This window comes from Dasypus novemcinctus, chromosome 6, assembly GCF_030445035.2.
Source record: "Dasypus novemcinctus isolate mDasNov1 chromosome 6, mDasNov1.1.hap2, whole genome shotgun sequence".
In the NCBI taxonomy this organism is placed as follows: Eukaryota; Metazoa; Chordata; class Mammalia; order Cingulata; family Dasypodidae; genus Dasypus; species Dasypus novemcinctus.
In genome coordinates, this window is record NC_080678.1 from 111,405,055 (window position 1) to 111,549,233 (window position 144,179).

The 144,179-nt window shown below is 43.0% G+C and overlaps 1 protein-coding gene, 3 long non-coding RNA genes and 2 pseudogenes across 4 annotated transcripts; 4 read left to right on the forward strand and 2 right to left on the reverse strand.

Moving 5' to 3' along the window:
- Positions 1 to 7,398: 7,398 nt before the first annotated feature.
- Positions 7,399 to 63,478, reverse strand: LOC131278791 (putative zinc finger protein 487). Its single transcript, XM_058299258.2, is given in 7 exon segments — positions 7,399 to 8,787; positions 8,790 to 8,885; positions 8,888 to 9,235; positions 13,729 to 13,821; positions 59,462 to 59,497; positions 61,911 to 61,970; positions 63,210 to 63,478. Coding segments are annotated over 6 exon segments (1,236 nt in total). The 5' UTR covers positions 61,948 to 61,970; positions 63,210 to 63,478; the 3' UTR covers positions 7,399 to 8,161.
- On the forward strand, positions 24,150 to 27,393 carry LOC139439186 (RNA polymerase II elongation factor ELL2 pseudogene; annotated as a pseudogene).
- LOC139439187 (transmembrane protein 144 pseudogene) lies at positions 31,659 to 32,162 on the forward strand (annotated as a pseudogene).
- On the forward strand, positions 62,613 to 66,322 carry LOC131278794 (uncharacterized). The gene is made up of 2 exons (XR_009186228.1): positions 62,613 to 62,720; positions 64,302 to 66,322. It is a non-coding gene; the product is annotated as an uncharacterized lncRNA (long non-coding RNA).
- A 7,493-nt stretch (positions 66,323 to 73,815) lies between these two features.
- LOC131278793 (uncharacterized) lies at positions 73,816 to 81,993 on the reverse strand. Its single transcript, XR_009186227.2, has 3 exons — positions 81,857 to 81,993; positions 81,281 to 81,319; positions 73,816 to 75,184 (listed from the first exon to the last, which is right to left on the reverse strand). It is a non-coding gene; the product is annotated as an uncharacterized lncRNA (long non-coding RNA).
- On the forward strand, positions 79,807 to 81,024 carry LOC131278792 (uncharacterized). The gene is made up of 2 exons (XR_009186226.1): positions 79,807 to 80,141; positions 80,731 to 81,024. It is a non-coding gene; the product is annotated as an uncharacterized lncRNA (long non-coding RNA).
- Positions 81,994 to 144,179: the final 62,186 nt, after the last annotated feature.

Genomic DNA, 144,179 nt, shown 5'->3' on the forward strand with positions numbered 1-144,179 from the left:
GAGTGTCTTGCCACTCAAGGGCACCCCTGTGTAGGGGTGCCCCACATGCAAGGTGTGTGCCCCACAAGGAGAGCTGCCCCACATGAAAAAAGCACAGCCTGCCCAGGAGTGGCACCACACACACGGAGAGCTGACGCAGCAAGATGACGCAACAAAAAAGAGACCAGATTCCCAGTTCCACCTGATAATACAAGTGGATGCAGAAGAACACACAGCAAATGGACACAGAGCAGACAACAGGAGGGTAGGAGGAGAAAGGGAGAGAAAGAAATGAAATAAATCTTTAAAAAAAAAGAGAGAGGCTTGGAGGGAAGTATAGAAGAAAAGCTAAAGGATAATCAAAGGAGTAAACAGATGAAAATAAGATATGACATATGAAAAACAAAGAATAAAATGGTGGAATTAAATAATGCATTTACAGTAATATCATTGACTATATGAATGGACTAAACTCCCCATCAAAAGATACAGGCTGGGAAGCAGATGTGGGTTAACCAATTGGGCACCTGCCTACCACATGGGAGGTCCCAGGTTTGGATCCCAGTGCCTCCTAAAAGAAGATGAGCAGACACTGCCCCACTGCAATGAGTAGATGCCCCAAGCCAGCAGACACCACCCTCACTGCAACAAGTAGATGCCACAAGCCAGCAGACACTGCAGCCTGTGGGAAGCAAGTGTGGCTCAGGCTATTGGGCACTCACCTCCTTATGAGAGGTCCCAGGTTCAGTTGCCAGTGCCTCCTGGAGAAGGTGAGCAAACAGTGAGGAGACAGAGGAGAGAACCATCTGAAGGAGGGGGTGGGTAGATAAAAAAGGAAAATAAAGTAAATAAATCTTCAAAAAAAATAGGCTATGGAGCAAATGTGGCTCAAGCAGTGAGGGCCTGCTTCCCACATGGGAGTTCCTGGGTTCAGTTCCCCGTGCCTCCTTAAAAAAAAACAGCTTAGGGGAGCCCATGTGGCTCAGTGGTTGAGCACAGCCTTCCCACATACGAAGTCCCAGGTTCAACACTCACCCCAGTATCTAAAAAGGAAAAAAAAAAAAAAGATATAGGCTGACTGAATGGATAAAAAAACATCAGCCAACCATATGCTGCCTACAAGAGACTCACCTTAGACCCAGCGATAAAAACAAAAAAAAGTAAAAAGTTGGAAAAAGATACTTCCCACAAATAATAACCCAAAAAGAGCAGGGCTAGCTATACTAACATTAGACAAAGCAGACTTTCATTGCAAAAAAGTTATGAGATAAGAAAGCCATTTTATATATATAAATATATATATTTTTTTTACAGAAAACTCTGCACCTTTTTTTCAGTCCATGTCTTTTTTTAAAATTGACTTTTTAAAAATGTTTTTCCATTATATATTAATAAAAGAGACAGTCCATAGGAATATAGAACAGTTGTAAATATCTATGGACCTACCAGGGTGCTCCAAAATACATAAGACAAACTGACAAAACTGAAGGGAGAAATAGACATCTCTACAATAAAGGAGGGGGAGCAGATGTGGCTCAAGCAGTTGAGCACCCACCTCCCACAAAGGAGGTCCTGGATTCAGTTCCCAGTGCCTCCTAAAGAAGACAAACAGACACAATGAGATGATGCAACAAACTGAGGCAACAAGCTGACAAGTAAGTAGACACAACAAGCAGGGAGGAGATGTGGCTCAAGCAGTTGGGCACCCACCTGCCACATGGGAGGTCATGGGAGGTCCTGTGTGGGTCTGGTTCCCAGTGTCTTCTACAGAAGATGAGCAGACAATAATCAGACACGATTAGCAAACAACATGCAGAGACAAGCAGACACAGCAAGCAAACAACAAGCAGACAGACAAGGGAGCCATCTGGAGGGGGGAAAAATAGTAGATTTCAACAGACCACTCACATCGTAGATAGAACTAGACAGAAGATCAACAAGGAGACAGAGAAATTGAACAACATGATAAACAGGTTAGACCTAACAGATATATACAGAACATTACACCTAAACTCAGCGGGTTATACATTCTTCTCAAGTGCCCATGGATCTTTTTCCAGGATAGACCGTATGTTGGGAACAATGCAGCTCTCAATAAATATAAAAAGATTGAAATTATACAAAGCACCTTTTCAGATCATAATGGAATGAACCTGGAAATCAATATTTGACAGGAAGGATGTAAATTTACAAATATATGGATCTAAACAATATACTTTTAAATAATCAGTGGGTCAAAGAAGAAATGTAAGTATAATCAGTAAATATATTGAGACAAATGAAAATGAGAACTCAAGTTATCAAAAATTATGGGACACAGTGAAGACAGTCTTGAGAGGGAAATTTATAGCCCTAAATGCCTATATTAAAAAAGAAAGAAGAGCTAAAATCAAAGACCTAAGTGAACAACTGGAGAAACTAGGAAAAAAACAGCAAACAAATCCCAAATCAAGCAGAAGGAAAGAAGTAATAAAAATCAGAGCAGGAAAAATGAAATCGAGAACAAAAAAACAGTAGAGAAAATCAACAAAACCAAAAGCTGGTTCTTTGAGAAGATCAAAAATAACAAACCCTTAGCTAGACCAACAAGAAAAATAAGAGAAGATACAAATAAATACAATCAGAAATGAAAAGGGGGAAGTTACAACTGACACCATAGAAATAAAAAGGATCATAAGAGGATATAATGAGAAATTTTATGCCAACAAACTAGACAACCTAGATGAATGTACAAATTCCTAGAAATGTACAATCTACATTGACGCTAATACAAATACTAGAACTTAACAAACCAATCACATTTAGAGATTAAATCCATCATCAAAAATCTCCCAACAAAGAATTCCACCAAGCATTTCATGAAGAAGTAACACCAATCCTGTTTAACTCTTCTGAAAACTTGAAGTGGAAGGAAAATTACCCAACACATTTCATGAAGCCAACATCACCCTAATCCCAAAGCAATATAAGGACAGTACAAAAAATTACAGACAAATCTCTCTAATGAACATAGATGCAAAAATTCTCAACAAAATACTTACAAATCAAATCCAACAGCTTATCAAAAGACTTATACTTTGCAATCAAGTGGGATTTATTTCTGGTATGCAAGGCTGGTTTAACATAAGAAAATCAATCAAAGTAATACACCACACAAATTGAAGGGGAAAAAAAAACATATGATCATCTCAATTGATGCAGAAAAGACATTCAACAAAGTCCAGCACCCTTCCTTGATAAAAACACTTCAAATGATAGAAATAGAAGGATATGGGAAGCAGATGTGGCCCAATGGGTAGGGCATCCGCCTACCAAATGGGAGGCCCAAGGTTCAAAGGAGAGTCACCCAGCACAAAAAACGTGCAGCCTGCCCAGGAATGGCACCACACACATGGAGAGCTGATGCAGCAAGATGATGCAACAAAGAGACACACATTCCTGGTGCTGCTGACAAGAATACAGGCAGACACAGAACAACACACAGCAAATGGACACGGAGGGCAGACAACTGGGGTGGGGGGGGGAGCGGGGAAGGGGAGAGAAATAAATAATAAATCTTTGGAAAAAAAAGAAACAGAAGGATTATTCCTCAATATGCTAAGAGGCATATGTGAAAAACCCACAGCCAGCATTGTCCTCAATAGGAAAAGGATGAAAGCTTTCCCTTTAAGATCAGGAACAAAACAAGGATGCCCACTGTCACCACTGTTATTCATCACTACACTAGAAGTTCTAGCTACAGCAATGAGACAAGAAAAAATAAATAAATAAAAGGTATCCAAAAAGGAAAAGAGGATGTAAAACATTCACTATTTGTAGATGACATGACCCTATATTTAGAAAATTCTGGAATGTCTATGATAAAGCTACTTGAGCTAATAAATGAGTTCAGCAAAGTGGTAGGATACAAGATCAACATGCAAAAATCAATAATGTTTCTCTAAACTAGTACTGAACAATCTGAGCAGGAATTCAGGGGGGAAATTCCATTTACAATAGCAATGAACAGACTCAAAAACTTAAGAATCAATTTCACCAAAGTAGTACAGGACCTGTATTCAGAAAACTACAAAACAATGCTAAAAGAAATCAACAGAGACCTAAACAAACAGAAAGACATACCATGAACTATTTTTGGAGCTGAAATCTTTGTACTATTAAAGCAACTAGTTTCTAATTTCCAGTTTCTGCATAGAATCACACAAGTGGTTTATGGAGTATTTGGATTGCAATTATAAATGATTTTTGATATGCAAGTTAGTATTCTCAGTTGATTTTATTTTATATTCCTAATGGGATGTTAAAGCCATTTTGTCTTTTGTTTTTTTCCTAAAGGAAAAGAGAACCCACGCTTTTATGGACACTAGGTAAACACCTTCAGCTTAAAATTTTGGCTAAATATTTTACTTTATTGTTATCTTCCAGGTGTCTAAATCTCCAGTCTGTCTGTTGTACTTGTAATTTAACTCTGTAATGGAATAGTTTGTTGCCAATTATTTATATTAAGTAATTTTTAAATATTTACAATATTGTTAACTAATACACTATTAAGTTATTGGCCAAAAAAAAGGACATTCCATGTTTGTGGACTGGATGACTAAGTATCTTGAAGATGGTAATCCTACCCAAACTGATTTATAGATTCAATGCAACACCAATCAAAATCCCAATAACCTACTTTAAAGAAATAGAAAAGGCAAATACCAAATTTATTTGGAAGGGATAGTGTACCCAAATAGCCAAGAGCATTCTACAAAAGAAGAGTGACATGGGAGGAATTTCACTGCCTGACCTTGAAACATACTACAAAGCAACAGTGGTCAAAACAGCATGGTATTGGCATTATGACAGACACATCCATCAGTGGAATAGAATTGACAAACAGAAATAAACCTTCATCTCTATGGCCAACTGGTTTTTGACAAACATACTAAAGCCATGTTAACAGGACAAAACAGTCTCTTCAACAAATGGTGCTGGGAGAACTGGATATCTATAGCTTCTCCCTATATAAGAATCAACTCAAAATGGATCAAAGACCTAAATATAAAAGCCAGGACCATAAAACCCCTAGAAGATAACATAGGGAAGCATCTCAAAGATTGTGTAGTAGGTGGTGGTTTATTGGACCTTACACTGAAGCACAAGCAACAAAAAAATAAATAAATGGGAGATCCTCAGAATTAAACACTTTTGCATCTCACAGTACTATGTCAAAAGGGTAAAAAGGTTGGCAACTCAATAGGAGAAAATATTTGGAAATCACATCTGATAAGGATTTAATATCCATGACATAAAGAGATGTTACAACTCAACAATAAAAAGACCAATAACCCAATTTAAAAATGGGCAAAAGACTTAACAGACATATGTACAAAGAAGAAATACAATTGGAAAAAAAAAACATGAAAAAATGTTCAACATCACTAGCAATCAGAGAAATGCAAGTCAGAGATAAAAACGAGTTATTTCACACCTGTGAGAATGGCCACTATTTAAAAAGACAGAGATCTACAAGAGTTGGAGAGGATGTGGAAAGATAAGAACACTTATTCACTGTTGGTGGGAATGCAGAATGGTACAGCCACTGTGGAGAACTGTTTGGAAGTTCCTAAAGAAGTTGAATATAGATTTGCCATGTGGCCCTACAATACCACCACTGGATATATGCCTGGAAGAACTAAGAGCAGTGACACGAACAGACATCTGCACACCGAAGTACACAGCAGCGTTATTCATGATTGCCAAAAGCTGGAAACAACCCAAGTGTCCATCAACCATCGAACGGATAAACAAACTGATATTTCACATGATGAAAATTACACAGCTGTAAGAAGAAATGTCATAAAGCATATGACAACATGGATGAACCAAGATGACATTAGGTTGAGAAAAGCCAGACACAAAAGGACAAATATTGTATGATTATGTTACTATGAACTAAATATATTGAGCAAAATATTGTATGATTCCATTTATATAAAATGTAAATATAAATCAATTTATAAAGATGAAATTAGATTAGTAGTTAGGTAGGGCTGGAGAAGAAATGCCAATGGGTATGGAGTTTTTCTTTTTGGAATAAAACTGTTCTAAAGTTTCTTGTGGTGATGAATGCACAATATTGTGATTATACTAAAATCCATTGATTATACACTTTGGGTAGATCATATGCTATGTAAATATATCTCAATAAAACTATTTCTGACTACTGAAAGAATAGCTAGAAATAGCAGCTATGTACAGCAGGGGAAACAAGAGCAATTGAGAGCTGAAGAATTTTCTTGTTTGTCTGTTTTTTGTCAATTATTATTACTGAAATAATGAAAATGCTCTAATAACGACTGAAGTGATGAATGCACAACTATGTGATTATACCAAATACCAATGATTGTACACTTTGAATGAACTGTATGCTTTATTAATACGTATCAACAAAATTGATTTGCTAAAAAAATTTTTAAGAGAAAATAAAGATATAAACTTTTAGAAAAAAATGGGAGAAAATCTTCACAATCAAGCAAGAGGCAAAAAATTCTTATACTTGACACCAAAGTACAATCCATAAAAGGAAAAATTAATAAACTGGACTTCATCAAAATTAAAAACTTTCATTCTGGGGAGTGGACATGGCTCAAGTGGTTGAGCACCTGGTTCCCACATGGGAGGTCCCAGGTTCAGTTCCCAGTGCCTCCTAAAAAGCAACCACCACAACAACAAGCAAAACAAAATACCAGCTCAGCGGAGCCAAAAATCTTTCACTCTGCAAAAGATCATGTGAAGAGAATGAAAAGACAGGCTACAGACTAGGAGAAAATTATTTGCAAATCACATATCTGGCAAAATACTAGTATTTAGAATAAAGAACTCTCAAAATTCAACCATTAAAACTCATTAAATGCAATGAATGTACCACACTAATGAAAGAAGTTATCTATGTGGGAGGAGTGGGGGTGTGGGGAGTGGGATGTATGGGAACCTCATATTTTTTAATGTAACATTTTGTGTTATCTATGTATCTTTAAAAAAAAGATATTAAAAAAGGGGGGGAAATCCAATTAGAAAGAGGGTTGCATGAAGAGACATTTCACCGAAGAATATTTACAGCTGGCAATAATCACATGAAAAGATGTTCAACACCATCAGCTATCAGGGAACTGCAAATTAAAACCACAATGATATATTACTACACACCTATCAGAATGGCTAAAATTTAAAAATAGTGACAATATCAAATGCTGGTGAGGATATGGAGAAACTGGATCACTAATATATTGCTGGTGGAAATGTAAAATAGTGCAGCCACTCTGGAAAAGTATGGTAATTTCTCAAAAAATACACATGCACTACCCTACCATGCAGCAACTGCACTCTTGGGCATGCATCTCAGAGAAATGAAGACTTATGTTCACACAAAAATCTCTAACCATGTTATACCAGCTTTATTCATCATAGACAAAAAATGGAAATAGCCCAGATGTCCTTCGGCGGGTGAATAGCCAATAAACTGCAGTACACCCATACCATGGCATATTACTCAGCAGTAAGAAGGAACAAATTATTGATATACATAAAAACTTGGATGAATCTCCAGGGAATTATGCTGAGTGAAAAAAGCCACTTTTAAAAAGTTACATGCTGTATGTTCCCATTCATACAGCATTTTTAAAGTGACAACATTTAGAAATGAAGCACACATTCCTGGCTGCCAGGAGTTAGGGATGGATGAGGGGCACAAGAGGGAGGTGGGTGATCATTATAAAAGGACAGCACACAAAATCCTTGTGGTAATGGAATAGTTCTTTATCCTGACTATGGTGGTGGATACACAAACCTACATGTGATAAAGCTGTACAGGACTAAATACACACACACATAAATGAGAATAGTAAAATTAGGAAAATGTGAACATGATCAGTGCATTGCATCAATGCCATTATCCTGTTTGTGATACTGTGCTATAGTTTTGCAAGAAGTTATCTTTGGAAAAATTAGGTAAAGGGTACATGGGATTACTATGATTTCTTACAAATGCAGTTTACAATCTAAAATAATCTTATCAAAAATTTCCATTAAAACAAAAAAATACATAGATATTAAGTATGGGAAACCTTATACATTTCATGATTCAAAAGGAACCATAAAAGATTCCTTTCCACAGTATGTCTATAGCAGAATACCTTCAACAAAAATGCATCATATCTGAAACAGGTATTCTAAGATAATACTTTAAGATCAAAGTTTTAATTCCCAAATTAAACCCAAATCCCAAACTAACATAGTTTCCTTCAGATAAGATAAGAGAATATTTATGGCCAAAGGTTATCTCACATTCACTACATTCATAAAATTTTTCTACTATATCTGTTTCCTGATATGTAGGAAGGTTTGGCTTCTTGCAAAATGCACCAGTATACTGATTAGTTTTATAGGCTTTCTTTCCTATATGTGTCTGTTGATGCTCAGTGAAATCTGGCTTCTTGCAGAATATCTCCCAGTTTTCATTAGAGTCAAATGTACTCTCTCCTTTATAAGTTCTCTGAGTGTGAGTGGAGAGTGACTTTCTGCTGAAACTCTTCTCACTCACGTTACACTCAACGTATTTCTCCCCCACCAGAACTCTACGGTGATTAATTAGAGCTGACTTTTCCCCAACAGACCTCCTCCCACAGTCATTAAATTCACAGCGACTCTCCCTTATGCAAGGTCTGTGGTGGACAAGAAGGGTCAAATTATTAGAAAAGGTTTTCGCATATTTATTATACTCACAGGGCTTCTCCCATGAGCATGCTCTTTTATGGGTATGAGGGCTGCCTCCTCATGGAAGGCTTTCCTGCATTCATTATATTCAGAAGACTGCTTCCAAGTCTGAATATTGTGATGCTGAAACAGGTCCTCGTTTCCACGATGGCTTTTCCAATTCCATCATATGCAAAAGGTTCCTCTCTGGAATGAGGATTCTCATGCTTGGTACAGAGGTGCAATTTCCCATGTGTATTAAACTCCTCTGGTTTATTTACAAAAGAGTTTCTATTACTAATAATTAATTCTGAAATATAATTCAAACTCATTCCATATGGGTCACATTTACCAGATATTCTTGATGAAGCAGGGTTTGTGTCCAGATAAAATGTTTTTCCTAATGTACTACTCCTTGCCTGAGACAATGTTTTGCTGTTGATGAACTCGACTTCCTGCAGATGCTGGTCTTGGTTTTCCTGGCTCTTCTCCACCAGGTCATCAACTATGAAGAAATCTAGAATGAGAATAATTTATCATAGTTTATAAATGTTAACACAGGAAAAGGAAATGTATACTCAAATGTCTTATTATAACCCAGCCTTTGGTTGTGAAAGTGATCCCAAAGGCATCATCCTTCTTGGCTCCCGTATGTGTGGAAAAAAACAAATAACTTGCAGTAGGGGAAAATTACAGGGCCTCCAGCAATAAAACACAATAATCTGACCTTTTGCCAATGTAACTTAAAAAAATGGATAGAGAATTTGAAATAAACATAAACAACAATAAAACAAATGTTTGACTAACTGCTTGGTCCTGGAATGGGGAACCTCACAGAAAACAGAATCAGCCCAACAAGTCAAAAAATAGTAAGTAGAAGCACAAGGAAAATAGTAGATAATAATGTAAGGGGAGATCTCAAAGCAACAATTAGATGGAGATCTAGATGGGGACCTCATCCCCTCTTATCTATTTTACATACAACCACCAAATTAAATTTCAAAAATAACTAATACACACATTCAAAGGAAAATTCTACTATGTGGGCTACATATGCATTCCGGCTGCAATTCACAAAAAGCACTAATGACCAATGTAAGTACACATTCAGGCTGTTCTTACAACAGGGTCAGATGCATACCTTGAGTCATCTAGTATATCATCTAAAACTCAGTCTGAGGATCACTTATACAACCAATTAAGTCATCATCATTAGAGTGTAGGGTACTTCTCTTTGCATTTGTCTTCTGATTTGTGTAATAATTGTCAAAAGTCTTCCTCTTGTCAATTTTCTGCTCTTTGACATTAAGGGCAGAAAATGAAAAATTCTGAATTCTCAACTGTGTTCAATGAAATCTCAAAAAGAAAGAAAAACTATAAAGATGTTGTCTCCAGGCTTCTCTTTTTTTATAATTTTTTTGAGGAGGTACTGGGGAGTGAACCCAGGGCCACATGCATGCAAAGCAGATGCTCAGTCACTGAGCTACACCTGCTCTGCTCCAGGCTTCTTTTATACCTTCATCATAGCCGTCACAATATTTTAGGAAATTCAATAAGAAAGCGGAAGGATGATTTAATAATGATAATTTACTTCCCTATTGTAAATATTATAATTTTTTTAGGTATCGGCAGGGGATTGAACCCAGGACCTCGCTTGTGGGAAGAAGCCAGTACTCAACTACTGAGCTACATCAGCTCCTGCATTATCTTTCTAAGGAAATTCATCATTCTTCTATTTTCTTAGCATTTCAGTCTATTTTCACATTGTTGGACATAATTAATGAGTGGTGTTTAAATAGCTGCTAAGGTGATAAAATAGCAAACTGTTTCAAATTTAGGAAAAATAAGATCAACTACAATCTTACAATGTTTCTTAGATTATAAATGGGACCAAGTGGCTCATATGGTAATTGCAAGATAGGTTTTATTCAATTAAAAAACCATAAGTAAATTTCCTTTGTTCATTCAAATTAAATTTTTATGAATTATAAAAAAATATAAAAGTCAAGAAACCACAATCATTACACAGAATTGCTCAAAAAAAAAAAAAAACCTCAAAAACTAAAATTGGTCACACTGGAGCCCTGGTGGTATGGCTCTCAAACACCATGCAGCTAGATTTTTAAAAGTCCAATCTGACAATATCTTTTAATAAGAGAGTTTAGACCCTTTCAGTATACTGTAATTACTAAAATATCTGGATTTGGTTTCCTGTTTCATTTACAGTTTCCATGTGTTCATCCCATTGTTCATTTCCATTGTTTCATTATCTTTTTTTAGTCTGATCCAATATACGTGGTGATTTCCTTTCTTTTCCATTTTCTTCTCTTTAAAACTTTTAAAGCACTCTTGCTGCTCCTGTGGGGTGAACTGTGTCCCCGAGCCCCACATCTGTTAAAACTAAGTCGGGCCACTCGGGAGCCCGAGGCCGGAGCTGTGATCCCGCCCACTGCCAGGCAGGCCAGGCCAGGCCAGGCGCGGGTCAGTGAGGCACCTCCATCAGGCCAGGCGCGGGTCAGCGAGGCACCGCCATCAGGCCAGGCGCGGGTCAGCGAGGCACCTCCATCAGCCAGGTCTGCAAGGAATTCAACAAGAAGACAAACGACACCGCAGAAGGCATTCCTCTGCCACTAAGATTTCTGCAAAGCCTGACAGGACATTTGAAATCAAGGCTGGACAACCCACTGTTTCCTGCCTTCTGGAATTGAGAAGGGGCCCGGCAGAAAGAGAAAGGTGGCAGGCCTGGTGACCTTGAAGCACAGGAATGAGGTTGCCCACATCAAAGCTCAGGACAATGCCCTTCCCTGCAGACATGCCCTTGTCCTCGGTTGTCCACTCCCTCATCGACTCTGCCTATTCCCTGGGCTTTCCTGTGGTGAAGGAACTGGCAGCTTTCCAGAAGAAGTGAGCCATATTTCTGGCTGCTAGAAAGAGGCAGATTTAGCAACCTGGGCAGAAGCAGCCCAGAAATGACCTCTACCCCCCACATTCCAGGGCTTTTAAATTATACATTTGTACACATATGGCTGAACCAAGGGATCAACCCTATACAAAGACCATTGTCACCCAGAAAAATAAAATGAAAGTTTAAAGTTGTGGGAGCAAGCAGGTGCAGCTCAATGGTTTGAGCACTAGTTTCCCAAGTACAAGGTCCTGGGTTCGACCTCTCTAAAAATCAATCAATCAATCAATCAAGTTTTAAAGCTGTACATGTTACAAACTTGTATCATTTTCCAATTAAATTTTATCATTCCTATTTAACAATAAAATTTCTTCTAAACAATTAGAGGATGTTAGAACACGATTCTGATTGGCTTATATGCTACCATTTTTCAACATTTTATGTTTATTTGTGTCCTTTCTATACTGAACAGAATATTACTACCATTTTATATGACAATATTTGATTAGATAACCTATATATTTGCTTATTTCCTCCCAAAACTGCTGCTTCCCATTTCCCCCATCTCAGTCAAAAGTATCACCATGTATCCAGTGTCTCAGGATAAAACCTCTCAGATTATCCTTGATTATTCTTTTTCATATACCCATAACCCAATCTAACAGCAAATCCTATTTGGCTACAACTTCACAATATATCAAGAGTTCAATCATATCACCTAACTTTCACAATTTCCCAACTAATACAATCCACAATCATCCTTCCCATTGACTCTGGCTAACTGATCTCCCTGGTTTTACTCTTACCCTCTTTCCCCAACCCTCTGCCAGCATTTCCACTGCCCAATAGCTAGAGATTTATATCAATCAGAGCATGTGCTCGCTTGCTCAAAACCTTCCAAAGACTTTACCTCATTAGGATAAAATTACTGAATTCACAATGGCCAGTAAGACCAAGCATAACCGAGCCCCAACTACTACTGATATCATCTCTTACACGCTCCCCAGACACACTCACTTCAATATACAGCCTTGTTCATTGCTATTCTACACTCTGATCTCAGCTTGGTGGCAGGGGGTATACCATCTAGCCAGAATATTCAGAACCCACTGGCTCACTTCACCCAAATTTGTGTTAATCATCACAGTGACCTCTAAGAGGCCTTTTCCTAATTGCACTTTCATAAACAACACACCACATTACATTATCTTCTACCATTAGAATGCAGGCTTCACAACAGCAGAGTCATGATATTGTCAGCAGCTATCTCCCTAGCACACAGATATAGCTGGCAGGCGTTAGGTATTAAATACTTGTTGAATGAATACATTAACAGTTAAAACAGGACAACTGACTGATACACCAATGTACATAGCCAAAAGGTGGAAGCAACCCAAGTGTCCATCAAAAAGTAAATGGATAGACAAAAGGAGTATACACTGTGTGTAGTATATACACACTGTGGAATATCACTCAGCCATAAAAAAGGAGTGGAATTCTGAGACATGTGACAACATGGATGAACCTCAAAGACATCATGTTGAGTGAAATAAGACAGACACAAGAGGACAAGTATTGTATGCATCCACATCTATGAAATACCTAGAATAAGTAAATACAGAGAGACAGAAGACAGATTAGAAGTTACCAGTGCTGGGGAATTGGGGTAAATTGGGAGTTACTGCTTAATGCGTACAGAGTTTCTATTTGGGGTGATGAAAAAGTTCTGGTAATAGATGGTGGTGCTCAAAGAACAATATTGTAAAAATAATTAACATCACTGATTCGTACACATGAAAGTGGTTAAAATGGGAAATTTTTTGAGGTATATATGTTACAACAATTTTTTAAAGGCAAATAAAATGGATACAGAAAGAATAAAAAAATACCTGTAATGAGATAAGCAAGGACTGGATTTTTGGAAGGGAAAAAAAGAGCATTTAGCTATTATCTGCAAATGTGATACATGCATCTGAGGCAGGCAGGCCAATTATTCTCAGTCACCTCCAAAGTTCTGGTAATTCTAAGGAAAGGTTCCTGAAAATTCAGAGATGCCAGTGTCTGAATGAACTCCCTGGTTGTGGCTCCCTGTGTACTCGCTAACTCACCTGGGAGGCTCTGGCTTTGGCTCTCTTCCTCTAACCATGGCTCCTCTCCTTGCTCCAACTTGAAGATCACTTCTGCTTTGGTTACACAATACCCTGTGGATGGGAAATGACAGTGTTTGGGCCAGGTGGCCTGAAGTTCAGGATTTTTAAAAGAGGACAGGGCATGCCCCAAGAAGATAGAAGCTTAACAAAAATAGGCCCACTTGAACATTTCACTGGAGAGAAGAACACAAAGTTTTTATAGTGTCCAAAAGGAATCAATCAGTTTCTGACTCCTGAATTTCAAGCTTATAAATCATTATCTCTACAAAGAAACCATGTATATATCTGCAACTAAAAAAGGAAACAAATGTTATTGGGAGTTAGATAAAACACAACCTCTACCCACTGAAAGGAGGTGGCTGTAGTTCTCCAGCATCATGTCCCTGTACAGGGTCCTGTGAGCAGGGTCCAGGTGCTGCCACTCCTCCTGGGTGGAGCCCACGGTCATGTCCCTGAATGACAGTGACCCCTGGAACAGCACATTCATATTCAATGTAAACTGACTGAACCTGGATTACATACAACATATGTTTGGTAATTAACACTTGTCACGTTAACTGTTCATAGATGAAGAGAAACTGCGACATAGGATGCCTACTACAAATATTATATGTTGTGGAAAATGAGAAATCGCTCCCCACAACATATAACATAGTATAAGGATTCTTCCAGGGCACTAATTTTATTTACACATTTTCACACTAGGTCCTGTCATCATGCCACAAGCTGTCCCAATTCCTAAAAATATAAAGATGATTAAGAAAATAATCTGGTCAGAGGCATAAATATCAGCAATAATTATTACAGTAGAATGCTAAAAATATCTGAAAGGTGGACAAATAATTGCAAAGGAAGAAGAAAAGTTCTATTTTGAACTATCAGACTGAGCTCCATTGAGAAAAAAAGCTTTGAGTCTTGACCCATAAATCTTGTGTTCCTTATAAATATGGACTGACTACATCAACAAGGGCTTGGAGGCATAAAAATACTTGATAAATTAATGGAACTAAAAATAGCACAAGATGATAGGAGAATAGGGTTTCAGATGTATTAAGATAAAGCCTCACAGAACTTCAGGAGAGATGGCAGGGAGTAGAATTCCAGGGCTCAGTCCTTCTACCAAAACAACTATTAAAGAGGCAGAAACTGTCTGAAACAAGAATTTTGAAATCCCAGAGACCAAAAGAACTATGTACAGCATCCAGGGAAGAGTGGGAGGACGAGGCTAAAAAATTACAGTAAAGAACTGTAAATCACCCTCTCCACTCACAGCATCTATCAGTGCGCACTCCCCATTCTCACTGCAGGCCGCCATGGGGTCCAGCCCCTGGCTATACGGTGTTGACAGAAAGAGACATAAAAATCCTCCTCACCAAGAAGAGGGCTGGGCACGGCTGATCAATGGATCATGGCCTGTGATTAGCAATTTGGATTGATCACTGGGTCCTGGCCTTGAGGGCAGCTATTATTTCAACCCAGCCCAGGACAAAGGTGGTGGCAGCCACTGTTCAACTCCCATTACAGCCTCCCCCAAACCCAAAGACTGCAGCAGGCATTGTTTCAACCCTCCCCAGACAGAGGAGATTTAAACATGGAGCGCCTCCTCAGGGGCTGCAGGAGACAATTAGCTGATGGGCTATATTTGCTGGGCAGGCCGGAAATGTTCAGCTTTGGGGACATCGGAGAAGCTCTTAGCATCCTTCCTTATCCCCTCTATAGGGCATGCGGAGGCAGCCTGCACCCGTTCTGTGGATCCCTGACCCTGTTTTGGTTAGTAAAGACCGACTTGGGAAAGTCCTCTGTGGGGTGACCCTCCTACCAGAATTTGCTCCAGGCAAAAGTAGCATGAGACAATGAAACAATGTAGGAAACTACAAAGGCAGAAAGTCTGGGACAAAGTCCTGCCAACTTGAAATATCCAGGAAAGGGAAGTATGTCCCCTCTCGGACAACCAAACTCCTATAAACAGGTAAACTCCAAAACAACTAACAAGCAAGAGCCCAAAACAGAACAGAGACCCAGAACAACAGGAAAAACAATGCATGCTGCTTTTGCCTTGGCTAGATGCCTGCCTTACAAGAGGGCTGAAGTTCAAAACATATGTCTGATCACCATTTGGTTACGAAAGCAAGAAACAGACATCCAAGGGAGTAAATTTCAAATTTAACATTTAAAATATTAAAATGTACCATGGGAAAAAAGAGTACAAGAAAAAGAAACAGGAAATGATGGCCCATCAAAAGGATGAGGACAAAAATCCAAAAAACATCAACAAAGAAAATAAGAATGTGGACATATTGAACAAAGCCTTTAAAAAAAATTCAAAAATACTCAAGGATGGGAAGCAGTTGTGGCTCAACTGACAGAGTGTCTGCCTACCATATGGAGGGTCTAGGGTTTAATACCCAGGGCCTCCAGACCTGTGTGGTGAGCTTGCCCATGCGTAGTGCTGCTGCATGCAAGAAGTGCCGTTCACACAGGAGTGTCCTCCACATAGAGGTGCCCCACGTGCAAGGAGTGTGCCCTGCAAGGACAGCTGCCCCACGTGAAAAAAGCACAGCCCACCCAGGAGTGGTGCCGCACACGGAGTGCTGATACAGCAAGATGATGCAACAAAGAAAGCGACACAGTTTCCTCGTGCCAAGTGACAAGAATGCAAGTGGACACAGAAGAACACACAGCAAAATGGACACAGAGAGCAGACAATGGGGAGAAGGGGAGAGAAATAAATAAAATAAATATTTAAACAAATAAAAAAATAAAAATACTCAAGGAAATAAAGGAAAGTACAGAGAAAGAACTAAAGGATATCAAGAAAACCATGAATGAACAATATGAGAGTCTAAGCAGAGAGATAGAAATTTTGAAAAGGAACCAAACAAAATTACTCAGGTTGAAGAACTCAATAACTAAAATAAAAAATGCCCAGGATTTCTGGCAGAAGAAAGAATCACTGAACTTGAAGACAAGTCACCTGAAATGAGTCAGTTGAGGAATAGAAAGAAAAAAGAAATATTAAGTGTGGGACACCATCCAGCATATCAATATACACATTATGGGGGTCCCAGAAGGGAAAGAAGGAGAGAAAGTGGCAGAAGGGATATTCAATGAAATAATGACAGAGAACTTCCCAAACTTAACAAAAGATATGAATATGCACATCCATTAGTATAACGTGCTAAAATGCAAATGCAAAAAAAGTTATGATAAATCTATGGTTTTGGACATAAAATGTGCAAAGATATAAGTGGTAACAAGTACAAAAAATTGGGGGGATGACAAAGGGGAATAGGAAAAATATATATGCATGCTATTGAAGTTAAGTTGGTATCAAACCAAACATGATTATTGTACCTTTAAGATGTTCAATTTTAACCCTATGGTAAGCAAAAGGAAAACAGATGAAAATTTATCTAGATAGAAAGAAGGCACTCAATATGGTACAAGAGAAGAAAGATAATAAATATAAAAGTAGGCTTTAATGGAACTGGGGGGAAATGGTAGAAGACTTACAAAGGCCAAATAGCAATATGGGAGAAAAAAGTCCTGTATTATCAATAGTGACTTTAAATGTAAATGGATAAAACTCTCCAGTCAAAAGGCAGAAATTGGCAGAATGAATAAAGAAGGATGACTCAACTGTAAGCTATCTGCAAGACACTCACCAAAAAGTCAAAGATGCAAGTAGGTTGAGGGTGAAAGGATGAAAAAATATATACCACGCAAGTAGTGACCAAAGTGAGCTAGGGTGGCTATACAACTACCAGATGAAGTAAACTTTAAGTCAAAAACAGTTATGAGGTGCGAAGCAGATGTGGTTCAAGAGACTGAGCTCCCATCTAAATACAAGGGAGGTCATAGGTTCAGTTCCTGAGGACTCCTGGAGAAGGCGAGCTGGCATGATGGGCAGGCAAGGTGAGCTGATGCAACAAAGAGACACAAAGAGGAAAGACAATGAAAGATACAACATACCAGGGAGCTGAGGTGGCTCAAGTGATTGAGCACTTCTCTCCCACATGGGAGGTCCCAGGTTTGGTTCCCAGTGCCTCCTAGTGGAAACGAGCAGACACAGAGAGCAGGCAGTGAGCACAAACAATGGGGGTGGTGGTGATGAATAAATAAATAGATCTTTAAAAAAAGTTATAAGGGATTACAATGGTCATTACATACTTATAAAGATCTTGGACAATTCAACAGGAAGATGTAACAATTATAAATATATATGAACCAAACAGCAGAGCCCCAAAATATGTGAACTAAATACTGACAGATTTGAAGGAAGAAATTGACAGTTCTACATTAATAGTAGGAGATTTAACATACCACTCTCAATAATGAATAGAACATACAGTCAGAAGATCTATAAGTACTGAACTTGGAATGATATATTAAAACAACTAGACCTAACAGACATATATAGAACACTTCACCCAATAAAAACAGAATATACATATTTCAAGCACACATGGGTCATTCTCCCATGGATAGCCTCTATGTTGGGTCAAAAGTCTCAGTAAATTCAAAAATATTGAAATCATTCAATGTATGCGCTCTGAACACAATGGACTAAAACTAGAAATCAATAACAGAGGGAGAAATGGAAATTTCAAGTATGTGGAAACTAAACAACATACTCTTAAACAATCAATGGGTTAAAGAGAAAATCAAAAGCAAAATTTGGATATCTCTTGAAGTGAATGAAAATGAAAATGTAACATACTCAAACTGACAGGATCCAGCAAAGGCAGTGCTGAGAGGGAAATTTATAGCTTTAAATCCTTACATTAAAAAACACTTCAAATTAGAAACCCAACCTCAAAATTAGAAGAGCTAGAAAAGGAAGAGTACACCAAACCCAAAGTGAATAGAAGGAAGGAAATAAAGATAGGGGGAATAAATGAAATAGAAAACAAAAATACAAAGGAAACAATAAAACCAAAAGTTGGCGCTTTGAAAAGATCAATAAAGCTGATCTTTAGCTAGACAAAGAAAAAAATGAGAAAGGATATGTATAACAAAAATCAGAAATGAAAAGGGGAACAACACTACTGACCCCTGCCGAAATTAAAAGGATAATATGAACAACTGTATGCCAATAAATTAGATAATATAAATGAAATGGACAAATTCGTAGAAACACACAAACTACCTACATTAACTCAAGAAAAAATAGAACATCTCAGCAAACCAATAACTAGTAAAGAGATTGAATCAGTCATCAAAAACCTCCCAACAAAGAAAAACCCAAGGTATTTTCATTTTCATTACAATAATAATAATAATAAACAAACCAAAAAATCACACAAACGAAAAGAAAAGCTCAGGACCAGATAGCCTCACAGGGAATTCTACCAAACATTCCAAGAAGATAACTTCAATTCTGCTCAAACTCTTACCATTAAACCAAAGCTGAATAAAGATACAAGAAAACTACAGACTAATATCTCTTGTGAATGTAGATGCAAAAATCCTCAACAAAATACTAGGAGACCAAATCCAATAGCATACTGAAGGAATTATATGCCAATGGCAAGTGGGATTTATCCCTGATATGCAAGGTTGGCTCAACATAAGAAAATCAATTAATGTAATATACCACATTAACAGAATGAAGGAAAATAACCACATGATCATATCAATTGATGCAGAAAAAACAACTGACAAAAGCAGTACCACTTCTTGATTTTAAAAAAATTTATATCACTAGGAATAAAAGAAAACAACCTCAACATGATAAAAGGCAAATATGAAAAACCCACAGCTAACATCTTAATGGTGAAAGACTGAAACCTTTCCCTCTAAGATCAGAAATAAGACAAGAATGCCCACTGCCTCCATTGTTATTCTACATTGTACTGAAAGTTCTTGCCAGCACAATTAGGTAGGAAATAGAAATAAAAGGCATCCAATTTGGAAGGGAAGAAGTAAAACTTTCCCTATTTGCAGATGGTATGATCCTATATACAGAAAATCCTGAAAAATCCACAACAAAGCTCTCAGACCTAATAAATGACTTCAGCAAAGTGGCAAGGTACAAGATCAACATCCAAAAATAACAATAGTGTTTCTATACACAGGCAATTAATAATCAGAAGAAGAAATCAAGAAAAATATTCCATTTATGATAACAATCAAATGTTTAGGAATAAATCTGACCAAGGATGCAAAGGACTTGTACACAGAAAACTACAAAACATTACTGAAAGAAATTAAAGACATAAATAAATGGAAAGATAGTCCATAATCATGGATTAGAAGACAAAACATTACTAAGATGTCCATACTCGGAAGCAGATGCGGCTCAAGTGATTGAGCTCCCAAATACCACATGGGAGGTCCTGGGTTTGGTTCCTGGGGCCTCCTGGAGAAGGTGAGTTGGTGTGATGGGCAAGCACAGAGAGCTGATACAAGATAACACAACAAAGAGATACAAACAGGAAAGTCGATGAGAGTCACAACAAACCTGGGAGCTGCAGTGGCTCAAGCAATTGAGCACTTCTCTCCCACATGGGAGATCCCAGGTTCAGTTCCCGATGCCTCCAAAAGAGAAGACCAGCAGACACAGAGAGCAGACAGCAAGTGCCAATGAGGGGGGTGCGAATAAATAAATAAAATACATCTTTAAGAATGAAAATAAAATTTACAAAAAGATGTCAATACTACTCAAAGCAATTTATAGATTCAATGTAGTCCCAGATAAAATTCCAACAACCTTCTTTGCAGATATGGAAAAGGCAATCATCAAATTCATATGGAAGGGTAAGGGGCCCCAAATAGCTAAAAGCATCTTGAAAAAGAATGAAGTCAGACTACTCACACTTCCCAATCTTGAAACTTGTTATAAAGCCACAGTAACCAGTACAACATGGTCTTGGCACAAAGTCAGACATATAGACCACTGGAATAGAATTCAACGAGGTGGCAAAAATCACTCATTTGGGAAACAACAGTATCTTCAACAAAGGGTGCTGGGAAAACTGAATCTCCATTTGCAAAAAAAGGGAGCAGGACCACCACCTCATACAATATGCAAAAATCAACTCAAAATGGATCAAAAACTTAATACAGGAACTAGAACTATCAAACTTTTAGAAGAAAATGTTGGGAAGCATCTTCAGGACCTTGTGCAGAAAATGGTTTCTTAGATTTCATACCAAAGCACAAGCAACAAAGAAAAAATAGGTAAATGGGACCTTATCAAAATTAAAATTTTTCTTACTCAAAGTACTTTATCATGAAAGTAAAACAACCTACACAATAGGAGAAAATATTTGGAAACCATATATCTGATATAAAGGATTAGTATCCAGAATATATAAACCTTCAGCTTAACAACAAAAAGATTTTAAATTTTAAAATGGGTAAAGGCTTGAATAGACAGCTCTCCAAAGAAGATATACAAATGGCAAGAAAGTGCATGAAAATATGCTGAACATTATTAGCCATCAAGGAAAGGCAAATCAAAACCATAATGAGATAACATTTCACACCCACTAGAATGGCTGCTACTAATAAAATGGACAATAACAAACGTTGGAGAGGATGCAGGGAAATAGGAACAGTCATTCATTGCTAGTGGCAATGTAAAATGGTAGCACCACTGTGGGGGACAGATTGGCAGTTCCTCAGAAAAGTAAGTATAGAACTACTATATGACTCAGTAATCCCACTTCTAGATATATACCTAAAAGAACTGAAAGGAGGGATTCGAACCAATGTTCATAGAACCATTATTCACAATTGCCAAAAGATGGAGGCAGCCCAGATGTCCATCAACTGATGAATGAAAAAATAAAGTGTGGTATATACATACAATGGAATATTATTCAGTCATAAAAAGGAATGAAGTCCTGATACATATGACAACATGAACCTAGAAGATATCACTTTGAGTGAAATAAAGCAGAAACAAAGGGACAAATATTGTATGATCTGACTCAAAACAATAAAGCAAACTCAAAGAATCAGAATCTAGAATATAGGTTACCAGGGGATGGGATTGGGATAGAGAATGGGAAGTTAAGGCTTAAAATGTACAGGGTTCCTATTTGGAATGATGGAAACATTTTGGTAATGGATGGTAATGATGGTAACACAACATTGTAAATGCAAATAGCACTCAAATATATATCTGAATATGATTAAAAGGGAAATGTTAGATTGTATATATGACAATAGAATTAAAAAATTTTTAATCCATGTGACTACACTACACAAATAGGAAACCTAAATTAAACCATGGACTTTAATTAACAGAATTATAAAAATGTGCTATCATCAATTGTAACAAATGTTGCATACCAATGCAAGGTGTTGGTGGTGCGGTGGTATATGGGAATCCTTTTCTAATGCTTTTATGCGCCATTGTTCGTTAAACCCACAATTTCTCTAATAAAGAAAAAAATAAAAAGCCTCACAGACATAATCAGGAACAAGATTATAAGTAATTGGGGACTTATCCCACAGTTTAGATGTTCCATAATGTTTGATCATTTACCCCTTAACTAAAATTTGAGCACTCACCCAGCACAGTTATTTATACATTGATATATATGTGAAATCTCATTCATATTTTTGTAAAATACAGATACCCGTGTATAAATATGCTAGTATTTCCTTCATACATTCAGTGGATTTTCTTGGGCACTCCTTGAGGTAGTGTTCTCTAAGGGTCCCCAGGTCAACAAAATTAGCATCACCTGGGAACTTGTTAGAAAACCACGTTCTCAGGTCTTGCCACAGACCTACTGGGGCAGCCAGCTTCCAAGATGGCCTCCAAAGATTCTGGCCTCCTAGAATTCATGCCTTGGTGCAATCTCCTCCCACATTAAATAGGGATGAATTTTTAAACCAATAGGATGTTGCTAAAGCTGCCAATACAAAATTACCAGAAATGGGTTGAGTTTTATAAAGGAAATTAATTTGAGGTAAAAGCTTACAGTTCTGAGACAGTGAAAAGTCCAATTCAAGGCACCATCAGAGATGCTTTCTCACCAAAGGCTGGCTGCCAGCAGATCCTGGAGGGTCTGCCAATCTCCCTCTACTTTCTCCTCAAGCTCAGCTGTGGGCAATCTGGCTTCTCTCCCTAGGCATAGCTCCTGGAGCCTCTTGGGGCTTCTCTATCTTTCTGCAGCTGTAGGTGAACCTGGAGTCCTTTCCTTCACATGGCAGGGTCAAAATGGCAGAGCACCCTTTCTCTGTGTCTTTTCTGTGTGTTCTCAGTTTATATAAGACCCAGCAAGAGGGCAGAGACCCAACCTGGGTCATGCCTCACTGACATATACTCTAATCAAAAACCTGAAAGCAATCTAATCAAGCGCTCTAATCAAAGGCCCCTTAACTGAATTTGATGCAATCAAAGGACCCCACACTCACAGGAATGGATTATTTAAGAACATAATCTTTTCTAGGATTCACAAAATTCAAACCATCACAACAGAGTGTGATTTCTGAGGCCAGGTCAGAAAAGACATTGTTCCCTTTCACTTAGTTCCCTCCTGTTTGCTTTCTCTATGAAAAGCCAGCTGCCATGCCATGAGGTCACTCAATCACCACAGCAAGGTCCACATGATGAGGAACAGAGGCCTCCTGTCAAAGGCCAGCACTAACTTGCCAGTGATGCAAGTCAGTCATCTTAGCAGTGCATCCTTCAAACCAGTCAAACTACAAAATGGCTGCAGCCCCAGCTGACCACGAGACCACAACCAGAACCACCCTGCTAGGCCACCTGTAAATACCAGGCCCACAAAAATGGTATGAGATGCATTATTTTTCTGCAAACCTACAACTACTCTAATAAAAAATATAAATTAAAAAAAAAACTACATGAGATAATAAATATTTGTTGTTTTAATCCACTAATTTCTTGGGTAATTTTTTTACACAGCATTAAATAACTAATATACAGGAAGTGGACATGGCCCAGTAGATAGGGCGCCCATCTACCACATGGAGGTCCACGGTTCAAACCCCGGGCCACCTTGACCCGTGTGGAGCTGGCCCATGCACAGTGCTGATACACGCAAGGAGTGCCGTGCCACGCAGGGGTGCCCCCGTGTAGGGGAGCCTCACACACAAGGAGTGCACCCCGTAAGGAGAGCTGCCCAGCACGAAAGAAAGTGCAGCCTGCCCGAGAATGGTGCCGCACACATGGAGGTCTGACACAACAAGATGACACAACAAAAGGAAACACAGATTCCTGGTGCCACTGATAAGGATAGAAGCAGTCACAGAAGAACACACAGTGAATGGACACAAAGAGCAGACAACTGGGAGGGGGAGAGAAAGAAAAATAAATCTTAAAATTAATTAATTAATAATACAGCTACATAATCCATTATTCTGGGAATAGGGCCTAGCAATGAGTGTTTTAACAAGCCCTCCAGGTGATTCAGATAGACACTAAAGTTTGAAAACTAGACCCAGAGATGGGGTTGAAAAACTTCCATAAAGAGCCATACAGTAAGTTATATCTTAAAAGCCATATAGTTCTTGTCAAAATTAATTAGCTCTGTCATTACAACATGAAAGCAGCCACAGACAACACATAAACACGGGGGTTTTTCTGTGTGCCAATAAAACTTTATTTACAAAAACAAGTGGCACTAAATTACAGTATGCCAGAAGTGGGATGGCTGTCACAGTGACGGCTGTGGCACACTGTGGCCTTTAAGATGGCAGCGGGCCTGCAGGAGGAGGACCACTTTAGGTTGCCATGCAGGCATGTGGAGCAGGACAGTATCACTGTACTCACATGAACCTCACTGAGACGGCGATCGGGGCACCAGAGACCTACCAGGGCCACAAAAATTTAATTCCTTTTTCACCTTCGATTCAGTTCCAAGGGCTCCAAGGACTCGTCAAAATTCCTAACAAGCAATCTCCCCAAAGAAGTACATAACTTTAGCTTTTATTTGTCAAATGTGGGTAAAGATAACCCTCAAGGCAGTTTCAACTGCATCCAGCAAACATTCTCCAGCTCTGGAGCCTCCCAGCTCAAATGTATGGGATTTAAACAAGATTTAAAAAATTTAATTTGTGCAACAAACAACTGGTATCAGATGACATAAGAAAGAATGATCCAGGCAGAGAAGAAATCCCACAACCATAGCACAGAAGTTATCAAACCATATATGGTTATCAAGCCATATACGTAGGAAAAAGAGTGCAAATTCAGAAAGCAGCTCAAGATGTTTCAGATGCAGTACCTAAGAGAAAAAGGTCAACTCCCATGAACCCTACAAATACAATTCAAAAGACACACAGCAGCAGCAGTGCTTCTCAGCAGCCATAAAGGGACAAAGTGATTCATTTACTGGCACTGAAGGCCTACAAGAAACCTGAGCTGCTTGCTCCACTGCAGAAAGATGGCATCAATTAAAAAGACAAGAACTTCCTCAGAGCAATTCTGAAATAGGTAGCCAATCTGAATCCTAATGTCCTCTCATATACCTTAAAAGATTATGTTTTAAAGAGCCTCAAAGAGGGAAGCGGACTTGGCCCAGTGGTTAGGGCGTCTGTTTACCATATGGGAGGTCCGCGGTTCAAACCCTGGGCCACCTTGACCCGTGTGGAGCTCGACCACGCACAGCGCTGATGCATGCAAGGAGTGCCCTGCCACACTGGGTTGTCCCCTATGTAGGGGAGCCCCACACACAAGGAGTGCGCCCCATAAGGAGAGCCGCCCACCATGAAAAGAAAGTGCAGCCTGCCCAGGAATGGCACCACATACATGGAGAGCTCACACAACAAATGATGCAACAAAAAAAGAAACACACATTACTGTGCCGCTGACAATAGAAGCAGACAAAGAAGACACAGCAAATAGACACAGAGAACAGACAACCGGGGTGGGAGGGGGGAGGAGAGAGAAATAAATGAAGAAATAAATCTTTAAAAAAAAAAAATATATATATATATATATATAAGAGGTTCCCATATATCCCACACCACACCACACCACACTCCTCCCACATTAACAACCTCTTTCATCATTGTGGCACATTCATTGCATTTGGTGAATACATTTTGGAGTACTGCTGCATCACATGGGTATTAGTTTACATTGTAGTTTACATTCTCCCCAGTCTATTCAGTTGGTTATGGCAGGATATATAATGTCCAGCTTCTGTCCCTACAATATCATTTAGGACAACTCCAAGTCTCGAAAATGCCCCCACATCACATCTCTTCTTCCCTCTCCCTGCCCTCAGCACCTACTAAGGCCATTTTCTCCACATACATCAATGATAAAATTTCATTGCTAGAGTTACAACAGCTCTATAATAGAATACCAGTAAGTCCACTCTAATCAATATTTTATTCCTCCATCCTGTGGACCCTGGGATAGTAATGTCCACTTCACCTTGAAATCTAGAGGGGGCTTAGATCCCACATGGCTGATGGATGTGATTCTCCTGCTTGCAGTTGTAGGCACTCTCAGTTCCCTGTTGTGGGGGTTGACCATATTCACCTCCCTGTTAGTTGGCCTGGGTAAGTCCAATGAACCAGAGAGTAGGAGTTACAACTCTGCTCAGGCTCAGGACCCAGCTGGCACATGCCCAGTCCAGAGCTTCAAGTTCCTGAGTATACACCAACCCCAGTACCAACCACAGGTTCAGTAAAAGTGACAGAAGAGGCATGTGTAGAAAGGTCACATCTGAGTCCAACTCTATCACACTCAGGAACACAAATTACAAAGTAGGGCCCACTGACAAGGCACTGAACTCCAGGGCCATCTGCCATGACCATAGAGCCTGTGTGTCTCCATAGCTCTCAGGAGCAACAGTACCTGGGATTCTATCTAATTGTATCTACTTTGGCTCTCTCTGGGATTCTGCTGAGACGTGCATAAGCACGACCCCTCTGATGACCTCCCAACTCTTTTTTGAAGACTCTTAGCCATATAATCTCATTTGTCTTTATCAATATTCCCCTTTTATTCAAGGTCTTTTTCTAATTGCATCATTAGCTAGTGATTGGTAGTAATCCCTTGGTACCAGGGAGGCTCATCCCCGAGAGTCAAGTCCCATGCTGGGGGTAAGATAATGCATTTACACGCTAAGTTTGGCTTAGAGAGTGGCCACATTTGAGCAACATGGAAGCTCTCAGGAGGTAACTCTTAGGCACTCTGCAGCTCTAGGCCTAGTCAAAACTTCAGGCATGCAGGCTCATAAGCATAGTCATCAGTATCAAGGGCTCATCTTTGGACCATCCTTCTTCACTGGTCATTGCCCTTGCACTTGGGGGATTGTTGCTGTTCCATGTATATAGGGTATATAAAAATGTTCAGATATTCATTGGGTATTTTCATACTAGTTAGAGTTACAAACGACAACTGAGGTAGTGCTGAGTTATTAGACTATGAATTCTAACTCCAATTCCCCTAGCACTCAGAAGGCCAGAAGACTCAAGACTACCTTCTGATAGTTTTAGTCAAAATGGTAGTTATCCATTTATAAACCCCCTCATCATGACTCTTCTACCTTCCACTTACTTGTTAAGTTTATTTCTCTAAGACTTAAAGCCTTCCAATTGCTCCTATGCTGGTTGAGCCTTGAAATCCTACAAGTTATGTGGCCAACTCCTACTCTCCTGTTCTTAGGGCCTTTCCTGGACATCTAACAAAATGACAGTGATTGACCAGTCCCAGCCCCAAAACAAGGGATATCTCCAACTGCAAGCAAAACGATTTCATTCCTCTGCCCCATAATATCTATATCCTTTCTCAGCCTGAAGCAGTCAGAGGGCACATCATCCCAAATGCCTCAAGACTGAGGAATGAACAAAAATAAGGTGGTGGGGGGAGTGTAACTGCTAACTAAAGTAGATTTATTGTTATTGTGGTTATCTTATTTTAACTGAGTAATTGTAACAATTTATATAAAAATAAATTTTTAAATTAAAAAAACAGTAGTATCTACTAAGAGAAAGAAACTAGACAACAGGTACTACATATTGTTTGACTCCATCTATGGAAAATAGAAATAGAAATAAATTGAAAAACAGAAACAGAATAGCAGATGTGTATGCCAGGGGAAGCATAGAACGATTGAGAGGTAATTTTTAAGGGGTAGAGCTTTTTTCCTTTTTTTTTTTTTTCATTATTATTATTATTATTGGAATGATGAAAATTCTCCAATAATGACTGAAATGATAAATGCGCAACTACATGATTACACCAAATACCAATAATTATACACTTTGGATGAACTGTATGCTTTATCGGTACGTACCAATAAAACTGATTTGTTTGGAAAAAAATAAAGAAATGACACTGAGACTGTTGAGGGAACTTGCCAAGTTAAATAACTCCAGTCACGTTCCAATGAAGGAGTTAAAGAGAGCTGTGCTGCCTCAAAAGAGTCTTCCTCAACACCGGCACTCCCAGATTATTTGATAAAATATATTGTTATTGTCTCCTATGAGCAATGCCAGAATTACAGGGATGACTTCAATGCCAAGTATTATGAGTACAGGGCCTTGCAGACCAGGATGGAGACTGTCGCTAGATTTATCAGACTTGGTGCAAAATGAAAGTACCTTTCTCTGAGCTCAAAAAAGCATCAGAATGTTCATGAAGTTTTACAAGAGTATCAGAAGATCAAGCAGTCTAGTCCTAATTACCAGGAAGAAAAATACAGATGAATTTTCATAATAAGCTGGCTCATATTAAAAGACTAATAGGCAAATTTGACCAACAGCAAGCAGAGTCACGGCACTAGAACTCTGCTGGGGCCAGAAGATGAGAATAAAGTTAAGTTTATTTAATTAAAATTCCAAATGAGTTGCATGAAGATTCCAAAAGGATGAAATTTCACCTGTTGAAAGTTTCAGTATTAGTAAACTTGAGTTCCCTTTTTTTTTTCCACTTTACTTCACTTCCCTGTATTTTTGAAGATTTCTCTGGTGCTGTTTTTCCCCTAAAGACTTGTGTTTATGTCAATAAGAAATCTTTTATTTTAGGCAGATAGGGGAGATACAGTATCTATACGTCAAGTCATTTTTTTTCATCAAAAACTTATGTTTGTCACTAGGAATTTTTTTGTAACATATTGGGAACCCAATTCTCACACTTCAATGTTGTGTGCATAAAAAATAATAATAATAATATCCAAAGTCAAATGCTTCAGGATAAACATAAACCGATTTTCTGACCCTTCTTAATGTGAACTCTTTGCCATAAGTTGTAGAATGATTAGAATTGCGCACAAAATACAAAAAACTAAGTATATATGTACGTACGTAGATATACATACACATATGTATATACAGGCTTACTTGATCTAGAACAGTAAATCTGCCTGCAAGTTAACTCCTCATTGCAATGGTTGCCTTAAGGTGTTTACTAGTTGAGTACATAGTGTGGTTAAACATAAGCTACACCGCTTCCCACTTGATTAGAGCAACAGGAAGCACACCTACCAGAGTCTGAAGCGTGTGCTTGAACTGTGTGTGTACAGGTTATGTGGATGTGAGCAAGCATCAGAAAAAAAGCTGCAACTCCTAGAAGACCAAATGCTAAGGTTAAATAACTGACAGATGCTACTACAAGGGCTTTTTTCTGTCAAATTGTTACTTTATTGCAGAAGACAATGCATTTCCATTTCAACAGTTTGTCAGCTTTAATAATGTTAGGTAAAATCATTATGTTATTAAAATGAAAGAGGCCTACAGTTTGGGAACAAAAGTATAAAATTAAACATGCAGGTACCTACTTACATACTGCTATAATGTTTTGTTGGTTTTCCTTAGGAGGTACCAGAAAATGAGCCCTGGACCTCCCATGTGGGAAGCAGGCTCAATTGCTTGCACCACATCCACTTCTACAAAGTATTTTTTGAAGACACATATGCAAAGAGGTTATTACCTACATGTAATATATATCTGAGGTTTTTTTTTGGTTTGTTTGTTTGTTTTATCCTGGGCACCAGGATTATTAAAAAGCAGATATAGTTAAACATATCATACTGTGATTCATCAAAACAGCACACATTTTCATTTCATGGGGCATATATGTGACTTAAATTATCACTTGTTTCATCATGTGGGAACATAAATTATGTGGTTAAAAATATAAGGACTTTGAAGTAATGTTAATTCAAGTTGTACTGTCATTTAGTATTGTCTTTCCAAAGTGCTGCCAGTTGTAAAGGCAAGCATTATGTTTACAAATCTGTTTTGAAATGTTTGTCAAATTTGGGGCAGTATCTTTAATAAAGATGTTTGTCTCCAGCATCCAAAAACAATAACTTTTTAAAAAGTGACAGAGGAGTGGGCATTGCTCAGTGGATGAGTGCCTGCTTTCCATATAAAAGGTCACAGGTTCAATTCCTAGTACCTCCTTAAATAAATAAATAAAACTAGCTTCTTTCTTTCAAGTAGCAACTTCCTTAATAATAATTTTTAAAAATTTATTTTTGCATCTTGGGATGTACATGTTCCTAGAAGGAAAGCTAGAGTATAAAACAAGGGACTGAAACCACAGTGAACTCAGGTGTGTGGTTAGTAATACAAATACAAGGAAGTTTGTTCAGAGAAAGCCTGGTGAGGCTGCCCCAGGGAGCAAAGGGAGTGAGAGTGCTGGCTCCCCACCGGCGCTCTGGAGGCGGAGCTCAGGTGTGCCGGTCGAGAGCAAGCCTCACCACTGCCTGCCTGCAGCCCAACGCTCTTGAAAGGACAGCGAGACTACAGTGAACCAGCTCCCTGGGGGCACTACAGGACCCCTGAGCAATAAGCCACAGCTCCGGCCACTGGTTTCATCGCTTCTTCTGTAGCTGTCATTTTGTTTGGCTCAAACTTTCTAGCACCATAAAAATGTGATAATGGCAATGGAATGTTTCTTCAGTGGGTTCTTTGTGCTGCCATATGGTTGATTGCCTTAGATGGTCAATTTCTGATATTACCTAGCCCTAAATTTTGGCCTTTTGCAAAGCTTGGCAGCTGCATTTGGGCAACAGAGAACAGAGCTGTTGTCCCAATTATCAAAACCACTGGTTTACAGAGCAGATGTGGCTCAAGTAGTTGAGCACCTGCTTCCCACACAAGAGGTCCCGGGTTTGGTTTCCGGTGCCTCCTAAAAAAAAAAAAACAAACAATAAGCAAAATAAATGAAAAAACCAACTCAGGGTTACCAACATGACTCAGCAGTTACGAAGTTCTGGGTTCAGTCCCCAGCCCTGGTACCTCAAAAAAAAAATTAGTTTAAGCCTTGGAATCTTAATCTAAGGATCATGTAATGGATTAACTGGCTGGGCAAGCTCAAGGCTTGGCTGGTTTGGAATGGCTGCACAAGAATATCAAAACCCCTGCTAATTACATTGGAGCTGGGCTATCAGTAGGAAATGCTTTCATATTTTTGTTTGTCAAAAGTGAAATACCAAGTAACAGACATACCACAGATACCACACGTTAATCACAGAACATGCAATCAACCAACTCAAGATAACTGGTATGAATATTACTGGGTGGATAAACTTCCTACAGTGGGAAACAGATGTGGCTCAACTGATAGAGCATCTGCTTACCATATAAGAGGTCCAGGGTTCAGTACCCAGGGCTTCCTGGCCCTATGGTGAGCTGGCCCAAGTGCAGTGCTGCCACACACAATGAGTACCGTGCCATGCAGGGGTGTCCCCCATGTAGTGGAGCCCCACTAACAAGGACTGTGCCCCACAAGGAGAGCCACCCTGCATGAAAGAAGTACAACCTGCCCAGGAGTGGCACCACACATATGCAGAGCCGACACAGCAAGATGAAGCAACAAAAAGAGACACAGATTCCCGATGCTGCCTGACAAGAATGCAAGCGGACACAGAATAATACACAGCGAGTGGACACAGAGCAGACAACAGGGGAAGAAGGGGGGAGAAATAAATAGGTTCTAAAAAAAACCTTCTACAGTGCTACACCACACAGTGGGCTGTAGTCTCACAGTGATAGCTGGAATACTCTGGATCCACATTTGCCAGTCATTTATATCAAGGACCACAGTAGACAAAATGGTGGTAAATATGTAGGGGCAAGTCAATACGATTTTGACTATGTCTTCGTACGCTTCAGTGGCATCTTTCTCACAAGTACAGTCTACTTTTTGGCTTACTACATAGCCATGAAAAATAGTCCTAAACTATATTCTGAAGCAATCTTAGGAGGATTCCTTTGAGGAATCCTCTGGGCAATAGCTACCTGCTGTTAGCTAATCGCTAACTAATCACTCTCTTAAGTGTGTGGTCAGTTTTCCAATCATCATTGCTGATCCAGGATTCATAACTCCAGTGCGGGATATCTTCCTGTTTAAGGAAATACAGAGTCTAAAATACTACCTGTTAATGATATTTATATTTTGTATCATCTTGATGGGAGGATTAGGCCCTGCTCTTTCTAAGATCTAACAATCAAAAGACCAGCAGATGGCAGCAGTGGTTAAAAGGCCATCTCTGCCAGTACAGCAACAATGTTCCTTAAAGAGTTCATTTTCAAATTATAAATGGACCTCAATCATTCTTTTTTCACAATATATATTTATGTATTCCCTTCCTGTCCCCCTCCCCCCCACCCTGCTTTTGCTGTCTGTATCCATTCACTGTGTGGTAGTCTGTATCTTTTTGTTTTTTAAGATGTATTTTTATTTCTCTCCCCTTCTGGCTCCCTACCCCCCCCCCCCCACAGTTGTCTGCACTCATGTCCATTTGCGGTGCATTCTTCTGTGTCCAGTTGCATTCTCGACGGCACTGGGAATCTGTGTCTCATTTTGTTGCATCATCTTGCTGTGTCAGCTCTCTGTGTGTGCAGCACCACACTTCTGGGCAGGCTGCGCTTTTTTTCGTGCCGGACAGGCTCTCCTTGCAGGGCACACTCCCTGTGTTTGGGTTTCCCCTATGTGCGGGACACTCCCACATGAGATGGCACACCTTGTGCGGCAGTACTGCACTTGGGTCAGCTCACCACACAGGCCAGGAGGCCCTGGGTTCGAACCCTGGACCTCCTATATGGTAGGTGGACACTCTTATCAGTTGAGCCACATCTGCTTCTATTTCTTTTTTTGGTCTTCTCATTTTTTTTTCTCTTCTAGGATTCACCAGGATTCAATTCTGGGACCTCTGATGTGAGAGGTTCCCTGTTAGCTGCGCCACCTCATTTCCTGGTTTCTGGCTCACCGCACTGGCACTCAGCTTGCCATGCAGGAACTGGCTTGCCATGTGGGCACTGGCTTACTATGTGGGTGCTGGCTTGCCACGGAGGCACACTTTCTCTTCTTCTTTTTCACCAGGAGGCCCCAGGGATCTAACCATATGGTAGGCAGAAGCCCTATCACTTGAACCACATCTGCTTCCCTCAACCATTCTTCAAGTGTGTAAATGATTGTTCCCCACAAATGTGAGAAACATGGAAAACTGAGTTGCAGTCAAGTAGAAAAGGGAAAATTCTTCTGATGAACTGTATATGAAGGACTTAACCAAGTGATTAAAATGTCTACATTTTCACAGCATTATTTGAGAGGGCTCCTTTTACCACAATATGTAAACATTATTGCATAATCCAGAAAACCATATGGAGTCCATTTACAAAGAACTTACAGTCCAAATTTCCAACTTACTATCCTCATTAATTGAGAGAGGCAGAAATAATTTAGCAGAGAAAAACTTACTTTATAATAGAATCAATTCCAAATGATCTGGATCCTAGATAAAGAAAATGTCAAGGGTGGTAACTGAATGTTCAAAAGTCCATTTCGTTATTTTTAGTGAAAACTTAAATTCACTTCAAATCAGTATTGCCCAACTCTACCTCACCCACCCACCTTAGCTCTAAAGATTTTTATTATCCCTAGATAAAATCCATCCTCAAAGAACAAAAAGTTTTCACCATTTGAACCTCTATTATATATGTGTGTATATATATAATTGCGTACGTATACACACACACATAATTGCGTACGTATACACACATACACACATGGTATACAGAAATATATCATTCAAAATTTGGGGGAACATTCTAGAGATACTGAAGTGAGTTCTAGCTTATCAGAATGAGAATTTTAAATGGACCAACACGTGTTTGGATGTATCATTTATTATTTTTTTTCTGAAATTCCTAGAATCTCTGTTGTTAACTGGTAGTTTTCCTGTTTTTCTCTTGTATTGATTTGTCATTTCCACTAGGCAAAGAAAATGACAGAAAGCTGGCTTTATTTATTTATGAAAACTAAACTGGAAACGCTAGTGCAATGTTTATCACAATGCTTTCCATACTCATAAGAAATCAAAATTCTACAAGCTCTCACCTGTTAGTACAGTAATTGCTGTGCAGGAGAGATAGAACAGCATTCTGCTTAAATGAATGGACTCTGGTTTAAATCTTTTTTTTTTTCCAAGAAAAGAAAGAGTTTATAGCCTGGTTGGCCAGCAAGGAGCCTCAGATTAGTCTCCTGGTTTGAATCTTATCTCTGCCTCTTCTTAGTTTTGACTTTGAACAAGTTTTTGAGCCTCCCTATATCAGATTCTTTATCTCTAAATTGGAATAATGATAGTATCTATCTCCCATGAGAGGTTCAAATTAAAATCTGTAAAATAAGTTCAAGAGTATCCGGCACTTGGCAAACACTATATAATTGTTCGCTGTTAATATGTGTTGCTTGAGAAGGTAAACATGTATCTATGGATTGGAGAATACCTTTTAAGAAGTTGTCTCACCTCTCATCCAAACAATTATACTTCTTCCTCTAGCTATGAATTCAACATAACAATGATACTGGTGTCCCTGTTTTAATACTGATTTGCTTATATAAATAAAATATTTGTAACATTTTATAAATAAAATTCATTTTAATTTCAAATTGAGAAAGCAGACTTGGCCCAGTAGATAAGGCATCTGTCTACCACATGGGAGGTCCGCGGTTCAAACCCCAGGCCTCCTTGACCCGTGTGGAGCAGGCCCACACGCAGTGCTCATGCGCACAAGGAGTGCCATGCCACGCAGAGGTGTCCCCGCGAAGGGGAGCCCCACGCACAAGGAGTGCACCCTGTAAGGAGAGCCGCCCAGCACAAAAGAAAATTCAGCCTGCCCAGGAATGGCGTCGCACACACAGAGAGCTGACACACAAGATGATGCAACAAAAAGAAACACAGATTCCTGTGCTGCTGACAACAACAGAAGCAGACAAAGAAAGAACATGCAGCAAATGGACACAGAGAGCAGACAACACGGGGGTTGAAGGGGGAAGGGGAGAGAAATAAATGAAAAATAAATCTTTAAAAAAAATAATTTCAAATTGATATGTCATTGATTATGCTGATAAATGGAATAAACTGACATGATTTTTTAAAAGTTTGGGGAAGCAAATGTGGCTCAAGTGATTGAGCTCCCACCTACCACATGGGGGGGTCCGGGTTTGGTTCCTGGTGCCCCTGGAGAAGGCAAGCAAGACAGCAAAATTGGCCCAATGGGCAGGCATGGTGAGCGGACACAACAAAATGATGCAACAAGGCGACACAAAGAGGAAAGACAATGAGAGATACAACAAAGCAGGGAGCTGAGGTGGCTCAAGTGATTGAATGCCTCTCTCCAACATGGGAGGTCTCAGGTTCAGTTCCCAGTGCTTCCTAAAGAGAAGACAGGAAGACACAGCACACACAGCAAATGGACACAGAGAGCAGACAGTGAACACAAATGGGGGGCGGGGGGCAAATAAACAAATAAATCTTTAAAAAAAAAAAGGTTGTTCAGGAGCTATAAAACAAATATATGCCATAAGTACAAGTATACCTGAATGGGGTATAACTGTATTCTTGTTGTCATAGGTATGTTCTCTGGATAGGTAGAAGCTCATACAGTAGCTATCAAAATATTAAACTTTCATCCTGGGGAAGTCCTGCTTCTTTCTCAAATGAGATGGTAAAAAAAACAAAAAACAAACTCTGGACTACATAAGCCTTACCTAATAAAAGAAAACAGTCCAATATGCCAAGCCCTCAATCTTAATGCTTGCACTTATGAAACTTACTCCTGTAATAATGAAACTAAGCCTAATTATAATCAATGCCTAAGAGTTACCTCCTGAAAACCTCCTTGTGGAGGACTTCCCTGTAAGCCAAGCTCTGCAAATAAACTCACCACCTGCTCCCAAAGTGGGACATGACTTCTGGGCATGAGCCTCCCTGGCATCGAGGGATTATTACCAAGTGTTAATCAGCAGTGCATCTGGAAAAAGACCTTTACCAAAAGGGGAAAATATTAAATAAAACAGAGTTTTTAAACAAAGCCTCAATCAAAAGTGCTCCTCAGATTTTATACACCTGTATGATTGTTTTGTAGGTTTGCAACTTCATAAAAAAATATGTTTAAAAAAAAAAAAGTGCTCCTGAGGGCTCTAGGGACATCCAGACACCATAGGCAAGCCACAAAGACTCATGCAATCAACCCTTGGTGGGCCCTATTTGGGAAAATATGAAAATCTATTTCCCAAATATAACAGTTATACTTATTTAAAATTCCCCTAATCATGATTCTTCTACTCTTTTTATACAAACCTGTAATTTTCAATGCACTTGTCAAATATGTTTCTCAGAGATGTATTTCCTCTTCCCCATGATATCTAAGACCCCTCTCAGCCTGAAGCAGTCAGAGCAGGCATCATCCCAAATCCCTCAAGACTAAGAGAAGAACAAAAATAAGGGGGGGGAGGGGGGAGGGGGAAACGGACTTTGGCCGAGTGGTTAGGGCATCTGTCTACCACATGGGAGGTCCGCGGTTCAAACCCCGGGCCTCCTTGACCCGTGTGGAGCTGATCAGCTGGCCCATGCCCAGTGCTGATGGGCGCAAGGAGTGCCCTGCCACACAGGGGTGTTCCCTGCGAAGGGGAGCCCCACGTGCAAGGAGTGCACCCGTTCAGGAGAGCCGCCCAGCACGAAAGAAAAGTGCAGCCTGCCCAGGAAAGGCACCGCCCACACTTCCCGTGCCACTGACAACAGAAGCGGACAAAGGAAAAGAAACAAGACACAGAAGCGGACAAAGGAAAAGAAACAAGATGCAGCAAAAAGACACAGAAAACAGGCAACCGGGGGAGGGGAGGGGAATTAAATAAAAAAAAATCCTTAAAAAAAAAATAAGGGGGGAGGGAGCAGATGTGATTCAAGCAGTTGAGCCCCTGCTTCCCACATGGGAGAGCTGGAGTTCAGTTTCCAGTGCCTCCTAAAAATAAATAAATAAATGAATGAAAAAACTAACTCAGGGGAGATCGATATGGCTCAGTGGTTGAGTGCCAGCTTCCCACATTTGAGGTCCCAGGTTCAATCCCCAGCCCCAAGATCTCAAGTAAAATTAAAAATTAAAGAACTGTATTATATGAACAGAGAACCCTAAGTTCAACCACGGACTTTAACAGTACAATTATTAACATGTCCTATCATCAGTTGTAATGAATTTTCCACACCAATGCAAGGTGGTGGTGGTGGGCTGGTATATGGGAATCCTGTATTTTATGCATGATTGTTCTGTAAACCCACAACTTCTCTAGTAAAGAAAAAATTAAAAATTGAAAAATTAAATTTTTTTAAAAGAGGCAGATCAGGTTTGACCTATCTATAGACTAGGCAAACAAGGTAAAATACGATCATATCAAAACTGATCCCATAAAATGGGCCCTAAAGAACCAAAGGGACTGCCTCGTGAATAACTGAACAAGCATTTCTAACGAGTTAGCAGGTGATGCTCATGCTGCGGCTGATCCAGAAACCATGCTTTCAGACTATCTTCGCCTTAGGATTTACGGCCTTAGGGTATACAGCCCCACATCTCAAATCATAGGTACAAATATTAGCACCAGTAAAGACATGAAATAAACACTGGACTTCCATGTCCACACTTGCATTGCAGGAGCAATGATGTATAATTGTGGTAACCAATACAGTAGCACCTAGCTACATGGGCTATTGAACAACTGAAATGTCGTTAGGCTAAACTGAGAGTGCCATACGTATAAAATACACAGCAGATTTCAGAAGCTTAGTTCAAAAAAAGGAAATATTTCACTGAGAGTGCCTTTTCAAATATCGATTACATGTTGAAATGTATTATTTTCTGTATCCTGATTTAAATTAAATAGGTTATTAAAACTAATTTCACTTGCTTCTTTTTCACTCCTTTTTTTAATGTGTGGGCTCATGTTATATTTCTATTGGTCAGCGCTGAGCCAGAAGGACAGTGGAGATTGGCTTAAGGGAAAAGAGAGGGCAAAGGACAGTAAGAGAGCTGATTCAGGCAGTAATAATGGAGGGGCAGAGGAAAGATGATACACAGGGATATGATGCATCAGTCACCAAAAATCAGGCGCCTGACTCATGCTATAAAGGGAATATGGGGAAATGATCACCAAGGGTATCTTTATGAGCATCCAGGTACCCAGTACCATTTGCAAAACCAGAAAGTGGAGAGAAAGAGGCTGGGCTTCAAGTGTTTCTGGGAAAAGCAGGGCAGGCTCCCCAGGAGGCAGCTGGAGGGATGCTTCTGGGGCTCAGAACAGAAGCCCAGGATGAAGTTAAGGCCTGGGGGAGTTGCTGGCATCTCAGTGGTAGCTGAAGCCAGCAGTGAGTCAGACGGCTCCCAAGGGAAGAGCCTGTGGGGGCAGAAGAGCAGGTACCGGATCTGAAAGAGCCCTCCTCAGGAGCCTGGGAGAAGCCCAGGCCATGAAGAATGAGAAAAAAATTCTCTGAAAGGGAACACTAAACCCAGGAGAGAAGAGTTTAGTAGGAACCCAAACAACCACTAGTTTTTCACTTACAGAAAATGAATAGAAAATGAAGCAGATATTTTAGGGAAATTAGAAATAGAACAATAAGAACTAAGATAATCAAAACAACTGAACATGGAGAAAACAAAATTACAGCAAGAAATGGAAGAAAATCAGCTTTTAATTTCAATGATACTCTTACATATACTGAGAAGAAAATTACTAAAATAAAGAACAGACTTCTAGAACACAGGACAAAAGTCCACATAGGAGGTGCTAGGAGGAAGTTTTCAGCTTATCAGTAACACTGTGAAGGTCACCACCCAGGGGCATGGCCACCAGAGGGCGGAGTGAAGCGTGAGCTGTAGAATGCTCCCCTGCCCCACCTTACAGCACACCAGCAGGGCTCAGTGCAGGAACAGTGGCTGTCAGCTCCAAGAGCTGCGAGACAGACTTCTCAACAGTCTTGGGAAGTACAGAGGGAAGTGCAAAGTCAAGAGGGAAGGAAAAACAAGGACACTCGAGGAATCTGAAGCCTCTCCCACCTATAGGTCCAACAAACATTAAACAGAGCCCAACTCCTAGGCAGATTTCACATAAATCCTCACACTAAAGCCTATTATCTCAGTTCTTATTACCAGATACAACATGTTCAGCTTTCAACAAAAAATGACAGGACATGCCAAAAGGAAAGAAAAACTTACCCTGAAGATGCAAGCAATCAGAATCAAACTCAGGTGTGGTACAGATGTTGGAATTATTACACAGGGACTTTAAAATAATTACGATTAATACTTGAAGAACAGATGGAGGGAAGTGATGTGGTTCAAGTGATAAGGCCTCCGACTACCTTATGGGAAGACATGGGTTCAATCCCTAGGGCCTCCTGGTGAAAAAGACGAGAAAGCGTGCCTGCACAGTGAGCCAGTGTCCCCATGGCAAGTCAAGTGCCAGCATGGTGAGCCAAGTGCCCACACAGTGAGCCGAGTGCCCATGAGGTGAGCCGAGTGCTCATGAGGTGAGCTGAGTGCCCATGTGGTGAGCCAAGTGCTCACGCAAGTCCTGCATGGTGAGCTGAGTGCCCACATGGTGAGTCAAGTACCCATGCAGTAAGCCGAGTAAGTGCCCACATGGTGAGCCGAGTGCCCACAAAGGTGCCCGTGTGGTAAGCCAGTGCCCATGTAGTGAGTCGAGTGCCCACGTGTGTGCCCACATGGTAAGCCAGTGCATGCGTGACAAACCAGTGCCCAGGTGATAAGCTGAGCCCCCGAGCAGGGAGCCAATGCCCACACAAGTGAGTCACACAGCAAGAGGATGACACAACCAAAGAGAAACGAAAGGGAGAGTCAAGGTGAAGCATGGCAGAGAACAGGAACTGAGGTGGCACAATTGACAGGGAACCTCTCTCCACATCACAGGTCTCCAGAATTGAATCCCAGTGAATCCTAGAGGAGAAAGATGGAAGACAAAATGAGAAATAGATACAGAAGATCACACAGCGAATGGATACAGACAGAAAAAACAGTAGGGCAAAAGAGGGGAGGGGAGAAAAAAAGAGCAGATGGATAATGTAAGCAGAAAAACTCAACCAGAAACGCTAGAAATCAAAAGCATAGTGACAGAAAAGAAGAATGCCATTGACAGGTTCATCACACAAAGCCAAGGAAAGAACCAGTGAACTTGAAAAGGTGTCAACAGAAATGTCACAAACTAAAATGCAAAGAGAAGAATTAAAAAAGAGAGCATTCAAGAACTTGGGGACATCAAAAGGTATAATAAATGCATGACTGAAATACCAGAAAAAGAAAGAGAATGGACCAGAAGAAATACTGGAAGTAATAATAGCTGAAAACATTGTAAAATTAATGACAGATAAAGGGAGCTCAGAGAACATCAAAGAGAATAACTACCAAGAAAACCACATCTAAGAATATCATATTGAAGTGCAGAAAACCAAAGACAAAGGGAAAAATCTTGAAAGAATACAGAAGGGAAAAACACATCTTACCTAGAGGGGAACTAAGATAAGAATGACAGTAGACTTCTCATCAAAAACCATACAAGCAGGAAGAGAGGGGATCATGTGAAATATGAATATGAGTAATACTGTATATATAACACTGCTTTTCTTTGAAACTGAACAAATGTATGTTAATGATACAATATGCTAATATCAGGCAAAAAAAACACAACACATTATGCTAAATGAAAGAAACCAGATACAAAGTACTAAATATTATATGATTCTATTTATATAAAATGTAAGTATAAATCAATTTATAAGTACGGAATCAGATTAGTGGTTATGTAGGGCTGGGGAAGGATAAAGGGTCAAGAGGCGATTGCTAAGTGGTACAGGGTTTTTCTTTTTGGAGTAATAAAATTGTTCTGAAATTTTTTTGTGGTGACAAATGCACAACATTGTGATTATACCAAAAGCCATTGATTATATACTCTGGATAGATTTTATGGTATGTGAATATATCTCAATAAAACTTTAAAAAAGAGAGAGGAGTGAATAATATTAAAAGTCTTGAAAGAAAAAAAAACACTAATCTAGAATTAATGATTAATGAAAAAGACACACTGAAGCTTATCTTTGTTTAATTCTGATGACAATGAATCAATCTGAAAACCTTCCAAATGAAAACAAAAGGTTATTCATAAAGAAGAGAACTATCCTAGCTTTACATGTCTCAACTGCAATGCTAGAAGGAAAAAGATTGTTTAAGATCATGAAAAAAATAAATTTCAATCTAGAAATTCTACACATAAACAGTTTTTCAAAGGCAAAAATCAGATGTATTCAGACAGCAGGGCCTCAGGAGGAATACATCACCCAGGTAACTTCTGTAGAGAAAACACCTGAGGAGGTGCTCTAACAAGCACGCAAACACCTCTCAAGCCAGGGGAATATGAAAGGTAGGGAAGAAATGGGAAACAAAAAAATCTTGTTATAGATAGATGGTTACAACTAAATGGATGGTATTAACATGATTTGACATTTATAATGTAATGTTAGAGTAGAGTAATTGAAACAGAAGAGAAGGGGAAACCAACTAGCAAAATGAAGGAGTATGGGTATCAAGGTGGGGGGATTGAAGCTTTGTGAAGGTCATCTAAGGAGATCTGGAGAAGGAGTGACAACCACACCATGAAGCAGCAGAAGAACAAGTAGCTAATCCTGATATTACTAGATAAAGGCTTAGTTATAATTAAGGATCAGCTGGTAACTATGAGAACTGAGAATCAGAAAATTACCCGATTAACAGAAGAAAAATGAATAAATGAGAAATCTGAACAAGCCAGAACAGGCATATTAAAAGAGTATGATTAATGTATATAACATATATTATTATATTCTTACAGAGTCAGTAAACTAAGATGGATAAATATAATCAAATATATGAATAATTGCAGAAAATATGACTGGATGAATTTATCTAAGAAAGACTGTCATATTGGTTTAAAAAAATCTTGCCATTTGTTGTTTATAAAATATAAATCTAAAACAAAGTGATAAAGAATGGTGAAAATTGCCCTATAAAGTCTCTCTGTAAGATTTATGTAATAGAAATATGTTTCAAAAATTTTTAAGTTAAAAAAAAAAACCATAGAGGCAAGAAGGCAGAGATTAAATCTAGCTGCCTCTTTTGTAAATAAAATTTCACTGGATCATTACAAAAAAATAAAAATAAAAAAGAATGGTGAAAATGAAGGAATGGACAAAAATTTCAGGAAAATGCAAATAAAGGGAAGCAAGCGTGGCATTATTATATTATATAAAGTGGAATGTGCAGCCTTAATCTTTCAATGGGGCAAAGAAAGGTGGCATGTAATGATAAACGGCAAAATTAATCAAGAAAAGACAAATCTGTGTGTATCCAAATAGAGGTAGGAAAAGCTGCTACAATTATAAGAGAATTTGTTTAAAGAAAACAAAACCACATTACAGTGGGAGAAAATGTATATCTATATAGAAGAAAGCTCAACTATCAAATAGAGATCATTTAACTCTTATGTTTTAGAAAATTTTGCAAAAACTGGTCAGGTAATAATAATAACTAAAATTTAGTGGATACTTTTATTTAGAAGAGCGACTTTTAAAGGATATTATAAATATATTTTTCCTCTTATAACACTATAAACCTATAACAGATATATTTTCCCCATTTAACAGATGTGAAAATCGAGGCAGAGAATGGTTACCAACTTCCCAAGGTCACCCTGCTCATCTGACAAGGCTCTACTCATAATCATTATGCTGTGCTTTGCTTAGAGAGAAACTGTTACTGAATTCTAAAAGTCAGAAGTTTTACAAGCTACACTGTCTTGACTGTGGGCTATAAAACTAAAATGGAAAAAAAAATTCACCCAAAAGTTATTGATTCGTGAAATGAGATACAGTGTACAAACAAAAACTTTAGATCAAAGAAAAAACAATCAACATCCAATTTACAATTTCCTAGAAAGAAACAGAAGGGAATAAGTTACATGAAAACTTGAGAGCCACAATTAAAGCTACTACAGAGAAAAATTGTCTTTAACTGATTTTTAAATTGAAAGACTGAAAATAATTATAAACTCTATATTTAGCTAAAAGAATTTTGAAAAATAACAAAATAAAAAGAAAGCATGAAAAGTAAGGATAAAATTCTAAATGAATGAAATTAAAGCCAAAATAAATGAGGAAGGCTAAATAAAACCAAATGCACTTTTTCAGTATATCCTAAAAAAGACATTATATACCCAATGGGCAAATTCGAGGGGAAAAGTAAAACAGCAAAATTATATAACAGAGTTGAGGAAAGGCATATATCCACAAAGATGGAAGAGTAATAAATTATAGAAGAATCATATGTGACATTTCACAGCAATACGTTTTCAGAATATAGAGGAAACAGATTGTTTACTAGTAAAATTTTAACAAAACTCATCCCCAAACAAGATAATCAGATCAATAACTGAAGATGAGATTTGCAAATCTACTGATGATTTAAAAACCAGCAGCACTGGAATCTTTAAAGTAAATTCTAGTCAGTCTTTCAGGAACAGATGAGTCTGGCATTGCCATATACTCTTCCAAAAAATATGGAATGCTCCCCAAGTCATTACTGAACTATGGTAATCTTAAAATTAAAACCTTATGAAGCAGTACAACAAAAGAAAACTACAGGACAATTTCTCTTATAGTTTGGATGCAAATGTTCCTAATGAAATGTTAGCAAACAAAGTACAGAAGATTATTATTAAAATAATACATCATTTACCTAAGATGTGGAAGATATATATGCTAATTCAAGCCTACTGAGAACTGAAACAAATGGACCATTTGGCCTTTTATCTCTGTATAAAAGGGATTCAAAAATCTTGTTCAGGGCTTGAGATTGAAACAGAAAGCTCCCGAGTCTGGCCGGCCGTCAATAAACCATTTTTCCTTCTCAAAAAAAAAAAAAAAAACATCATGATCCATTGGAAAATTCTCTCTATGAAAGTGGTAGCTTTCTTTTGTTCACAGCAGTCTTTTCATCTAAAACACAGTAGGTGCTCAATAAATTTTTTAAGTAAATGGAAGGACAAATAGGGTTTATTTCAATAACATAAGGCCAACTGAAAATAGAAAACTTATCCAATTTATTCTCAATGATGAATCATTACACCATACCTTAATCTTGTGTGCAAGAAGAAAATCACTAGCTAATGAGCAATTAGATGCAGAATTTTAACTACACATTAGCAATATTGATTTAATAATGGAAAAGGGAGGAAAACATAACAACCTGGAGCAATGTTGAAAATGACAAATAGCTACAAAGGTATATGACTTAGATTAAAAATCATGTAAAACGTTAGGGAAGAGATCATACATCTGGTAATGCGTCTAGTGTAAAATACTGTAACAACGCAATAATAAAAAGACAAATAATCCAATTTAAAAAGGGGCAAAGAATATGAATAGATAAATCTCCAAAGAAGATACACAAATGTCAATAAGCACATGAAAAGACACTCAACATCATTAATCATCAGGAAAATGCAAATCAAAACCACACAGAAATATACCTACTAGGATGGCTATTATTTAAAAAATGGAAAATTACTAGTGTCAGTAAAGATGTGAAGAAACTGGAACCTTCATATAATTCTGGTGGGAATGTAAATTAGTGTAACTGCCATAGAAAATGGTTTTAAGAGTTCTTCAAAATGCTAAACACAGAGTTACCTACCATATGATCCAGCAGTTCTACTCGTTGGTATACACCCAAGAGAACTTCAAACATATGTCTACATAAAAACTTGTACGTGAATATTCACGGTAGCATTATTGATAACAGCCAAAAAATGGAAACCCAAATGTCCACAAACTGATGCATGGATTAAAAAAGTATGGCATATCCACACAATGGAATATTACTTGGTCATAAAAGAGAACAAAGTACTGACACACTACAACATGGCTGAACGATGGAAACATGCCAAGTAAAAGAAGACAGACACAAAGGCCACATGCTTTATGATTCCCTTTATATGAAATGCCAAGAATAAGCCAATCTATACAGACAAAAAGTAGATAGTGGTTGCCAGGCAATGGGGATAAAGAAGGGTGGACAGTGATTGCTAACAAGTTCAGGGCTTCTTTTGCGAGTGATGAAAATGCTCTAAAATTAGACAGTAGTATAGCTGCACAACTCTGTAAATATACTAAAGTGAAGTGCACACTGAAGCGTACACTTTAAAAATTATGGAAGGCGGACTTGGTCCAATGGATAGAGCATCCACCTACCACATGGGAGGTCCAAGGTTCAAACCCTGGGCCCCCTTGACCCATGCGGAGCTGGCCCATGCATAGTGCTGATGTGCGCAAGGAGTGCTGTGCCATGCAGGGGAGTCCCCCGAATAGGGGAGCCCCATGCGCAAGGAGTGTGCCCCATAAGGAGAGCCACCCAGCGCAAAAGAAAATGCAGCTGCCCAGGTGTGGCACTGCACACATGGAGAGCTGACACAACAAGTTGATGCAACAAAAAGAGACACAGATTCCTGGTGCCACTGATAAGGATAGAAGCAGTCACAGAAGAACAGACAGTGAATGGACACAGAGAGCAGACAACTGGGGAGGGGGGGAGAGAGGGAAATAAATAAATAAATCTCTTTTTTTAAATTATGAATTATATCTCAATAAAGCTATTGTTTTTTAAGTATTACTGAAGGACATAAAACAATGTTTTTGAGAATTACGACTTATCAAAATATTGAGCCATCAAAATTAACAATAAGGGAAACGGACATGGCCCAGTGGATAGGGTGTCCATCTACCACGTGGGAGGTCCATGGTTCAAACCCCGGGCCTCCCTGACCCGTGTCAAGCTGGCCCATGCGCAGTGTTGATGCGTGCAAGGAGTGCTGTGCCATGCAGAGGTGTCCCCTGCGTAGGGGAGCCCCATGCACAAGGAGTGCTCCCCATAAGGAGAGCCACCCAGCGTGAAAGAAAGTACAGCCTGCCCAAGAATGGAGGCGCACACACGGAGAGCTGACACAGCAAGATGATGCAACAAAAAGAGACACAGATTCCCATGCCGCTGACAACAACAGAAGCAGACAAAAGAAGAGCACGCAGCAAATGGACACAGGGAACAGACAACTGGGGCAGGGAGGAGAAGGGGAGAGAAACAAATAAAATAAAATAATTAACAATAAAATTTTAAGGTAAATATTTAGCAAGCCAATTATTTTGTTTGTTTTTCTTAAAGTTTTTACAAGAGGGAAGAGATTTCACTAGATATATATTTTTTTTAATTCAGGAGGAAAAAGAGACAAGTAAATCTCCAAACAAAACTGCAGAGTGGGCTTTTGCCTTACTAGGCATTAACTATTTATCATAAAGCTGTTTTGATTGAAAGAAAATTAGGTCAGTGAGGGAAAAAAGTCCAGAAATAGATTCAAATATATATATAGTACCTTAATATACAATAAAATCACAACTTCAATTTAGAAATGCACAGGATGATTAATTTATTAAATATAGTTGACATAACGAATTTTAAAAGTTTGAGCAAAATAGGTATGAAACGTAAAACAAAAAACAAAGAAACACTCAAAGTAAAGACATTTAAATCTACTATTAAAAGATAAAAATATTAGATAAAGGACAACCAGCAAGATGGCAGCAGAGTAAGGGGCTCTTAAGGTCAGCTTGTGCTACAGGGCAGTTAGTAAACACTCAGACCTATCTGCAGCACCTGTTTGGGCTCCAGGAGACCAGAAGAGGATCCTGCAACATCCTAAAAGGAATGGAAGGAGGAGACTGCCCATCTGCAGAGAAGATTCATTGGTAGAGCGCTCCATGCCACATCCTCCACTGGAGGCATAAACCACCTCGGGAGCTGTTCCGCAGCTGGAATTGGAAGTCCCAATTCCCAAAAACGAGGAAGGAAGAGGCAGCTGGGAACCAACTTCAGTTACTGATGAGTAAATTTGGCTGGCTAAGGTATAATCCTAAAAACAGCTAAACTTTGAGCCTGTCCAAGTCAGAAAGAGGCCAGTAGCTGCCATTTTAACTCTGTGCCTGGCATGAGGGGAAGCAGGGAGGGCTGAAAATCACAATGCTGCTGGGGACTGGCTTCTTTCCACCCAGATCAGATTGCAGCTCTAGCCTAAGCCCCAGCCCCACCTCTGGGAGGGAGGAATCTGGGGGGACCGGAACCAGACTCTCCAGGAAACTCCAGGTCATGCTGCAGAGACCAATGATCACCCTACTTTGGCAGCACAAGCAACCCCAGGAGCTATTCTATGGCTGGAATTGGAAGCTCCATTTCCCAAAAACAGGGAAGAAAGAGACAGTTGGCCACCAATTTCAGCTACTGATTAGTAAACTTGGCTGGCTAAAGTATAGTCCTAAGAACAGCTGAAGTTTGAACCTCTCCAAGTTGGAAAGAGGCCAGTAGCTGCCATTTGACTCCACCCCCAGCTCAAGGGGAAGCCAGGCTGACTGAAAATCGCAGTGATGGTAGAGACCAGTTTCTCTCACCCAGATCAGCCTGCAGCCCTAGCCTAGACTTCAGTCCCACCTCTGGCAGAGAGGAAGCCAGCAGGCCCTGCACCAGCCTATCCAGGTCCCTTTGGCTGGCACAGACTGAACAGTCGGAAGTCTACTGGGGTAACTGCAGTCATCTTGGACCCACACTGCATAGACTGCAGCTCCATCCCCTCTCCAGGGAGGGCAGAAAGGAACATGAAGTTTCATCAGTCTTTCTGGGCAACTACAGTCTAGCCCTGCACAACTTCGATTATTCCACACAGCTGTGACTCTGCCCCTATCACTGGCAAAGGAGAAAGTTGGGAGAAACTTCATCAGTCCCTGAGGCAATGACAGCTGCTTGTGCCGCTACAGCTAATAGCACCAACTACATCTTTGGCTCCTACTGCACAACCAGCAAGGGAGAAGGGGCAGGAAGCCCTAAACTAAAGAGAAAAACTGCACCCAGAATACATACTCTAGTAAGCCAGATGCCAAGACGCCAACAAAAAATTAAAATCCACACCAAGAAACACAAAGATGTGGCCCAGTTAAAGGAACAAGATAAGTCTCCAAATGACATAAAGGAGTTGAAACAACTAAGCATAGATGTTCAAACAAATCTCCTTAATAAATTCAATAAGATGGCTAAAGAGATTACAGATATTAAGAAGATATTGGGGGAAGCAGATGTGGCTGAAGTGACAGAGCTTCCTCCTACCATATGGGAGGACCTGGGTTTAATCCCTGGGGCCTCCTGGTGAAAAAGAAGAGAAGGCGTGCCCACACAGCGAACCAGTGCCCACACAAGTGCCCACATGGTGAACCGGTGAGCGCAACTGCCCACGTGGAGAGTACAAATGCCCGTGTGGTAAGCCAGTGCCCGTGCGAGTGCCCATGCAAGTGTCCGCATGGTGAGTCAGTGCCCACGCAAGTGATTACAGCAAGATGATGATGCATCAAAAGAGAAACAAGGGGAGAGTCAAGGTGAAGCACAGCAGAAACCAGGAATGAGGTGGTGCAATTGACAGGAAACCTCTTTCCCCATCAGAGGTCTCCAGGATCAAATCACAGTGAGTCCTAGAGGAGAGAAAATGAGAAGACAACACAGACAACAAAAACAGCAGGGTAGGAGGAGGGGAAGGGGGAAAATAAGTAAATCTTAAAAAAAAAAAAAAAGAAGACCCTGGATGAGCACAAAGAAGAATTTGAAAGAAAGCATACATAGAAAAATAGCAGGCCTAATGGGAATGAAAGGCACAATAAATGAAATTAAAAATACATTGGGGGAAGCAGATTTGGCCCAACAGATAGAGCATCCACCTACCACATGGAAGACCCAAGTTTCAAATCCAGGGCCTCCTGACCCATGTGATGAGCTGGCCAACACTGCATACTGATGTGCGCAAGGAGTGCCGTGCCACGCAGGGGTGTCCCCCGCAAGGGGGGCTCCATGCACAAGGAATACACCCTGTAAGGAGAGTCATCCAGTGAGAAAAAAATGCAGCCTGCCTGGGAATGGCTCTGCACACACGGAGAGCTGACACAGCAAGATGACCCAACAAAAGGAGACACAGATTCTGGCTGCCGCTGACAAGAATACAAGTAGACACAGAAGAACACACAGCAAATGGACACTGAGAGCAGACAACTTGGGGGGGAGGTAAGAGAAATCTTAAAAAAATACATTGGAATCATATAGTAGCAGATTTGAGGAGGCAGAAGAAGGGATTGGTGAGCTTGAGGAAATGGCCTCTGAAAGTGAGCATACCAAAGAACAGATGAAGAAAAGAATGGAAAAAATTGAACAAGGCCTCAGGGAACTAAATGACAGCAAAAGATGTGCAAACATATGTGTCATGGGTGTGCCAGAGGAAGAAGGGAAGGGAAAAGGGGCAAAGGGAATATTTCAAGAAATAATGGTAGAAAATTTCCCAACCCTATGGAAGGACATAGATATCCATGTCCAAGAAGCACAACAGCTCCTATCTGAGGAAAATCTGAATAGAACAACTCTGAAACACATACTCATCAGAATATCAAATGCCAAAGACAAAGAGAGAATTCTGAGAACAGAGAAAGAAGAGCAATGTATAACATATAAGGGATACCCAATAAGATTAATTGCTGATTTCTCACCAGAAACCATGGAGGTAAGAAGACAATGGTATGATATATTTAAGATACTGCAAGAGGAAAACTTCCAGTCAAGGATCTTATATCGAGCAAGATAATCTTTCAAATATGAGGACGAGTCTAGAATATTCACAGATAAACAGAAAATTAGAGAATTTCTAACCAAGAGACCAGATTTTCAGAAATACTAAAGGGTGTGCTAGAGCCTGAAAAGAAAAGACAGAAGAGAGACCTGAAAGAGAGTCTAAAAATGAAGATTATTATATCAATAAAAGTAACTAAAAGGGTCAAAAGAGTGGTAAAAATAAAATATGACAGATAAAATCCAAATAATCTATAATAAACTTAACCAATAATGTGAAGCACCTGTATTCAGAAAACTATAACTGACTGTTAAAAGAAATTTTAAAAGGCCTAAATAATTGGAAGAACATTCCATGCTCACAGATTAGAAGACTAAATATCATTAAGATGTTAATTCTACTCAAACTGATAAACAGATTCAACACAATCCCAATACAAATTCCACCAGCATTTTTAAAATAAATTGAAAACATGAACATCAAATTTATTTGGAAGGGTAAGGGGTTCTGAACAGCCAGAAACATCTTAAAAAGGAAAAGTGAAATTGGAGGACTCATCTCCAGACTTTAAATCATTTTACCTAGCTACAGTGGTAAAAACAGCATGGTACTGGCATGAAGACAGACACATAGACCAATGGAATCAAACTGATGGTTCAGAAACAGATCCTCTTATGTATGGTCAAGTGATTTTTGACAAGTCTGTCAAACCCACATCCCCAGCTTGGGCAAAACAGCCCATTCAACAAATGGTGCTGAGAGAACTGGGTATCCATAGCCAAAAGAAGGAAAGAGGACCCCTATCTCACATCTTATCCAAAAATTAACTCAAAATGGATCAAAAACCTAAATATAAAAGAACCATAAAGCTTCTAGAAGAAAATGTAGGAAAATATCTTCAAAACGTGGTGGTAGGTGGTGGATTCTTAAAGGAGATAAGAGGAGGACTGAAATGGACTACTGATGTTTAAAATATATAGAAGTTTTAATTAGCTTTACTGTAAAAGTGTGGAAATGTATAGAGTGGATGGTAACACATAGTGAGTAACAGCTAGTTCATAAATGGGGATGTGACTGAAAATGATAGTCTAGGAATATAAATGCCAATTGACAGAATGCTAGAGAATAATCTAGGAACTGAATAGCACAGTAAACCGAGAGGTGGATGAGAACTGTGGTTAAGGGTACAGATACAAGAGTGTCCTTTTTTAGCTAGAGCAAATGTACATCACTATTGAAGCATGCTGGGAATGTGGAAAAGCATGGGAAAGATATAACTGGAGTGACCTATGGACTGTGGTTAACAGTAATAATATGATATTCTTGCATCTATGCCAAAGATATAGTGTGTTGATAATGAGGCAGTATGTACAATGTGTGAGAAATTTACACTATGGACATGGTAACAATCGGATGATATTATCTATAACCTGTAACAACTGTGTCACTATAGTGTGGTATATTGATAGAGGTGTGTTGTTTGGGAATTCTGCAAATGTGCATGGCTGTTTTGTAGGTTTACAACTTCTGTCATAAAAATATATTTAAAAAATAATAATAGGGTGGATTGGGGGAAAAATACACCAAATGTAAGATAAGGACTATAATTAGTAATAAGATTTTGACAATATTCTTTCATAATTTGTAACAAATGTCTCACAACAATGCAAGGTGTTGGGACCCCTGTATAATGTTATGCGTGTTTGCTTTTAAGTTCACAACTTTACTATACACTTATTGTTTATGTATATTCATATAAAAATTAGGTAAAGATAATAATAATAGGGTGGATTGGGGGAAAAATACTTTGGTTAGTAGTAACATTTTGACGATGCTCCTTAATCATTAGTTAAAAATGTTTAACAACAATGCAAGGTATTGGTGGTAGGGTGAGGCAGTGAGAGTCCTGTATGATCTTATATATGTTTGTTTTGTAAGTTTAAACTACTACTATTCACTTATTGTTTATGTATGTTTATGTATGAGTGATATACTTCAATAAAAAAATCCTAAAGGCAAAAAAAAAAATTAGGTTAAGATTTTAAAATTAAGCTACATCGTACTTACAAAGGAAAATAAATGGCACACAAAAACTCATTCATTCATTCATTCAACAACTTCTGAATACTTTCTATGTGCCAGGAACTGTCCTGGATACTTGGGAAACATCAGTGAACAACAGCTTCTTACCCCCCTCCCTTAGATTTCAGGAAGGTTATAGTCATTCAAGAGGGGAATAAGAGATGATAAACAATAAACAGGGAAGTCATGTGGCTCAACCAGATGGGCGCCCTCCTACCACATGGGAGGTCCTAGGTTCAGGTCCCAGTGCCTCCTAGAAGAAGACGAGCAGATGCGACCCTCACCACAAAAAGCTAGAATGCCACCCCTGCCACAAGCCAGCAGACACCACAGCCCATGGGGTGCAGATGTAGCTCAGGACACTGGACACTGGCCTCTCATGTGGGAGGTCCCTGGTTCGGTTCCCAGTGCCCCCTGGAGAAGGCCAGCAAACAATGAGTAGAAGATGAGAGAACCATCTAGGTGGGGGAAGGGATAAATAAAGATAAAAAAATAAATAAATAAATCTTACCAAAAAAAAAAAAACAATAAAAAGAGTAATGAGCAAACTTCATGTGAGAAGTGCTATGGCAAAAATACAAAACAGATGAAGGTACGGGGGGTGGGAATGCTAGGGATTAGTGCAGCAGTTTTGAACTCGGGGTCCAGGTAGACCTGCCTGAGCTGTGGGCTCTGAACATGGTCCAGAGGAGGAGAGGGAGTTGGCCACAAGGTCCCTGGGGAGAGCACACTCCGGGCAGCAGGTAAATCTCACACAAGGATGGAGATGGCATTGTGCCCAGTATGTTTCTAGAACAGCAAGAAGGCCAGTGGGGCTGGTGCAGAGTGATCAAGGGCTGAGGAGGAGGCGAGATACAGAAGTAATGAGCCACATAACCCTTTGGAAGAACTCTGGCTTTTACTCAGAGGAAAATGAAATGCTGGGCAGAGGAGTGCCATACCTGACTCATTCCCCAGGTAGCGAGAACTGCTCTTGTCCCCTGACATCATCCAGGCAAGAGATGCCTGAGGGTTGTTTTGGGTAATTGCAGGTGATTAGAAGAGGTCAGATTCTGGATATATTTTGGATCTAGAGCCAAGAGGTTCTGCTGATAAGTAAGATGTACAGCATGAAGGAAAAACAAGTCAGGGATGATTCCAAAGGGTTAGCTATCAATCAAGAAGGGGAAGGCTGTGATAAAACAGGTTTGGGAAGGAAGTGGCCAGTAAGTCAGTTGCAGTCATGTTCAGCTGTGTCTATTAAACATTCAAATAGAGATGTAGAGTAGACCGTTAGATATATGACTCTTAAGTGCAGGAAGAGGTCTGGGTATGGTGGTTTTAAGCTGTATATTCCCCAGAAAAACATGTTCTTAAATCTAATCCATTCCTGTGGATGTAAATCCATCGTAAGTAGGTCCTTCTGATGAGGTTACTTCAGTTAAGGTGTGGCCCACCTCAATCAGGATGGGTCTTATTCCTGTTACTAGAGACCTTTATAAGAGAATGAAATTCAGACAGAGAGAGAGAAAGCCACAGAAGCAAGAAGATGAAATCAATGAAGCCCAGAAAAGAAGGGAGAGACCAGCACATGCAGCCATGTGCTTCGCCATGTTGCAGAGGAGCCAAGGAACACCAGCAGCCAGTCTTTGGGAAGAAAGCATCACCTTGATGATGTCTTGATCTGGACTTTTTTTAGCCTCAAAACTTTAAGCAAATAAATTCCCATTGTTTAAGCCAAATAATTTCATGGTATTTGCTTAAGCAGCCTAGGAAACTAAAAGAGTATGAGGAATCATTGGCCACAGAAATACTTATGAGAATCAACAAGAACACCAAAGGGTAGGTCACAGATAGAGAAAGGATGAGGAGCAAGGGCTGAGCTTCGGGACTCTCCAACATCAAGAGGTAGGAAGAAAAGGAGGAGCCAGCAAAGGAAAAGGAGCAAGCAATCAGAGAAGGAAAATTAAAAGAATGTTGTATTCTGGAAGCCAAATGAAGAAAGTTAAATCAGAAGGAAAAAAGTGATCAACAATGTCAAATGCAGCTAACTGGTCAAGCAAGACGAAGCCTGAGAATTCACCACTGGATTTAGCATTTAGCGACGTGGAAGTCACTGCTGCCCTTGACTAAAATATTAAGAGTAGGACAGGACTAAAACTTTTAGTTCCTATCAAGATGCTAAATTAGCACAAGTGCAATCCAGAGAAATGTAAAGAAAGAGAGCAAAGCAAACAGAAATCCTGGGTGCCAATGTGGTTATTTTTGAACTGTCATGTGTACAGCCATGGCTTTGGCCTGGAGGTGTAGGCAGGTATACTGATAGACAACATTGTTTTTTCCCAAGCTTTCCCTGGAACAAAGAGCACCTGCTCCCACACCTGGGGATGAGAAAAGATGAGCTGAGAAGGAACTGAACTTATATCATATTCTAAAGGATAATTTCCCTAATATAAAGAAATGCAATCAATAATTTTAAAACTTTCCACAAAGAAAATCCAGATCCAGATGAGATCACTGGTGAAATTTTAGGAACAATTAAAAAATAAATAACATTGGTCTTACACAAATGCTTCCAGAGAATAGAGAAAGAGAAAACACTTAAGATGTATTCCAAGGTTAGTATAAAATTAAGATAAAATCTGACAAAAACATAGGAAAGGAAAATTACACTTTATCTCATGAATAAAGACAAAAATTCTAAACCAATAATCATGAATTACATTTTTTTTTAAACATCAAAAATCAAGTTGGATTTTTTCCTGGAAAATAAGATTGGTTTAACATTTGAAAATCAAAACATTAATAGAGGGAAGCGGATGTGGCTCAACTGATAGAATGTCCGCCTACCATATAAGAGGTCCAGGGTTTGATTCCCAGGGCCTCCTGGCCTGTGTGGTGAGCTGGCCCATGAGCAGTGCTGCCATGCACAAGGAGTGCCGTGTCACACAGGGATGACCCCTGTGTAGGGGTGCCCACACTCAAGGAGTGCGCCCCACAAGGAGAGCCACCATGCACAGAAAACGCAGTCCACCCAGGCATGGCACAGCACACACGGAGAGCTGATGCAGTAAGATGATGACACAACAAAAAGAGACACAGATTCCCAGTGCCACCTGACAAGAATGCAAGTGGACACAGAAGAACACACAGTGAATGGATACAGAATGCAGACAAAGGGGGGTGAGGGAGAATGGGAGAGAAACAAATAAAAAAATCTAAAAAAAAAAATTAGTAGAATTACCTCAATTAATATGTCAATATTATTTAATCCATTAAAAGAATAAAGGAGAAAACTATATATTCATCTTAATAATAAGTAATGCAGCATCCCTTGGATGATAAAAACTCCTTGCAAACTAGGAAAATAATGAAACTTCCCAAAAAATATGCACCAAAAAAATTACAGCAAAAATCACACATAATGATAAAATATTGAAAAGTTTCCCTTGAGACTGGGAAGAAAACAAGGACGTACTACTTCTAGTTCATGGTATATTAAAACTCCTAGGCACTGCAAGAAGGAAAGAAAAAAAAATAAAAGTTTAAGGACTAGAAAGGAAGCAATTTCCATCTATTAATAGATAATTGCATAAGTAGAAAATCCAAAATATTCTACAGATAAAATAATAAAATTAATAAATGGTAAAGTCACCGAATACAAGGTCAATATACAAAAAAAATCGGAAAACGGACTTTGGCCCAGTGGTTAGGGCATCCGTCTACCATACGGGAGGCCCGCGGTTCAAACCCCGGGCCTCCTTGACCCGTGTGGAGCTGGCCATGCGCAGCGCTGATGCGTGCAAGGAGTGCCGTGCCACGCAAGGGTGTCCCCCGCGTGGGGGAGCCCCACGCGCAAGGAGTGCACCCGTGAGGAAAAGCCGCCCAGCGTGAAAAGAAAAGAGCAGCCTGCCCAGGAATGGCGCTGCCCACACTTCCCGTGCCGCTGACGACAACAGAAGTGGACAAAGAAACAAGACGCAGCAAATAGACACCAAGAACAGACAACCAGGGGAGGGGGGGAAATTAAATAAATAAATAAATCTTTAAAAATATATATATATATATACAAAAAAATCAACCACATTTCTACATACAAGCAACACACAAATAGGGAAAAAGTTTTCAAGTACCTATTAATAAATCTAACAAAAGAAGTACAAGGACTCCACATGAAAAATTATCAAACCTTGCTGAGAAAAATTAAAGACCTAATAGAGAGAAATACCATGTTCATAAATTGAAAGGTCAATATTAATATGACCTATACTATCTACAGATCAATTTGGTTTTCAAAGCAATACCAAATTCCAGCAAGTTTTTGGGGGAGAAATTTATAAGATGATCATAAAATTTATGTAGAAATACGAAGAACTTAAAATAGCCAAAGCAATCTTTTTTGTTGCTGCTGTTGTTTTACTTTTTACTTTCAGGAGGTACTGGGGATTGAACCTGGGACCTCATGTGTGGGAGGCAGGTGCTCAATCACTGAGTGACATCCACTCCCCCAAGCCAAAGCTATCTTGAAAAACAAAGGTGGGGAACTTATATCCACAGATATGAACACTTTTTTTTGGTATGATTGCATTTATTTGAATCGCCCAGAATAGGCAAATCCATAGAGACAAAGTAGATTAGTGGTTGCCAGGAGCTAGAGACAGGGGCATGGTTAACGGCTATGAATGGATATGGGGCTTCTTTCCTTTAATTTTTATTGTGGTAACATACACACAGGATTAACATTTCTCATTTTAAGTATACATTTCAGTGATATTAATTACATTCACTAAGTTTTGGTAGTGGATGGTGGTGATGGTAACACTGGGTTGGCTTTTTTGGGGTGATGAAATGTTCTGGGATTAAATAGTGGTGATGGTTGTACATAGCTGTGAATATAATAAAGTCACTGAATTGTACACTTTAAAAGGGTGAATACTTGGATATGTGAATTATATCTCAAGAAAAAAATAATGGCATTTGCATAAATTTAGTTTGCCTACTTCTTTACATTCTGCAGAGAATTTGGGATATGGACAAAGTCTCAAAAAATTATAATTTTTTTCCTCTGACCTAGTTCAGACATTGACGTCAAATGGAAGGGCAAGGAGAAGGCAGAAGGGCAGGTCTAAGACTGCGGTGCCAGTAATTATGGTTCTGAAGATATTATGTGAAGGGGAGTGAAAAGAACACTTGAGCTGGGCCTACAGTGGACCTGGCTCTGCTAACATTCCAGGCTTCTCTCTGCCCTCCAGCCACCACCACCACCTTGCATCATCTGAACTACTGCAATTACCTCTTTCTTTTTCCCTTTTTTTTTTTTTTTCAAGTACCCAGGGGCCAGGGATTGAACCCGGAACCTTGCACGTGGGAAACCGGTGCTCAACCACTGAGCCACTTCGGCCCCTAAGCTGAAGTGTTTCTTTTCATGTTTGCTTGGTTTTATCATTTGTTTGTTTTTCTTAGGAGGCACTGGGAAACAAACCAGGACCTCCCATATGGGAAGCAGGTCTCAATTACTTGAGCCATATCAGTTCCCTGCAAATGCTTTTCCTTTTTCAATATATTTGTACATTTAATAATTGAAAATATAGACAATAACTTGAAAAAGAAAACAGTTGAATAAAAACATACATTTCTCAATTAAATGTACTGGACACATAAATTTTTTTAATCATTCAATATGTTACACATATTATTTATGTTATAAAGCTACAGTAACAGGGGCTGGAAATATTGGCACAATGCTAGACAAAGAGACAACTGCAATAGAACTGAGAATCCAAAAAGAGACCCACAAGTAGATGGCTACCTGATTTTCAACAAAGACGCCACTGCAAATTTGAAAGGAATGTCTTTCAATAAATGGTCCTGGAGGAAATGGATAGCCATAGCTCATATCAAAATATGTATGTACATATGTATATGTGTATCTAAGTATACATACGCATATGTGTATATGTATATAAAATACTTTAAGATGTATCATACTTAAATGTGAAAGTTAAAACATTCAAATTCTAGATGAAAATAGAATTTTTGAGTTAGGAATAGGTAAAGTTTTTTTTTCTCCTTTCTTATTTATTTTTTTAATATTACATTCAAAAAATATGAGGTCCCCATATACCACCAACGACCCTCACCCCACTCCTCCCCCCATAACAACAATCTCCTCCATCATCATGAAACGTTCATTGCATTTGGTGTAAAGTTTTTTTAAACAGAACATAAAGAGCACACAGAAGTAAAGACTAGACTAAGAGCACATAAAAAAAATAAATTGGACTTCATTAAAATTCAGAACAAGTATCAGACTCAAAGAAGATATTTCCAATACCTCTATCTGACAAAGGACTCATATAAAGAATATATAAAGATCTCCTACAAGTTAATATGGCAGAGACAAACACCATTTTTTTTTTAATAGGCAAAAGACCGGAATAGATTTTTTTTTAACCAAAAATCAGATAAAGATAAAATAATGGCCAGGAAATATATGAAAGCATGTTTGATACTATCAGGCATCAGAAAGATGCAAATCAAAACCAAAATGAGCTCTTCTGTCACTTATTGAACCTGTGGTTGGTGCTGGGGTTGGTGTATACTCAGGAGACTTGAATCTCTGGACTGTCCATGTGCCAGCTGGGCCCTGAGCCTCAGCAGAGTTTCAACTCTTACTCTCTGGTTCGTTGGATTTACCCAGATCAGCTAACAGGGAGGTGAAGATGGTCAACAACCACACAAGGGAAACGAGAGTGCCTACAACCACAAGCAGAAGAACTGCAACGATCATCCATGTGGGATCTAAGCCCCCTCTCAATATAGAGGTGGACTGGACATCACCTCCCAGGGGCCACAGGATGGAGGAACAAAATATGGATTAGAGTGGACTTACTGATACTCTACTATAGAACTATTGTGACTAGTAATGGAAGAAATTGTAGCATTGTTATGGAGAAAGTGGCCATGGTAGTTGCTGAGGGCAGAGAGAGGGAAGAAGAGATGTAATGTGGGGGCGTTTTCAGGACTTGGAGTTTTCCTAAACGATATTGCAGGGACAGATAATGGACATTATATATCCTGCCATAACCCACTGAATGTACTGGGGGAGAGTGTAAACTACAATGTAAACTATTATCCATGTGGTACAGCAGTGCTCTAAAATGTATTCACCAATTGCAATGAATGTGCCACAATGATGAAAGAGGTTGTTGATGTGGGAGGAGTGGGGGGGGGTATATGGGAACCTCGTACATTTTTTAATATAACATTTTTTGTGACCTTGTATCTTCAAAAAAATACAACTTAAAAAAATGATGGGGGTGGGGGTGGGGAGTGGGGTATATGGGAACATCTTATGTTTTTTAATGTAATATTTTGTGTGATCTATTAACTTTAAAGAAGATAATTAAGAAATAAAATAAAATTTTTTAAAAAAGAACGAAAAAAACAAAATGAGGGGAGGAGATGTAGCACACGTGGTTGAGTACTTGCTTCCCATGTATGAGGTAACAGGTTTGATCCCCAGTATCTACCTAAAATAAAAGAGAGAGAGAGATACCACTACACTCACAAGTTTGGGGGGGGGAGGTGGAGGGGGAGGGGAAGGGGGTAGAGAGAGAGAGAAAGCCTAAGGCCAGATGTGACTCAAGCAGTTGAGTACCTGCCTACCATATGGGAGGTCCCAGGTTGGGTTTCCAGTGCCTCCTAAAAGAAAACGAGGAGACATAGAGAGCACACAATGAACAGACACAGCAAACAGACAGCAAATGCAAACAATGGGGGGAGGAAATAAATAAATTTAAAAAAAAAAAAGCATCACCAACAAAACCAAGTGCTGACTAGGCTATAGAGCAACAGGATCTCTTGCATATGGCTGACTATATCATTTGTATCAAATAATACAATTACTTTGGAAAATGTTTGGTGGAATCTATCAAAGCTAAGCATATATATGTGCAATAAGCCATCAATTCTACTTCCAGATTTACATCCCTCAGAATCAAATGCACATGTACACCAAAGAACATGTGCAAACACCCAAATTACAAACAGCCCAAATGTCCATCAAGACTAGAATGGATAAATTGAGGTATCGTCACATGATGGGGGAAAAAACCTCCTGCAACATGCAACAACATGGCTATCTCACAGATGTAATGTCGAATAAAAGGAATCAGACACAAAAAGAATATCTATTGGGAAGCAGATGTGGCTCAAGTGACTGGGCTTCAGCCTACCACATGGGAAGACCCAGGTTAAAGCCTGGTTAAAAAAAAAAAAAGCAGGCCTGCCTGGCAAGCCAGTGCCCACACAGCAAGCTGAGTGCCCGTGCAGCGAGTCAGTGCCTACGCAAGTGAGTCACGCAGCAAGGTGATGATGCAACAAAAGAGAGACAAAGAGGAGAATGAAGGTGAGGCGCAAGAGAAACCAGGAACTGAGGTTGCACAAGCGACAGGGAACCCCTCTCCATATCAGAGGTCCCCAGGATCGAATCCAAGTGAATCTTAGAGGAGAAAAAAGAGAAGACCAAAAGAGAAACAGATACAAAAGATCATACAGCGAATGGACATAGACAGCAAAAAACAGCAGGGTAGGAAAGGGGAGAAAAAGAAAAAAGAAAAAGTATATTTTTTAAAAAGAATATATATTGTATGATTCTATTTATATGAAGTTTAAAATCAGACAAAATAATATATAACGATAGAGGGCAAAATAATGGTTACCCTTGAGTGGCAATGGGGGAAGTAAGGTCTTGGAGAGAACACAAAATAGTTTTCTGCCCCATATCTTGAACTGAGTGACAGCTATCTATGTACAAGAAAAATTTGTCAAGTAGTTCACCTGGGCCTTGTGCCCTTTAACTCAATCAAAAAAACAAAAATTAATAACTTGAAAGTAATAAAACTTGATCACTGGCTGTGTAGCAGGTAAAAGACATCCATTAGGATAAATGCCATTCTTCACTTGGATGACAGGCTGGTTGGTGATCATATTGGATGGGAAATAAAGGGAAAGAGTCGGGGGCTATAATACTTTTATTTGAATCGATGGAGTTTAAAGAGCCTTTGGATACTTACAGAGATATACAGCAGAGTGGTGGCCTTTAGGGTCTAAAAGTAGGGGAAAGACAGAGCCAAGCAGTCCGGCAAATAATGCCTTCCCATAGAGGCGAATCAGGGAGAGTAAGGATGAAAGAGGATCAAGAATGGACACCTTGGGAGAAGCAATTAAGAAAGGCACAAGAGGAAGATAGCTCCGTGGAGAGAAGTGAAAAGAAATAATCACAGAGAGAGGAAAAAACCAGAAACCAGCCAAGACAACACTCTAGGAGAGACTGGACATGAGCACCAACTGGACAGAAAGCTCAATTAAAGCAAGCACTAAAGTATCCACAACCTTGCCATAATAAGGTCACTGGTGTCCCTCATCAGACAGATCCACAAAGTGAAGCAGTTTAAAATGCCAAAGGGAAATGGGAAAACATCTGCCAGAACGCACAACTTGAAATCTATCTCCTGCACCATGTATACATAATATTTACAGAGATTATCTGAAGGTGATACAAGTCTTTCTTTTCAGAGATATTCTAAATTCTATGCCTGGCTCAACTAGGACCATCAGAAAGCAATCCACGGGACCAAGGTGTTTTGGCCCCTGGAAACCTGGATTGGCTGAGTTCACCTCTGACACAGTGCCATGCTTCCCCTGAGGATCAATGGCAGGCTGCAGGCTGCGCTGATTTCAGGTACTCACTTAGAAAGCATGTCTATGTTACCTTTACAAAAACCAGGAAAGGAACATTGTCTAGACTTCAATGCCAAGAGCTCTAAATGCCTCATGAGGATTTAGCATGATTTCTTTCCATGGTCAATGCAAAGCACATCCCAGATAATGTCTGCATTATTGCTATGCCCTGAAAAAGATCAGACAAATCAGCTATAACATCATAGCGCCTATATAGTTCTGTATTCCACTTTGTCCTGATATTGATAGCCTTCCGTGTATTATTCCTGATGTTAATTTCCATCCATTTCTGCATTCCCATTCTCAACTACAGACCTTAAAGACCTCGTACAAGACACAGTAAACAAAGTAAGGAATAAAATAAACAGCTCACCTGAGATCTGTCCATTTTCTGCTGCTCTGGGAAACATGTAGAGAATAATGAAGGGGGGAGCTGGGGAAGAAAAAAGAAAGAATGAGACCACAAGAAATCTAACCTGCCTTTCCCCTCCTGGATTCTCTTGCCTAAAAAGCTCCACCTGCCAGGTGAATAGAACGCCCTCCCATAGGAAAATGTCCTTTGGCCCTTCTCTATGTTGGTAGCAGTTTCTCCATCTTTTGACAGAAACCAGTTTTGATGTAGTTCAGTGGCTGAGCGCCTGCTTCCCATGTGCCAGGTCCTGGGTTCAATCCCTGGTACCACCTTTAAATAAAAATGAAAAGAAAAGAAACTGGTTTTTTACTTAACTATACCAGAAAACCTGACTGCACATTCACCCTCTTGGACTCAGCAGTTCTCATCTTTCATGTTAGGCAGAAATTGGCAATCCAGGATGCCCTTCCCCCACGACCTTCTGAGCCCAGGAGTCAGGATGGAAGCAGCATCTCTCAGCGCCCCGTCTGCTAAGGGGCATGGAGCCAGGCCCCCTGGTCACCTGCAAATAGTGGGGCGTTTGAAAGGAGTCGAGGGCAGTTAGGGAGGCCTGAGAGGAAATTCCTTAGAGTAGGTGGCACTTCTTTTCCACCCCCAGACCACACCCTCTCAAATCCTCAAATGAAGCAACACTTCCTGGGCAGGCCGGCCCCTCTGCCTTGGCCCCAGCTCACATGTCTCTTCTGAAATCTGGCTCAAAGCTCCTATTATAGTTTGGGGTGGCTTCTGGATGGAGCTCAAGGATTGCAAATTGCTTCTAGCCATTCACAGGTAGGTTTCGCTTTCTCTGGCTCTTCTGCCTCTGCTCTGAAGCTCTGAGGGTGGGCCATCTTCCAGGTGGGATTTCTCTTCCTAAGGTTCCCTCTTGGCCGCACAAGAGCTGCTTTGTTCCCAGGAACCAGGACCTGGGCCTAAGCGACAAAATTATTTGAGTCGGAACAGGTATCAGAGCTCCAAACCTTGGAGCTCTCTGACCCCAGGATCTCAGGCTAGTCTTTCAAAAAACGCAAATAAACCCGGACCTCTGGGGATACACAGACTGGCCGGTTCCGCTCAGGCCCAGAACCCTTGGATAGTAGCGCTCTGATAGGACACCAAGGACCTAGAAACACAATGGTCACATAATGAAACAGAGGCCACATCTGACACAGGACAGTGCCGTCCTTGAGCTCCTGCCCTGAAGCACACAATGCTGAGTTTGGGTAGAATCGCTGTTTGGAAGGAGGAAACGGGAAGGGAGGTCGCCGTGGACGCGCTCACCGGAGCCCGTCCCCTGCGGCTGGGGGCTCCGGGGGAACGCGCTTCGGCCCTCGACTTGTGGCAAGGGACTCTCCCGACCTCCCGGTGGGCGAGGGCTCAACGCGACACCTCTCTGAGGCACGCAGGGTCCTTCCGGAAAGGGGCGGAGGGCATAGCGAAGAGCACCCGAAAGAAGCCCGAGAGCGCCCCGCGGCGGCCTCTCCTGAGAGCCCGGCTCCGCCTCCGGCTCAGCCGCAGGGCCCTCTCCAGCCTCCGCGAGCTCTTCCGCGCATGCGCCACCCCGCTCGCGCCAGCGCCCGCGCCAGCGCCCGCGAGATCGAGCGAGATGGTGCATGCGCAGAGGGGCCTTACCCGTTTCCGGCGCAACGGGGACCAAGGCCCATTTCCCGTCAGCCCCAGCGGCTGATTGGCGCCCTGGGCTCGGCGCGGTGCGGTGTGCGGCAGGGACTGCCAGGAGCCCGCAGGGGCCGGCAGGGGGCGGCAGGGGGCGGCAGGGGCCGTCAGGGAAGCGGCAGAGGGCGGCAGGGGGCGGCAGGCGCGGCAGGGGGCGGCAGGGGGCGGCAGGGAGCGGGCGGGACCCCACGTGGAAAGCCTTATTCGGACTCTATACGCGGAAAGAGCTGGAAGGAGGAACAGCGCGGTGACAGCAGGGCTTTGCTCCTGGCAGTAAAGCGCACAAGGCTGGTGGGGTAGCAGAAGTAGTGGAGTTGATAAAATATTGTAAAGCTAGTATAGTGTCTCATGCACACCAACTGAAAGGATCCTTCCTTGTATTAGAGTTTTCTAGGGAGACAGAACCAACAGGTAATATGTGTAAATATTAGAGTTTTATATGAATTGTCTCAAGTGACTGTGGGATGCACAATTCTGTAGGGCAGGCTGGGAACTCTGATGAAAGTTTTTCAATGAATTTCCCAGGCTGGCAGAAATAGAAATGGGAGTTCTCTCTTCTGGCTGCTAAAATCATCACATCTCCTTTTTTATATTTATACTTTTTTTTTTTTCTAGCCCCCTCATTGTTTTTGTGCTGGCTCTCTGCTTTCTGTGTGCATTTACTATGTGTTTTTCTGTGTCTGCTTGTTTTTTCTTTAGGTGGCACTGAGAACCAATTCTGGGACCTTCCGGAGTGGGAAAGAGGTGCTCATTCTCCTATGCCAAATCAGCTCCCGGTCTGCTGCATCTCTTACTGTCTCTCCTCTGCATCTCTTTTTGTTGCATCATCTTGCTGCGTCAGCACTCCTGCACAGGCCAGCACTCTTGCACAGGCCAGCATGCCATGCAAGTCAGTTCTCTTCTTGGGCCAGCTTGCCACTCCAGCCGGATCACCTTCACCAGAAGGCACAGGGGATCGAACCCTGCACCTCCTGTATGGTAGACTGGAGTCCCATCGCCTGAGCCACATCTGCTTCCCATTACCTCTCCTTTTCAGGCCGCTGACTGATTGGCTCAAACTTCTCTCCTCATTGAAAGCTATCTCAGTTGATTGTAGATCTAATCAGCCATAGATGCAATCATCTTACTGATTATTTAAGTCCATGAAATATCCTCACAGTAACAAGGCAAGCCAGTGCTTGCCTTGACCAAACAACGGGACACCATCACCTGACCAAGTTGACACATGAGCTTATCACACACACTCCTGTAGTTTACTTAGTCTGTTTTATGAGAAAATTTTCACACAGCCTTGTCACTCTTAAAAGGACTGTATACAACCTTTTAGCATTTCACAAAAAACGCGATTTGAAGGGCATAAGTGTTACGTAGCTTGTTTCAGTAAACAACTATCTTTTTCTTGGTCAAACAAAACCTGGCATTTTCTTACAAACGTTTCAAATAGAAATGCAATAGAATTCAATGAGCAATAGATGTATTCATACCTTACCTAGAGTCACCAGTTGTTAATATTTTGACATATTTTCTTTATTTGTATATACTAATTTTTATTTGTGCTGAGCCATTTGAAAGAAATATTAAAAAAAAAAAAAGCTGTACTGGACTGTGGGAAACAGGCAAGGATGACTTTATTCATAGCTACCAAGGAAGGGGAGAGAGAGTAAACCTCAACTCCATTGATAAAAAGGACAGCAAGCTTTTCAAGGGCTGCGTGTGGCTTGGAGGACGGTAGAGGTTTGATCTTTGACATTGGCAGTAGTTTAATGAGAGTGGAGTTAGGAGCACTTGGTTAGATTGTTTTACTCTGCAGTAATTAGGCCACCTGTCATCTGTAAGAGCTGGGACAGAGGAAGGGAAGAGGGGGAAGGAAGGGCCAAGGTTGATAGCTTGGAATAGCTAGTATCTGAACTTGTCTTTCCCCTCCTTTTTCCCCTGCAGTCTGAGTTGTTTTTCTCTGCAGTCCTTCAGTTGCCAGATAAATTTCAAAGTAGTCAGGTTGGAGGAGGGAGACTGTAGGGGCATGCAAGGAGCAAGGCCGGCAGCCTGTTCAAGAGAAAACCAATCTTGGTCAATAAATTGCAGACATGATGACACTTCAGCCCTAAATATGTCATCATGAATCTTTTACAATTAAGGACATATTCCTTCATAATCACAATACCATTATCACACCTATAAAATTGAACAGAAATAAAAAAAAAAGTCTATCAAGTTCCTGTTCAAATTTCCCCAGTTATCCCAAGAATTTCTATTACAACACTTTTATTAAGATGTTTGAAGTTATTTTAAAAAACAGGATCAAGTCAAGAATTATACATTAAAAAAAAAAGAATTATACATTGTACTTGGTTTACTTATCATTTTACCCTTTTTAAATTCCAAACAGTCCTCACTCTGCTACCACTGCTTTATTTTTTTAATAAAATTTTTATTAGAGAAGTTGTAGGTTTACAGAAAAATCATGGAGAAAATACCAAGTTCCCATATACTTCCCTCCCATTATTGACATATTGCATTAGTGTGGAAGCTTTGTTATAATTGCTAAAAGAATATTATAATTGTACTATTATCTATAGTCCATAGTTTACATTAGGGTTCACTGTTGGTGTTGTACAGTCCTATGGTTTTTTTGGGCTATTTTATTTTTATTCTAGTAACTTATATACAACCTAAAATCTCCCCTTTTAACCACTTTCAAATATATAATTTAGTGCTGCTAATTATATTCACAGTGTTGTGCTACCATCACCACCCTGCTTTGTCTTTTGTGACATTCCTTTATCTTGTTCAGGAGGACAAAGAAAGTAGAAGGTGTGCCTGAGACATTGTGATTTGACAAAGTACAGGGAAGTGCAAAAAAGAATAACAATGTCACGTCAAAAGGGCATCAGACCTGGAAGCGGACTTGGCTCAACGGATAGAGCATCTGCCTACCACATGGGAGGTCCACAGTTCAAACCCAGGGCCTCCTCGACCAGTGTGGAGCTGGCCCACGTGCAGTGCTGATACACACAGGGAGTGCCATGCCACGCAGGGGTGTGCCCCAAGTAGGGGAGCCCCACGTGCAAGGAGTGTGCCCTATAAGGAGAGTCGCCCAGCGCAAAAGGAAGTTCAGCCTGCCCAGGAATGGCGCCACACACACAGAGAGCTGACACAGCAAGATGATGCAACAAAAAGAGACACAGATTCCCCATGCCACTGACAAGAATGGAATTGAACACAGAAGATCATGCAGCAAATGGTCACAGGGAGCAGACAATTGGGGGGGGCAAGGGAAGATTAAATAAATAAATAAATAAATAAATAAATAAGAAATCAGACCCAATTTGAAGTGGCTCCCACTGGACAAAATTTGAGCATTAAGTAGAAAGTATAGGAAATTAAGTAGACACACTTCTCCTATTCCTCTAACTAAGCTAATAGTCATGGACATTATATACAATAAGACTGAAAGTCAGGGATAAGAAGGCAGATGGCCAGGGACCTGAAAACCCCAGGAAATAATATGCATCAATAAAATTGACTTGTTTCAAATAAAAAACAGGAAAAACATAGCAGTGAGTTCCAAGCATTTTCTTTTTGCATCATATATCCCAAACTGGGGCCTGGAGAAGCAGGCAATCTGGAAACACTGACAGGTACAGATAAGACCATCCCCAACAAAAGTCATAGTTCTCTAACCAGAGGACAAGGAAAAGGTCAACATAGTAAGACAGAAAACATTTAGACAATAACTGATATATTCAACTATACACAATAGTAGTAGTAGTAATAATAATAATAAAAGCTGCAGACCTACCTCCACCCAGTGGGGAGCTTAGCCTTCCATCCTTTTACATAATTATAGCTAGCTCCCTCCTCCAACAGTGTCAAGAAAGGCTGAGTGTAAAGCTAGGATTTTCATGAGCTTCTAGCAATAAGCCCCACACCTCCTCTAAAATGTCAGTGTAGATGACTTATGGAGGAGCGACTAGGCCCCTCTCCCTCTCCCATCCATGTGGTGTCCTCAGGGAAGAGCCTGGACTCACACTCCTGCCCTGTCTGACTGAGGAATATTTATTGCCCTGCTGTCGATGGAGGCTAAGAGGAGAACCCCAACTTTCACCCCTACCAGCACCCCTCTCTCTGGCCTGTGCTGCATCAGAGGGGGCTTGTGTAACAAAGATTTAAATAAGAGCCAAAGTCTGGTAACATAATACCCAGGATACAGTAAAAAATCACCCATCATGCCAAGAATGAGGAAAATCACAACTTGAATGAGAAATGCAATCAAGGCTGACACCAACAGTGGGATGAACCAGAGGTTGGAATTATCTGACAAGGATTTTAAAGCAACTATCATAAAATGCTTCAATGAATAATTATGAACAATTAAGTCTTGATAAAGAAAGAGAAGAAATAAAGAAGAAACAAATGGTAATTTTAGAACTGAAAAAAATACAAGTGCAATAAAATACTCAGTGGTGGTTTCAACAGTAGAATAGAGAGGACAGCTGAAAAAACCAGTGAACTTGAAGACAGAACAGTAGAAATTGCCCAATCTGAAAAGAGAGTAGACTGAAAAAATTACTAGGACAATGTGGAAAAAAAATAGCATTTACATCATTGGAGTCCCAAAACGAGAAAAAGGTAGAGCTAAAAAATCATTTGGCAAAATAGTGGCTGAAAAATTCTCAAATTTGACAAAAGACATAAGTCTACAGCCTGAACCACAGACAGGAAAAACCTAAAGAAATCCATGCCAACACATATCATAGTGAAGAACACATCACTGAAAATGAAATAAAGAAAAAAATTATTGAAAGCATCAAGAAAAAAACAATTCATTAAAGAATAAAATAGAGAGAAAAAAAGAATAAATGGAAATTTAATAAATTCTTAGACAAAGGTAAACCAAGAGAATTTGTCACCAGAAGACCTAACCTAAAAAAATAACTAAAGTAAGTTTTTGAAAGCAAAAGGAAGTGAAAAAAAGAAGGGAAAAAAGGAGTAAAAATATGATTAAGTACAACAGACTTTCCTTTCAAGTTTTCTAAATTGATTTTGATGGTTGAAGCAATAATTATAATATTGTTCCATGTGTTTCTCAATTTATGTAGAGATATTTAAGACAATTACATAAAATAACAGACTTTTTAAAAATGAAGACTACATTTGATTGTAACATATTGAATATAAATAAATTTTTTAAATCCATAAGTCTATAGTGATACACATGAGAAAGAAAATAAAGAACACCTCTTCTTGAAAGAACACCAGCTAATGCATGCAAAAGGAATGACAAAATGAGAAAACACCACTTTGCAATCTCCAATGTAATAATTGATTGAGGAAAGTATCATTGATATAAGCGTAAAGTATCAGAGTAAAATTTATTGGAGAATAAGTCATTCTCAAAATGTCAAGGATCGCCCCTAATTTCAAAGGGAAACAAAGTATCTTTCTGATGGAAAATATCATAAAACAATTAATCAAACATAGTATTATTGAGAGATGACCAATATAACATCTATCATTTCTTCTACTTTAAGAAAAGCCAGAATATAAATTCTCATTCACAGTAGCATCAAACATATACATTAGTTAGCATTAAAATTTTTTTAAACCTCCAAAGAAAATTATAAGCTGGACTGTGCTACATGGGGGGGGGGGGGGAAGTCTTGAATGAATAGAAATACATACCACTTTCCTAAATGAAAAGACTGTTTTAATCCAATCAAATGTCTTCAGGGTTTTCGGTTTTTGTATATGTTTTTGCACCTTGCTGTTTCATTTTATTTTGTAAAAATGTTTTTAAATATAATTTATTCCATGGTAAATTTATATCATTAACATTTTTAGTATATTTTTTATTTATTTTTAAAAGATACATAGATCACACAAAATGTTACCTTGAAAAAATAGAGGAGATTCCCATATGCCCTCATTAACATTTTAATAATGGCTGGTTAGCAACCAACAAAATTCCTGAAATTAATTACAGGAATCAATACAAGCCTGTCAGGACAAGCTAGCTCTAGCAAACACTGTATATGCTCCTCTTTTCCAAATAGTCTAAATGATAGATTTAACTTATTTTTGAAATAATTATAGATTCACAGGGAATTACAGAGATTGTAACCAGAGCTCCCTCATACCCTTACCCAGTTGTGTCCTTCACCTCCCTTCACTCTTTAGGTGAGGTATGGCTTCCTGCCTCAGGTTATAGGGAAGGCAGAATACACGACACCTCCCACTGGACAGACGCCATCAGTGGCAGCTTATTGGGCCATATATACACAGACTGGGCAAGAGAATATCAGGTTCTACACAGGGCTACCTGGGGGATGCACTAGGGAGCAAAGTGAGCAAGGAGGGGCTGTGGGGGGCAGGCTCTGTTTGGTTCCTGCTGGATGTGTAATTGTTTTGTTGGGAAAATTCCCTGGACTGGCAGGGGACTGGAGCCCATTACTGGGGGATAAGCAGATGCCGTGACTGGTCTCGTGATAAGGAGAGTTGCTTGGCTAGGATCTTATCCACAGGAACAGAGTTAGGTTAGGTCTTTCCAGGCCCTCCTGGTTTTACCAGATGTGAAGGCAGCACTTAATATTGACTTTTAGATGAACTGGAACAAATTATAAGGTGTTAATATAGGGTGGTATACGGAAAAAGATACACCTAATGCAAACTATGGTCTAGAGTTAACAGTGATTTTTAATATTCCTCCATCAATTGTAACGAAGGTACCACACCAGTGCTAAGTGTCAATAACAGGAGAGAATCAGGGGTGAGAATTTCTTCTTTTTGGAGCTATGACAGTGTTCTAAAATTGATTGTGGTGATGAAAGCACACTGTGATTATACTGAAAGCCATTGATTGTACATTTTGGGTGGATTGTATGGTGTGTGAATAAAACTACTTTTAAAAATATATACTGAGGGGGAGTAGATGTGACTCAAGCAGTTGAGCACCCATCTCCCACATGGGACGTCCCAGGTTTGGTTCCCAGTGCCTCCTAAGGAAGACAAACAGTGAGCAGACAAGCAGACATTGAGCAAAAACAAGTGGACAATGAGAACAGACAAGGAGAAAAAAAGGACAAAAACAACAAGCAAGACAATGAGCAAAAACAAACGAGCAGGAGGCAGATGTTCTCAAGCAGTTGTGTACCCACCTCCCAATTGGAGGTCCCAGGTTCAGTTCCCAGTGCCTCCTAAAGGGGAAAACAAAAAAACAAAAACAGACAACAAGCAAACAGGCAAGGGAGCCATCTCTGGGAGGGATATTGAGTCTCAGTTATTGGTCTTTCAGGACCCACTTCCCCATAGTTTACAATTTTCCTAACTGGAGTACATTATTGAAACCAGGAAACTGACACTGGTATAAAGTATGAGTGTAGTTCTGTGTCATTTTACCGCATGTATAGATTTCTGTTAACACTACAATCCAGATCCAGAACTCTTCCATCACCACAAAGATCTCCCTTGGGTCCCCTTTTTGGTCACACCCACCCTCCACCCTCCCTAATCCCTGGCATACACTCTTCTGTTCTCCAGCTCTAATTTTGTCATTTTGAGAATGTTATACAAATGGACTCACACATTATGTGACTGCTTGAAATTGGCTGTTTTTCACTCAGCATAATGCCCTTGAAATCCTTCCAATTTGTTGCATGTATCAATAGTTCATTTCTTTTTATTGCTGGGTAGGATTCCATGGTATGGATATACCAGTTTGTTTAACCTTTCACCTCTTGAATGGATTTTGGTTGTTTCCAGTTTTTAGGTATTACAGTCAAAGCTGCCAGGAACAATCAAATACAGGTTTTGGGGAGGACTTGAGTTTTCATTTCTCTGGGGTAAATGCATAGAAGAGCAGTTGTTTGGTCACATGGTAATTTCATGTTTTGTTGTTTAAGAAACACCAATTTTCCAAAGTGGTTGTACTATTTTACATTCTTACCAGCAACATATGAAATCCAGTTTCTTCACATCCTTCCCAGCATTTCATGTTGTCACTGTTGTTTTTTTAGCTATGCTAATAGGTATGTAATGATAACTCCTGTGGTCTTAATTTGCATTTCTCTAATGGCTAATGATGTTGAACATCTATTTACATGCTTATTTGACATCTTTATATCCTCTTTGGTGAAATGTCTCTTTGTGTCTTTTGCACATTTTCTAATTGGATTTTTACTGTTAAGTTTTAAGAATGATTAATATATTCTAGATATGAGTCTATTGTCAGATATTTGACATACAACTGTTTTTCCCCATCAGTAGCTTCTCTATTCATCTTCTTAATAGGGTCCTTCACAGAGCAAAAGTATTTTATTTTGACAAAGTCAAACTTATTTAGTTTTTCTTTTATGAGTTAAGCTTTTGGTGTCATTTCTACAAACTACTCACCAAGTTCTAGGTTCCAAAGATTTTCTCCTAGATTTTTTCCAAACTTTTCAGTTTTACAGTTTACATTTAAGTCTTTGATCCATTTTGTTATTTCTTGAATAAGGTATAATAAGGTTTAAGTTGACACTTTGGGTTTGCTGTTCTCGTTTGTTTTGCCTCTGGATAACCAATTGCTTCAGCACCATGATAAAATCCTATCCTTCCATGCGTTTGCACTTTTTTTATGGGGCTTCTTTCTGGGTTCTCTATTCTGTCCATTGATCAATATATCTCTCCCTTTGCCAAAATCACAGTTTTTATTATTATACTTATGTAATAAGTCTTGAAATTGAGTAAAGTGATTCCTCCTACTTTATTCTTCTTTTTTCAAAATTATTTTAGCTATTCTAATTTCTTTGTGTTTCATATAAACTTCAGAATAATCTTGTTGATGGCTACAAAATCTCTTGCCAGACTTATGAGAACAGTATTAAACTGTATATCAGTTTGAGGAAAATTGACATCTTTACTGTGTTGAGTATTCCAAACCACAAACACAGTATTTAGATCCATTTCTGTAGAATTTCTTTGATATCTTTCAATCACTGTTTTGTAGTTTTCAGCATAAAAGTCCTGGGGTATGTTTGTTTTGTTTACACCTAAGGTTTGTTTTGTTTACACCTTAGGTTTATACCTAAGTAGTTCATCTTATTTGAGTGATTATCAATGTCACTGTATTTTAAATTTCAGTTTCCAAATATAATGGCAAAATTTTTAAAAGCAACTTTAGTGAAATTATTAAATAGAACAATTATAATCTTCATCAGAAGAAAAAATATAAAATAATGGTGAGATATAAATGATGTATACAATGATATGTAGGTATGTAAATATACTACTGTAAGATTCCAACCTGTTTGGTAGTGCTTCCATAGAAGAAAAGTACCAGAATGAAGAACACTGGAATTTCTTACTTGATAAAAGTATTTCAAAGCTATGGGGAAAGAATTCAATTAATCTTGTTAGGACAACAAACCATCTGGAATAAGATTGTACCTGTACCTCATCCATAATAAAAAAGAATTTTATATCAGTTCAGTTTTTGAAGTTTTTAAGTAAATTATTGTTCTTAAAGTGAATAATGTAAAATATTAGTATTTAGGTGGAATGTGCCTAATATTCAAGGCAGAAACAATAAAGTTAATGACTGATAAATTTCATTATTGAAAACTAAATGCAAATGTAAAAAAGCCACAAAAATACCATTTTGACTTATTAGAAAAGTTTAAAAAGAATAATCATTATCTATGGTTGGTATAGGTTTGGGCAACTATTCCTGGCCATAACCATCTCCAACTTTGGGAGGCTACTGGGTATCAAAATATAAATGGACTTTTAACCTGCCAAGTCTATTTCTAAGATTATATACAAACATAATTGTCCAAAGATCTATAAACATTGTTTCAGTTTATGATTCAGAAAAAAATTTTTAATTAATTTTTAAAAGAGACAGTTTCACTGGATCATGTAGAATATTACACATGAATAATTAAGGCATGCTCCCATTCTTGTGAAAATTACATGCATATTCTAAAGTCTAAAACCAAAATGAAAAAAACAACAACAAAACCCATGTTACAATACACAGCAGCAAAGTACAGAATGTGTAACTGAAGACATGGCAAGAGTCACTCCCTATGTACTTATTAATTTTCCTATTGGGAATAATGTAGAGAGGCTGCACCCTCAAAGAACATAAATCTACAAATGTTGTAAAGAAATTTTGTTTTAATCTGCTTTTTATTTCCCCAGGATTTCCCAGTTGACTATCATTTTAACAGCACCATACACAAAATCAAATTTTATTAAAAATCAAAATCTATTCCAGAGTTATCAATTTTCACATTTTACAAAATCATCATTAACATCACTACTAAATGAATACTTGGGTGAGCTCGGTTTTCAAAAAAAGATTCTGAATTATTTTTTAGTTTTCATAATAAATAAGAATTTTATTAAAGAGAAATATTTTCTTCCAACAAATCATAATAATGGATACCTTTAAAAGATTCTGAATTATAACAACACTGAGTAGTAAAATAGCAACACAAGTCACCAGATCAGTCACAGAATTGTCAAAGCCATACAAAACATTTACAGGATACAGGCAAGCAATGAACTGAAGTTTTGAGTGCTAGTTAAAGGGACCAAATATAGTAACAACATAGCCCCCATTTTACTATTCAAGAGTGTTTTGAAATTCTGATTCCTGACAATTTTTAAAAGATTAAGAGAACTACCTACAACTTTCAAACATTTATTCTTATTATTTTAAATTTGAGTGAATCCTGATTTAAATTCCATAAAATGTGACAGCACTATATTACAGAGGTAATCCTTGCTTTCTCAGGATTTTGGGTTTTTTTTTCAATATTAGGAGAAGTTTATTGAATAAAAACTTGCTTTCTTTATACAAAAAAATACACAGTCTCAAAGCGCTAAGAAATGTAAATATCCAAGTTATAGCTAACAGGTGGCAAGTCAACATCCAGGGTTGACAGAATGCTTGAAGGGGCCTGCTAGAGTGGACTCCCACATCAGAGAAGGCATCAATTAAATATCAGTCTCCCAACAACACAACTGAAATTTCAGTTATGATAGCATAGTAACTGTGAGTAACTGCATAAAGTACAGACTTCTGTAAAAAATAATATTTTGTGTACTCTATGTATCTTTAAAAATACACAAATATTTTTTTAAAAAAATAAAAAATAACCACTTACTGTTCCTTGCATAGACAAAAGAAGGGTTTTCCTAGAAAATAAGCTGTATTAACTTGAACTGTCTTAACTAGTACTAAATGCAGCACTGTACTTCAGCACCCATTTTGGTTCTGTTTAAGACTTGAATATGTCAGTACATCTGTGTCCTCTGGTTTCTCTGTCCTTTTTTCAAGGCCACTTGGTATAATCTTCTGATGTGAGTTCAACAAAAGCCTCACCACTCCATCTGCCTTCCCTGGTGCAGATGAAATGAAAGCCTGACGCTCCATCTTGAATTTAGCAGTTGGAGAGGAAATTCTGCACATCCTCAATAGAGCAAGGCCAGGGCAAGCCACGGAGCTTGACCATGAATCCTTCGCCTCCCTCGGGACCCAGCATCATGGAGACTTGACAGGGCAGGTGTCAACCAGCTCAGTGTGCAGGTTCCTGTGGCTGAAAAGAAAGAGAAAACTACCTTACAAACTTTTCCATTTAATAATGGAAATTTAATAAGAAGAAATAATAAACACTATTTTCCTCATTTACAGGTGGGGAAGGTAAGTTTGAGTGATATTAAACAAAGGCCTTAAAGAAGACATTTTAGGGAAGCAGATGTGGCTCAAGAAGTTGGGCGACCACCAAACACACCAGAGGTCCCGGGTTCTGTTCCCCATACCTCCTAAGAAGACAAGTACACAGTGAATAGACACAGAGAGCAGACAGCGAGCGCAAACAATGCAATGGAGAGAGAAATAAATAAATGAAAATAAATCTTTAAGAAAAAAAAAAGACATTTTAGAGCTGAGATTTAATTCCAGGTCTCCCTGATTCCAAAGCTTGTACAACCATTCTTACCCCACCCCCAAGAACTACCTAACACTTCTCATAGATGTGCACAATTAAACAGAATCAAAGTGACTTTCAGAGCACATACTGCAGTCCCCTCTCTGACAAAAATTCATAGAAATGACAAAAGATATTTTAAAAATATAAATGGGTATCATAGCTGGAAAATGAGAAAGGTCACCCTCAATGTACATAAAATTTTGAAGAATTCAGATAGGATGACCATAGGGTTAGACCCATCACCCAGAACGCTGTAGGAGATGACAGTTGAAAAGCTGCGAGAAGCTCCATGGGCGGTCCGAGCCCTGAGGCTCCCTCCTCCCTGAGCCTGGAGAGGCAGCTGTCTGCTCACTCGCAGGCTGAGGGTGGCCAATGAGGCAGCGGCAGTGGCCCCCTCTCCCCCAGCAGCCAGGCACCTTGGGAGTCCCATGCCATTACACTGCCCCCTGGCACCCCACACCCCACTGAATGTCCCATCCTGCTATTCAACAACCCAGGTAATGACTGCAAACTCATGGAGTTAATAATTAGAATATAGGTCACCAGAAAAGAGAATGAGGTTAGAGAATGAAAGTTGAGGTTTAATCTGCACAGAATTGCTAAAAAGTTTTTGTAAATCTTTGGAAATGTGCAGAAATGGTGAAAGCACATCATAGCATTTGTGTAACTAGCGGTGTTAATATGGGTATGATAGTGGTTGAAAGAGAAAGTCTAAGGTCATATACATTACTAGAAAGAAAGCTAAAAAAAGTAACACAGGACTGTGTTGCGTAGCAAAACCTCATGTGAAATAGGAGTATGGGTTAACATTGCGTATATATCACTATTTTTCTTTGAAACAGAACAAATATATATTAATATTACAAGATGTTAATAGAGGCGGTGGACTTGGCCCAGTGGGTAGGGCATCCATCTACCACATGGGAGGTCCTCGGTTCAAACCCCGGGCCTCCTTGACCCATGTGGAGCTGGCCCACATGCAGTGCTGATGTGCACAAAGAGTGCCCTGCCACGCAGGGGTGTCCCCCATGTAGGGGAGCCCCATGCGCAAGGAGTGCGCCCCAAAGGAGAGCCGCCCAGCATGAAAGAAAGTACAGCCTGCCCAAGAATGGTGCCGCACACACAGAGAGCTGACACAACAGGATGATGCAACAACAAGAAACACAGATTCTCATGCCGCTGACAACAGAAGCAGACAAAGAAGACGACACAGCAAAATAGACACAGAGAACAGACAACCAGGGTGGGGAGGGGGAGGGGAGAGAAATAAATAAAAAAAAATAAATCTTAAAAAAAAAAAAAGATGTTACTAGACAAAAATACAACCAATGCCAACTATGGGCAATAGTGTATACTAATATACTTAAAATTTTCCATTAAGGGTAAAAAAGAAAAAAAAAAGGATGCAAAATGTTAATAGGGGAAGTGGATGTGGCTCAAGTGATTGGGCTCTCACCTACCACATGGGAAGTCCCAGGTTTGGTTTGCGGTGCCTCCTGAAAAAGGCGAGCTAGTGTGATGGGCAGGCACAGTGAGCTGATGCAACAAGATGATTCAACAATGAGACACAAAGAGGAAAGACAATGAGAGACACCACAAACCAGGGAAGTGAGATGGCTCCAACAACTGAGTGCCTCTGTCCCACGTGGGAGATGCCAAGTTCGGTTCTGGTGCCTCCTAAAGAGAAGAGGAGGAGACAAAGAGCACACAGCAAAGAGACACAGAAGCAGACAGCGAGCGTAAACAATGAGGGGGAATAAAGAAATAAAATAGTGTGTAGTAATCTATTAACAATCTTCTATTAAGGGTAAAAAGAAAAAAAGGTACTACAAATTGTTTGACTCCATCTATACAAAATATAAATACAAATAAATTAGAGAGATGGAAACAGAATAGCAGCTATGTACGGCAGGGGATGGAAAGAGAGATTAAGGGGTAGAGTTTTTGGTTTGTCTGTTTTTTATTATTATTATTGGAATAATGAAAACACTCTAATATTGATTGAAGTGATGAATGCACAACTCTGTGATCACAAGAAATACCACTGACTATACATTTTGGATGGATTGTATGCTTTATGAATATGTATCAGTAAAATTGATTAAAAATAATTCGGGGAGCCAACGTGGCTCAGTGGTTGAGTGCTGGCTTCCTACAAATGAGGTCCCAGGTTTAAACCCCAGCCCCAGTACCTCAAAAGTAAATTTGAAAATTAAAAATAAAAATAATTTAGTAGATGAAGGCCATCAGTGCACCAATTTTCTTTCTTTTTTTCTTTTGAGGTAGCAGGGATTGAACCTGAGACTTCATATGTGGGAAGTGGATGCTCAACCACTTGAGCCACATCTGCTCCCCTGGACATGGCCTCTTCTTCCTATTCTATTTTCTTGGTTGTTTTTAACCCCTTGAAAGTAAATTTTTAAATATATTAAAGTAATGAATTAATTCCATAGAAAGATAAAAAAAGAAGAAGAAAACAGGTAAATAGAGGACTTGGAGTCAGTGGCAGGACTTTCCAGTCAAGAAATGCAAGCACAACATCCGAGGAAAACCAGCACCCCAAAGGGCGGCTGCCAATCAGAAGGACAAGAGCTAACACCGAAAACACGTAGCCAGTACAGAAAAATGGGGATTTTGAAAGATGTTTACCTGACATAGCCAAAGAAATGAGAGACAAGACATCTATAAAAGGAGAAATGCCTATTATGAAAAAGAACGAATTAGGGGGAGCGGATGTGGCTCAAGTGCTTGAGCGCCTGCCCAGGTTGGATCCCCAGTACCTCCTAAAACAATAACAAAAAGCAAACAAATGGAGGAGGGAAAAAAAACCTCTGGGGAGCTGGTATAGATTAGTGGTTGAGCACTGGCTTCCCACATATGAGGTTATCAATCCCCAGCCCGGTTAACTAAAAAATAAAAAAATAAAAAAATAGGAGTCTGAGATGTTAAAAAGGTCAAAATACAAAAAAAAAAATTAGATAATATTAACGAAATAGCAAAGAAGAAGAAAATTTGAAGCATAAGACAGTGAGCTGGAAGATCTGGTCAATGTTCCAGAATGCAGTGCCAAAGAAGAGTAAGCATGAGTTATAGTTTTAAGGGACTGAGCTAGGTTTCTAGTGGCCAACTACTAAATGTTTTAGAAGCAGAGAGAAGAGAATGCACTGGGGCAGTACTTTAATAGTAAGATAATTTCTCCAAACTGGAGAAAAAATATGATCCCCTGGATTATATGTACTATTATATTAAAACAGGAGACTATTGAACATAGTAGGAATATACAAGTCAGGTTAAGACAAGGGTGCTTTCTTGTTAGGTTTATATTCATTCCATATATTATCATCAAAAAATTTTTTGATAATTTTATTCTTCTGTGATAGTCTTAATTATAATTGTTAAGTATAATAAAACTTGCAGTTAATAATACTTGCTTCCATATTTTATGTTAGGAGGAATATTTTCACAGAATATAATTGGTGATGGAAGTTGAATTTCACCTTGATCAAACCTTTTCAATTTTTACCTACGGTCTAGGACTTTTTATCATGTCATAATTAACAGAACCAATAAAATAATGTGCCTTGTGGACAGGAGCAACCACCTGCTTTACCCTTTTAAGAAATTTTGGTTAAGGTGAAAATGAATGACGACTACAACAGGACTTTTGGGCAGCTCTAGAAAGGAACCACGATTTCAACCTATTCTCAACTGTAAATGGATATAACTTTCTGATAAAAACATAACAATAAAATAGAAAGGAACCAAAATAAGGCAGCAACAATTTTTCCGGGAATCCAAGAGAGCAATGGCTTCCATCTGCTAAGGGAATGTAATTTGGATCCTAAAATTCTCAATTAGAAAAAAAAAAAATTAAGTATAAGGCCTATAAACGCAGATTTATTTCAACCCATGAGCACTACTTGAAAGAATCATTAGATGATGTAAAGTACCAAAACTGAAAACTGATTCTAAGGGCGCTCAAGGCTGGGGGCGGCGCGGGCTGAGTGGGCGTTGCCAGGCTCCCTGCCGCCCCCGTCAGCCCCGCGCCCCCGCTGCCCCTGCGCCCCCGCCGCCCCGCGCCCCCGCCGCCCCGTGCCCCGCCAGCCCCCGCGCCCCCGCCGCCCCGCCGCCCCGCCGCCCCGCGCCCCGCCAGCCCACGCGCCCCGCGGCCCCGCGCGCCCCGCCAGCCCCGCGGGAGGCCCGGAGCGTGCGCGGCGGCGGGGCTTCCCGGCGGTGCCGGCCTCGTGGCGCCGCCCGCCCTGCCGCCGCGGTGCTGCGGCCCTAAGATTTACCGAGCCCTGCTCCTAACACTCCCTGTGGAACTGAAACCCTCCCTGGCCGCGGGGCGGGGGCTGGCCTGAGCACTGAGCCTTCGCCGGAGCCGGGTTGGTGCGGCAGCTGGCTCCCTCCCCGGCCGGCCCGGGGCACACTGGCCAGCGCCCGGGGGCGTTCGTGCCCGCGGAGGCCTGGACACTCCCGAGCCTGGACACTCCGGCTGGCGCCCCGCGTGGGCGTTCCGTCTGGAGCACGGCTGGTGGAAGGCCCCTCCGGCCGCGCTGTTAAAGTACGATTCCTTTGGTGATTTTGTTCAGGTGTCGGGCACGCCGGGCAAAAGGGCCCTGGGGGGAGGAGGTGGCGCAAAGGGTGGCGCGCCTGCTTCCCACCTGGAAGGTGCGATTCAGGCCCCGGTGCCTCCAAGAACAAAAGGAGCAAAGCAATGAGGGAAACAACTCAGAAGAGCCCCTGTGGCTGGGGGGTGGGGGGGGTGGGGTGGTTGTTCGAGGTCCGAGGCTCAATCCCCAGCTCCGGGGTCTCAAAAAAGAAAGGGGTGGGGGCACTGGTTTGAGTTTGAATCCCCTGCTACTTGACAACCCTGCAGAATTATATGTGGAGGGCACAGGAGATCTTTACAAATGACCTAGGAAATAAAGAACCCAAGTGTTTGATAGAGACACTGCGGAATGGTTAGGAGCCTGGGCTGTTTCACAGGAAAGGGACCTTCTTGGGTCCCATTCACCGGATGGGAAGTACTGGGTGATGGCACAGCTGGATCTTACTCGTGGCCGTGCCCCAGTGGGACGCACTGGCGTCTGTTCTGTGCGCACCAGCCAGCTTGCGGCTCAAGTTTCACCTCATCTCTTCTTTTTTCCTAGGAGGTCACGCTCAGCACCGAGCTGCACCCTGTCCACTCATCTCATTTCTTAGATGTGGGTAGCAAGACTCGAGCAATCTGCATGGCAGAAACGGAGGCAAAACAAGCACAAAAGGACGTTCCTTTGAGTAGCTATTTTCCTTCATTTGATTCATGAGTTTTTTCTTGGAGGTCTTTCAAGTGGAAGTTTAGTCTCAAATTCATGGTCAGGTTCTTAAAAATGAAATTCAGCTACAAGAATGTTTATTTTTACCTAATCTAATATCATAAAGATTTGTTTTTGTATTATTAAGAAGCACGTTTTGTTGCCTTCGGGGGACTGTTACTTGTAAATACGTGAGGATATTCCACGTCCCTGTCCCCCGTGGCCTCTCATCCGTCTGCTCACTGTTCACGGTAGTTGTCTGCTCCCTTTCTCTCCTTTAGGAGGCACCCGCGGGAAGGCATGTGGGAGCCAGACACGCAACTGCTTCAGCCACATCTGCACCCCAAGGATATTTTAATGAAATAAATGTAATTCTGGAAAAATGAGGTTAGAAAGAGGGACTCACCTAGATAACTGCTAATTCTTCCTGGTCGACTAATTCTTCCTGGGGGAAAATGGGAACAAAAATAGGTTGAGAGGATATTTGATTGGAAGAACTGCAAACTTACTGATGTGGAGAAAGTGGCCACAGTAGTTGCTGAGGGCAGGGAGATGAAAGAAGAGATGTGATGTGGGGGCATTTTCAGGACTTGGAGTTGTCCTGAATGATATGGCAGGGTCAGATGCTAGATTTTATATCCTGCCATAACCCACTGGATGGACTGGGAGAGAGGGTGAACTACAGGGTAAACTATTATCTATGTGGCGCAGCAGTGCCCCAAAATGTGTTGGCGGTGTGCGATGAGTGTGCCACAATGATGAGGGAGGTTGTTGGTGCGGGAGGAGTGGGGTGTGGGGGATACAGAACATTTTTTTCATTCCCCCACCCCCAGCCCGGGAAGCCCGGTGCGCGAAGAACAAGCCCGCAGGGCCCGCGCCCTCCCCGCCCCCCTGCCGCCCACCCCCCCAGGGCCCGCGCCCTCCCTGCCCCTCTGCTGCCCACCCTCCAGGACCCGGGCTCCCTTCCCGCCTCCCCACGCACCTCCCACTTCGCGCCTGCCTGTTCCCACTGCCGGACCCCTTCCCCGCGGTCCCGCTGAAAGGCCGCCTCCGCGAACCCGGACCTCCCCCAACCTCGGCCCTCCCCCAACCTCGGTCCTCCCCCAGCCTCGGCCCTCTCCAGCCTGGCTGGGGCGGCCACGCGGCCCGGCGCGCACGCGCACATGGGAGGGCGGGGCCGCGCGCTCGGCGCGGGCCCGTGGGCTGGTCCCGCGACGCCACCGTGCCGCCGCGGCCAGCCCCAGGCAGCGCCGCGTGGGCGGCCCCTCCAGGGGGCAAAGCAAGTTTAGCGCCCGGCGCGGTTAGCCACGAACGATCTTGGCCCTTTAACACGCTCCTCGCTCTTATATTTCTCAATGTAACATTTTTTTGTGATGTGTGTATCTTTAAAAAAATACAATTTACAGAAATGATGGGGTGGGGGTGGGGAGTGGGGTATATGGGAACCTCATGGTTTTTGTATGTTTTTTAATGTAACGTTCTTTGTGCTCTATTAACTTTCATTTTAAAAGTGTGAAAGAAAAACTGGAAACGTTTTTTCACCTTAGGTAAAATGAACTGCTGGAGACGAGTCAGACGTGCTGTGTAACTTGCGTTCCCTCTGAGCGCTAGGTCCTTTAGAGGTAAAGAGGAAAGGCAGGCCACCTCGGCCCTGAGTGGCTGTCAGCCACGGGGAGGCCAGCTGCGATCGCGGCCCCGAGGGCGCCGGCCGGCCCTGGGCAGGAGGAGCGCTGCCCCGAGCCAGGCGGGAGGCGGGAACCCCAGCAGGAGCCTGCTAGGCCCTGAGGAGGGAAGCAGGGTCCTTAGGCACCGTGTGTCACAGACCTGCTGAGAACTTCGGTGGGTTTTTGTTTTTTGTTTTTAAATCCAACTTGGCTTTGTTCCTTCGGTTATAAGATACTACTTAATATCAAAACCTGTAAATGTAGGAATAAAATGGCATCTAATTACTTTCCTGAAAGGGATTCCTCCAGATAATGTGAATGTTACGGATAGCATTAAAAATAGGGCTTGTTGTTTCTTTTTTTTTTTTTTTTTAACATAAACTCAGTTCACTTCCAATATTTTTCTACCTCAATAGGAGGATTATTCATATGGAGATGTGTGCCAAACACTTGGGAGATACTGAGATAAATAAGTTCCTATCCTATTTTAACACCTTTCTCTCCCCCTTTGTCTGAATATTGGCTTTCCAGCGTAGGCCACCTTTCTTTCTCCTAGTTTAGGTTATGTTTGGCAGAACTTTGCCATATTATGATCTTTCAAATCATTTTTCCCCTTTCCTAGTGTAGCAGTTTGATATAGTTAAGAATTCCAAAAATAGGTATTGGATTATGTTTGCATTCTGATCTGTACCTGTGCAAAACTGAGTTATGATTAGGGAGTTGAGATAAAAAGCATGGCAAAGAACAGAGTTGGGGGTTTCTTAATGTTGGGATTTTGATGTTGGAGTTTGATGCTGAAGTCTAGTGTAAGAGCCCCATGGAAAGAGACAGAGCCGTTTGCCTGATAGTCCACAGCTGTCCTTGTGGAGGGACGCAAAGCCTAGAGAGCCTTATAATCTACAGCTGTCCTTGTGGAGCAAACAGGAGCTGAGCCAGAGGAACCCAGGAAGCCTGGACCCTTGCAGACGTGGCAGCCATCTTGCTCCAACACGTGACAGTAGACTTTGGTGAGGGAAGTAACTTATGCTTTATGGCCTGGTATCTGTAAGCTCCTACCCCAGATAAATACTTTATAAAACCAATTTCTGGTATTTTGCATCAGCACCCCTTTGGCTGACTAATACACCTAGCATCGACCCCCTCTCCATTCCAGGTTACACTGTGAATTTTCCTCATCATTCTTATAGTTGGGAGTCTGTTTTCCAGACTTCAAGAATTCACATTTGTTTTTTAATGCTTGGATCATATATAAATGCAGTTAAGAAAGTAAATCTGCCAACAGGAATTCCTGTCCTGTATACGAAGAGTGTTTATAAATGTAGTTGTGCCACTGATCAAGTGCTATGATCTTGAGTCTCGTCTGTGCCTTAATTTTCTTTTCAGTAAATGGGAATCTGTCTTTCCACCTTCATAGCATTTGCACACTTTAAACATTATTGGATTTTAAGGCTGGATAGATTGGGTAGCCAACATGAAAACTGTTAACTCTCAGGTTTTTGCACTTAGGATCACCAAAATAAATCATTTAGAATCATTAAAATGTGCTGTAAATTTATAATGACTTTAAATTGTTTTATTCTCTACTATACATTTTTAAACCAATGAAATTTTTTAAAAACCTGATTCTAAAAGGAAGACATGGCATTAAACAACAGTGATGACATAAATGTAAAAAAAAAGATATTGACAAGTCTAAAATATAGATTTTTAAAAATAAAATTCCAAAACTAAGATTGCAAATAATTTCCACATGGAAGCTATCAAATAGAATGTAGAGCAGGCATGTGTGTAATATGAGACCTAGTAATCCTGCTGCTGTGAATGTGCCCAAGAGGAATTCTCACAAGTGAAAGGCAGGAGGCAGATAAAAGAGCATCAATTAAAAGTGGTAGACAGAGAAAGAATCAATTAGAAGCAGTCTGAATGGAATGAATACACATAGAGCAACATAAGTGACAAAAGAACAAAAAACCACCAGTAGAATCTTGGTTATGTTCATTACAAATAAGTGGTCATAAAAAATTATAACTAGATGGGAAGCAGTTGTGGCTCAACTGATAGAGCATCTGCCTACCATATAGAGGGTCCAGGGTTCGATACCCAGGGCCTCCTGACTCATGTGGTGAGCTGGCCCATGTGCAGTGCTGTCACATGCAAGGAGTGCCATGCCAAGCAGGGGTGTCCGCCACGTAGGGGTGCCCCATGCGCAAGGACTGCATCCCTCCAGGAGAGCCACTCCACGTAAAAAAAGCATAGCCCACTCAGGAGTGGCACCACACACACAGAGAATTGACGCAGCAAGATGATACAACAAAAAAAGTGACAGTTTCCCAGTGCCACATGACAAGATGCAAGTGGACACAGAAGAACACACAGCAAATGGACACAGAGAGCAGACAACGGAGGGGAAGGGGAGAGAAATAAAATAAATCTTAAAAAAAAATTATAACTAGAGATCAAGCTTACAATGTAGTTTGTAGAACCGATGGGCTTATTACTAAGTAGCATAGCCAGTATTCACAGCTCACGAATAACCTAACATGGCTGAAGTAAAACTAAAAGTATGTTTTAAAAAAATTATACATTTTACAAGTTCACATATAAATAAAAGGATATCCACAATACACATTAGAATTGCTGCCTATATGAGTTCAGGGAATGGAAGTAAGATACGGGAATTAATGGAACTAAGAACATAAATACAACAAAATGACCATAAGTATTTTTAAATTAAGGAAAAAAATTTCCTCACTGTCTATACAACTGGGGCTCAAATAAAAAAAAATACATGTAATAGCTAAATAAAGAACGTATTTATTTATATTAAAACAAATATGGAAGTCTTCCACTTCTGGGCAAGATGGAGTTTCAGGGCCCAGGTTAACCTACCCACCTGAAATAGTCGCAAAATTGACAAAACACGAAACAACAGTTTTCAGGCAATGAAGGATAGTAATATCACTGATAAATGGGAAACAAATAAGATGAGCCCTACAACTGGCCCAGCATACTTCCTGGAGAGAGATTTTAGCCTGTGGTACCAGGGTAGACAGTTAAGATGGAGCCTGGAGGACTCCCTGGGTTAAGGAGATGGAATTGAGAGTGTGGGGAGATCAATACAGCTACCCAGTGTTCATAGGATAAAGTATCAAAGGGGAGAGTGTTGCACAGAGAGGAGCCCCCAGAGATCTGCAGAGGGTCCCCTTGAATATTCATTTAGCACGGTACTGATCAGGAAATTACTCAGGCTCAGGCAAAGACCCATCCAAAAGGATTGGAGGAAACAATACCCAGGACTCTTGGAGGACCTGGAACAGTGCCTGCAGTGGGAGAACTTCATAATTCATAGGCCACTGGGTAGAGTTTGCAGGAAGAGCTTGCCTCAGAGGTGGGGGAAAATAACTTTCACCTGAGCAATGCACTGGACTTCCCTAAGAAATCATACAAAGACTAGGAAGACCGAAGAGGACAAAACCGTTTTTAGGTAACTTAACTATGTCCCAAAATAAAGCTCAAGAACATTTTTTGTAATACAAAAATATCCAGCATCTAACAAAGTAAAATTCACAATGTCTAGCATCCAACAAAGGATTATGAAGCATGCAAACTGACAAGAAAACATAACCTTTAGTGAGGGGAATAATGAATGAATCAAAACAGATCCAGACAGATGCAGGTGCTAGAATTAGCAGAAAAAGACTTATAAAGACAGTTATTACAACTATATTCTATATACTCAAAAAGTTAAGTACAGGCTTGGAAAATACAAAAAGACCCAAGTCAAATGTTTAGAAAAGAAAACTAGAAAGTTGAGATGAAAATCACTCATCATACCAAGAAGAAGGAAAACTTAAATGAGAAAAGAAAATCAACAGTCATCAACACCAAGATATTAGAATACCTGAGGATTCTAAAAGCAGCCATAATAAAAATGCTTTAATGAGCAATGCAATTATAAACATGCTTGAAACAAATGAAAAAAAATTGATCACCGCAGCAAAGATACAAGATTTTAGGAAGCATTGAACAGAAATTCTAGGACTGAAAATTTTCCTGAAATAAAAAAAGTCTCTGGATGAGCTTAAAAACAGGATGGAGGCTGGAGGAAAAAAAAAAAATCAGTGAAAAATAGAAAAATAAAATTACCCAATCTGAACAGCAAAAATAGAAAGGAAAAATGAACAGAGCCTTAAAGAATTGTATGACTACAACAAAACATCTAACATTCATGTCATCAGAGTCCCAGAAGGGAAGGAGGAAGAACATGGGGCTAGAAAATTATTCAAAGAAATAATAGCAGAAAATTTTCCAATTTTGGAAAAAGACTTCAAGGGGTAATATGGGAAAACTATGACAATTTCTACATAATTAGACAATTCTGGTGAAATTTACCAACACTTCAAAAGCTACTATATGGGAAGCGGACTTGGCCCAGTGGATAGGGCGTCCATCTACCACATGGGAGGATGGCGGTTCAAACCCTAGGACTCCTTGACCCGTGTGGAGCTGGCCCATGCGCAGTGCTGATGCACGCAAGGAGTGCCCTGCCATGCAGGGGTGTCCCCCGCATAGGGGAGCCCCACGCACAAGGAGTACGCCCTGTAAGGAGAGCTGCCCAGCGACAAAGTGCAGCCTGCCCAGGAATGGTGCCACACACACAGAGAGCTGACACAACAAGATGATGCAACAAAAAGAAACACAGATTCCCGTTCCGCTGACAACAACAGAAGCAGATACAGAAGAACATACAGCAAATAGACACAGAGAACAGACAACCAGGGCGGGGGCGGAGGGGGGGAGGGGAGAGAAATAAATAAATAAATCTTAAAAAAAAAGCTACTATACCCAACATGTGATAGATCATTTAAATAGCCCTCAAGTTACTAACAAATTTACTTGTAATTTTAAAAACTCCCCCAAAAATCTCCAGACCCAGATGGTTTCACTAGAGAATTACACCAAATATTTAAAAAACAATTAAACCAATTTTATGCAATCTACTCCAGAAAATGGAAAAAAGGGGGCAAAAATTCCCAATAGAGGGAAGCAGATGTAGCTCAACTGATAGAGCGTCGGTCTACCATATGGAGGGTCCAGGGTTCAATCCTCAGGGCTTCCTGACCTGTATGGAGCTGGCCCATGCGCAGTGCTGCTGTGTGCAAGGAATGCCGTGCCACACAGGGGCACCCCCACATAGGGGTGCCCCACATGCAAGGAGTGCACCCTGTAAGGAGAGTCACCAAGCGTGAAAAAAGTGCAGCCTGCCCAGGAATGGTGCTGCACATACGGAGAGCTGAAACAACAAGATGACACAACAAAAACAAGACACTGATTCTGGGTGCCGCTGACACAGGCAGATACAGAAGAACACAGAGCAAATGGACACAGAGAGCAGACAACTAGGGGGGAGCGGGGAAGGGGAGAAAAATAAATAAAAAATAAACCTTAAAAAAAAATCAATGCAGGGAAGCAGATGTGGCTCAAGTGATTGAGCTCCTGCCTACCACATAGGAGGTCCTGGGTTAGGTTCCCGGTGCCTCCTGGAGAAGACCAGCAAGACAGTGAGCTGGAGCAATGGACAGGTGTGGCGAGCTGACTCAACAAGATGACGCAACGCAGGAGACACAAAGAGGAAAGACATAAGAAAAGCAGAGAGCTGAGGTGGCTCAAGTGTTTGAGCACCTCCCTCCCACATCAGAGGTCACAGAACCAGTTCCCAATGCTTCCTAAAGAAGATGAGCAGACACAGAGCACACAGCAAATGGATATAGAGAGCGGACAGCAGCAGACAGTGAGTGCAAACAATGGGAGGGGGGGACAGGGAATGAATAAATTAAAAAAAAAATTTTTTAAATAATCAATGTAATCTAGAGGATCAACAGGCTAAAAAGGAGAAATCATATAATCATATCAGTTGACACTGAAAAGACATCTGACAAAATCCAACAAGCTTTCATGATAACCCCAAATGAGTTAGGATTAGAGGGACCACCTCGACTTGATAGCTTGATAAAGAGCATCTAACATAGTTAATGGTGAAAAACTGCATGCTTCCCCCCAGGTTGGGAATAAGGGAAGGCTGTCCACTTCACCACTCTTATTCAACATTGTACTGGAAGTCCCTGTCAGCCAAATTAGGCAAGTAAAGGAATGAAAAGGCAGATTGGAACAGAAGACATTAGAGAGCCCCTTGTACTACATAGAAAATCCCAAAGAAACTACAAAAACCCCCTGGAACAAATAAGTTAAGCAAGGTCACTGGATACAAGATCAACTGTTACAGATTGAGTTGTGTCCTCCAAAAGGACATATTCATATCCCAACCCCCAGTCTCATGAACGTGACCCTATTTGGATACAGGATTTTGAAGATATGATTTCTTAAGATGAGACCAATCTGGATCAGGCTCTGACAGAGAGAAGAGAGCCATGTGACGGAGGCAGGGATGGAGTTATGCCACCAGCCGGGCAGAACCCTACCGACTTCAGGGGAGCCTGGCTCTGCCAGCAGCACCTGGGTTTGGACTTCAAGCCTCCAGACTGTGGGACCAGAAATTCCTGTTGTTTTAAGCCGCCTTCAGCAGCACCACCCATTTTGTGATACTTAAGTTAGGCAGCCCTAGGGAACTAAGGTGTCAACATCAATGTACAAAAATCAATTGTATTTCTATTAGCAATAAAGTATGTGTAAATCTAAACTAAAAATACAAAACCATTTTCAATTGCTCAAAAAAACTAAAAACTTAGATATAAATCTAATAAAATATAGATGGGACTTGCATGCTGGAAGCTACAAAAAGCTTATGAAAGATATCCAAGAAGATCTCAGTAAATGAAGAGACATGCTGTGTTCATAGATGGGAATTTCTCCCCAAAATGATTTATTGGTTTACAACTTTTCCTATCAAAATCCCAGCAAGGGAAATCAAGGGAATCCAGAAGAGAAAGGAGAGTCCATCACCATGTGACAGTTAAAACAAGGCCCAACGATAGCTAGGAGTGAGCCCGGAATGCCACAGCCTTAAGGGAGAAAGCATCTCCTTGTTGACACCGTGGTTTTGGACTTCTCCTAGCCTCGAAATCACAGTTAACCTGATGAGGCTGACTGCTAACAAGTTCTGTCCCACCTTATGCCCTGTTCTTTTGGTGATGATTTCACTTCTGTCAGAAGCTGTCCCCTCCAAAGCAAACATGCAATAGAAGAAACAGATCTCAGCAATGGCACAAGACCCACTCAAGCATACTCAGCTATTGCCTTGTTATACACACAGAACCAGCAGAGCTGAGATTTTACTTGGTACATGTGGCTCGGTGGGTCCACACTAGAAAAGGTTGTTTCATGGTTTGAGGATGCTGTTAATATCCAGCTATGCTCAGAGATGTAGCCACCAAGTGCAATTAATGTCCCATGATGATGGAGGAGCTTGTTGTTATGGGAGGAGTGGGGCGAGGGGGGTGGGGGGTATAGGTGACCTCAAATTTTTTTTAATGTAACAACAACAAAAAAAAGACAAAGAAAAAAATACATATATAGCTATGCAGCTGAAGTGAAGATACTTCAGTCTCCTTTCCAAGAATGGCTTCCAACAAGACATCATGGATTAAAATGGACTGTTCCTAAAAGCAGGCTATCACAATTTTTCAATGGAAGGCTCAGCTTAATCACAGCCACAGGAGCCCAAGTTCAGGAGGCCCAAATCCCCGGCTCTGCCCACTTTATATTTTGAATCCCAGACAGAAGAGATGCTGGCCCTACCTGCAGGCCCCATTCTGGCATCCGGGCTGCTGAGCATCTCTTCTTGTAGGTCGGCCTGGGAGGGCCTCCTCGGGAACTCCCAGGCCAGGCCCTGCACCTCGTGAGACTGATCAATGCTCTTTCATTCTGACGGCCCTTGGGATTTCTCTTCTGACCCTGTGAGAGATGTGAAACAAGATGTTTTTAAGCAGCAGGTGGGCATTCTGTATAAAAATAAGGTCAGGGTGCCAGGAAACAAGGGCTCTGGTCTCCTTCACCTTGGGAATGCTCCTGGGAACATTTCTTCTTCTTTGTGGCCAGCACTCATGCCATTCAGTGGAGACATCACCTAGCTGGATGTGAACTGTTAGGGCCTCTTAGAAGAGAGGATGAAGATTATACCAAGGGTTGTTTAAGTCCAGTTTTCTGGGTTTGAAACCATCCCAACACTTATAATTTGTCTACAAGGCTTTATTTTCTGACTTTTTGTGTCTATTCCAGAAGCCTTGGTGCTTTGCATTCACATATAACCAAGAGCCATGACCCTCAGTCCTTCTCCAGGCTCCAGCTTGAACCCCAAGAGCTAGGGGCTTCTGTACATTCTCCAGAAAGTAATGAGGGAAGCAGATCTGGCTCAACTGCTGGAGCATCTGCCTACCACATGGGAGGTCCAAGGTTCAAACCCAGGACCTCCTGACCTATGTGGTGAGCTGGCCCACATGCAGTGCTGATGCATGCAAGGAGTGCCGTGCCACACAGGGGTGTCCCCCACATAGGGGAGCCCCACACGCAAGGAATGCACCCTGTAAGGAGAACTGCCCAGCACAAAAAAAAATGCAGCCTGCCCAGGAGTGGTGCCACACACATGAAGAGCTGAGGCAGCAAGATGACACAACAAAAAAGAGATGCAGTTTCCCACTGCCGCCAGATAATGCAAGCGGACACAGAAGAACACACAGCAAATGGACAGAGAGCAGACACCTGGGGGGGGAGGAGCAGGAAGGGGAGAGAAATAAAATAAAAAAATAAATCTTAAAAAAAAAAAAAGTAATGGGAAGGTCCTAAGAGACAAATGATTCCCAGTCTCTAGAACTAGAGTAAATAATGTCTCACTTATCTGTCACTCATAATGAATTTTTCAGAGTACTTTAAGTATCTGAACTTTTAGAAAAATACTTTGGAGGGAAAATTTCCCCAAATGGATCTCTTGTTTTGTTATCTTTTTAAATATTAATACATCTAAAAATTTAAATATTTTTAAACAACTTTGATGATTAATCAATCAACACTAGAGCTTCTAAGATGCTTTGGCCTGGTGCTACAAAGGCACTCAACAGCTCTGGGTTTTTTTTCCAATCACTTTCTAGTGAATTGACTATAACATTTCCAAAGTTCTGAAATGGCTAACAGACCACAGAAAGACTTTTCTTTAGGAACCTGCTTGGCCCGGCCCAGGGCCGACTGCCGTCTCCCAGCCGAGGTGGGCCGGTCCTGGCAGGTCGGCTGAGCGCACTGTGATGGTCCACACCGCGGATGGGGCAGCCGCGTGTGGGAAGGGGGACAGCCGCACACAGCAAGGTGCGCCTGTGAGGCTGGAGGGCAGGAGGGCTGATCCCTGGGGCGAGGGACTAGGCGGGTGGGGGCTCGCGGGGACTGGGGCGCCCAGCAGGGGCTGGTTTCTGGAGCCCAGGCTGCTTGCACAGATGCTTTCCCCGCCTGGCACATCACCAAGGACTCATGCATCTTACACTTCAAACCCACGTGCCACAATCAAGGTGTCAGGGAGAAAAAGCAAGGCTGGGGCAGGGCAGGGGCAGCACGTGTGCCCCAGGGCCCTTCCAGGCCTGCTACTGGCTGCACCCTAGACAAGACAGCTGGCGCGGGGGGAGGAGCGTTTGGGGGATATCGGGGGCCTCGGCCTCTCTCTCAGCCCCCCAGGGAAAAGGCAGGCTGTGGGTAAACATGGCCTCACGGCTCTGCTCCCCCAGAAGCAGGGTCAAAGGCCGCCGGTGGGGAGGGCAGTAAGGGGTGAGAGGTGTCCCAGTGGTTCTGGAAGATGCAGGTGACCTAAGGACGGGGGATAGGCTCACGGACCTCGCAGAGCAGAGGAAGCCAGTCCCCAGGGTCCCCAAGGGCTGCCAAGGTCCCCAAGGACCCCCACAGCAGCACAGGCAAGGAGGCAGCCAGGGCTCGGCAGGACCCTGCAGAGGCAGGAGGCCGGTTCCCTCGGGTGCAGGCTCAAGGATGGGGCCAGGCCGTGGGACCACCGGTCAGCCAGCGTCCACCACCCCCAGGCAGGAGCAGGTGGTGCAGCCCCTGGAGAAACCGAGTCGAAGAGGAGTCAGCTCCCTGAGGACAGAGGGACAGGAGCTCTCTGAGGGCCGCATGCCATCGTGCACGCCGTGGTCCAGCTCCCCATTCCTGCAGGGACACCCCCTCCCCATCCCGCCGAGCTGCGCTCCTGCCGATCACCCCACAGCCCACAGCGGGCAGGGCGGGGCGCTCTGAGCCGTCCACTCCTGCCCGACACAGGGACGGTGCCCAGCTCTTGGGGCACTGGCACAGCAGGAACAAAACGAATGAAACACTTAGTGAGTCCCAGAAACCGCCCCGGTGCCCCCCTCACTCCGCCAAGCCCTTCCGGGCCCCACTGTGCCCAGGGGCTCCGTGCACCCCGCTGCTGTGGGGTCCCTGCCTCTCCGTGTGAGCCCCAACCTCAGGCCACAGCTTCTCCCTATGGCGAAGAGGGAGGAAGACGCTGCCTGCAGGGCCTCGGGCGCTGGGCCTTTCCCCAGGGCCCAGCCCCCTGGGTGGGTGGCTGTGGGTGGGAAGGTGTGCCCCACAGGTGGGGGTGGGACCCAGGGGCCACCAGCCAATCTCAGGGGCTGCACGGAGCACCCTCGCCCCGGAGCGCCCCAAGATGGGGCAGCGCGGGCTCAGCACCCACTGCGGCTTCAGGCAGCTGCCGCCTTCCAGAGACATGGCCCCTTTGGACACCTGCCCCCAGGGGACACCCAGGCACCCTCCTTCCACCTGCTGACTGCCAAGAGACCTTGTCCAGTGTCCTGCACTGCCCAGCGGGCGCTGTGGGTCCCCAGGACCACCTGGAAGGCCCTTGTTCGCCACAGCAACTGTGCAATGCCGCAGGAGGGGAGGGTGCCCCCCGGAGCTGGGACTGCAGGGTGGGATGGACGTTCACGGGGCGCCCACAGGAGCTTCCTGGGTCCATGATGAGGGCCCGCCTGCTGTCCACGGAGCACACCCCTCCACGGGACCTGTCTGGGCCGGAGGGCTCCACTGGGGAAGTCTGACACAGGACCCGGCCCCCAAGCTCTGAGGCTGGGGTTCCACGGGCTGCAGCAGTCCTGGCACGTGGGGGCAGGAGTGCCAGGGCATGGCCCTGAGGCTGGGCCTTCTGGAAGCCACGGGACTTGGGCCGGGCAGCCTCCACCTTGGGGGCCCATGGAGGCCGCTCTGTGCCCAAGGGTGATTTTGTCTCTGGGCCAGAGGGTGCCATTAAAAGGACATGAGACTTACGGTCAGCCACCCCTGGCTGAGTCTGAGCTCTTGATTTGGGAGGCAGACACCCGCTGTGGCTGGCCTCTGGGAGCCTCGGTCTCCCCATCATAAAATGGGACTCAATGTTCTGTTATGGGTTGAACGGCGGCTCCCAAAAGCACTTGCTTGAGTCCTAACCCCTGAACCTCTGACGGCCCTTGGGATGGGCCCTAATCCAGTACAACCAGTGTCCTTACAAGGAGAGAGGACTGGATGTGGCTCGGTGGTTGAGCACCTGCTGCCCATGTATGAGGTTCTGGGTTCGATCCCCGATACCTCAAATAAAAAGGAGGAGGAGACACACAGAGAGACAGAGGGGAGAAGGCTACAGGGCAGCCAAGGTGGGATGCCCTGGCTTGGCAGCCTGCCCCTGCCAGAAGCCGGCAGAGGGGTGTGGGAAGTCTCCCCTGCAGGCCCCAGAGGGAGCCTGGCCAGGTCTGGATTCTGGACTCGGGGCCTGCGGGAATCCTCTTCTGTCGTTTAAGCCCCAGCGTGTGGTGCTTGGTCGTGGCAGCACCAGGAGTTGAAGATGCTTTCTTCCCCACAAGGTGGATTTGGGGATGCGGTTCTCCTGCCACTGTGACAGGGATGGGTAGAGGGTGCCCCCTCCCCAGGGGGAGGCGAGGGCTGAGGACAGTGCCTTGGCCATGGAGAGGGCTTGCAGCAATGGCTCGGGCCGGAGGTGGGCAGGAGGGAGCGACGGGCCATGGAGTCTGACATGTCCCCTTCTCCATGTTACAGGGAGGGAAACCGAGGCACAGGAGTGTGCAGAGCCCCAGCTGATGTCCCAAATCCTCCTAGGAGCTGGGGTCAGGCTGAGGACGTGCACCCAGCAGGACGGCCAGTCCACTGTCCTTCCGCCGTCTTCGAGCGTGTGGGGGGCTCCTGCTCCGCCCGGCCCCAGGCCTGGCCCCATGCCCACCCTCTGCACCTGCCCCCTGGGTTCTTCTAGACCTCCAGGAGGGGCTCTGAGCACCACCCTAAGGTGGGGTCACACCCAATACCCACAGCCCCATGCACTCTGGGCACAGCCTCTGCCCACCCCACAGAGCAAGGCTTAGAAGCAGCACGGACCTGCTCGAGGTGGCCAGCAAAACAGCAGGGGCCCTGCGGTTCAGTGGTGTGACTCAGGGTGCCCTGACACCCCTGAGCTTCCGGGACGGAGCAAGGCTGGTGCCGCTGGGGGCTCTGGTTCCCCGCCATGGGACTTCCCTCGCACGGCAGTGTGCCCAGGGGCCCAGCAGCGCTCCAGTGCTGTGAGAACTAAGGGAAGCAAGCCCGCCCGCAGCCACACGCCTGGCACCCTGGAGTGGCAGCCCTGTCCAGAGGAGCCTTCCCAAAGTGCTTGCCCGCAGAGCCGGTTCTTCCTGCCCGCCCACGGGGCAAGGGTTCCCGGAGGAGCGCTGCAGCAGCAGGAGGCTCTGCCGTGCCCCTGCCCACCCGGCCGGGCCTGGGACCCACCTCCCTGCCCACATAAACACCAGAGGAGGGCCGTAATCCCGCTTTGCCTCCAGGAGCCAGGCACCACCCCAGCGCAGGCCCAGGGGTGGCCTGGCTGAGGGACAGCAGCGGTAACTGAAAATGCAGTGTCCTCGGCCATCAGCTGCGAGTCACGGCTGCACCTGCACCAGAGGGGCCGCACAGGTGAGTTGCCTCTTCACTCAGGTGCTCAGGAGCTCAGCCATCAGGCGTCTGCCTCCTGCAGGCCGAGGGGATGCCGGTCGCCCCGAACCCCTCCTGAGCCGCCCTCCATGATCAGCGTCCCAAGGCAGGCAGCAGTAGTGTGAGAAGAGACTGGGGTGCAGGGCTGGGCTGAGCAGGGGGCAGCCACGCCCCAGGGGTGTCGGGCAGGCAGGGCCCACCAAAGGCTCCTGCCAGACCTGTGAACAAGGCCAAGCTCAGATCCTCTGCCTGCGTGGGTGTGCAGGGACTCAGAAACAGGCACTGCTGTAGGCTGGCCCAGAGACTGCAGGAAGTGATGCTGAGGAGGCACAGCACAGCGCAGGCTGGAGGGAGCCAGGGCGTGGAGGAGGGCGAGGTGGCAAACACGCAGGGCTGGGCAGATGAGGGCTGCACTGAAGGTGGGGGTGACGCAGGGTGACGCATGAGAGGTGCAGGGAGCTGGGGAGGGGGAAGGCACGCATGGTGAGAGATGGGAGATTGGGGGACAGGCACTCAGGGCGCGAAGAGAAGGGGTGTGGGGGGCAGAGCTGGCATCCCAAGGGCCACGGGAGCTGGGGAGGCCCAGGACGCCTGGGCGGGCTGAGCGTGGTGGGTGGGCTGAGGCCAGCGAGGAGGCGGGAGGGGGGAGGGGGGAGGGTGAGCAGGGGCCCTGGGGGAGGAGCAGGGGTGAAGTGGATGGAAACCATGGAAGAGCCCAAGGAAAGCACAGGCGGGTCTCAGCAAGCTCCATGGCCCGGGACAAACGCCCAACACCCACCCCCAACAGCACTCCAAAGATGGCCAGGAACAGGGCAGGCCCACAGAGAGACAGCGTCCTGCACTCCCCCCACAGGCCGCCCTGCTGCAGGAAGAGCTCAGAGAGCATTAAAGCTCGGAGCCATCCATCTTCACTGGTGAAATCTGCAAAGTAACTTTTCTTTTTAATTTTTTACATTTAATTTTTAATTATTTTTAATAAAGGTACTTAAAACAAATACATAGTTTCAGAATCAAAGAACTGTAAAAGCCTTCTAAAGAAAAAGAAATGATATTCCTGTTTTTCCTTAGCATATCACTTATTTTTTGAGTGGATGTTGAGAGAAGAGCTGCCATAACCCACTGGGTGGACTCGGGGAGAGGGTAAACTACAGCATAAACTATTATCCATGCGGAGCAGCAGTGCTCCAAAATGTAGTCACCAAACACAAAGTAACTTTTAAGGTAACACAGAGCTCAAGGCAGGGTAAAGGCCAAGGTCACGGGAAGAAAAGGAGAAAATGGGTGACAGAGAGGTTTCCATGGACGTCATGTGGGAGGAACGCCGGCCCTGGGCCACAGACAGCGATTAAAACACAGCCCATCTGAGTGTGTGTGTGCACACGTGTGCGATGTGTCTGTGTGTGCAAGTAGCCCTGTGTACGTGTGTTTCTGTCTGCATATGCGTGTTTGTGTGCCTCTGCATGTATGCACATGTTTGTGCATGTATATGTGTGGTGAGTGTGTCTCCATGTCTGCATCTAGCATGTGTGTGTATGTCTGCACAACATGTGTGCAGAAGTGCTGGGAAGCATACATGTTCCATGTCACATGTACGCGTGTGCATGGACTCACACAGCAGGCGATCACAAGCACTCTCAGGATAGGGGGGCCTCATCTCTCTCCTGCTCTCTTTCGACTCCTCTTCTCTTCATTTATCCCTGTTGGCTGTTTCCCACACTTTCTCTGGTGAATATGTATGGCTTTGTCATCAGCATAAGAAAAATGCACATCCTCCTAAACCCAGGGCATGAGGCTTCCGCAGTAGTCCCCTGGGGGAGAGGAAAGGGGGTCCTTGCCCTCGGGGGCTTCCTCGCAGGCTCCTGGAGAAGGGAGACAGGTTCCCACCACTGGGTGTGACCCAAGGAAAGGAGGGGGCCCTGGGCCCAGGGCAGAGGAGATTTGTGCCCTCCTGGGTGGGTGTCAGGAGAGGCTGCATCAGGCTGCATGCGACAAAGGCCCCTCGACACACCTCTCAACTCTTGATCGTAAGGAACCCAGGAAATCACCTCCGTTCTCTCACGACTGGAAACGTGTTCTGCCCTGCGTCCTGAGCAGTGCACACACTTTGCCTCTCCTTTCCTCAGACCCCCTAACTTCTCCTCTCCAGCTGGCAGAAGGCAAGGCTCTGCATAGGTGCCAAGCTGTGCCACCCTGTAGGAGCTGATCTGGGGCAGCCCAGCAGGTCCCTGAGCCAGCCTATCACACACCCTCCCCTCTACTTCGTTATTTCCTCCAAATCTTACACTATTCCCCACCCCCAAAGTATTCCTTTCTCTCCCCTTCTGCCCCCAATGCCTTTCAGGCCCACCCTGCCACCTCTTCCAGGAAGCCTCCCTGGCTCCTCGGGCATCCTCAAGGAATGCACAGCCTCTTCACAAGGTGCACCTTCCACTCTACCCCGCTCAACTCTCAAGGGTGGGGAGTGGCTCCCTGGAGGGCTGCACAGTGAGGCTTCTGAGCTGGGGTCTCCGTGGACTCCCATGTTCTGAGTTAGATTAATGATGCCTGCCGCAGGCCAGGCCAGGGCAGAGCAGGCGCAGCTCTGGATCTGCATCCCTCTGGCTCCTCAGTGCCCCTCATTCAACAACTGGCTGGTACTTTGCATTCCTAACCAGATTATTCATTTACTCGTTAAAGAAAAAAATTAGTGTTTACCATGTGCCAGGGTCTTGGAGACACAGTGCCCGCTCCCTGCGTTTACCTTCTTCAGGAACGGGTCATGGGAGGGGATAATGATAAACAGATCAACAGACAAATGGAAGGTGGTGAGATAGTCTGTGGACAGGCAGTTGGGGTGTTTACATGCAGGGAGGGCTGTTGGAATCTGCTGGCTGGGACGTACAACACCTGAGAAGAGGTAGTGGACACAATTCATGGGCAGACGTTAAAAGGGGTAGATAAGATGTATTTGCATTTTTCACCAGTTCTTTAAAAGTAAACATTTTTTGCCTCTGAAAATATTCTTTACCAAACACTCTACCCTCCCCACCCCCCAAAATACAGCTACACCATTATCAAATTGAAAATAGGGGCATCTTTATTTTTACAACATCAAAATGTTTTTTCACATGATCGATAATGGAAGCAGTTCTTGAAGCACCTGTATCACAAGAGGCTGGTACTTAATAAACAGCCTGTGAAAGTTAAGTGATTTCAAAGGAGCTCTTCATCATTAATTCTAAAACACATAATCAGGATTGAAGTTGAAATATGTATGGGATATCAGTCACTTAATAATCTAGCGGTGGCATTGATAATAATTCACTCTGAAGCAATGGCAGAAGCATCTGGTCTTTCCCATGGTGGAAGCAGGACAAGGCACCTGGCAGGGGAGGGGACACGAGCATGTGTCCAGAAGGAGCTCATGGCCGGCAGCACAGAAGAACACTTTATTTAAAAAAAAAAAAAAAAAGAACAGGATTCATGGCTGAGGAGAGATTAAGTGGCCAAGAGAACCTATAGTGACCGGATCAAAACTACCTGATTCCCAAAAACTGTGGAGACAGAAGTGCGGATGTTTGCAGGTTTAGGGAGCCCCTTGTGAAGATGGGGCCTTATAGAATCCCAGTGAAATTATGAGAGTGTGTTGTCTAAATGCAGCCTTCAAAGGGACCCGGCTTGGCAAGACAATTCTCAAATTGCTCCTCAAGTCCCAGCAAGACTTTAATGGCCAAAATTGCTGACTCCTCAGTTAGTTTCATTTAATGATCACCTGGCTCTGCTCTGGGGGCTGGAAGGAGAATCTGCAGAGGGGGGGTCCTGCCTCTCAACACAGCAAGCTCCTTCCCTCCACCCGTCCTGCTCAGAACACCAGGCAGGGTGCAGAAACTGCGCTTATATATCTGCTGTGGGAAATGGGGAGTTAGGGCTTAATGGGTTCAGAGTTTCTAGGGTGTAGAAACGTGTTGGTCACGGATGGTAGGGATGGTAGCACGACATTGTGAATGTATTTAATACCACTGAACCCTATACCTGAAAGCAGTTATCTTGGGAAATTTGTTTTATGTATGTCACCCTAATAATTTTTTAGAAAAGAAAAGCCAAAAAGCAAACCCAGGGTAAAAACTACTGACTTTTAATGATTATGGACCTATTATTTTTGCTTGGAATTTGAGGGTAAAATATCAATCAAATTGACTGTTAAAAAAATCTGTTGGATGATATTGAGGAGCTAACGAGTCAGTAAATGATTATGACATGGCCAAGATGCAGGAAAAAAACAGATGCAGATGGAAAAGCCTAATATTTGTGCCCTACAGGCACTGGCAGTTCTGGAATAGTGTCAAAATTTAGAGGTGGACGTGGTAGTAAAGGAGGCACAAAGGAACATGTGCAGAACAAAAGAGAACCGAAAAATCAAAGGGCAAATAATTCTTTACCCTGCTACACCTGAAAGATTTCTCCATTAAAGAAACCACACTTTGCTACATTACAGAGGAGAGCATTCTATAACTGGGAATTGTGTAAACAACCCTAATAGCCAGGCCTACCAAAGGAATCCATAAATAAAAGGAGTCTCAATTTATACTACATTGCCATAGGAAGAAAACAAAAAATGAAAGTGAAAACGGCCATAAACAACCATGAGGCAGAGGAAAACTGAATCACACTCCAAACTAAATTAAATTTCCTCAAAAAAGCATTTGGGGGTATGAGAAAAATACCTTCAACAGGATTATGAAAATTAAGAACATAAATGGACAGAAGACAGGAGAGAAATGAAGCAAAATTCACTGAACTCAGGAACAAATACGTAAAGTTGACAATATCACATCAGCAATTGAGACTAAATTAAAGATGCCCAAAGAATAATAGAATGAATAAAAATGTAATTAAAAGCACTGAAGAAGGAATGGAAAACATTCAATAAAATTAAAATAAGGGGAGGGGTTAAAATGAATGGTAGGCAAATAAGTAAAATCCAGTATGCATATTGTTGGATTCCTTTAAGAAGAAAAACAAAACAACACAGTACAATATTTAAAACTCTAATCCAAGAAAAGTTTTTTTTTCTCCCCAAACTTAAGATCTGAATCCCAGGGCTCACAGTCGGACCCGGGTGGCGGGAACGGGCATTAAGGCCCTCCGCTTGGGGTTCGGGCGTACTGCCCGCCCCTCTGCCCAGCTGCACCCGCTTCCCCCTCGGTGGCCTAACCCCGCCTCTCCCCCGAGGGCCACCGCCGCGCCATGACAGCCCCGCCTCGCTGCCGCCGAGAACCCTGGCTACCCTGTCTTCTGCCCGCAACCAGTGATGCACTCCTGCACGAGCCTATCAGCCATCTGCCGGCCCCCGGCCATGCCCCCTGCCCCTCCCCCATCTTCGCCCTATATTAACCGCTGTACTTCCTGAATAAATCAGACTTGCGCACACATCCTGGTCTCCTCGGTAGTCTTCTTCCCACCGCGCGTCCTCCGCACCTTGCCGGCCCCGGAGCACCTTCTCGGAAGGCCCCTCCGTGTGTTGCAGCCCTCTGCCTGAGCCCACACCGCCCCTGCAGCGGCCCTCCAGGCGAGCCCACACTGCGACATTTGGCGTCCAACATGGGGGCAACAACTTCCCGGCCAGACCCCCACCCGCCTCGCCCGCAAGGTAAGGACCCCCGTCTTCGCTAGGCCCCGCCGTCGGCGCCATGGGCGGCCGTCTTTCCTCCCACCAGGCGCCTCAGGTTAGGGCCCTTGCCAGCCTTTTAGACACCAATCATATGAATGTCTCAGTAAAGCAGCTCCAAATGTACTGGGACCTTTTGCTGCCTTTCAACCCCTGGCTCTCCACTTGCCAGCTGTGGGACCCGGACACATACACTAACCTCATTGACCGCGTCATGGCGGCTATGGAATATGAGAACAAGCATTTTCCCCCCAGCCTTCTCCCCACGCTCATCGCCATTCGCTCGTGCCTCCAGGGCACCCCCGTCAATTGGGTCGCTTTCCACTGCACCTGCGGTAAGAGCAAGGGAGAGGGGTCTCAGTCAGACAGTGATTCCAACACCGAGTCCTTGTCCAGCTGCCTCAACAACGCCCTGGACTCTTGCCCGCCCAAACCAGACGCGCCTACCCCAAGATGGCGAACTTCCGCCTTCTTCTTGGGAGGATAAAGGGAAGTCCCTCCCCCTATACCCGCCCCCTCCGGCCACGGTGCCATCTTGGCCCCCACTGGAAGAGGAGCGGCCGCCATCTTACAAGCCGCCTACCCCCTGGGGCAGTCCGCCATCTTGTGAGGCGCCGCCATCTTGGGACGAGCCACGTTCTCTCCCCACCCCCTGGGCACCCCCCACCGCGGATCCCTCATCCGCCAGAGGGCCCATGGGTACTTGGCCCCCACGGGCAGAGGCCCCCGCGCATCAGATGCCGCTCTTATACCCGCTGAATGCCGCCCCCTCGCGGCACCGTCCGCAGGATCGGTACCCCTTTACAGCCGACAAAATAAAAAACCTCCACAAGGCAGTTAAAGAGGACGGCCTCGGTAGCCCGTACGCCCAACATTTGCTTGAGGAGCTTAGCACTCAGCTCGCGGTTCCGTATGACTGGGTTTCCCTTGCTCGGGCCATTCTAACCCCCGGCCAATTCATCGACTGGCGTGCTCACTTTACATCAGAGGCAGAAAAGCAAGTGGCACACAACGCCCGTGTCGGGGCTCGCCATCCCCCGGATGCTTACACAGGCACGGGCCAATTTGCCAATCTGGCCCAATATCACAACGCCCCCCCCCCCGAGTTCTGGCTCCAACTTCACGAGCTGGCTTTCCGCGCTTTCCGCAGCTGCTCCGCCACCAGACCTGAGCCACTTGCCAAGCTAGTCCAACGAAAAGATGAAGACTTCGCCGACTTCGTATCCCGGGTTCAGGAGGCCTGCAAGTGCAAGGTCCCTGGCGAGCATGCGCAACAAGCCCTTGCCCGGGAACTCATTCTGGAAGGGCCACCAATGCCTGCCGACAAGACATCCTACCAATGAAGGAAAGGGGAGTACACAACTGGATCCTGGCCTGCTCCCACATAGACCCACAGGCCACCGCGCTGGCTCAGGCCATAGCCACGGCCATGTCCCTCTCCTCCAACTGCTTCAAATGCGGAGAAACCGGACATTTTGCCCGCGAATGCCCTCATGCTGCCCGACCACGACCATCCACGAACACGCCTCGAGACACCGGAGGAACCAGGCCACGCGCGCCTCCCACCCCATGTCCCCGCTGCGGCAAAGGATACCATTGGGCCCATACTGCCACACCGCCAACAGCCAACGGCAGCCTTTAAACGTGAGAGGGGGCAGGCCTCAGCCCCGCCAGCAAGAGGCCACTCATCCACGCCACCACCCCCTGCCGTAATGTGGACCGTTCCACTGGGACCCAAGAAACCAATAATGGAGTTAGAGGTTGAAGGCCAATGGTTCGAGGGAATCCTTGACACCGGGGCAGAAATATCCTGCTTCCCAGAAACAGCCGCACACAACTGGGGTGTGCTCCCTGGCCCCCGCGTCATTGGAGCCACCGAAACAGCTCCCTCATTCCAAACCAGCCAAGATCTTATTTGGAAGGACAAGGAAGGCCACCAAGGCATCTTCCACCCCCTTGTCCTGCCCGGCATCAACAATATCCTCTGGGGCCAGGATGTCCTCTCAAACTGCGGAGCCATTCTATCCACGGCTCCCCCCCAATGATATACGCCACTGCTCGCATTACACCTCCAGCACCCACTCCTCTTGAATGGGATACCGAGGAGCCCATTTGGGTGGAGCAGTGGCCCATCTCATCCCAGAAACTCTTAGTTCTCCGAGCTCTTGTCTATGACCAGCTCGACGCAGGACACATTGAGCCATCCACCAGTCCGTACAACTCACCCGTCTTCGTCATTCAGAAGAAGTCAGGCAAGTACCAGCTCCTCCACGACCTGCGTGAGATCAACAAGCACATCCGCCCAATGGGCTCCCCCCAAACGGGGTGCCCCCACCCCATGGCTATACCTAGACACTGGTGCACCGCCACCATCGACATCAAGGGGTGTTTCTTCTTCATTCCACTGCACCCAAAAGACCGTCCAAAATTCGCCTTCACGCTCCCGTGCACCAATCACCAAGAAGTAGCTGAGCGTTACCAATGGCGAGTCCTCCCGCAAGGAATGCGAAACAGCCCGGCCATCTGCCAGCTTTATGTCAATAAGGCAATTCAGCCATTAAAGAACTTTGCATACATTGTTCATTACATGGACGACCTTCTCGTGGCGCATGAAACCCCCGGAGGCCTCCAAGCCATCGTCACGGCATTACTGCGCCATCTCAACAACCTTGGCCTACAAGTCCAACAAGATAAGGTATGCATGGAGCTCCCTTTCACCTTTCTAGGCTTCAACATCCACAACACCATCACGCCTGCGGCCCCCCAACTGGCCATTCCGCAGAAGCTATCTCTGACAGAGCTACAGCAAATCTGTGGGCACATCAATTGGCTCCGTTCGGCTCTCCCGATCACCACCGCTCAACTACAACCCCTCTTCACCCTTCTGCAAACCGACCAAGACCCTCTGCAGGCCGTAACAAAGAAAATCGCTATTACCTCGGCTGTGCAGGAGGCCATCCGAGCTGTCAATGATGCCCTGTGAGAATGCCAACTGCAGTGTCACGACCCCAACCGAGCCATCTTGGCGCTGATCCTGCCTACCACGGGTATGCCCACCGGGCTCCTCTGGCAGAAGGGGCCCCTTCTCTGGCTCCATACCACCAAAAGCAAGCTCAGAAAAATCGGCCTGCAAGTCACCCTCTGGATCTCCTTGGCCATTGACCTCGTCCGGCAATGCACCCACACATATGGTACTCCCCCTGACACCATTGTGTGGCCGCTTGATGCCAAGAAAACCACTGCGCTGCTTCTGTCCAGTCCAGACATGCAAGTCCTTGCGGAACTCTTCCATGGCAAATTTGACAACCACTATCCCAGCCATCGGCTGCTTCAGGGCATCTCCCAGTTATCCTTCATCCCTCCACCGCACCACCCCTTCCCGTCTCGCCGCCCCTACCCACATGCCACCACCGCCTTCACTGACGCCTCCAAGAACAAGTTCGCAGCTGTCATCTACTCGCCTGGTACGTCAGAGCCTCAAATGCTCATCCACATCAATGTGAACTCTGTCCAGGTAGGAGAGCTCCAAGCCGTCGTCCTAGCTCTCCGCGCCTGTCCCGACAGACCCCTCAACATCTTCACCGAAAGCCTGTACACCTTGCAAGTCTGCCAAGTCTTGGCTTTCGCCACGTTTTTTCCTGCCAAAAGGCCTATCGACCAAGCACTCCTAACTCTCCAGAGTCTCTTGGAAAACCGCACGGTGCCCTGGTACATCGCCCATGTGAGGAGCCATTCTGGCCTTCCTGGACCTATCGCCGCCGGCAATAACCTCACCGATCAAGCCGTCCAAGCCCTCCCAGCCTCAGTAGAGTGCTCGGGAGGCCGACCGCCCGCCCCTCCACCTGGCGACCTCCTCAACCAAGCCAAGCTACTCCACTCTCGATTTCACTTCTCTGCCAGGAGCCTTCACAAGTTGTTCCCGGAACTTTCCATCCAGGCCTGCAAGCACATGGTCAGATGCTGCCAAACCTGTGCACCCCTTCTGCCCCTTGGGCCACTACAGCCGCAAGGAGTTAATCCACGTGGGCTACGCCCCAATGCCCGATGGCAAATGGACGTCACCCACGTGCCCCAGTTTGGCAGGCTCAAGTATCTCCATGTGGCCATCGACACCTTCTCCCACCTGTGCTATGCCGTTCCCCTCCCAGGAGAAACAGCCAAGCACTGCATTCAGGCCCTCAGACAAGCCATCCTCTTCATGGGAGTCCCATGGGACCTGAAAACCGACAATGGACCAGCATATCGCAGCGCTTCCTTCGCCGCGTTCCTGAGACTATACAACATCACTCATCACTTTGGAATTCTGTTCAACCCCCAAGGTCAAGGCATGGTTGAACACACTCATCTCTTCCTCAAGCATCTTATTCAAAAGGAAAGGAGCAACCATCCCCGCCACACACCTGGAGAAATTGTCACCTCTGCCTTAATCCACCACAACCTCCTCTGCTTTGATGAGGATGGCCTTTCCCCAGTACATGCTCATTGGGGCCCGTCCTACCGGCCCACACAGGCCCCCCTTGTTCAGTGGAAAGACCCCAAGACTAATATCTGGTCAGGGCCTGCCCCCCTCCTTGCCCAGGGTAGGGGTTTTGCTTGTGTCTTTCCAGATGACGCCGCCCAGCCCATCTGGATCCCAGGACACCTCATCCGGCCTGCCACTGCCGAACCGCCTGACCCGGAGAGAGAAACGTCGCCAGCGACACCTCGCCCCTCAGATGGCCATGATGACCCTGAATGCCGAGCCCGACCCTCTCCGCCAACAAGTTCTGTGGCTACTCCACCTAGCCCAAGCTGAAAGGACCCGGCGGCCGCTGCCACCCACCTTCACCCCCCCCAAGACAGGCTTCTCGAACGTGCTGCCTGGCGAGGCCCCCCCCCAACAAAATGAGCGCTGGCCCTTCCTCTTCCACCTTCTTCGGCGCTTAATAAAAGAAAAGGGGGAAATGTAGGGTGGCACCGTGTGGGAGCGTGGCGACAGCAAGGGTCTGCTCGTCTCCAGGCACCGGTGCGAGTCGGACCCGGGTGGCGGGAACGGGCGTTAAGGCCCTCCGCTTGGGGTTCGGGCGTACTGCCCGCCCCTCTGCCCAGCTGCACCCGCTTCCCCCTCGGTGGCCTAACCCCACCTCTCCCCCGAGGGCCACCGCCACGCCATGACAGCCCCGCCTCACTGCCGCCGAGAACCCTGGCTACCCTGTCTTCTGCCCGCAACCAGTGATGCACTCCTGCACGAACCTATCAGCCATCTGCCGGCCCCCGGCCATGCCCCCTGCCCCTCCCCCATCTTCGCCCTATATTAACCGCTGTACTTCCTGAATAAATCAGACTTGCACACAGATCCTGGTCTCCTCGGTAGTCTTCTTCCTACCGCACGTCCTCCGCACCTTGCCGGCCCCGGAGCGCCTTCTCGGAAGGCCCCTCCATGTGTTGCAGCCCTCCACCTGAGCCCACACCGCCCCTGCAGCGACCCTCCAGGCGAGCCCACACTGTGACATTTCTTCTGTCATTTCAAGTCTGCTGTTGTATGCCTCTAATGTGTTTTTTTATCTCACATATCATGTCTTTTGTTCCCATGAGCTCTGTTACTTTTCTATTCAGGTTTTCAAATTCTTCTGTATGCTCGCCCAAGTGTCTTCTTGATGTCCTTTTTTCATTAGCCATAGTGTCTTTCAACTCATAAATTTTGGAAATTTATATGCATCTCAATTAGTTTTCTGAAGTCCTATGTCTCTTCTGGGACTTTGATTTATTCCTTTTCTTGGGCCATTTCTTCCATTTTCTTAGTATGGCCTGTAAGTTTCTGCTGATGTCTAGGTGTCTGTTTAGGATGTTGAGTTTATTCAGATGCTCGATCTCTCTCTCTTTCATAAGGATTTATTGGTGGGAGGCTGTGTGTTACTGCTATTCTTAGTTCAGCTTGTTCTGGGTCTTTAGGATTGTCCCTGTTATTACCTCAAATCTGGGCCCTGCACCCAGTAATCGGTTGCAGACCCACTTCCAAGGGCCTTGGGGAAGGAGATTGTAAAAGCCAGAAAAAACCTTTCTTACTTATTTACTTTTAATTTCCTTGCATACACTTCCCTAGTCCACCCGCTGATGGTGCTCTTTGGCAGCCCTCACAGTTCAGTGCCTTGTCAGAGTGTGTTTGCTGCAACACAGACTGGATCACTGTGATAGGGAAGGCTTCCTGGAGGCTAAGAGACTTGTGATTCAAACTTTCTTAGAGGCAGTTCTCCAGCCTTTGCCAGCAGCCACCTCCCTTTTCCCAGGTAGGAACTAATTCCACTCCCCTCTGCATCTTCAACAGCCAGTCCTGATGAGTAGAATGGGAAATGGAGAGAGCTGGATCTCTTTAGTCCCTTGCCAGCAACCAAGACAAACAATGGCATGGCCGTGCCTGGCTGGAAGGAAGGGCTCCTGGAACACCAGGTTAAATTTGTGGGTCAAAGCTGAGTCAGCCTTAAGCCGTGTCTGTCTCTCTCCCCTTTCCTGGGAAGGTGGATCCCTGGGACCCCCTTTGTAGCTGCTAGTACAAGGCCTGCGAATTCAAAAGTATCTGTAGCAGGGGAAATGGCTGTGGCTCAACCAACTGGGCTCCCGTCTACCATATAGGAGGTCCAGGTCTCCTGGTGAAGGCAAGCTGGCCCATGCACTGAGCTGGTCCACGCAGAGTGCCGGCCCATGCAGGAATGTGGCCCCGTGCAGGAGAGACACCCTGCGTGGGAAAAAGCAACCTCATGCAGGAGTGCCAGCCAACACGGAGAACTGGTGCAGCAAGATGACACAAAAAGAGACACAGAGAATAGAAAATAAGAAGACATAGCACGGGAGCTGAGGTGGTACAAGAGAGTAATTGCCTCTATCCCACTCCAGAAGGTCCCAGGGCAGCTTTCTCAGAGCCACCTAATAAGAATACAAGCAGACACAGAAGAACACACAGTGAATGAACACAGAGAGCAGACAACAGTGGGAAGGAGGGGGTAAAATAAATCTTTAAAAAAAAAAAAGGTGGTTCAACTTTAAAAAACAAAACAAAAGTATCTATAGCAAGGGTTCTTTTTTAAAAAAAAAAGATACATAGATTACATAAAATGTTACATTAAAAAAATATAGGGGTATAGTAGGGATTCTTAACCTTTTTTGTTCCAGGGATCCTGTATTAGTTAGCCAAAGGGGTGCTGATGCAAAATACCAGAAATTAGTTGGTTTTTATAAAGGGTATTTATTTGGGGTAGGAGCTTACAGATACCAGACCATAAAGCATAAGTTACTTCCCTCACCAAAGTCTATTTGGAGCGAGATGGCTGCTGATGTCTGCAAGGAAGGGTTCAGGCTTCCTGGGTTCCTCCGTTCCTGGGGCTTTCTTTTCTCTGGGTTCAAGGTTCCTTCTTTCCTGGGGCTGGCTTCTCTTTCCTCCACATGCTGACTTCCTGGGGCTCCAGTTTAAATCTTCAGCATCAAATTCCAATATCAGAAACACTTACATCAAAAGCTTCAACTCTGTCCTTTGCCATGCCTTTTATCTGTGAGTCCCCACCCACCAAGGGGTGGGGACTCCATGTCCTAATGACGTGGCCCAGTCAAAGCCCTAACCATAACTCAATCATGCCCACTAATAGACCAGATTACAAACATAATCCAATATTTATTTTTGGAATTCATAACTATATCAAACTGCTACAGACCCCTTTGCCAGTCAGGTGAAAACCATGGACCCCTTACTAAGTCTACACTACACTGTGTGTTATTTAATAAATATATCACACCTTCACCAACATGTACCCACAAGAATTTTTTTTTTTAATTCAAATCAAGCTCATGGACCCCTTGTTAAAAACCCTGGTCTATAATAGGTTGGGGGAGGATGCTGGTAGTTGCAACTGTGGCTTTTAACTCACAGTTTTGCAATTGCAATTCTTTTCCTTTGCCCTTCTCTTCTGGGCAGTGTCCAGCCTTCCCCTGGTGTCCTAAACCTTAGAATATTTTTTTTCCATGCTGTTTCTGCCTGTCTTCTATTTTTCTGAGAGGGAAAAGAATCCTGTGTCTAGTCTACCATCTTCCCAGAGGTTCTCCCATACTTGCTATTAACCTGAGATAGAAAATCTCCTATTGAAATGCTGAACAAAGTTGATTTCAGCATTGACCTATGAATCCAAAATAATGCAAAACAACAACATCCACTGCTGTCTCTGTGGTGAGTAATGAACTGTGTACAAGAGAGACCTTTCCTCAACATACCACCCATTATTCACATCTCTCGCTCACCTAAGGAATGCACACTTCTTTGTGCTGTGTTCTCTAGCACAATGCCCATCCCCTATGAAATGTCCAGTGAACATCTGTGGATGTTCACAGTGTGATTTAAACTACTATAGGTTTGTGTAGTTAAGAGGTGCTGACAATGGGCAATAAGATCATGAGGTGGGGGGCAAAAGGCCTTAAAGAGAAAAGCATACCTTGATGTAGCAATTTGATATTATTTATGAATTCCAAAAAGAAGGATTATGTTTGTAAACTGGGCTGTTCCTCTTTATAAAAACCAACAGATTTCTGGTACTTTGTACCAGCACCCCTTTGACTGACTAATACACATGATTAGACCCTTCTTTTCCTGCCACACCCTGTGCTGTTTCTGGCTCCAGGGTATTTGCTCCTGTAATTGCCTCTGCCTGGAGTGGCTATGCCTTCCCTCCACTTCACCTGGTCACCTCAGAACAGAATATTCAATCAATATTTGTTTCAAGTATCAAGAGCAAAAGCAATGGGATTATGTTCCAGAAATTTGTATATCCCTCACTTCACTCAGGACCATCTACTTTCTTTGAGGGGCTCCGTGTACAAAAATCATTAAAAATTTCAAGAGGATGACAGTATAGCATTAAACCAAGCACCAGGCCTGTGTAAGCATGGACCCAGACTTCCCATACCATATTTTATTTACCTGAATTTATATATCTGAATCCTCCAACAAACTGTGAAGTTCCTAAAGGGCAGGAACTATTCATATGGTAGATTATCAATAACTGTTTCTTGAATGAATGAATGAGTGTCATTAATCTTGAAGAACGTATACGATTTCAAAAGAGAGAAATGAAACCTCACAGGTGAAGGAATAAATAAAGCTAGAACTGAAGATCAATGTGCAGGGTTTGTTTGGGGAAGAAGGGTCCAAATGACAGAAATAATATGATGAGAGGTTTACAGTGTCCCGTAAGGATGGAGTTTCAGAAATACTTTGAAAAAGCTTCCTGGAGAAGACTTGATCATTCACTGTCTTCCAGGCACTTGCTATGTGCTGAGGAAGCATCAGCAAATACAACTGATTTTCTCTCTCTTCTCACACAACTTAAAATGTAGTGGATGGGAAGAAGATATGGCTCAAGCGATTTGGCTTCCAACTACCATACGGGAGGTCCTGAGTTCAGTTTCCAGTGCCTCCTGGAGAAGGTGAGTTGGCACGGTGGGCAGGCACAGAGAGCTGATGCAACAAGATGGTGCAACAAAAGAGACACAACAAACCAGGCAGCTGAGGTGTTTCAGGCGATGAGCATCTCTCTTCCACATGGGAGGTCCCGGTTTTGGTTCCTGGTGCCTCCTAAAGAGAAGATGAGCAGACACAGAGAGCACATAGCAAATGGACACAGAGAGCAGACAGCAACTCCAAACAACAAGGGGGAAGGGAAATAAATAAAATAAATCTTTAAAAGAAAAATGTAGTGGAAGAGGCAGATATTAAAACAAGTAAACTTAAAAAATGAAAAAAGGAAAGTGTGAAGATGGGGGGAGATATAAAATAAATAGGTTTTGGGGAAAATTAACCTAACTTCAGATCAGTGCCTTGACCAAGTGGCCTTTATGCTGAGATCCACCAAAACTGCTGTTATCCAGGTTCCAGAAGGCCTCCACATCACCAAATCCAGCAGTCAGTCTCAGTCCTAGGCTAACTTGTACCATCAGCAGCATTTGCTCACTCTCCTCGAAATAATTTCTTCACTCAGCCTCCAGAGCACCAAGCTCTTCTGATTTTCCTACTTGGCTGCAGATTCCTAGTCTCCTTTAATGATTCTTTCTAAACCCTCCCAACCTCTACATGTTAGAGCAACAGGGGTTCTCAGAGTGCAGTCTGGGGTCCCTGGAATCCTTTTAGGAAGTCAGTGGGATACGGAAGCAGATAAGAGAATCCAGCTATTTTTATGAAGGCAGACATTAAAGAGATATGAAAAAATGCAAAGCAATGGCACTTCTCACTGATTTTTTTTTTTTTGGTTTAAAACTATTTTTTCTTTAAAAAAGTGTTATTTATGATAATGTGCTAGGTTATTGTTATTTCTAATGGAATTAATAAATACATATTTTGAAATTTTCTATTTTAATTTATAATTTCTAATATTGACAGGTAAAACTCACATATACAAAAGCTCTTTGATATCCTCAAATATTTTCAAGAGTGCAAACAGGTCCTGAAATTAAAAAGATTAAGAATTGCTTATATTTATTTTTAAAGATTTATTTATTTATTTTATCTCCCGTCTCCCCCATTGTGTGCTCTGTGTCCATTCACTGTGTGTTCTTCTGTGTCTGCTTGCGTTCTTATCAGCGGCACTGGGAATCTGTATCTCTTTATGTTGTGTCATCTTGCTGCGTCAGCTCTCTGTGTGTGCGGTGCTACTCCTGGGCCAGCTGCACTATTTTTTTTCACACAGGGCGGCTGTCTTTGCAGGGCACACTCCTTGCGTGTGGGGCTCCCCTATGCAGGGACACCCTTGCATGGCAGGGCACTCCTTGTGCGCATCAGCTCTGTGCATGGGCCAGCTCACCACATGGGTCAGGAGGCCCTAGGTTTGAACCGTGGATCTCCCTTGTGGTAGGCAGACACTCTATCAGTTGAGCCAAATCCACTTCCCAAGAATTGCTTTTAAGAGTGTGCTAGGACTCTATCCTTTTACTTCTACCCTTAATCTCTTAGTGAGCTATCCAGTGTTTTAGCTCTCAATTGTGCTGACAACTCCAGATTTATAGCTCCAACCTAAAAATCTTCTCTGAATTCTATCAATTTTTAAATTTTTCTTATGGTAATATACATATAACATAAAATTTCCATTTTAACTACTATTATTAAGCATACAAGTCAGTGACATTAATTACTTTCACAATGTTGTGCTACTATCATCACCCTCCTTTACCAAAACTTTTCCGTTACCCCAACAGAAACTCTGTGTCCATTAAGCATTAACTCCCTCTTTTCCCCTTCTGAAATCTGTATTCTACTTTCTGTCTCCATAAATTTGCATATTCTAGTTAGTTTCATGTAAGCGAAATCATTAAATATTTGTACTATTGTTTCTGGCTTACTTCACTCAATTCCATGTTCCCCAGAATTCTAGATTCATGTATCTAGCACATTACTGGATATCTCCATTTGGATATCCAGTAGGCATCCAGGCATCTCAAACTTTTTATGTCCAAAACTGATTATCTGGTATTTCCCTTCAAACCTGCTGATCATTTTCTTCATTTCATGGAAATGGCAAGTCCAGTCTTATTATTTAGGTAAAAAAACCTTGGAGTCATCCTTGACTATTCTCTTTCTATCACACATTTCACATCTGATTCCTCAGCAAATCCTTTTGGCTCTAACCTCAAGGATATATTCAGAATCTGCCAACTTCTCACCATTTCCACTATTACCATCCTGAGCCAAGCCATCATCATACCTTAGTCAAAATCTTAAGTAGCCTCCTGTTGTGGGTTGAATTGTGTCCACCAAACAGATAGGTTGAAGTCTTAACCCCAGTGCCTATGAATGTGAACTTATTTGGAAATGGGGTCTTTGCAGATGTAATTAAGTTAAGATGAGATCATACTGACTAATGGCCTTATAAGAAAACCAGGTGAAGACACAGGGACACAGACACAGAAGGAGAACACCATGTGATAACAAAAGAAGATACTGAGGTAAAGCATCTAAAAGCCAAGGAACACTAAGGATTGCTGGCATCCAGCAGAAGCTAAGAATGGCATGCAGCAGATTATCCCTTAGGGCTTCCAGAAGGAATCAACCTTCTGACACCTTGACTGAAGACTTCTAGCCTCCAGCACTATGAAACAATAAACTTCTGTAGTTTGATGTGATTCAAGTGTGTGATATTTTGTTATAGCAGTCCTAGAATACTAACAGACCCCATAAGTGGTCTTCCTCCTTGTGCCCTTGTATTCCTAAATCTAGTCTCAATTCAGCAGCTAGAGTGATCCTGTTAGAATATGTCAGAATATATCACTCCTGCCTGCTCTGCTCCAAACCCTCTAATAGCTCCCATCTCACTCAGAGTAAAAGGCAAGTTCCTTATAAGGGCCTCCAAAGCTCACCTGCTCCTTCCCTCCAGCCCCCACACACTTCTCTGACACACTGGCCGCTTTGCTATTCCTGGAACTTATCTGGCAGGCTGTGCCTTAGGGCCTTTGCTTTCAGCCTAGACTGCTTTCCTCCAGTTAGCTGCCTGACTCACTCCCTCACCTCCTCCAGGTCTTTGCTCAGCTGTTGTTTTTTAAGCCAGGGTTTCTTTTGTCTACCCTATCCAAAATTACAAGCCTTTTCCTCAACATCTCATCCCCTTCTTTGCTTTATGTTTTTTCGTAGGGTTTCTCCCTTTCTGTTTTTTCCAATCTTCCTCCCACTAGAACATAAGCTACATAAGGTATGGAATTTTTGCCTGTTTTGTTCACTACTCTATCTCCAGTGCCTAGCATGGTGCCTGGCACACAGCAGACATCTCATAAATATTTGATAGATGGATGAATGGGTGGGACCTAAAGAAGGCCTAAATGATCTAAATGAGGGAGGGAGAGTTTGATTCTAGACCAAGGGAACAAGCAAATGTGAAGGCCCCAAGGCCCATTCCAGGAAAAAAAAAAAAAACCTACAGTTAGAAGCTGTTGAGATAGGCAGAGGCCAGACCAAAGGGCTTTGTAAGGCTTTGGGCTGTATTGTGAGGGGATTGAGAGCCACAAAGGATTTTAAACAATAGGATGACATGATCAAAAATTCATTTTGGAAAAAGCAGATTGTAAAGCAGGGCATATAATATTCCATATATATTTATAAACTGTGTACATATTTGTTTTTTTCCCCTCTTTATTTTTAAAGGAGCTTTAGATACAAAATACATACTTGTTTTAATGGCCTTTTTTCATAGCAGTCAAGATGATTCATTTAAAAGTCTAGGGGAAAGCGGATGTGACTCAAGCAATTGGGCTCCCATCTACCATATAGGAAGTCCAGGGTTTGGTACCCGGGGTCTCCTGGTGAAGGCAAGCTTGCCTGCATGGCAAGTTCGCCTGAGTGAAGAGCTGGCCATGCATAGTGCTGCCCTGTGCAGGAGAGCTGGCCCACACAGGAGCGCTGGCCACACGGAGTGCTGGCCCATGCAGAGAGCTGGCGCAGCAAGATGACACAACAAAAAGAGACACAGAAGAGAGACAGTAAGACATGCAGCAGATCAGGGAGCTGGGGTGACACAAGAGAATGAGTGCCTCTGTCCCACTCCAGAAGGTCCTAGGATCGGTTCCTGGAGTGCCTAATGAGAATGAAAGCAGACACAAAAGATCACACAGCAGATAGACACAGAGAACAGACTATGGGGTGGAGGTGGGGGGGAATAAAAAAATAAATCTTTAAAAAATTAAAAAATAAAAATAAATAAAAATCTAGGGGGAATCCGCAACATGGCGAAAGTAAGGAGCTCCTAGAGTCAGCTCCTGCTACAGGGCAGTTAGTAATCACCCAGAGCTACCTAAAGCACCTGTCTGGGGTATCCAAGACACCATGACCATCCTGCAACATCCTTCAAAGAAAGGAAGGAGGAGACTGCCCATCTGCAGAGAAGATTCCTAAGTAGATCTCTCCACGCCTCAGAGACCAGTGCCTCTCCTCCACTGGCAGCACAAGCCCCTTCAGGAGCTATTCTGTGGCTAAAATTGGAAGCTCTACTTGTCAAAAACGGAAGAAGAAGAGATGATTGGGCACTAACTTCAGCTACTGATTAGTAAATTTGGTGGGTTAAAGTATAATCCTAAGAACAGCTGAAGTTTGAACCTGTCCAAGTCAGAAAGAGGCTGGTAGCTGCCATTTTAACTCTGTCATCAGCATGAGAGGAAGCAGATGGACTGAAAATCACTGTGCTGGTAGGGACCAGCTTCTTTTCATCCAGATCAGATTGCAGTTCTAGGATAAGCTCCAGCCCCACCTCCAGCAGGGAAGAAGCTGAGGGAACCTGCACCAGCCTCTCCAGGAAAATACAGGCCACGCCACAGAGGCTGGTGATCATCCTACTCTGGTGGCACAAGCCACCTCAGGGGCTATTCTGTGGTTGGAATTGGAAGCTCCATTTCCAAAAAATAGGGAGGAAAAAGATAGTTGGCCACCAACTTCAGCTACTGATTAGCAAATTCGTCTGGCTAAAGTATAATCCTAAGAACAGCTAAAGTTTGAACCTCTCCAAGTCAGAAAGAGACTAGTAGCCACCATTTTGACTCTGCCCCCAGTATGAGGGGAAGCCTGGCTGCCTGAAAATCTCAGTGTCAGTAGGGACCAACTTCTTTCACCCAGATCAGCCTTCAGCCCTAGCCCACCTCTAGCAGGGAAGAAGCTGGCAGACCCTGCACCAGCCTCTCTAGGTAACTGCAGGTACATTCGGCAGGCACAGACTGAATAGTCAGAAGTCTACCAGGTCACCTGTGGTCATTTTGGACCCACACAGCATATATTGCTGTCCACACCTGCAGCTCCATCCTCACCCTAGGCAGGGGAGAAAGGGGCTTAAAGCTTCATCAGTCTCTCTGGGCAACTACAGTCTAGGCCTGCACTGACTTGGGATTATTATACACAGCTGTGGCTCTGTCTCTACCCCTGGCAAAGGGGAAAGTTAGGAGAAGCTTCATGGGTCCCTGGGGCAATGAGGGCAGCTTGAGCCTCCACATCTTACAGCGCCAACTACTTCATTGGCTGATACTACACAACCATCCAGGGAGAAAGAGCAAGAAAGCCCTAAACTAAAGAGGAAAACTGCACCCAAGGAAAAAAAAAATACATCTAGTAAGCTAGATGCCAAGACACCAATAAAATATTACCATCCACACCAAGAAACAAGAAGATATGGCCTAGGTAAAGGACAAAAATAAGCCAGATGACATAAAGGAGTTGAGACAACTAATCATAGATGTTCAAACAAATCTCCTTAATAAATTCAATGAGATGGCTAAAGAGATTAAGAATATTGAGAAAACATTGGATGACCACAAATAAGAATTTGAAAGCTTACATAGAAAAATAGCAGATCTTATGGGAATGAAAGGTGTAATAAATGCGATTAAAAATACATTTTAATCATATAATAGTAGATTTGAGGAGACAGAAAAAAGAATTGGTGAGCTTGAAGAAATAGCCTCTGAAAAGAACAGATGGAGAAAAGAATGGAAAAATTGAACTGGGTCTCAAGGAACTAAACGACAGCAAGAGACATTCAAACATATGTGTCATAGATGTCCCAGAAGGAGAAGAGAAGGGAAAAGGAGCAGAAGGAATATTTGAAGAAATAATGGTAGAAAATTTCCCAACCCTATTGAAGGACATGGATATCCATGTCAAAGAAGCACAATGTACTCCCATCTGAATCCAAATAGACCAACTCTGAAATACATACTAATCAGAATGTCAAATGCCAAAGACAAAGAGAGAATTCTGAGAGCAGCAAGAGAAAAGCAAAGCATAACATATAAGGAATACCCAGTAAGATTAAGTGCTGATTTCTCATCAGAAACCATGGAGGCAAGAAGACAGTGGTATGATCTATTTAAGATACTGCAAGAGAAAGACTTCCAGCCAAAAATCTTATATCTGGCAAGATTGTCTTTCAAAAATGAGGGTGAGTGTAGAATATTCACAGATAAAAATAAACTGAGAGAGTTTATAACCAAGAGACTGGCTTTGCAGGAAATACTAAAGGGTATGTTACAGCCTGAAAAAAAAAAAAAAAGAAAACAGGAGAGAGAGGCCTAGAAAAAAAGTCTAGAAATGAAGATTATATCAGTAAAAGTAACTGAAAGTCTCAAAAGAGTGGTGAAAATAAAATATGACAGATAAAACTCAAATAGGAATAAACTTAACCAATGATGTAAAGCACTTGTATTAGAAGACTAAGTAGCATTAAGATGTCAATTCTACTAAAGTTGGTGTACAGATTCAAGGCAATCCTGATAAAAATTCCACTAGCATTTTTTTAAATAAATGGAAAGCATGGTTATCAAATTTATTTGGAGGGGTAAGGGATCCTGAATAGACAGAACCATCTTCAAAAAGGAAAGGCAAATTTGCAAGACTCTCACTTCTGGACTTTAAATCATATTACCTAGCCACAGTGGTAAAAACAGCAGGTACTGGCATGAAGACAGACACATAGACCAATGGAACCAAATTGATGGTGCAGAAACAGACCCTAACATCTAAGGTTAAGAGATTTTGACAAGCCTGTTAAACTCACCCAGCTCAGGCAGAACAGTCCATTCAACAAATGGTGCTGGGAGAACTGGGTATCCATAGCCAAAAGAAGGAAAGAGGGTCCCTATCTCACACCTTATTAAAAAAATAACTCCTTTTCTTTCCTAAAATGTACCAATTCCTTTCCCATATCAGAGACTTTGCATTTGCTGCACCCCGTACTTGGAAATCTCTTCTCATTCTTGAGGGACAACTTGGATGTCACCAGGTCAGAGCCCTTCCTTACCCCACCCTCTCACCCCAGTCTCTCTCTACCACATCACTGCATTTCTATTTTTTATAGCACTCACCCCTCTCTATAATGGAGGATAATCAGGTGTCATCAGAGCCAAGGATTTGGTCACTGATATCAATTGATGGCATTTGGGTTGAAACTTTCTTATGTGACATTGCTGAATATAGTGCACATACCTACAAGGGTTAAGGATATGCTAAGAGTATTACAGAAAACACAAGTCAAACAGCAAGACTTTATAGAGTATTCTAAAAAATAACAGAAAGAGTCAAAATGTTAATAAAGATGAACAGTCAGAGGTCATTTTAGAGCTCCTCTACATGGTGAAAGCATCATTATTGTTTATCTACCTCATACTGATAAATAGCTTTACAGTTTACAAAGCTCTCTTCTGGGTGTTCTCTCATTTGAGGCCCTCCACAACCTGTAAGGAAGATAAAAACCAAGATGAATGAAGATCTGAGAATGATGAAGATGAGATTGAACTTGGCAGCTTTGAAATGAGAGGATGGAAACTCTTTACCACCTTGGCTGGCCATGAATTGATGATTGCCCCTCCCACCAATCCCCTAATAGAGGAGATCAAAGGGACTCACCTGGAGAAGGCAACCACGGGGGTCAGATGTGGAGAAGAGTCAGTACAAGCATAAGGTACAACCAGAGCCTGGGACCACTCTCTACATCAAAGGCAACTGTATGTCTGGTGCTCCTGGCTGCCTGGCACTTTCAGTTCTTTTTCAGATTGGGTAGTGTGGTGGGGAGGGAAGCTGTGAAGGCCAAGGCCACCTTGGGGTTTTACCTGTTTGCTTAGCTCACATCTTCTTCTCTGTGTAGGTCAATAATTCTCAACATTGACTGCACATTAGAATCACCTGGAGAGTTCGTTGGTTTTTTTTAAATACTGTACCCAGCACCACCGCCCAGAGGTTCCTATTCAATTGTTCTTGGTTAAGGATCAGCACTTTTTAAAAAATCTCCCTGGGTGTTTCTAATGTGCAGACAGAGTTGTGCAGTATTGATACCTAGCCTAAGCCTGAGTGGAAAAAAAGAAAAACCATATATTAGTCAAAACTCAATCATTGGGAAGTGGATGTGGCTCAAGCAATTGGGCTTCTGCCTACCATATGGGAGGACCCAGGTTCAATCCCTGGGCCCTCCTGGTAAAAGAAGAGCCAAGTCCGTGAGGCAAGCGCCGCAGCAAGATGATGATGCAACAAAAGAGAGACACAGGGGAGAGTCAAGGCAAGATGCAACAGAAACCAGGAACTGTCTCTCCCACACTGGAGGTCCCCAGTGATCAAATTCCGGTGAAGCCTAGAGGAGAAAATGAGAAGACAAAAAGAAACATACAGAAGATCACACAGCAAATGGACACAGCAAAACAGAGGGGTAGGGGGCAGGGGGAGAAAAAAACTCATTTGCTCATACAGTAATTATTACTCTCAATAACTAAAAATAATAACCCATATTTTCTTTGAAACTGAACAAATTCTGTTAACGTTACAAGATGTTAATATCAGGCAAAAAATACAACCAAAGCAAACTATGGACAGTAGTGTTTGGTAATAGATTAATAATATTCCTTTAAGGGTAAAAAAAGAAAAGAAAATGTACTAAGGGAAAAAACTAGACAAAAGCTACTACATATTGTTTAACTCCACCTATACAAAATATAAACATAAATAAATTCAAGAGATGGAAACAGAATAACAGCTATATATGGAAGGGGAAGGATAGAGAGAATGAGAAGTGATTACTAGGGGTTAGAGGTTTTTTTGTTTGTCTGCTTTTTTTTATTATTATTGGAGTATCTAATAATGATTGAACTAATGAATGCACAACTATGTAATTATACCAAATACCATTGATTGTACACTTCAGATGGTTGTATGCCTTATGAATATGTATCAGTAAAACTGATTTTTTTAAATTAATTTTTTAAAAGTTAATAACCCCTATTTACTAAGTCCTTGGTATATGCTGAGCTCTGCTCTAAGAGCTTCATGTTTCACCCAAACCTCTCAACAATCCTAAGATAGTTACTACTATATTCCTCATTCTAGAGATGGGAAACAGGCTCAACACTTGGTAGCACTGGGACCTGGATCTGCCAGAATCCAGAACCAGGCACTTAACCATCCCCACTTAGCCTCTAAAATGGTAATGGCATTGAAAAAACACACACCAAAAAAACTATGTGGAAAAGCCAACACTGATCTTCAAAATTGTTTTCAGGGCAGCGGATTTGGCTCCATTGATAGAGCGTCCGCCTACCATGTGGAAGGTCCAAGGTTCAAACCCTGGGCCTCCTGGCCCCTGTGGTGAGCTGGCCCGCATGCAGAGCTGATGTGCACAAGGAGTGCCATGCCATGCAGGGGTGTCCCACGTGTAGGGAAACCCCACACGCAAGGAGTACGCCGCAGATAAAAGTGCAGCCTGTCCAGGAATGGTGCCACACACCTGTAGAGCTGATGCAGCAAGATGACACAACAAAAAGAGACACAAATTCCCGGTGCCACTGACAAGAATACAAGCGGACATAGATGAACACACAGCGAATAGACACAGAGAGCAGACACAGGAGGCTGCAGGGGAGGAGCAAGAAAGGGGAGAGGGAAACGGACTTTGGCCCAGTGGTTAGGGCGTCCGTCTACCACATGGGAGGTCCGCGGTTCAAACCCCGGGCCTCCTTAAACCGTGTGGAGCTGGCCATGTGCAGTGCTGATGTGCGCAAGGAGTGCCATGCCACACAAGGGTGTCCCCCGCGTGGGGGGAGCCCCACGCGCAAGGAGTGCGGTGAGGAGAGCTGCCCAGTGTGAAAAGAAAGAGCAGCCTGCCCAGGAATGGCGCCGCCCACACTTCCCGTGCGGCTGACGACAACAGAAGCGGACAAAGCCGCTGACAACAGAAGCGGACAAAGAAACAAGACGCAGCAAACAGACACCAAGAACAGACAACCAGGGGAGTGGGGGAAATTAAATAAAATAAATAAATCTTTAAAAAAAAAAAGAAAGAAAGGGGAGAGAAATAAATAAAAAAACAAATCTTTAAAAAAAGAAAATTGTTTTCACGTCAGGATTACCCCCTGCTGGAGGTCATTTAAATGTCTAGTTGTTATGCTGTATACATTTTTGCCTTTTTACATAGCTTCAAGCAGTCTGATAAGTGGGCTGGTTGGGGGTTTGGAGAGGGTCTGGGGCAGGAGCTCACTTGAATACTTTCCTGGCCTCTTCTAACAGAAGATGCCATTGGCTTTAAACTGTAAGTTAAATTTTAAATAAGAAGAACCAAACATAGTCCCTTGACACTTTTGAAAGATGTGTAAGCATCTCTTTATTCATGTTATTCATCTTCCCTGCAGAAACTGAAATCAACACTTAGTTCTTAAAATCATTTGGCAGTGGGTGTTCATGATTCTTTCCTCTTCAATGTGATCAAAGACGTGTACACAAAAACAGACACTTCCTGCCCCTTTCATGCTCATGTATTTTTTTATAACAATGGGAAAGAGATCCTGGCGGGGGGGGGCGGGGCGAGAGTTAAAGACTGTGACAACCAAGCAAAATTATGTCTAAAAAGAAGTCATTTAGAAAGGGGAGAGGTTTGAGAAGGGGGTTGTGCTTTTTACTTCCTTAAAGCATAAGTGGGCTTTATTATAGAAAACTGGTTCTTTGTATTCACCATTTTAAAAGTTCTTTCTTTTTTTCAAGATTTATTTTGTATTTATTTCTCTTCCCTTCCCCTACCCCCAATTGTCTGCTTTCTGTGTCCATTTGCTGTGTGATCTTCTGTATCCGCTTCTATTCTTGACAGGCACCCAGAATCTGTGTCTCGTTTTGTTGCATCATCTTGCTGTGTCAGCTCTCTGTGTATGTGGTGCCATTCCTGGGCAGGCTGCAATTTTTTCACACTGGGCGGCTCTCTTTACAGGGCGGCACTCCTTGCACGTGAAGTTCCCCTACACAGGGGACACCCCTGCGTGGCACAGCACTCCTTGCACACATCAGCACTGTGCATAGGCCAGCTCCACAGGGGTCAAGGAGGCCTGGGGTTTGAACCTTGGACCTCCCATGTGGTAGGTGGACACCCTATCCATTGGGCCAAATCCACTTCCCTCTTTTTTTTTTTTTTCAAATCTGGATATTCAGCTTTTTATAGAGTACGAAAAGTGTTATCAAAGTAAGAATTGTTAAGAGCGGATATGGCTCAAGTGTTTGAGCTCCTGCCCCCCACCTTGTTCAGTTTCCAGTGCCTCCTGAAAAAATAAAAACGAACAATAAGCAAAACAGATGAAAGAGCCAACTCTGGGAAGATGGTGTGGCTCAGTGGTTGAGCGCCAGCTTCCCACATGAGAGGCCCGGGGTTCAATCCCAAGCCCCTAGTAAATAAAAATAAATATCATGGCAGATGGGGTTCACTGCCATGTCAGTGGGCCCTTCTTTGGAGCTGGTGTTTCTGCGTGATGGAGCTGGACTCAGATGGGATCTCTTTTCACAAGGCTTTCATGCTACTTTACTGGAATTGTAGTTGGTGCTGGGGTTTAAGATATATCTAGGGGATTTGAATCTCTGGACTGACAATGTGATAGCCAGGCCCTGAGCCTCAACAGACTTCAGCTCCTATACTCTGATTTATTGGACTTACCCCACTCAGTTAACATGGAGTTGAAGAATGTCAACCACCACACCATGGAGCCTAGAGGGCCTACTACTGAAAGCAGGAAGATTGCATCCAGTATCCATGTGGAATCTAAGCCCCCTCTTGACATAGATGTGGAATGGACACAACCAAGCCAAGGTCCACAGGAATGAGGAATACAGTAAGGATTAGAGTGGACTTAATGATATCCTATTCAGGAACTATTGTGGTTAATAATTGAGAAAATGTGGCATTGGTGTAGAAAAAGTGGCCATGGTGGCTGCTGGGTGCGGGGAATGGGAGGAAGAGATGAGATGTGGAGGCATTTTCAGGACTTGGAGTTGTCCTGGGTGGTGCTGCAGGGACAATTGCCGGACATTGTATGTGCTCCCATGGCCCACTGGATGGAACGTGGGAGAGTGTGGGCTATGATGTGGACCACGGGCCATGGGGTGCAGTGATGCCCAGAGATGTACTCACCGGATGCAATGGATGTGTCATGATGATGGGGGAGAGTGTTACTGTGGGGGGAGTGGTGGGGTGGGGGCGGTGGGGGTGAATGGGGACCTCATATTTTTTTAATGTAATATTTTTTAAAAAATGAATAAATTGAGTAGAATTTGGAAAAATAAATAAATAAGAATCTTTGCATTATAATATAAACCAAATTAAATTAATGCATTTTAGATATCAGCTGTATCAGTAAATGAGTCATCTATCTCCATTCATTGTTTCTGTTGCCTAACAACAATTTTCTAAAAATTCCAAGAAACTTGTAGAAAAAGAAAGCCTGTTTGAAACAGATTTGACTGATACATCTGCCAGGAATTTTTTCATGACTTCATAGTTCCCCATATGGGCACTCTGAATCCAGGAGAACTAAAAGTGGAAAACGAGGCAGCCTTTGTTTTTGGTTTACCCATGTAGAATTTGATTCTGGGTTGACCGGAGTCAAGCAGGCTGCATAGGTCCTGGGACTCCTGGACTCCAGGAGCTCACAGTGGAGTCCAGCAAACCTACAGTCTGGCTCTCTTCATCAGTCTTACTAGTCCAGCTAGTATTTTTGCATGTGTGTATGTATATATTTTTAAAATCATGGTAAGTCACTCTTCTGTGAGTATGGCAGGACCTGTCCCACCATCACAAAAGACTATTAATAATCATATTCATTCCTTCACCAGTTCATTTGCTCAATCAAGAAATATTTTGGAGCACCTACTATGTGCCACACCTTGTACCAAATCCTTGGAAATACAGTGGTGGACAAGACAGACATGATTTCTGTCCTCATGAAATTTACATTCTAGAGAGGAAGATAGACAATAAGCAGGTAATGATTAAATGAACGATATTTTAGATGGGGGTTAATGTTAAGGAGGAAGAGTTTAGGTAGAGGAGTCAGGAAAGGCCTCACTGAAAAGGTGATGTTCGAGCTAAGGCTTGAATGACCAGAACGAGCCCTGGGATGAGCAGCAAGTACAAAGGCCCTTGGGTGGGAATGAGCCTTGCATGTCCAAGGAACTGAAAGAAAGCCAAAGTGCCAAGGGTAATGAGCGGAGGAAAAGAGTAGGACTGGTTGAGGTGTGAGCAGTGGGCAGGAGTCTAATCACGTCAAGCTGTGTAGGTGATGGTAAGGAGTTCAAGTTTTACTTTAAGAGTAATAGGAGGATGGCGACAGACTGGTAGGCAGAGCTGAGTGCTCTCACAAAAACAACTGAGAAAGAACCAAGAGCACCCCAGGGACCTGCTTTGGAGGTCAGCAGACCAGGACAGTGCTACATAACTCCCAGGAGGGAGAGAGACAGACAGACAAAGAAGCCAAAAAGACAAATGTGAGTTACCAAACCCCCACAGCAGCCAGCAAGGGCTCCCCTCCCCAACCCCCAAGATACTAGGTTGGGGTAAAACCCTTGTCTCACTGTAGCCAACTGAGAGGTACAGACATCTTCCTCCCTATCAGCTGTTTTCAAGAGAAAAGGGAGGGGATGTCAGGGTGCTTTTCTTCAGTGAATTTGGCCAGCAGAGCCCGCTTTGAATCTCTGATGTGGAGATTCAACACAGGAATACAAGAAAGCTGAGGCTTAACACCTCCATGGAAAGGTGCATTGACTAGTGCCATCTGCTGGCTGGTCTGGAAAGTGCATGACAAAAATGGCTTGCACTCTCTGTATCCAAACCCTGGGAGAAAATCTGCGCCCCACTAGTGAGTCCCTGGCTTGATTTTGAAAACTTAACCTGGGCAGTTTTTAAAGACCGAGAATAAGTTGACCCAAATATCAAAGAAGAGCTGTGGGGGGAAAGAAACACAATAGGCAAGAGAGAGAAATTAGCCATCAGGGTAAATATACCAACATATTCAGATACCTAGATATTAGCAAAAAAAAAAAATTACAAGGTGACACAACAGAAAGACATACAGATTCCTGGTACTGCTGACAAGAATACAAGCAGACTCAGAAGAACACACAGTGAATGGACACAAAGAACAGACAACTAGGGGGGGAAGGGGAGAGAAATAAATAATATATATATAAAAAAAAGACACTGGGAGAGCATAAAGCACTATTTGAAAGCCTGCAAGTTTGCAAAGAAAAACAACAGACCTTAGGAATGAAAGACATGATGGATGAGATTAAAAATACATTAGAGGCACATAAGAGCAGATTTGAATTGCTTGAAGACAGAATTAGTGATTTTGAAGACAGAACATCTGAACTGGAAAAGACAGGAGAACAGAAAGAGAATGGGAAAAATGGAACTGAGTCTCAGGGAATTGAATGACAATACAAAATGCACAAACATTTGCATTATTGGTGTCCCTGAAGGAGAAGAGAATAGAAAAGTGGCAGAAAAAATATTTGAGGAAATGAGTGAGAACTTCCCAACCCTTATGAAGGACATAAATATCAATATCCAAGAATGATAATGCACCCCAAACAGAATAAATCTGAATAGACCTACCCCAAGACACCTACTAGTCAGAATGACAAATATCAAAGATGGAGGGTTCTGAAAGCAGCAAGAGAAAAGCAAAGTATTAAATGCAAGGGAAACTCAATAAGATTAAGTGCTGCCCTTTCACCAGAAACCATGGAGGAGAAAAGAAAGTGGTATAATGTATTTAAGGGACGTGGACTTGGCCCAATGGATAGGGCATCCATTCTACCACATGGGAGGTCTGCGGTTCAAACCCTGGGCCTCCTTGACCCGTGTGGAGCTGGCTCATGCTCAGTGCTGATGCACGCAAGGAGTGCCGTGCCACGCAGGGGTGTCCCCCATGTAGGGGAGCCCCACGTGCAAGGAGTGCGCCCCATAGGGAGAGCTGCCCAGCATGAAAGAAAGTTCAGCCTGCCCAGGAATGGCACTGCACACACGGAGGACTGACGCAGCAAGATGACACAACAAAAAGAAACACAGGTTGCTGTGCCACTGACAACAACAGAAGCAGACAAAGAAGAACACGCAGCAAATGGACACAGAGAACAGACAACTTGGGGGGGGGGAAGGAGAGAGAAATAAAATAAATCTTTTAAAAAAATTTATTTAAGATACTGAAAGAGAAAAACTGCCAGCTAAGAATTCTGTATCTGGCAAAGTTGTCCTTCAAAAATGAGGGTGAGTTTAAAGTCTTCACAGACAAACAAAAACTGATAGAATGTTACCAAAAGACCATATTTGCAAGAGATACTAAAGGGTGTGCTGCAGCCTGGAAGGAAAAAAACCAGGTGAGAGAGTTGTAGAAGAGTTAAGAAATGAAGATTATTAGGAAGGGTAAACTAAAGGATAAGAATACAGACAATAGAATGATGACAGCAGAGCCGAAGGACAAAATGGATGAAGCAATTTGAAGTTTTCAAGTAGCTCTTCACATCTATCCAAAGAACCCTGAAATATGGAAAGATGACCTTTCTTGGGCAAGAACACTCCAGGAGCAGCAGAAAGTGGCACAGCGGATTAAAAAGAGTGAATCATCAGCAGAAGTAAACAGATTTCTCTCCAAAGTCAATTCCTGAGCATGACTTTGAAAGTGATGAGATTGTTACTGTTTATGCAGCTATTGCTGAGAAACAGAAGACAACTTCAACAAATAAAACAATGGTTATTGTGTCTGCTTCTGGGACTGTAGAGACTGTAAGGGAGAAGGAAGATGGTGCTTCAACACCAGATGACTCAGTTCCTATCAAAGCCCGATGAAGGAAAATGCATAGCATGAATTATTTGAATCTGTCCTTTTTGATTATCATTTACAGTTTTAGACATAGGGACATTTATTCCAGAGAAACGGGGCAAAACTACTATTTGTAAGATAAGTTTTTCAGATGAAGCATATAAATCTAAATGGTAACATTATTGTATAGTATTTGGGCTATGCTTTGATAAGTTATGGCTTGTACTTAAGATCAGAATTCTGAGCAAAATGTTTTTGACATGTAAATTTAATTTAATCCAAATATATGGATGGATATATTTAAAGACACAACCTGAAAAGCAAATTCTTGAGTAGTAAATAACTTGGTCATTGTTATTAAAATGTCTACTCATTGACTTTTGTTTTATGATAAAGGAAATAAGAGATTGCTCTCTCTCCTAAAAATATACTGCTGTTACTATGCACTGTTTTCCTTGCTTCTGTAGAGTAGGTTTGTCACAAACCTTAAATGTTTTTAATAATCATTTTGACTTAAAATTGTGGTTTTGTTATATGTGGAATCTTTGAAAGTTCAGCCAAAAATGCATCCAAATGTGAACATTCTGAAGTTTCTCTTAATTCTGATTTGTGCTTAAATTTTTGGCTTTAAAGAAATTATAACAATGGAAGTTTGCCTCATTCAGTATTTGTTACATGTGTGAAGTACTGATAATATCACAATGATGGTTTTATTTTTTAGATTATTACTGTAAGTTAGTTAGTCCTTACTACAAATGAGTCATTTTTCTTAAATGTGCATTTTTTTAGTGACTGGATTTTATAGATATATAATAAATTGTACTGCTACATTTTAAAAAATAGAGGATAAGGGAAATGGATGTGGCTCAAGCAGTTGGGCTCCTGTTTACCATATAGGAGGTCCAGGGTTTGATGCCCACAGCCTCCTGGTAAAGGCAAGCTGGCCCATATGCCGAGCTGGTCCACACGAATGCCAGCTCATGCAGGAAAACTGCCCCATGCAGGAGTGCTGGCTAATGCAGAGAGCTAGTACAGCAAGATGGCACAACAAGAGACAGAGGAGAGACAATAAGAAGATGTGTCAGAACAAGGAGCTGAGGTGGTGCAAGAGAATGATCACCTCTCTCCCACTCCGGAAGGTCCCAGGATCAGTTCCCAGAGCCACCTAATAAGAATACAAGCAGACACAGAAGAACACACAGTGAATGGACACAGAGAATAGATGGGGGGTGGGGGGAGAAATAAATAAAATCTTTTTTTATAAAATAGGGGATGATATGGGAGAGGGAGGAGGGTACATGGGAATTCCTCATAATTTCTATGTGACTTTTTTGTAATCTAAAGCCTCTTTTAAAATAAAGTTTATTATATTAAAAAAAGAGAGAGAGAGTAATAGGAAACCCCTGGGTGCCATGAACATGATCTGGTCTGTATTTTTTAAAAAGGTTCAATCCCTAGTACCTCCTAAAAATTTTTTTTTAAAGTCACTTAGGGGAAGTGGACTTGCCACAGTGGTTAGGGCATCCGTTTACCACATGGGAGGTCCGCGGTTCAAACCCGAGGCCTCCTTGACCCATGTGGAGCTGGCCCGTGCGCAGTGCTGATGCGTGCAAGGAGTACCCTGCCACACAGGGGTGTCCCCACGTAGGGGAGCCCCACGTGCAAGGAGTGCACCCTGTAAGGAGAGCCGCCCAGCGCGAAAGAAAGTGCAGCCTGCCCAGGAATGGCGCCGCACACACGGAGAGCTGACACATCAAGATGATGCAACGAAAAGAAACACAGATTCCCATGCCGCTGACAACAGAACAGAAGTAAACAAAGAAGATGACGCAGCAAATAGACACAGAGAACAGACAACCGGGGCAGGGGGAAGGGGAGAGAAATAAATAAATAAATAAATAAATAAATAAATAAATAAATAAATAAATAAATAAATAAATAAATCTTTTAAAAAAATAATAAAGATATTTTCACAATTTAAAAAAAAAGTCACTTAGGCTGTTATATGAAGAATGAAGTGTAAGGGAACATGAATGCATGCCTGTTATCATTCATTCATTTGTGTGTCTAGTCAAAATTATTTTTTGAGTGCCTAATTGCCAGGCACTGTGCAAGCACTGGGAAATCATGGTGGGTAAACCATTATTCCTCCCTTCAAGGAGCTTACAGGTCAGCTGGGAAAACAAAGAAGTACGTGTGCCCTTTTAGTGTAATGAGCTAAGTGCTGTGCTGGGGTAATTTCCATGTGTTAAGAGAACCCAGAGGAATTCATTCATTCATTCATTTAATAAATATTTATGTGTAAAGCTCTTGGGATAAAATAGTGAATAGACAAGCACATACCCTCACAGCATTTACAGATAAGTGGGGGAGAAAGACATTAATCAGACACTGTCAGTGACATATCATTACCCATTGCAAGAAAAATAACATGAGAGTGGCTAAGAGGTAAGCCTGGGGTATAGTCCAGGAGGACTCAGGAGAAGCTGTTTGAGCTGAGGTCTGAAGAATGAACTGCAAGTAAGTAAAGTAGGTAAAAAGGGAAAGTGCTAAGGCCCCAGTGAGCTCCTGCCAAAACTCTCTGGGTCAGGAAAGGCCTTCTAACATTTAAGCTGAGTCCTGAAGGATGAGTAGGAGTTAGCCAGATGAGGAGAGTTGGAGAGGAGAGAGAGGCATTCCAGCAAGGCCTGTGCAAAGGCGTGAAGGCAACAGAACTTAGCGGATTCAAGGAAAAGCAAGTGTTTCAACAAGTCGGCTGTAAAGTGGGCCGGGTTAATCTCTCTTTGTCCATCATCGTGTGTGCGTTTGCCTTCCAGTTTTGCCATGTCTTCTCATAGGACTTTTAGAATCAAGCAATTCCTGGCCAAGAAACAAAAACAGAATTGCCCCATTCCTCAATGGATTCGAATGAAAACTGGCAATAAAATCAGGTTCAACTCCAAGAGAAGACGCTGGAGAAGAACCAAGCTGGGTCTGTAAGGAATCGCACATGTGATGACTCACATGTTTACACCATATCAAGTTCACTTACATCTTGTTGAAAGAGACTCTTTCTGAATAGTTAGACTTTATTGGAAGAAAATACTGTTTTTGTTGGGTTTTTTTAATGCTTTGGCATACATAAGTTGGTTCAGTAGTAAATATGTGAGACCTTTTGTTTGAAAAAAAATAAAAATAAAGTGGGCCTACATGGCATGGTGAAAAAGGTGGAGAAGTGAGCAGGATCAGAACTGTGCCATGCTAAGACATTCTTTTAAATTTTATCTTGAGGGCAGCAAGAAAGTGACAGGGCCAAAAGGAATATTTGAGACTGCTTCGGCCACAGAGGGGAGGCTGGGTGACGCCCCACAAGGGGCCTTTATCTAACACAGCAAATCCTCCGTGAAATCCCTCTTGGTAAGTTTCTCTGGGTTGAGGGAAGGCCAGATTAGCAAATACCATTGGCCATCTCATTGCTGCCTCTTCAGTGGCCCAGCCTGTGCACTGCAGGTGTCATGGATTTTGAAGACATCTGCTCCTTATGCCGAGCACCAAACCACGAATGTCTCTAGAACTGAGCTCAACAGGGACCCATTTCTGTTGCCTAATGGACAGTGATGCAGTACACAGGCAAGGACCACTTAGAGCTCAATGGTTTATTCTTCCTCATTAATTTACTTAAAATAAGATCAAAACTGCCTTCAGCAGTTTTGTTCTCACCATGAACTACTTTCAAACAAACTCTGACTCTATGGACCAAAGCCCTTTTCCCCCTGGTTTTTGGACAGTGCCTTCTGACTTCCCTGTCCTCCAAGCGTCTTTAGAGTTAGAGGGTGGAGGAGAAGGTGTTCACTGAGACTGAGGCCCAGGGGATCAGGTGAGTTTTCTAATTTGTGATCTAGGCAGGTCCTCCCAACTTCACATGGCTTCCCATTTGTTACAGGATAAAACCTAAACAATTTGGCCTGAGGGAAAGAGTAGTACCGAGCCTTTTAAGATCTGTTCCTTTCTACCAGCCTGGAAGCTCTTTCTTCAGATCTTCTCATGGTGGCTCCTTCTCACAATTCTGGTCTCAACTCAAATATTACCCCCTCAAAATGGTTTGCTTGACCAGCATTCACAGGGAGCTGGCTACTCATTACTAACCCATTAATCTTTTGTTTATTTTAATAGCACATCACCATATAAAATTATCATTTATGTTTCCTTCTTGCTTATTGTCTGTCTTCTCCCTCTAGAATTGAGCCTAACATTGGGGATTTATCTTTCTTTCTCATTGTTTTAACCTTAGTACTTAGAACAATGGCTGGCACATCGTAGGTGCTGAATGAATGAAAGAATGAATGAATGAATGGTCCTGGCCTTTATTCCCAGCCTCATTTCACTCCATTCCTATACTCACTCCCTAAGCTTTAGACAAATGGAGGTCTGTGGGGGTCTTCGGACCTGCCTTGTGAATTGAGGCCCCGAATTCCTTCAGCCTGGAATATCACCAACATTCCCCCCCCACACTCATTTTCCTTTTTCTTCTAGATTCTGAAATCCTTCCAGATAGTCAACCCTGGAACATACCTCTATCAAGACAAGATGAGCCTTGCAGCTGCAGTCAGCTGCCTACCCTACCTGTGAGCTCCTGAAAAAAGGCACCCATTCACTTCCTTATCCCTAGCACAATAATCAGCACACAGTCGGTGCTCCACTAAGGTTGATTGATTGACCAGATAGCAAGATGTAGTTCAGAGAAACATAGATTAGAAAACCATGGTCTTTTTTATGACAATGGTAGGAGGGGTTATCACAAACCTAAATCTACAGCAGAGAGGCAGCCCCTTCTTATTGGCCAAACCAGGAAAATAATGCTATATTAAATTCTGGTAACTAAGAGCAAAAGCAGGTGGACATGGCCTAAAAGACTCTGCTTCTCATCCTTCATGCACTTCCAAGTGGGTGAGAGCCAGTAATTCACTAGTGAGAGATGCAGAAGGGGTCTCACTATCCAAGTAGGCAGGACCAAACAAAGAGGTCGGGGAAAAGCACCAGCTAAACCTTGCACAGTGCTTCCCACTCCACTAAACGCTTCCTTAAAACTTCTCTCACTGGGGTCCAAGAGGAAGGAAAGTAGTTAACATCCTGCCAGTGAGTCTGAGAGGTCCAGCAGCCTGCCCACAGAGACACCACCAGGAGCAAGGTGCTGTATGGCTGTGCCTTTATTCTGTACCCTTACTGGGGAGCCTTTACCATGCTCACCAAAGCTGTAGTTGCTAAGCTTTTAGAAATCTGTGTAATTATTGTCTAAAATACAGAACAGCAAAATGTACAAATAGTTGCTTTTAAGAAAGGCCTTTTGGATGATGCTGTTGCTGATGATTGCTGAAGTTTGATGACGATGATGATGATGAAGATGCTATCCTTAAAGATGGGCCAGGAGGAAACTGCTCTTACAGCGCACTTGGCTCCAAATGGAGTATGTCTGGAAACTGATGCAGAAATATCATGAAAGCCCAGCCTTTCCCTGAGTAGAACCGAATTATTTACCAGCACCAGCCACAGCACTGTCCAGTCACAAAATTTCTCAAAGTCAGCAGAAAATAAGAATTGCTTCAAATATTGTTTTGATATTAGCTTGTTTTGATTGGCAGCAGTTGACATCTTGTTTTCTGCATCCCGTAATTCTTGTTGGCGTTCTATTTTAGCATACGGTTATAAATAAAACAACTCAATGAGATAATATCAGAAAGGCTCTAAGTGTGCTGACAGGTACCACCATCTCATTAATTGTGAATACAATGTAACTTGGATTTTGGGGGGGGGGAATGAGGTTGACAATCACAGTGTGGTATTTTTAAGTAGGTAGGTGTGGAAAGTACCCATGCACGAGGCCACAGCATCCTTCGGAAGAGTAAAGAGCACCTTACTTCTCCCAGGCATAGAGGGGATGGAGCCGAGATGGCCTGGCAGTGCTTCCTCAGCAGACGTGAGAGTCACCAAAGCCCCCACCCCCACCTCCAAGTTCAGTGCTTGGTAAAGCAGCTGCCAGCAAACAGCATAGGAAGGCTGTCTCATCTCTGTGGGCAGTGAGGCCTCCTGCTGAGATGGACAGGATCATGCTCAGTCCTGGCGGCTGAGACAAGCAGCCACAAAGACCAGTACCACCCAGGAGCCTGGGGTCTGCATGTCCAGTCCATGGGAGAAATGTCACCACCTCCCCCAGGGACAGGCCAGGGTGGGGGTCATCCCTGGATCACCCACTGGTCTTCTCAGCCAATTTGGCAGCCAGGGTAAAAATAGCACCAGCCACATCATTTCCAAAATTAAGGGTGATGCTATAGCAAATGTATGCAGATGTATACAGACACAGATGGGAACAAGTGTATTTAATTGTAAATGAGTCAGAATGGAGAAAATGAGATTTCCCTTATATTTGGGTTCCAAAAATTACAGAGAAAATATGCCTGAGGCAGAAACAAACCAAAAAAAAAAAAAAAGATGTAGGTAGGCTACTGAGCCCGGAGCCACAGGAGAGGCAACCTTTGGCATCCCGAAGGTTGGAGTGGCTTTGCTCGCCTCTGGGAAGTATGAAAGAGTCCTGGTTCCAGAGAGCCTGATCCCAGAGGCCCTGAAGGGGCCAAATTGCTAATGGGGTGACACAGGCACAGATGAGCAGGACTCTGTGCCTCAGCCACATTCCACCCATCCTGTGCCAGAGAAAGTGCAAAAAGGAGGGCTGGGTGGGGACTGTCCCAAGGAGGGACCCAAAGGCCAGCTTTCATGTCACCAGCAAATCAAATTGAGGCAGAGAAAAAGGACAGAAAACATCTCCACCCAGCTCATGCAGCCGAGAGGGAGAGGAAGGACAGCAGATATTTGGTGTTTATTTTATTTTATTTTATTTCTCTCCCCTTACCCCCCACCCTGGTTGTCTGTTCTCTATTTGCTGCATCTTCTTTGTCCACGTCTGTTGTTGTCAGTGGCATAGGAATCTGTATTTCTTTTTGTTGTGTCATCTTGTTGTGTCAGCTCTCCGTGTGGGCCACGCCATTCCTGGGCAGGCTGCACTTTCTTTCGTGCTGGGCGGCTCTCCTTAGGGATGCACTCCTTGCATGTGGGGCTCCCCTACGCGGGGGACACCCCTGCGTGGCATGGCACTCCTTGCGTGCATCAGCACTGGACATGGGCCAGCTGCACATGGGTCAAGGAGGCCCGGGGTTTGAACTGCAGACGGTCATGTGGTAGACGGATGCCCTAACCACTGGGCCAAGTCTGCCACCTATTTGGTGTTTAGAAAACATGACTTCTCCTTAACTAATGTTAAGAAGGCACCTAGGAGAGTGCCAGACTGCTGTTAGACATTCAGTAAATACTGGAACAAGGAAAGGGAAGAGAAAGAATGGAGGGAAGGAAGAATATGTCACCCCACAAGCCTCTCCCAGTCTATTAAGGGAAGCTGGTGCTTTCTGCAGAAGCAGATAGGTAGATTTGCTCACGTAAAAGGAACATGCTTGAAAAGACCCTGGCAGGTTCCCCAAAAAGTTAAACACAGAACTCCCATATGACCTGGCCATCCCACTGGTAGGTATATACCCTAAAGAACTGAAAGCAAGGACTCAAAGACATACTTGAGTATGTTTATAGCAGCATTACTCAAAATAAGCAAAGGTGGAAGCAACCCTCGTGTTCATCAACAGATGAATGGATAAACAATATGTGATCTGTGTATATACACACAAGCACACACAACATACACACACAATGGAATATTATTCAGCTGTAAAAAGGAATGAAGTTCTGATAATGTGCTACAACATGGATGAACCTCGAAGACATCATGCTGAATGAAATGTCAGACACAGAGAGACAGCTATTATGTGATTCTACTTATATGAAATAGCTAGAATATGCAAATTCATAGAGGCAGAAAGTAGAGTACAGGTTGTGGGAGTAAGTGAAGGCAGGGGGAATGGGGAGTTAGTCCCTAACAGGTTGAGGGTTTCTGTTTGGGGTGATGGGAACATTCTGGTAAAGGATGGTGGTGAGGGTAGCACACTGTGTGATTAATATCCCTGAATGATATGCTTGGGAGGCGTTGAGATGGAAAGTTTAAGTGGTATATATGTTTCCACAATTTTAAAAAGAGAAAAACTAAAGAGCTGATGACAGTTACATGCAATACAAGATCCTGGACTGGATCTAATAATGGGAGAGAAAATGCCCAAAAGGATATTACTGGGACATTCAAAAAAAAAATTGGAATATAAATAGTAAATGTTACATCAATGTTAAATTTCTTGATTTTGATATTTCTACTTATGGTGGCTACATAAGTGAATATCTTTGTTCTTAGGAAATGTACAGGGAAGTAGTAAGTGTTCAAGGAGCATAATGTATACAACCTACTTTCAAATATTTAGAAAATAGATGGACGGATGGATGGATGCATAGATAGGTGGCTAGATAGAACGATACTGCAAATGAGGCAAAATGTTAAAAGTTGAAATTTGGGTGGAAGGTATATTGGAGTTCTCTCTATGGGTAATGTATTAATTTTGCAACTATCCTGTAAGATTGCAAATATTTCACAATGAAAGTTAAAATAAAAAAAAAATTAAAAAAATAAAGACACTCATGTGCCTCTCTCGGGGCTCAGGCAATGGAAATGAAAGTGAGACCCACCAGCTCCTGCCAGGGCCTCCCTCCCTGTCGGCTCATCCCCTCCACACACAGCAGTCTGGGAAGACACATCTACCTCCTGTGCCTGAGCAATTGTAATTTGCCTCTCAGGGAACAGAACAACATTGGTTTCACCACAGTGGGTGATCTCTCCTCATGGCAGCAACCTGACATATGAGTCGGGGAGCCGTGTGCATCTGGCCATCCTCAGAGCTGTGCACAGGGTCTGACACCTCGAAGGCATTTAATAAATTTTTGTGAGTTGAGGAACGTGTAAATGATGAATGAATGCAGTCAAGACTTTTCCTGCCCTAAAATGGCCTCACTCTGAGGTTTGGGCCCTTTAGCCCTCCCTTGCCTGGCTTGTTTCCTCTGTGTATAGGTGATTGATTCCCTGCTTCCCTACCTGGGGAAGCAGCAAACAGCTCCTTTTTCTTCCGGTGCAAATCTGGCTGGAGGATTCCAGAAAGGAAAGAAACACAAAGGCTCCTTGGGGGAAAGGGCTACAGGAGCCTTCTTCCCCAGCCAACCCTGCATTCTTTGGCCAGTTGCCTTTGCAGTCCAAGCCTTATCTCCCCAGAAAGCCCAGCTAGGTCAGCCTTGCTGACATTTAAAGGCAAGCCAACTCTCCACTCTCCAGCCTACTCCCTCCGCCTCCACCCCCAGTCCCATCCAGGGGTTTGAGCACTGAAGAAAACAGGGTGCCTGATGTTCTGCAGGTCAGCTCCAGGGAGGTGTCCTAGCTAAACCACTCTCAGTGCTGCACACCCAGGGTAAAACAATAACCCAGCTCTGCAGGTCCTCAGAGCCACCCTCTCAATGCCTGTTGGATACAGGAAGGAAAGGCAAGAAACAGCTCACAGTGTTGTTCTGCACAGCTCTGTGCAGCCCAGCAGCTCCAGACTTCCATATGCCGGCCTGCTGCAAGGGTTTACCCAATATGAAATCAAGGAGCATTGAACAACTGGTTAAAAAGAGCCCTGGGTCCTGCTTCTCACCGGCCTTAGTTCAACACTGGTTTCCTGCAGAGCCTCAGTGCCCAAGCTCTGCCACTTTATTAACAGTAGAAGACCAATTCCCCACCTCCTTCCACCTGCCGTTGCCTTCTTTGCCTGACTCTGCACTACACGTTCTACTTTCTAGCCTCTCCATCTTCTTTCCTCTCATTTTTCTTCTTCCTCCGCCTCACCTGTTCCAGCTGTTTGTAACTTTACAGTTGATGAAGTTCTTTCAGACCCATCAGGTATAAGTGATGAGTTAAGTGGCAACTGTGCCAGAGTGAAGACAATACCTATACCAGACTAGGAGATGGAAGGCAGATTGGAAATCTGATGGAGAAGAAACTTCGCTAATGTCGTACCCAGCAAAACTATACTATAATAAATGTCTTGTTGAGGCTTCATCTTGACTCTGGGCTTGGGAAAAACAGCCCCTCTCTTTCATCTCCAAGCAAGACCTAAAGGCTGACTGACATCTGCTTGTGCTTTGTGAAATGCCTGAAAAGGAAATTCAAATAGTTTTTTTACGAGGTGATGCCAGAAAACACTGGTAGAGAATTAGGAAGTGAGACAAGGAAGTGGGGGAAGTCACGAAAGGGTGTTATTCAGTTGTTAAGTTACTTCTGTGGACAACTCCAGCATGTATCTGCTTGGAATCTCTAGAAGATGCCTCCGGGTTACCCCAACTGAGGGGTGAGGAAGCAGGGATGTTTACCCACAACCCCCACTTCTGACATTGGTGGAAAGCTGCTTCCCAGCCCAGCTGAGCCTTTAACTCGCTGGCACTGCCCACTTGCCCTGTGCAGAGGCCTTGCTCAGGCAGCCAGAACAAAGCCCTCAGGCAGAGTCCGGGGCGTGCAGTAAGCAGTCTCTGGTGGCCTAGAGGTGAGCGCTGAGAGGAACCGAGCTGGGCAACAACAAGGTCTGCAAACTCCCTGACCTTCCAATCAATGTCTCTTTCCTTGAGCCAATGCGAGTGGTTTCTGTTCCTTGAAACCGAGCAGTTCTTCCCTAAGATATCTCCCCTCTCCCTCACCACTCCTCACAGCTTTCCAAGGCAGCACAAAGCTCCCTCACCCTCTCTTCTTTCTCTTGTCCCTGTTGCCTTAGAAGGTCCCTCTTCCCGGCCCCAAAATGTCTTTGAATCTCCACTCATTTATTTTTTCCTTCTTGCCTCCTTGGAATGTTTTCCTTCCACCAGAGTGTGTGTTGACTCTACACACATGAGCATGAACACACACACATACACCCTGCCTCCTCCAAGACATTTTCTATTATCAGTTACCCTTCCTGAACCAGCCAGCATTCTGGGCAGGGGAGCAGACAACAGTGTTCCTCAGAGAGCAAGCAGCAAGAGCAGCAGGTGAACAGTCTCAGAGGGGCCCTGCCCCAGCGGTCTCCCACTGCCTACATACAAGTCCAAGTTCCTGAGCCTGGAATTTAGTACCCTTAATCCAATTTACCAGTTTTATCTTATCTGCTTTTGTCTTTTTTCTATATGTTTCATTAATCAAGCAAATATTTATCAAGGGCTGACTATATGCCAAGCCTCAGCCTGGCACCAGGGAAATGGCAGTGCCTAAGTCAGGCAGTGGTACACGGTCCCTTGACCTCAGAGGGTTTGTAGCCGAGTAGGGGTGGAGAGATGGGGCTGCAGATCATGGCAAGGCTGGCCTTCTCTGAACCAGAGAGCCTCGGGGGGAGGAACCCAGCGCCACCGCCCTCCTGTCCCTGCGGCCCTCCTCACCTGTGCTAGCCAGCCTCCAGCTATCTCCACCTGGTACTCACCCCTGGTGTGGTTCCTGCCCACACTGTACCAAAGTTGGTTTGCAGCCAACAAAAAGTGGAAGACGTAATGGAATGTCACTTTAAGATTAGGTTATAAAAGACTGCGGCTTCTACCTTCGGCATTCACTCACTTGCTCGCTTTCAGATTCATTTGCTCTGGGATTCAGTTGCTATATGTCCTGAGCACTTCTTTGGAAAGGCCCATCTGGTGAGAAACTTCTGTCAACAGCCACATGAGTGACCCACTTTGGAAGTAGTTCTTCAGCCTCAATCAAGCCTTCATATGTCTGCAGCTTTGGTCGGTACAACCTCATAAGAGACCCTGAGCCAGAAATACCTTGCTAAACTGCTACTTAGCAATTTCTGACCCTCAAAACTACGTGAGATAGTTAAGTGTTCTCTTTTTTTAAGTTGTCTTGTTTTGGAGTAATTTGCTACAAAGCAATAGATGACTAATAGATCCCTTTTCACCTATAACCTTCCCCTGGATAAGCAGGGCCTTTCTGCTTGTCTCATCTGGTTTCCACTACCCACATGCTCCCATCTCTTGATGGGCTCCACAGAAAGCATTACAACGTGATGCTGAAGCCACTTTCACTCAAAAGACAGCCTCAAAGTTGTCTAAAACACTACACATATTTCTTTCCCTTAGTAGTTTTTCCCCTTAATTTACGTTCCCTTATATAACTCTAGGTAAAAAAAGAAGCCCTAAGTTCCTGATTCACTTAAACTCACCACTTCCCTATGGCTTTGCGAGAGTGATTTGATGTGAGAAGTCTTTCTCTGCGTTGCGTAAAGCTTCTACTCTCTTTGTGAACAAAAGAAGTGAGCTTGCCAAGAGTAAATGGAACCTGGACCACAAAAGGTTGGAGTTGGATTTTAAATCTGGAATTTGTGATCTCAGAGTGGGTTCCAAACCTGGCAGCATATTTGCCCTCCTCTGATTTGGTCTCTCTGCCTCATTGGGCTGCTCTTTCCATCAGAGCTATATAAACATTTTCCAGGGAAGTTTCCTCAGAGGACATGATGGAATTACGCACTCAAATACAAAATTATTTTTATGCTATAGCACAGGGGTGGAACTGAATTGCAAAACTGAATTTTCTTTCAGCAGAAAGTTCAAGCTCTAGACTTTGGTTTTCCCCTGTTAGCTCTTAATTTCTTTCTTGAGGAGTTCTGAAAATTCCCAAGGAACACTAAGCTACCTAGTTACCCCAGTTCACCACTCTAAGATTTAACACTGAGGGATCATTTCTCCAGGCTCTGTGATAATTCCGAATGGAACCGAAGACCTGTATTAGTCAGCCAAAGGGGTGCTGAGGCAAAATACCAGAAATTGTTTGGTTTTTATAAAAGGCATTTATTTGGGGTAGGAGCTTACAGTTGCCAGGCCATAAAGCATAAGTTACTTCCCTCACCAAAGTCTATTCTACATGTTGGAGCAAGATGACTGCAGACATCTGCAAGGGTTCAGACTTCCTCAGTTCCTCTGGGCTTAGAGCCTCTGTTTTCTCCACAAGATCAGCTGTAGACTATCAGGCGAATGCGTCTGTCCCCCCAGGGCTCCCGCTTAAGACTTCAGCATCAAATTCCAACATCAAAACTCCAATATTGGGAAGCAGATGTGGCTCAATAGATAGAGCGTCTGTCCACCATATAGGAGGTCCAAGGGCTTGATACCCAGGACCTCCTGGCTCGTGTGGTGAGCTGGCCCATGCAGGGATGCCCCCGTGTAAGGGTGCTCCCCATGCAAGGGGTGGCCCCTGCACAAGGAGAGCTGCCCCGCACGAAACTGCAGCCCACCCAGGAGTGGTGTGCCACACACATGGAGAACTGACGCAGCAAGATGACCCAACAAAACATGAGACACAGATCCTCAGTGCCGCCTGATGAGAATATAAGTGGACACAAAAGAACACACAGCGAATGGACGCAGAGAGCAGACAACAGGGGGTGGGGAGAGAAATAAATAAATCTTTATTTTAAAACTCCAACATTAAGAACCCTCAACTCTGTCCTTTGCCATGCCTTTTATCTGTGAGTCCCCACCCCTAATGATGTGGCCCAATCAAAGCCCTAATCATAACTTAATCACGCCCAGGTACAGACCAGATTACAAACATAATCCAATATCTATTTTTGGAATTCATAATAGATATCTATTGTCAAACTGCTACAAGACTGAAAAGAGAGAAGCAGTTTTCACTACTTCGGCAACTTTAGTTCCTCCCTTTTGGCATGAGTGCAGATTGCTCTGGCATGCCCTGCTTGGTGTGCCCTCTTCACCTTCTTCCTTCTTCTTCTCTCACCTTTTCCTCCCCTCCTGTCTGATTCTGTTTCTTTCTCTCTGTTTATCTTTTAAATGTCTAAAGGAGATAGGGGAATAGGGAATACTATTTATTTTGGGTTTCTTTTGTATTATTCTTATGAGAATACTATTTATTGAACACCTTCTATGTTATTCCTTTTACTCCTCACAAGAACCAAGTGAGGAATGAATTTTAAAACATGTCTTCAAATTATTTGACCCACCTCTCATGAAGAGGGGTCTCTGTCCTCTCCCTTAGAGTCTAGGCATACTGGTGACTTCTTTGACCATAGATTATGGTGGAAATGATGCTATGTGATTCCTGAGGCAGGCCATAAAAGGCCATAAGAATGGGGGGAGAAGTGGGGTGAGAGGGGTGGGGGGTATATGGGAACCTCATATTTTTTTAATGTAATATTTTAAAAATGAATAAAGGCAAAAAAAAAAGATTAAATGAGATTAAAAAAAAAAAAGGCCATAAGATTCCTGCCTTGTCAGCTGGGATACTCACCTAGAGTCATCGTGTAAGAAGGCTCTGAGCTACCATGCTATGAGGAAGCCCAAGCACGTGGAGAGGCCACGTACAGATGCGCTGGTCAATGGTCCCACCGGAGCCCAACCTTAGATTCATTCCAACCCAATCACCAGACATGTCAGTGAAAAAGCCTCCAGATAATTCCAGTCATTATAGTCACCTATGAATTCAAGTCATGCCAGCTGAAACCCCAGACATCATGAAGCAGAGGCAAGCCATCCCCACTGTACCCTGTCCAAATTCCTGACCCACAGAATCTGTGAGCATGACAAATTGTGTGGTTTTTTTTATACCACTTAGTTTGCAATTGTTTGTTTCACAGCAATAGATAACGATAACAGTATTATTATTCCTGTTGCACAGATGTAGAAACAGAGACTTGGAGAAATTAAGTTATAAGGCTAGTAAGTGGCAGAAAGAAGATGGGGACCCAGGTCTGTTTGAATAGCAAGCCCACAGTTTTTCCACTAGGGACCCAGCAGGGATAGGGTAAAGGGACTAGCTGGGTTGTGTGTGGGAATCGATATGGTTGCACTTTTCCTCATTTGACCTACACCCCAAATCCTGTGCTCATCTGCCCATCACAGGGCAGACATGCCCACACACTCTACCTGCTGGGGCTATTTGGCAAAGATCAATCCAGTGTCCCTGACTGGTTATTGTCCAATGCTGAGTGTGGGGAGCTGGGGCAGCTTCCCTGGGTCTAGAAGCCTCATCTCCAGTGGGTCCCTGGTGCCTTATTGACCCATTTCTTCAGGCAAATCCTGACCTCCAGGAGATGTTCTGAGCCAGGGTCTCTTTGAGGACCAATCCAATGCCCTTTGAAGACTGGCCTAGAAAAACCTGGGTTCACTCGTGGGTGGAGGGGTGGCAGGTTTGACGCTTTTTCTTCCAAGGAAAGGGGATATGGGATCTGGTCTCTCCTTTCTCTTCCCTGTTTACAATGGTGCCGAGGGTTTCATTTCATTTGTCTTTATAACGTCCCTGGAGGCTGTCAGGTGCCAGGTGCTATAATAAGTGTGAAATTTAACTACTTTTTCATCAAGGCAAAAAAATCCAGCCTGCAGAAATTCAATTGCTGGGAATCTGCTTGTAAAAGACAGGAACCCTATTGTCAACTTTAAATAAATTGCAACTGAAGCATGATCAGGCACCAAATTATCACAGTAAGTCCTCTCAGGAGCTCTTACTGCCCAGCAAGGGACTAGAAAAAAGAATTTGTCCAGGAAGGGGGCCAGACTGAAGCCATAGCCCTGCTACCTCTCAAGGCTGGAGGCTCCCAGCGCCCCCACCCCTGTCTTTCTTGGGAATGTACCACTCTCCCTGCAGAGGCTCCCTGTGCTCTGTAGACCTTCTTCCACATCCTCCCCACATGCCCTCAGTCCCACCTCCAGGCCTTCCTTATTTCTGGTGAGTGCTGCAGGCTGAGTTTTCCAAAGCTATGACCCTGGCCATTAACCTTTGAAGAGCAAAATGCCAACAGTGCTGCATGATGGGGAGCACGCCTTCTATTTACAGCTGCTTTTTCAGATCACAAGGTGCTGGGCAAAGAGAGACTTTTGCTTTAATAAATAGCAGGCGCTTAGAATTAATGCAGGGCTCTGAAGGGATATGAGCAAGCAGTGGAAAATCTAGGTCAAGCAAAAGAAGCTGCTGGGCAGCATACCGCAGGAGGGATCTGGGGCCGAAGCTATTAGGAGCAGTTTTGGCCAGTGTTTCAGAGAATGGAAATTAATATTAATTGAGCTCTTACTATACCATATGAAATATATTACATACCTTATTTATTCCTCACAGCAGATCTGTGAGGTCCCATTTTATGGATGAGTAACCCGAGGCTAAGAGAGAAGGAATTAATGAACAGAGGCTAATTGACCCAAGTCACACCACTAATATGGGAAGGACCTAGGATTCAGTCCCAGATTTGTCCTACTCCACATCCTCCATTTACCCACTGCTGGAGAGAGATTTATTATACTTGCCATGGCACAAATAACCCAGTGTGAGGGATATCTCACTTCAAAAAGTAAACGTATATAAAAAGTTAAAGGTTATTCCTAATATGTTTGTAGAATAAACTGAATGAAAGGATATTTTGTACCCTTTGAGAAGGTTCCAGAAAAAACTCTGAAGATCACCTTTTGGGGACCACGGTATAGCAGCTTCCACCAGTCCTATCTCTGTCTCCTGAATCCCTCCTAGTTGAGCCAAAATGCCATCCCACTCACAGTGCTTCTCAAGTATCTACCCACCTTTCTTTTCTTTACCTTAACTTAAAAATGACTCCAAACACCTCTCTCTGGAGGCTGGCGGAAACTTGACGCCTGGTCATTTTGCCTGCTCCTGCAACCCTGAGCGTCTCAGGCAGCGTCAGGGGGCCTCTTTCACTCAGCCACTGATACACCCACTAGTGCTTCAGGTCAGGAAGCTTTGGACCCGGACTTGGGGGTGAGGTGAGTTTCTAAAATGCACTCCCTCAGAGGAGTGGTGCTCAGGTCTCCATGTCTCAGCAGACCCCTGACTTTAGGTCTGGCTGCCCTCCAGGGCATCCCCCCTCTCCCCACCCACTCTAGGAGCCCAGCACAGGCTCATCAGTGAGCCTGGGTTTGGGGGAAAGAAACAACACAAAATGTGAAACTTGCTGCTCATCCCCCATTATTTCCCACTACAGGAAATGAAACCACCATTCACTCAGTGGCAAGCCAAAAACATAATTGTTTTCAATTCCTTTCTTTATCTTAAACCCTATCTTATCTAATCCATCAGCCTGTTGTCTCTGCCGTCAAAATACATCCAGAATCTGGCCACTTCTCATCACCTCCAGTGATCCACCTCAACCCAAGTCCACATCATCTCTTATTGGAACTTTTGCAGTAGAATACTACAATTCTTGCTCCCCTTTAGTCTATTTTCTGCACAACATCTAGAGTTTCATCATCCAATACAGTGAACATAAGACACATGTGGCTCTAGATTAGTATAAATTAAAATTTGTGTTCCTCAGTCACACTTACGAGTGCTCAGTAGCCACAAGTGGTTAGTGACTTTCATACTGGACCGCACAGGCATCAACACTTTCATCATCACAGAAAGTTCTATTGGGAAGTGCTGATCAAGCATGAGCCTTTTAAAATTAAGTTAGGTCATGTCTCTCTCCCCATTCCAAATGGTCTGA